This window comes from Megalobrama amblycephala, linkage group LG1 (assembly GCF_018812025.1).
Source record: "Megalobrama amblycephala isolate DHTTF-2021 linkage group LG1, ASM1881202v1, whole genome shotgun sequence".
Lineage (NCBI taxonomy): Eukaryota > Metazoa > Chordata > Actinopteri > Cypriniformes > Xenocyprididae > Megalobrama > Megalobrama amblycephala.
The window spans coordinates 70,895,673-71,018,699 of NC_063044.1; the positions used below are offsets into that span (position 1 = coordinate 70,895,673).

Here is a 123,027-nt window from a genome sequence, read left to right on the forward strand (position 1 = left end):
AAAAAACTTTTACAATAAAGTTTCATTTGGTTACCATTAGTTAACATGAACAAATGAACAATACTTCTACAGGATTTATTAGTGTTCTCAATTCTAAGATATTTAAGATCCAGAGTTGTGTATGTTAACACTAGTTAATGCACTGTACAGTAACATATCTTTATTAACATTCACAAAGGTTTTTGCTATTCATGTTAATGCATTTAACAAATTGGATCTTGTTGTAAAGTGATACCAAAAATATATTGCCCAACAACAAAAGCCTAAATAATGCAAACAAGTCATTGGACAACATTACTCGGGTAAATATAAGGAAACAAAATATGTTCCATGGATGATGAAATGGCCTCGACAATAAAGGCTGATTTATACATCTGCGAGTGTGCATTGCTGATTAAGCGCCACACGCTAAAGCTAAAGATGATCATGGTACAATGCTTTACTGCATCATTAACTAACTCAACCAAATGTTTCCTATTTTAATCATAATCGTTTCCTATTTTAATCCTATTTTCCTATTTTAATATTAATCACAAAATAAAGTATTACAACTTACAATGGCACATAGCTGCAAATGCACAAGCGAACTTGTTTTGGTCATGTGTAACTCCTTGGACACTATCTTTCCACAGCAACATGCTGAAACGGAAGGACAAAATTCGCAACATTCTTTTACAGTCGTGTTTTCGTTCTCATGTAGCCGATATGACAATTTTTGCTGCACTTAGCCATCAAGCAATTCAACACTATGGCGAATGGTGCACATCTGAAGTGTCTCAGCTGAAGGAAATGGGCCTTATATGCTATCTATCGGCTTGAAATATATTGGATCGATTTGACCTTAAATGGCCATTTATCTGTCAATGTCCAATATTTTGTGCATCCCTAATTTATATAATGGATCTGTAGAGAAGGTCATGTCTCTGCTCTGTTTCATTGGCAGGTTAAAGTAACTCCAGCTCCATCCATGGCCTTCAGTCTTGGAGCATCTAATGAGCCGTATTCATCCTGTCTCTGTGCTAATGGGAGAAAGACCTTCAAATGGGTTCTCACAGCTTCTGTTCTTGGTCAGGTTTGGATTGAAGTGTTAGGTTTTGCTCACTTCCTGTCTGTCACTGCAGGACCTGTCAATGTGACTGTCAATGCTTCAGCTGAACCGCCCCAGACTCTGTGGCACTGAAGCCGTGACCGTGCCAACAAGAGGACGCGTTGATGTAGTCACTCGAAGTCTACTTGTCCTGGTGAGTGTTAACCAGCCTCCTGGAGTTTGATCATGGAGCTCATGCTGTAACTGATGTGGTGTTTTACTGCTTTTTAGCCTGAAGGAGTTGAGAGGACAAACGCCCAGAGTTGGTTACTGTGTCCAAAGGGTTTGTTTGCAATCAGTGATTCCCAAACTCCCTGTACAGCCAAACATTAGCCTAGTGCTAGGGGTGGGACAAAATATCGATATGGCGATATATCGTAGTCCTTCTCTGTGCGATACGAGAATCGTATCGCTGTGCCAAATATCGATATTTTAATTTAAAAAAATAAAGCGCTATAAATAGATTTCTTTGCTCAAAGCGTCACTACTTCAAGGCGGCGCTCAACACATGAATGAGGGAAACATGAACATAAGTTAACTAGCCTAAGAAAAAGAGGTTATTAACAGGATGGCGGACAACAGTGTGAGTAAAATAGATGCCCCAACCACGTTTAAGTTCAAAGTCTTGACACACTTTTATACCATTGATGTGACAAATTAGACATCTTTGACATTCTTCATCGAGCGCTTAGATATAGGCTACATGGGAGCATTTGAAAGCATATATTAGGGATCCACTGATAGACGCCTGCTTTCGAACGCCTGTGTATATCTGTGTAAGCGCTCTGTGAAGAACGTCTAAGGGTCTGTTTGCACCTGGTCACTTCATGCATTTTCTCTGATCGGATAGCTATCCGATCGTGAAAAGACCAGGTCAAAATGCCCTCCGAAACGCATTTGAGACGGATTTAAATCCGATCGCTCAAACCACTTCAGGGGATTGTCTGAGACGCATTCCAGTCAAAACTGTCTATGCATCAGTCTAAATGCATCTGGTTGTTGAAACTACATATGTAAATTTTACTTCTCCCAAAAATACTAAAACTGAAACATGTGAGAGTCAGATATGACAGCGCTACTGCATCACGCATCGCCACAGATCTCTTCAGCAAGCTGACGCGCAAACTGCCGCAAATGAAAGTGAAAGTAAGACGCATAACACACAATTATCTTCATTAAAAGTAATGAGACCTTACCAGTGCGGTTGCTGCTCTCTCCTATTGCGTTCTTGAAATGAACTGATGGTCAATAAAATGCACCTCATATTTCTTGCTTTCGTGACGTGAACTCTATTAAATCTACATATATCGCAGGAGCTGAAGATTGGATTTATCCATTAACTTGCACTTAACCTTTTCACTTGCATTTTGTTTTCATATTAAGACCAATATCGTGATGTATCATTATAGGATTGTCTAGCGATATATATCGATTATTGCAGAATCGCTGACTCGCGATATTATCATTATCGTGAGCCGTTTATCGTGATCGCGTCGTATCGTGGATACCCTCCGATTCCCACCCCTACCTAGTGCTCAATGCTGATTCTGTTCAATCGGCAGGAAACGTTCTTTCTGAAGATGTGACTCTGACATTTCCAACAAATGTGGTTCAGGGATCAGCCAGATGCTCTGTTTCAGTCCTTGGTAAAACACTTCATTGAGAAGAAACTGACATGTGATGTTTGATGGAACTCTTTTTGATGTGAGTTTTATGCTTGACCTCTCATAGGGGACATAATGGGTTGTGCGCTGAAGAATCCGGATAAGTTATTACAGATGCCTTATGGCTGTGGAGAACAGAATTTGATTGTTCTTGCTCCCAATATTTACATCTTGCTGTACCTGGAAGCAACGGGGCAACTCACCGCAGCCATCCAAGAGACCGCCATAGGCTACCTTCAGAGTGGTATGGATAACCAAATCCACTTTAACACTCTGAGGTCTGAGGTATCGCCGGCGATACCACTGCGTTTTTTTTCTTACCAGTGTGAAAGAGACTCAAAATACTCTGTCAATGTTGCACATACAATTAAGAGTTATACACCATTTGAATCTGTTGAATATCTTCTTTTATTTGTGTACACTCAGAGTAAAAACAAAATGTTGTGCTTTTTGTAAAATAAAGAAAACTAACCTGAAGCATGATCTCTCGTCTCCCTCTGAATTAAGTCCAAACTGATAGTTCTCAGAAAATGAACTGTAACTTAGTGAATACTAATGACACAAAAATGAGACTTATGTCTAAAAAAACATTGAAATGTCAGGTTTTAAATCGTGTAAGTCAAATCGAAAACAAATATTCTCTGTTTATGTAATCTGCATGAAAAGAGAGCCATGTCAGAAGTCCGTGATTCAGCTCATTATCTGCTAATGCGGCCACGCCCACGGAGTGAGCGCTATTCAGACGCAAATTCAGTCAATACATGCAGACATCAAAGAAATACATTATATTTTAAAGAATATAATAGAATACCATTATTTTAAAGGTTCTCTGAGCAATCCTGGGTGGAGTAACTTCCTGTTGACGTTCTTAGTGTTGTCAAACAAAACAGAGGCTAGCTAGACCCTGCCTCCGCCTCCTCCTCCCCTCCCATCCGTGCTTCCTGAAACAGTCATGAACGTGCATTTAAAATCATTCTTGTCGGTTATTGGCTGGAGCATGTTTATTATGTTTCGTGGTCCAGGCTGCACCAGTTTGTTTTTGTTGCCGTTTTTGGAGCTTGTGGCGACTATAGAGACCACGTTTTTTACAGTGTGTTCAGGGGACAGGCAGTTAGCGGATAGTGAGTTGATGTTTGCTGTATGTGACAAAAAATGTTTTGGCCTAAAAACGCATGACATCGCTTAGAGGACCTTTAAATTGTAATAATATTTCACAGTATTGCTGTTTTTTCTGTATGTTTGATATACACCATATGATGAGCTTGGTCACAGTGGGTTTTTCACAGCCTACCTGACTGAAAGGCCTCATTATTATGCAAGTCATTTCAGGTCATTATTATGTGATTCTTTTGTCTTCTCAGGTGAGAATCACCCATTATTCATGATGATTCATGCCTCCACGCATACTGTTTCTTGACAAAAAGTGTCTTACAAAATTTAAATCTCTCTATTGTTTTACATGAACGAGTAGGCAGCATAATTTTTACATCATTCTGAAGCAAAAACTCTAGTCTACAATCTCCAATACCCAGAAGTCTTGTGAACACAATATTATTTTTTTGTCCTTATTTCAGTGACTTAAGTTTTTTGTTTTTTCAATAACCACGCATAAACGTTATTCCTTCAAAAATACAAACATGTACATACATGTTTCTCACATATTATTGTAGCCTAGTTTGTGCTGAATACAGTGTAATGACACTTTTTCCATTAATATGCTTATGAACAACTGAAAAAAGCACAAATGTCAGGGCATGTCAAAACTTCTCCAGGGCCCCAAAAACCCCCGAGGGTTAAATATGTAGAAGACTAAATTCCAAGGAGGTTTAGTTCTGCTTTTCCTATTGGAGTGCCTCAGACGATCCCTTCCTGACCAATTTACATGTGGCTTTTGACCTGAACAGGATACCAAGGACAATTGAACTACAGGCACGAAGATGGTTCATTCAGCACATTTGGTTATGATGAATCAAATACAGGTGCTGGTCATATAATTAGAATATTGTGTAAAAGTTCATTTTTTTTATTGTAAATTATTTTTAAAAATGAAACGTTCATATATTCTAGATTCCCTACATGTAAAGTAAAACATTTCAAAAGTTTTTTTTTTTTTTTTTAATTTTGATGATTAGATTACAAATGACATCATCAGTGAAGTGTGGCATGGAAGTGATCAGCCTGTGGCACTGCTGAGGCACTATTGAGCCTTCAGATCATCTGTATATTGTTGGATCGACTGTTTCTCATCTTTCTCTTGAAAATATCCCATAGATTCAGGGGTCAGGCATGTTGGCTGGCCAATAAAACACAGTAATATCATGGTCAGCAAACCACTTGGAAGTGGTTTTTGCACTGTGGGCAGGTGCTAAAGTCCTGCTGGAAAAGGAAATCAGCATCTCCATAAAGCTTGTCAGCAGATGAAAGCATAAAGTGCTCCAAAATCTCCTGGAAGATGGCTGCATTGACTTTGCACTTGATTAAACACAATGGACCAACACTAGCAGATGTCACGGCCCCCCAAATCATTACTAACTTCAGAAACTTCCCACTAGACTTCAAGCAGCTTGGATTCTGTGCCTCTCCAGTCTTCCTTCAGACTCTGGGACCATGATTTCAACATGAAATGCAAAATTTACTTTTATCTGAAAAAAGGACTTTCGACCACTGTTCACTGTCCAGTTCTTTTTCTGCTTAGCCCAGGTAAGATGCTTCTGACGTTGTTTCTGTTTCAGAAGTGGCTTGGTAGTCCTTTTCCTGAAGATGTCTGAGTGTGGTGACTCTTTATGCGCTGACTCCGGCTTCATTTGAGTCATTGTGAAGCTCTCCCAAGTGTCTGAATCGGCTTTACTTGACAGTATTCTCAAGCTTGTGGTCATCCCTGTTGCTTGTGCACCTTTGCCTACCTAATTTCTTCCTTCTAGTCAACTTTTTAATATTTAATATGCTTTGATACATCACTCTGTAAACAGCCACCACATTCAGTAATGACCATCTGTGACTTACTCTCTTTGTGGAGGGTGTCAATGATTGTCTCCTGGACCATTGCCAAGTCAGCAGTCTTCCCCATTAGTGTGGTTTCAAAGAACAAGAGATACCTGGAATTTATACTGTAGGGATGGTCACTTAATGAAACTCAAATGTAAATATTCTAATATTTTGAGATACTGGATTTTGGACTTTCATTAGCTGTACGCTCTAATCAACAAATTAAAAAAAAAAAAAAAAACTTTTGAAATGTTTTACTTTACATGTAGGGAATCTAGTATAAATGAAAGTTTCATTTTTTAAAATAATTTACAATAAAAAAATGAACTTTTTCATGATATTCTAATTCATTTGTGCTCCGAATCTTCCTGAAGCAGTGTTTTGAAGTCGGCCATCACTAAATAAGTTGCTATTTTTTTTTTTTTTGGCACACCAAAAATATTCTCGACGCTTTATAATATTAATATTGAACCACTGTACTCACATGAACCAATTTAAATATGTTTTTAGTACCTTTATGGATCTTGAGAGAGGAAGTCTCATTGCTCCCTGTGCAGGCCTCACGGAGCCATTGGATTTCAACTAAAATATCTTAATTTGTGTTCCAAAGACTAACGAAGGTTTTACGGGTGTGGAACGGCATGAGGGTGAGTAATAAATGACATAATTTTCATTTTTGGGTGAACTAACCCTTTAATAAGAACAGGAATAAGAATAGAAATGGAACGGAATAGAATAGAAACAGAACAGAAGTTTAAGTTACAGTTTTAACAGGGGAAATATTATGCGCTCTGCAGGTGACGATTCTTTAACCGCTTTTACAAATCTTTACTTTTTCTTTCCATGGTAAAAAGCACTTTATGTAGGTCAGTTATAGACCAATATCCAATGTAGCTAGTTTGCCTCTTTTGGTCTGTAATTAACAGACATTATAGTGGAGACATTCAATGAGGAAAATTAGATTAAGTATGAATATGTTATTTGCAGATCCTAAAGTGACAGCTTAATAACCCTGCTGTTCATCTAACAAAAGACTAAGAGAAAATCACCTGCTGAGTAAATTTAAGGATCAAGCCAGATTTAATTTATAAAGCAAAGGCTATGCATTTTTTACATTTTAATTACTTTATTCAAATTCTGTACTTAAATTGTGTTTCACTGATACATAAAAAAAAAAGAACCACTAGCCCAACCGTGCTAGTAGAAAAAAGGTTCTGTGTTGAGCCCTGCACCAGCAGCTCTAAATATTCACTGTGCTATTACATGAAAGGTAAAATATATTAGAGAAATAGAATGAACTGGGATAGTAAGAGCCCTACATCTCAGCTAGGTCTTTAAGATCGTCAAATCAACTGTTGTTAGTTACTCCTCAGTCCAAAAAGAAGTCAAAAGGTGATTGTGCTTTCTCAGTAGCAGGCCCTAAACTGTGGAACAATCTCCCTCTTTATATTCGACAAGCTCCATCAGTGGAGGTCTTTAGGTCCCAGCTGAAGACTTATCTGTTTAGCTTGGCTTTTTAAGTAGTTCTTGTTTAATTTCTGTACTTGTAAATTTGTATGTCTACTGTGTTTTTATTTTACACTGTGAAGCACTTTGGGCAACGAAGTTGTGTATAAATGTGCTATACAAATAAATTGAAGTTGAAGTTGAAGTTGAAGAGAAGCTACAATACATTTTAACAGGCATAATTATGTGAAAATAACTTGAGGAAATAACTATTTCTAATAACTAGACTAATTAAGACAACTTGATTCATGTTCTTTTGGTTTCCTTTCCCAATGTTTTTTTTGTTTTGTTTTTTAATTACAAATGCAGGTATCAGCAAGCACCTCAGAAATCTTTCACTGTTAAAACTAATTTGTCATGCTGGAATTCATACCCAGCTTTTGTGAACAGTTTAGTCTGCCTTTTTTATCTTTTTGACATTGGCAAGCTATGGTGACTATGGTGGACATCCAACTCCAAGTGTGATGTTAGAAGCCACGCCCATGTCCAAATATGTCACATTCTCATTAGTGTGATTTCGAGAAGACTTAACCCACACCTAATTCTTTTTCATTTACTTTTTACATTCTCTTATAATGACAGACTGCAATGAAACCCACCCACCCACCTACACACACACACACACACACACACACACACACACACACAAAAAAAACTACATAAAACAAATTGGGTTTTCAGGGTGGAATGGGGATGGGGAGTCACAAGGTGACATATTGTGCATGGGCGTGGCTTCTGATGTCACATTCCTCTGTCAGTACAATAAGTATCAGCTGTATGTAAAGTCAACAACATTTGGTTTATGACCACTGAAAATGTGCACAATTTAACAATTAAAAAATTTCATTTTATGAGGAAGAAGTTGAACAACAACAGAAGTATTTAGGCATCTACTTTGATTCTCCCATCTTCTCTTTAGGAGATTTTTGAGAGGTCTGTAAAGAAGCCTTAATGTTATTGGTGACCCAAGCCATATTCTCTATAAGGAGTGTGAGTTGATGCACTCGGGCAAGAGATAAAGGGTACCAACCTGTAAGTTAAATAGGTACACATTTTCTCTGATTCTATTATCAAGTAATTTATTGAACAATAAGTGATGAATTGTATGTGGGCGAGGGTAAGGTGATGGACAATGTCATATTTACTGCTGTGTGTCGTTGTGGATTTTTTTTTTTTTTTTTTGATAGTTGATTGTTGTATGTTTGATCTGCTCTCTTGATTGATTGCCTAAAATAAATTTCTCCTGAAATTTTGGACTTCAAGCCTTCTTTTGTGGATGGATTTATAAACTGAGAAATAGAGTTGAACAAACATAAACATGGACTCTTAATGATGATGAACAGAAAAGGAAATGTTGCATATAAAATTATATCAAAGTATACACTAACATGTGCAATACCGTAAATATGCTTACACTACCCTAAATCAATGGAAAGATGTGCTGACCCAATCACCCAAACGTTGTGTCCCAATCACCCAAATGTTACCCAAAAAGTTTTTTTTTTGCTCAGTTTACAGAAAAGTGTATGTCACACATCCTTACATTATAATATACCATCGTTTCCTCCTCAAATGTATAGTTAACATCTTCAGTATTACAGAAATGTGTCATGTGTTGAGCTGATGTTTTTCATTTATGACAAGAAACCTTGCACAAGGTGGAAATTCAAAAACTGTCACCCCTTAATTTACCCTATATTCTGATGTCAGACAGTCACATTTATTTCTATAGCACTTTACACACTAGAAATTGTCAGCTTCACAGAATTAAAGGATTAGTTCACTTTCTAATTAAATTTTCCTGATGATTTACTCACCCCCATGTCATCGAAGATGTTTATGTCTTTCTTTCTTCAGTCGAAACATTCCAGGATTTCTCCATATAGTGGACTTCAATGGAGCCCAAACGGTTGAAGGTCAAAATTAAAGTTTACAGCGATCCCAGACGAGAAATAAGGGTCTTATCTAGAGAAACAATTGCTCATTTAAAAAATAAAAAATAAAATAAAATTTTATACGTTTTAACCATAAATGCTCATCTTGAACTAGCTCTCTTCTATTTCTTCTCTATTTGAATTCCGGAAGTGTAGACACTGCTAAGTGTATTACTGCCCTCCACAGGTCAAAGTTTGAACTAAATTGTCATTCTAGTGCAAGTATATAACAATTAGTTAAAACTTTGACCTGTGGAGGGCAGTAAAACACTTAGCAGTGTCTACACTGCTGGAATTCAAATAGAGAAGAAGAAGAAGAAGAAGAAGAGAGCTAGTCCAAGATGAGCATTTATTGTTAAAACTTATATGATTTATTTATTTATTTTTAAAGTACAGATGAAATCGAAATCAACCCTATTTACTTTGTTAGTGCATATTACTAGTCTTGTGGTGAACAATTAATCCATGCAAGTTTAAACACAGAAAAAATATGTTTGTTGCGGTAATCTTTAAAGTCCCTGTAAAGTCATTTTAAAGTATGCGTTCTGAGTATGTCACATCGCAGAAAAATGTATTATTAACCACCCAGCCAAATTTGAATGATTAAAAAAATCTGCAAGTTAACGAAATAATCTCGAAAAAATAGGAAGCGCTCTCTGCTCTCAAACACTTGTGCTGGACAGTGTCCGCTGTCGGCGCTGAAACCACACCCACTCGCGAGAGCTGCAGTCTCAACTGACTTGAGTCTAATGAGTCAAACATACTGATGCATATAAAAAGAATCATTTAGAGGGTTGCAAATTTTAGTAGAGTTACTGTGGACTACCTACTTATTATAACATAAGCAAACTCGGCAACTTACACTCACTGCTGACTGTTGTCGAGTTGACAAATGACGGTGCCGCGAGACGGGAGGATGAAGGCCTGGACGGGAGAGACTCTGTCCGGCCCCATATATCATCGGTTATCGGTGGGACGGTAAGAAGGCCGAGGCAGGAGGGGGGCCGAGGTCTGTTCAGTCACATTCACCCAAAACAGCGGATTATCTGTCAATCACAGCTGTCTGATGAAAGTTTGTAAAACTATCCGGTGTAGAACGATCACTTTAGAATCCTTCATATCATTGTTTTAGGACATTTAAAAAAGGAGACCAAACTGTATTGTATATTATAACAACCATGTAATATGCATTTGCGTGATGAAGGCACACATGGGGGTGAGTAAATTATCAGGAAATTTTAATTTGTAAGTGAACTAATCCTTTAATGTAAACTTCATCAAATCCGAAACATTCAAATTCTGCTCTAAAGCAGTTGCAAGCTTTGAAATATTACTTGTGGTTAGCAAGAAAAGTTTTCTTTACGGAAATAGAACTTCTTAGGTTTGCAGAACAGCCCCTAAATATCAGATAACGTTTCCAGAAAGTTTCCCTAACCTTTTGATGTACGTCAGTGACCATTGCGAATATCCCAGCGCCCTCTGCTGGTCTGTCACTAAAAGTACTCTGGTAAAATGCTCGTATGACAGACGTCCGTGACACTCTCACATATTTAGTAAACATATTAAGAACTATAAAAACCTTATCCACAATTTATTATTACCACTGTACTTGTTTCGCGTTTGTGTGGGTGTGTGGATGTGTGTTTGTGAACCGATACCCGGATGTTGATCGGCGCGCCGTCCAGTGCGCAGCTGCAGGCCGAACTGACTGAGGTGAGCAAAACAAACCCAAACATGTACAAACATACACAACGTATGTCACATTATCTGCAACACACATACGGGTATATGTAAAATAACACGTTAGATTTGTGTTTGAAGGCTGTCGTTCTCATTTTGCGAACGTATTGTTAGCATTGCATTTTAGTTTGGATCTTTTCAGGTGTTTACCATCGAATTCCACTGAATAATTAAATGTATAGGTGCTGTATATCAACTTATGTCGCGTAAAATGATACAGGTGACACTATTATACACGCTTAGTGTGATAATAAAGCGTATTTGTTGTGCGTTTGAATGTTTGGGTGTAAATGCGCCATGATTAGCACGTTAGCTTAGTAAGTTTCTGCAGAAAGATGAGTATGGCAAAAACAATCTGTAGATGATTTATAGTGATGGTTCATTTCAGGTGGTCTTTGATGTACCTTGGAGAACTAATATCATAGTATTGTCACCATTCAGTACCATGATGGATGATAGTAATACCATGATAGTATTACCCAGCTAACAGGAATGTTTTGCTAACGTTAAGTCATTTCTGAATGTTCAATGGACTTTCGAAATGTCCATTTTGTTAAATGTTTTAAGAACGTTTCTTTCTTTATTTTGCGAACGTTAAGGGAACATTCAGTTTTATCATTTTGTAAACAATATTTGAATGTTTTCCTAACGTTCTAAAACATTTTATAATATATATATATATATATATATATATATATATATATATATATATATATACGTTAAATGAACGTCCAACTAAAATGTTACTGGGGAAAAAATGTTCCAAGAACAATGTATAGATATAATGTTTTTGTGCTAATGTTTTAAAGACAAGATTATTTAAATAGATTTATCTGTCAATTATTTTTTCTAAAAGTATTATTTTGAAACTAAAAATTAAATTGAATCCATTATTTTAAACTGTGTTATTTATTATCATGCCCAGTGCTGACTTCTAAACTGTAATATAAAGTCTATGAAAACAAATATAGTACCTATACTGTGCTATACAGTGTAAGCAAAATATATAAAGGGGTCATTGACAAATAAGGTTTTTGAAGGGTTAGTTCACCCAAAAATGAAAATGCCATCATTAATTACTCACCCTCATGCCATTTCACACCCGTAAGACCTTCATTAATCTTCAGAACACAAATTAAGATATTTTTGATGAAATCCAATGGCTCAGTGAGGCCTTCATAGGGAACAATGACATTTCCTCTCTCAAGATCCATAAATGTACTAAAAACATATTTAAATCAGTTCATGTGAGTACAGTGGTTCAATATTAATATTATAAAGCGACGAGAATATTTTTGGTGCGGCAAAAAAACTAAATAACGACTTATATAGTGATTTATATAGCTTCGGAGCATTTAAATGAATCAGCGTGTCGAATCATGATTCGGAACGCATGTCAAACCGCCAAACTGCTGAAATCACGTGACTTTGGCGCTCTGAACAGCTGATTCGATACGCTGATTCATTGTGCTCCGAAGCTTCCTGAAGCAGTGTTTTGAAATCAGCCATCACTAAATAAGTCGTTATTTTGTGTTTTTGGTGCACCAAAAATATTCTCGTCGCTTTATAATATTAATATTGAACCACTGTACTCACATGAACTGATTTAAATATGTTTTTAGTACCTTTATGGATCTTGCGAGAGGAAATGTCATTGCTGGCTATGCAGGCCTCACTGAGCCATCGGATTTCATCAAAAATATCTTAATTTGTGTTCAGAAGATTAACGAAGGTCTTACTGGTGTGGAATGGCATGAGGGTGAGTAATAAATGACAGAATTTTAATTTTTGGGTGAACTAACCCTTTAAGTGTAAAAAAAAAACCCTAATGGAGATATAATTAATTTTGAAGTTCTATTAAGTGTTAACAATGAGATTGTGGTTTTTATAATCAATTAACACTGCTTTTGTCATTTCTTTTTTTACAAGATGGACAAAATTTGTCACCCAAAAAAGTAATTTGGTTTAACCAAAATTTCGGTTCTACCGAATGACACTTTTGGATATACCGAATGATGATATTTTTAAACAGTGCAAACAGGCTCATATCTTTCCAGCTAGTTAGCAAAAGGACAATCAAACACTTAATATTTAGTACAAGTTTTTAAAATATTACAACATTTTCTATGTTTTATAGCAGTTGTACTGAATGACTTGATATTTTGGGACATGCGTATGAGCGAGTGACACACTGCAAAAAAATGCTGTTCTTACTTAGAATTTTTGTCTTATTTCCAGTCCAAATATCTAAAAATTCTTAGATCAAGAAGCATTTTCTTGACAAGTAAAAATTATTTTCTTGTAAATAAGTCGAAATTAAGTGAGTTTTTCCTTAAAACAAGCAAAATAATCTGCCAATGGGTTAAACAAAATAATCTTAATCCAAACTGAAAACAAGATTATATATTTTATTTTTGGTTTGAAATAAGATTATTTTGAACAACATTTTTTGCAGTGCAAGAATTTTTCAAATAGTTAACAGAGAGTTAGTTACTTTGCTTCATGACCATGTGGTCCTTTTGCAGGCATCTGAATGATGTCACATCCTGTCACATGATATTGAACGCATGACTTGATCCAAAATGGTCCCTTTATATTGGTTACTCGGAATGACATCAATGAAATTCATTTTTCCGGACATTATTTCTCATAAAAATGGCTGTATTGGCCTTTGGATAGTTAAACCGAATTACTTTTTGACACTTCAAAATCTTTAAAATACCTTTATATGTTGCAAATATAATTAAAACCTTTTAGATTCAATAAAAGTGATCTAGTTGTACTTACCTTACATACTTTGGATGTTATATCATTGTTTTTTATTAGTATTAAGTCCTTTGGACAAAAAAAAAATGACCCAAACATTACATTCTAAACCGGAAAATAAAGTAGCTAAATGAAAAATGATAATAAACAAAAACAAAAATATAAAATGTTAACTTGTATGAGGTATGAAGAGAACACACATTCACTCGTCTGAACATAGTAATTAATTATATTACATTAATAGACTATTCTAACCTTTACTGTTTCTACTCCCCTAAATATTTTAGTTTGAAGTGCTTTGGACAACTTGGGACATGTACCTTTACCGCAGCACCTCATTCCGTGTCCTCCGCTATTTTCCATATGTGTTTTGTCCACAGAAATGTGTTATTCACTACTGTAAAGCGACTTGACTGGCTGATGTTTTCTGAGCACAGCGCGTGAACGTGGCTGATCGATAATCAAATTCGTTGTCGATTATTTTTAATTATCGGTAATAATTGATGTTATCGATTAGTTGTTGCAGCCCTAGATTGTTCATATATACAATCAATGTTGATCAGAGTTTTTGTGTAAAGAATGAATGTAATTATAAACACAAAAACAGAATGGAATAAAATCACCACTGCTGCATTACTGGGCTGGTGGAAGGTGCAGTTTTACAACATGCATGGCACAAATACAGGACATATGTATTAAACAGCCCTATTGAAACCATTAAGTTATAAACATGCTGCTCAATTAACCCATGTGATGCGTGTCGTGTCACAGGAACAGGAAGGGAGCAGCAGTTCATGGAAGACGGTCACCATAAGACAGGAGACAGTAGTCACCAGGAGGCGGGTGATATTCTTGCTGTGTTCAACAATTAACAAAACATACATTATATATTTGTGCACAAACATCTGATGAATAGTTTGTTTTTATTGCAGGACACTGAAGACATCACGAAAGGTTGGTATATTTTAGATATCTATACAAGTTTTTTTCCATAATTCTGTACTCTTATTACATTTGTTTGAATATAAATATAAAACGAGCTTTTTATATTTTAATATTTTGTAATAAAACTTTACATTATTATATTTATAGTCACTATTTATAGGGATGCACCGATATGAAAATTCCGGCCGATACCGGTAACTGTATAATCCATTATGTATCGGCTTTAATATATCAGCTAAATTTTCTTATCAGGCTGATAACGATAACAGTAAAAATGAACGTATCGGCTGATACTGATATTGTCGCCGATATTGTGTGCAACTCTAACTATTCAAGTATTGTATCTTTGTATTATAAGTGTGTTTTTATTTGCAATGCACTGAAATTAAACCCAAACCGAAATTAAAGTTTTTATTTAGCCAACAACTGAAACCAAAATTGAAAGGATTAGTTCACTTTCAAATAAAATGTTCCTGATAATTTACTCACCCCCATGTCATCCAAGATGTTCTTGTCTTTTTTTTTTCTCCAGTCGAAAAGAAATGAAGGGTTTTTTGATGAAAACATTCCAGGATTATTCTCCTTATAATGGACTTCAGTGGCTTCCAAACGGTTGAAGGTCAAAATTACAGTTTCAGTGCAGCTTCAAAGGGCTTTAAACGATACCAGACGAGGAATAAGGGTCTTATCTAGCGATCGGTCATTTTAGAAAAAAATACAAGTGTATATGCTTTATAAACACAAATGATCACCTTGCACGTGCTTCTGCTTTCCGTATTCTTCAAAAAGCTTACGCTGTAGTATGCCTACGTCCGAAGCTGCACTGAAACTATTATTTTGACCTTCAACCATTTGGAGGCCATTGAAGTCCACTAAAAGGAGAATAATCCTGGAATGTTTTCATCAATAACCTTAATTTCATTTCGACTGAAGAAAGAAAGACATGAACATCTTGGGGGCATCTTGACATGGGGGTGAGTAAATTATCAGGAAAATTTTATTTGAAAGTGGACTAATCCATTAAGTTTGGGGAATAGGGATTTGTAGAAGACATTTTGAGAAAATCTGTCCTATACTTAATTTCATTTTTAACCACTCTCCTCATGTCAGAATCGAGTGCATTTCCATCTGCCACATCTCTCACCACCCTTACTTGTGCTTCATCACGACTCGGTCCTGCCGAAACACCCACCCCCTGTCCTGTTGTCGGGGGTTCGTTGGACCCCCCTGAGGGAGGGAACAATGCAAAGCGGACCGCTGTGGCCGACGGACAGCCCCCCTCCGCGGTGTCCCAGCGCTACATGCCCCGTGAGGTGCCCCCGCGCTTCCGCAACCAGCAGGAACCCAAAGTGCTACTGAAGAGGGGCCAGCCACCACTGTCCTGCATGCTGCTGGGGGGCGGAAACGGGGGGGACGCAACGCCCCAACTTCCCCTGCAGGAGGAAGCTGATGCCTCAGGTGGGTCGAGTCATTCAGAGCTGCAATGTTAACATTATTGGTACAGTAAACACAGAATGGACTTCAATATGGTCAAACCTATTCAACAGAGTGCAGAAAATCTTTTATGGGTGGAGGTAATGTCAGAAAACATACTTTGATACTTTGATGTTTTTCCTCTTTCAGATCATACGGTGGATTCAGTTTCTCTGCACTCATCGTCTGATGCCTCTGCCACTCCCACTTATGCAAATTACACATGGGGGCTGGGCTCAGGAGGTCAACCCTCCGCTCAGGGAATGGACAAGGACAATTCTGATGTAGAGAAATGGCCAAGACCGGAAGACCATTGGAATAGTGATCAGACCCTACAGTCTGCAAGATTAGGGATGGATGAGTCTGCTGGCCTGGGAATGAATAGTTCTTCTCAACTCTCTGGATATGCAGAAGCCAGTGTGGTAGGAGGTGCGTCCTCACAGTCCGACAATAAAGAATCCATTAAAGGAGTCAATCCACATTATAGTTCCAAGGTGCCGTTACCTTCTGGAGACCAGGAGGGCACTCAAGGTCTAAATCCAAACTACAACCCTGATGACCCTGATAGAGCAGCTTCAGGTCGAGATCTCTTAACTCACACTGCCTCTAAAGAATCTCCTCCTGCACCCTTGAGTCCAGCCAGTGCGCGGTACCAGACACTCTGCAAGAACGAAGAGCGCATTACGGGGGATTGGGCGGAGCTGCGAGCTGGACCAAATGGTGGTGGAGAGGTTGGAGTCTCCTGTGCAGATTTGTGGGATACAGGACAAGATCCTGTTGGGAAGAGCAGTGATGCTGTAGGTGGAAGTTCAGATGATGGCACTGGCATCTCTCAGGGAAAGTGGGATGGCGACACAGTAGGTTCAAACAAACAGGCAGCTACAGGATGGACCTCAAACTCAACAGTTGGAGCCACAAAAGAGGATGAAAGAGAGATCTCTGAGGTAAGCACAGATAGTTTACAGGACTCTTCAATGCTTGCAAAAAGTGTGGCATCAAGAGACGACAATCAGAAAGCAGGAGATGACTGGGGTAGGTCCGATGGAGAATCGACTGTTAGAGAAAGCACTGAGGATGGGATGCACACCCACAATCTGGTCCAGAGTCCCTCCAGATGTCAGGCCCTCCACCCAGAAGAAGCCTTACAGAGCTTGATCACTCACACTAACCTGGATCCTAAAGTGCTGTGCAACACGGGATGGGGCAAAACCCAGATCAAGCAGAACGTTGCCTGGGATTTTGAGGGCGATAGTGGGACCGTTGGTTGGGATGTAGAAGTGCACACCGATCGCAGTAAGGAAGGCTGGCAGGATGCAGGTGATCCTTCCAGCTCCAAAATGCAAAAGCAAGAGGCTGGACAGGTGGATAGAGCTCAGGGGTGGACCGGGCATGGAGAAATAATTGTTGGGAGTGGTCGCAAAGGGAGTGGTTGGGGAGAAGACCAGGAGGTTGAAAGTTCGTGTAGGAGGGAAGGAACTGGGTGGAACCAGGGTGGCGGAAGTGAGTGGACGAAATTGCCCGAGGGTGGAGGCTGGAAGGAAGAGAGAGGTAGTGACAGAAGAAATCAGGATGAGGGCAGCCCGGAAGACTCGGGACAGCGGAGTGGTGGCTGGGGAGGAAATGAAGGCAGCAGTGTCAAACTGCACCAGGGATGGGGCGAGAAGCTTCCATCACAGATACCAAACAAACAAACAGCACTTAAAACCCAAAATCAACAACCGCAGCAGCAATCGCAGACCCAGCAGCAAATGCCGGGATATCCAAAGGCCTTGCAGGACAGGGGTCGTCCAGGAGAGCCGGATGACCAGAGCAAAGGGTCTGGGTGGACATCTGGACCTATCCCTCAGATGACTTCAGTCGTAGAGCCGAGTGGGTGGGATGAACCCTCGCCTCAGTCCATCAGCCGGAAGATGGAGATCGACGATGGCACATCTGCATGGGGCGATCCGTCACGCTACAATAGCAAGAACGTCAATCTGTGGGATAAGAACAGCTCACCGGCCCAACAGTCATCGTCGTCTGGAAGACAGCCTGGAACAGCATCTAAGAACTCGGGTAAGAAGGCAGCAGTTCATATTGAATCAATTAAACCATTTTGAACTAGAATCGTCCCTTTTAGTAACACACGTACACTTTCTAGGTCCTGCAACATGGGCGCGCAGCAATGCTCCCTCTGACCCATCTGTGGACAGCGGTACGGCTTCTTGGGGGAAATCGTTTGATACACCATCTGGCTGGGGGGAATCGAGTGAACCAGGGAAAGGTGGAGGATGGGGAAACTCCCAATCCCATTCTGCCAAGTCTGGTATGAGCCTGTCCATGTACAAGTCCATTAAACAGTACAACCAGGGTTACCAAGTCTGCGGTTTTCCCACAGAATTGACATAAATTATGTTTGACTAAATTTTTATATTTGTTGCATTAATGGAACAAGGTGAAACACTTCCACTGTGTAATTTGAGCTGATTTTCATATATATATATATATATATTCTCTTCAGGTTCAAAGTCTATGCAAGAGAGTTGGGGTGACGAAAGCTCGAATGCATCCCGCCACTCCAGCTGGGAGGAAGATGATGGTAGTGTTGGTGTTTGGGGAAGTCGGGGATCCCAAAGCAACATGCCTACGTACAACTCTGGGGGCTGGGGGCAAGGCCAGGGGGCCAGGAGACTCAATGCAAAGGTATATTTGAACCCTTCATAGCTAGATATTTTGATCTCGCCAAGATTTTAAAGGAAAACAGTCGACTCCTACGAAGCAGACACCTTAACATTTCTATCCCTCTCGCCTTTGGTTTGTCCCCCAGAGCCCCCTTAAAGGTAACAGTGGGGACTCATGGGCATCTCCTGTGACTCGGCAGTTTTCAAACATGGGCGTTACGGTAAGCTAGTCATTTGCCCTGATTTGCTCTTGTGTGAAGCTGCAGAGCAGCTTAGAAATATGCTGATTGTTTATGTCAGGATGAAGATTCCGGTATGGGTCATGATAGACATGACAGGAGAGGAATGAATGATGGTGAGATGCGGAGAGGCGGCAGGACTGGGGGAGGTTTCCGCTCACAGACTTCCAAAGAGATGCCATGTGGGGAGACCGGACCTTATCTTGACAAGGTATTGAGACACTTCCAACACCATCTTCATTAAAGAACAAAGAAAGTTGTATCTAATAACGGAGATTGCATGGCATATAAATGCAGAAACCCTCTCGAGAAAGAAGAGCAACCTGAGGTTTTGAAATCAAATTTGACCCCATTTATTATCTTAATGCATGTCTTCTTGTGAATGATTCATCCATGCATACTTTATCTTTAATCAAAATGTCATAACTTGCTTCATAATCCAATCAACAACCACTGGATAAAATTGCCATTGCAGCTTATTTCTGTGAATACTGTGAATTCATACTAGTCTTCACATACTGTTTTTTGACCCAGTAGGGAAGTATGTGATTTCAGATGCAGACTAAGTACCTTGCTCAAGGGTACAATGGTGTCCATAGGTAGATTTTCACAGACTTGAAAAAAACCTTCTAAAGCCCTAAGCTTTAGATCTTCTTTGCTGTTGTTTTGAAGGTCGGGGGTCATAATATGTTTGGAAGCAGTGGACATCCTCCATTGAGAGGGATGCATCAGGCTGGTGTGCACCCCTTAAACCCTTCCCCCGGGATAAGAGCACAAGTGCCTCCCCAGTTCCTGCCACCTCAGGTCAGTTTGTGTCTTTGGTTTAAGCACTGTGATAAATGTACGTTTATTAGCTCACGGTTGCTCTGTTTCTCTGCAGGTTCCTGGGCCTTTGCTAAAACCAATGGCGCCCCCTAGTGGGAGTATGTTCCCTCCACAGCTCTCCCCCCAGCAAATCGCCATGCTCAGTGGCATTCATCCACACATGCAGCAGTTCCAACTAGTATGCATCACATTTGGTCCTGCAAAATATCATAAAATGTTTAAGAAGCATTTTTTTTATGTTTTATATACGTTCCTTTTCCCAGGCCTGTCAGATCATTCTACAACAACAACAGCAGCAACAGTTTCTGAATCAGAGGAAGTTTCCTCCTCCTGCAAGACAACAGCAAGACCCGCAGCAGGTACAGCATAACTGGTCACCCAAATATTAGTGCAGCGCCCTCTACTGACTTAACCCTGTGTATCATATTTGATACACAAATTTCTAAGGCATCTAAATTACCAACATGATCAAAACTTTGCTGAAAAACCTCTTCCACACAATCTGCTACATGCCTTCTGTTGTCTGATTGAATGTTTAGATGTTTTTAGCAAGTAAAAGGCCTTTTAGTATAATTGTAGAAACGTCCACCTGTAGCTTGTGGTTCACGTCTTTTTGCTGTGAACTCTTTACAGATTTTTTATGAAATAAATGTAAGAATAACTTTAATATTGTTAGAAATATTTCAAGATGAATACTTACTGTACTGAAGCAACTATGGCTTACTTGATTATCCATACATCTTTTTTTAGAAAAATCGCAAATATCAAGTAGGACTAAATCTTTTTTGTGTGTTTTCTTCATAGTTGGCACGGATCATGGCTATCCTACAGCAGCAACAGGGGGTTGGTGGGCCCAAACTCTCGCCTTCCCCCCTAGGAGGACACGTCCTCAAACACCCAGACGCACACCTCCATCACCTGGGCATGAATGCTCACAAGCAGCCTGATGTGTCAGTGCATTCGGCCATGGGAGGATCAGAGCTGCACAACAAAGCTCCAGCTGCGTTCACAGGTGAGGATGTCACCTCCAAAAAATGACTCCTCTTTAACTATAAAGCGTTTTTTACTTGAATGTCCTGCTTTAAATTAGATTACACATTTTTTTTTTATTTGGAAATTTCATAAGTACATTTCCATCTCTGTCTGTCTCAGGTTTTGCGAGCGGATCTGATCTGGATTCTCTGATGAGTTCTCCTGCTGGTTTGAAGGATGGAGCTGGGACTCAGTCTCGATTTAAGTGGATGATGGATGGAAACAGTTTGACGCCCTCCCCGCCGGAGCAAACACTACACAACGGTAAAATACTACGTACACATATGTACTTCTCAAAATCTGTAGATCCTTAAAAAGTCTTAAAATGTCTTAAATTCCTTAATGTAATTAATGTAATGTAATTAATTCCTAAAATAAGACCTCGCCTTAAATCCACTTTTCAAAGGACTTAAAAATGCAACTGATCTGACACAGCAGTAAAGAGTTAGATTTCATAACGTTTTCACTCATTGCTTTTTGAAATCATGAAATCAGTCTAAAGCATAAAAGTGAATTAAAACAGAAATATGTTATTTGTTTATATTACTATTTCAATTCTCAAATAAAAGTTTTGTTGTTATTATTATACTGTTGTTGTTATTAATATATATTTTCAGCTATATTTATATATATATATATATATATATATATATATATATATATATATATATATATATATATATATATATATATATATATATATATATATATATATATGAAGAGTTTGGTTCCAAAACGCGATAAACGCCATTTTCAAAAAAATTGAGTTTCCACCAAAATCAGTATTGTATCTGGTCGGTATTGAAAAGTCATTTATTAATTTTGCGCAAAATGCAATATCCGTCGTGTTATTCTGTCATGTTTTCTCCCTTTCTTTCCAAAACGCGACAAGCGCCAGTCTCCCTTCTCTGCAGAACGCAATATATCCCCTCAACCGATCACAGCGCTCCATTCCACCCACTGTAAACATTGAAGGCTTTTTTAAAAGCCGTTTTTAATACCAATGTACTTGGCAAATGTGTTTATTTAACCGTGCGGTGGCGCCAGATACTCTTTAATCGGTAATGACAAATAATTTATAACATTAACGAGATTCATTTTGGGAGTGACGGCTGAATGTATTTTTAGTAAAATGCCTGTATATAAGATAAATATTGGCAAAGTTTAGACTCTGTCATGTATATGAATCAACTTACTTTGTTGTGTATTTTCAATTTGAAAAATAACTTTTATATTGATGGATTAATTGCATTTTGAAAAAAAGTGTCATGGATTTATTGCATTTTGGGGAAAAAAATAATACGTTTTTATAATAAACTTTTTAAAATCAAAATGTAGATTTGAATTTTTTATGTTTTTATAACCAAAAGATGCTATGTGAAAGTTTGAAACAGAAAATAGTGGTTTTCATCTTGCCACTTTCTTGGTAAAGAAAACACCTTTTTACTCAAATTAATCAAAATGGAGTTATTGCGTTTTGGAACCAAACTCTTCATATATATATATATATATATATATATATATATATATATATATATATATATATATATATATTTTTTTTTTTTTTTTTTTTTTTTTTAAGTTCTGGAAAATTGTATTAAAAAGTATTAAATTTGAAGTGCTAATACCTACAGATACCCTGGTAATAATTAACAGTAATACAGTTTATTAGAACATTATTTTTAAGGAACATAATTTTAAATATTTTTCTGTTTGCCAAAAAAAAATGAAGGGAATTTTTAAAATTTAATTAGATTTTTAAAAAGATGAATGAAATTGTTATTATTAACAATAGTTTTTAAAGCATTAAAATGGAATGCAGAACAAATTAAAATGGAACACAGAATTAGGGAAAGATAAACTGATGTCGCAGGTCATTGTTGAATGTGTGTTAACTCAGTGTTTGTGTGTTCAGGGCCGGTGAAGCTGCCCGGTGGTGGCTCGTACTCTCAGTTTGACGTGTTGGGCGGCGGCTGGCACAGAAGCGCAGCTGGAAAAATGGACACACCTCCTGCAAACCCCACCTGGCCTCCAGGTAACATTCAGATCTGATAGCTCTTTTCATTAATGACTTCCGTCCTTTGAATCAGTGAAATTATTTCAACTGTCTTGACTTTGTTCACCCTGAAAGCCCAAATCTGATTTATAGGCATTTCTATACTACTGTTTAATGTTTTTGAAAGAAGTCTCTTCTGCTCACCAAGGCTGCATTTATTTGATCAAAAAATCAGTAAAAACAGTGAAATATAGTATTTCAATTTAAAATTGCTGTTTTTATGTGAATGTACTGTAAATTGTAATTTATTTCTGTGATCAAAGCTGAAATTTCAGCATCATTACTCCAGTCTTCAGTGTCACATGATCCTTTTAGAAATGATATGCTGATTTGATTTTTTTTTAAGAAACATTTATGATTATCTATGTTGAAAACAGCTTGAAGTTATGGAAATTGTGATAGCGTCTTTTGAACAGAACAGACGAACAGAACGTTTGAAGATCAAACTTTCTCAGTGTTATTACTTTCTTATCGCATTCAGTCCAACTCAGCATATGATGTCTGATATTATATGAAAATTACCCAACATCCACAAGTATTTACAGGGTTGCCACAGGTCTTTAAAAAAGGTTAGTTCACCCAATAATGAAAATTGTCATTACTCACCCTTATGTCGTTCCACACCTGTAAGAACTTCGTTCATCTTCAGAACAAAAATTAAGATATTTTTGATAAAACCCAAATGCTCAGTGAGGCCTCCATTGCCAGCAAGATCATGAAGCTTCGAAGCTTTACAAATCTTTTGTTTGGAATCAGTGGTTCAGAGCGTGTACAGCCAGGTTCGGAGCACCCAGAAAGCTACTAAAAACATATTTAAAACAGTTCACGTGACTACAGTGGTTCAACCTTAATGTTATGAAGCGACGAGAATAATGTTTGTGCACCAAAAAACAAAATAACAATTTTATTCAACAATACCTAATGATGGCCAATTTCAAAACACTGCTTTGTGAAGCATCTTTTGTTTTGAATCAGTGGTTCGGAGTGCCAAAGTCATGTGATTTCAGTAAACGAGGCTTTGTTACGTCATAAGTGTTTTCGAAATTTCAACGGTTCACATGGCTTTGGCAGTTTGAAAGGCGCTCCGAACAACTGATTCGAAACAAAAGATTCGTAAAGCCTTGAAGCTTCATGAAACTTCATGATCTTGCTGGCAATAGAGGCCTCACTGAACCATCAGATTTTATAAAAAATATCTTAATTTGTGTTCTGAAGATCAATGAAGGTCTTACGGGTGTGGAACAACATGAGAGTGAGTAATTAATGACTTTTAATGAATTAATGAATTTTCATTTTTGGGTGAACTAAACCTTTAAAAAGCCTTACATTTGATGTTAAAAACCCTGCAGATCCCTGGTTTACCTTTCACATGTATTTATTGCTGTAATATCTCGTCTCACTCAGAGTTTCAGCCAGGCGTCCCATGGAAGGGCGTCCAGAGCCCCGAACCTGAGCCTGACCCTTACATGACCCCTGCGGGAATGATGGGATCAGCCGTGCTCGGTGATACCGAACATCATCTGCTGCAAGACAACACAGGTATTGAGTCAGAGAGGGTTCACCTTAACCTGGTCTCATTTCTCACCAGTCATTTCTCGGACCCCATAATGTGTGTGTCGCACAGTTTTAGCAGTCAGGGATCAGTTTAAAACGGTGTGGAAGGAAGCAAAGTCATATTTACCATGTTTAAGAAAGAACTAGTCACCGGGTTTGACCAAGTTTGTGAGCAGATCTGGGAGCGATATTTAGTGTTTTGATTAAAATGTACTAAATGATCTAGAGATTGACCAGCACAGCTGTATAATTGATACTCATGATTTTTGTGTATATTGTATGGATAATCAAGTAAACCCAAGGTGCTTCAGTCCAGTAAGTGTTCATGTTGAAATATTACAAACAATATAAAAGTTATTCTTATGTTTCTTTATAAAAATCAGATTTAAAAAAAGACTCAAAGCACGAGCTGAAGGTGGATGTTTGTACAGTTATACTAAAAGACCTGACACTGTTTTTCAGGGTCACACTCTCTGAACACCTGTATGCCTTCACCTGGTGCCTGGCCGTACAGTGCCTCAGAACCCCCTCTCACTGCACACGGCACAGGTAACACGTCAAAACTATGTTCACTGTGTTTATGAAGGCATTTGAATAGCTGGTAATATTCCATAACGTTTCCAGCTAAATACTCCGAGCTGAAGTCCAGTTGGCCGCCGGAGCCCATTGGACACGGCAAATCGTGGCGGACCAATCGGAACACTTCTCACCTGCCCCGCCCCCCTCCGGGCCTCAGCAGTCAGAAGCAGCCGTGGCCGGTGGAGGGGCCTCGGATGCCCAGGTCGTGGGGAGGCGGAGCCAGCGTCCCCGAGTCGCCCTTTAAAACAGGTACTGCACACACACACGGTCGTCATCATACGTGAGCAACGGACGCGTGTGAAGCTCAACCTGTTCATGTATCGTGTTCTTCAGAGTGGAGCGACGGAGGAGCGTCGGCGGGAAAATCATGGCTGTTACTGCGGAACCTCACGCCACAGGTACAGCTGAGTTTATTCGGTCAAAAATACAGAGGAAACAGGGAAATATTATTACAATTTCAAATGGCTGTTTTCTGTGTGAATGTGTGTGTTAAAGGAACACTCATTTTCCAACTCCCCTAGAGTTAAACAGTTGAGTTTTACCGTTTTCGAATACGTTCAGTCGATTTCTGGGTCTGGCGGTACCACTTTTAGCATAGCTTAGCATAGTTCATTGAATCTGATTAGACCGTTAGCATCTCGCTCAAAAATGACCAAAGAGTTTCAATGATATTACGCAGCGCCTGTGACCCCCTGCTTGCACAGGGTTTGTGCCTTGCAACCATGGAGACATTTGTGAGAGATGCTGCGTAATATCATTGCGCCTGCTGCACTCATGGTACGGCAGCAAAGTTCCTTGATTATTACGCCGGAATGAGAGTATAGTTCCTAGCCATATCAGCCTAGAAAATCACAACTTTTCATTTTCCATCAGTCTTAGTACACGAAGTAACTACAGAAGAGTCAAGTTTAAAAATATTGAAACTCTTTGGTCATTTTTGAGCGAGATGCTAACGGTCTCATCAGATTCAGTGAACTATGCTAAGCTGTGCTAAAAGTGGTACCGCCAGACCCAGAGATTGGCTGAATGGATTTGAAAATGGTGAAACTCAACTGTTTAACTCTAGAGGAGTTGGAAAATGAGCCTATTTTCAAAAACAGTGGAGTGTTCCTTTAAAATGTAATGTATTCCTGTGGTTTTCAGCATCATTACTCCAGTCTTCAGTGTCTTTTTGAACACAGGAGTAAATTACATTTTTGCAATATATATTCACATAGAAAACTGCTGTTTTAAATTGTAATATTTCACTGGTTTGATTGTATTTTTGATCAATAAATAAATGCAGCCTTGGTGAGCAGAAGAGACTTCTTTCACAAACATTTAAAAAACAAAATCTTACCGACCTGAATCAGTTGGCGCTTCATGCAGATCAGATTGAAGAGGATTTACTGTATTTGTCAGTGTATTTACAGTAGCAAAGCATCAGGTTTAGGTGTTTTCACGTCTGTGCAGATCGACGGCTCGACCCTGAGGACGATCTGTCTGCAGCACGGCCCCCTTCTGACCTTTCACCTCGGCCTGACGCAGGGCAGCGCTCTGATTCGCTACTGTAGCCCTCATGAAGCCGCCAAAGCCCAGAGTGCCCTGCATATGTGAGTCCTGCAATACCTTTGGCAGACTTTCTAGTCATTTTCATTTAATTTAAGTCACTGTGATCTAAAGTGTGTTTTCATGTTCAGGTGCGTTCTGGGAAACACCACCATCGTGGCCGAGTTCATGAGCGAGGAGGACGTCGTCCGTTACTTCACACATTCCCAGACCGCCGGGGTCGCGGGGTCACCCGAGGGCTCGTCCGACTCCGCCTCTCGAGAGAGCGAGCGGCCCGCGGGCGTTGGCACGGACGGAGACTGGCAGGGGTTGGACGTGTCGGCCGGATCTGCGGTGGAAACGCCCGGACTAGCCCTCCTCAGCCAATGGAGCAACAGCGCAGGGGAGGGGGCGGGGAAAGGGGTCTGGGGGGGCGTTGCTCCCAGTTATCACGGCGGCGGCCTATGGGGCGCTCCTCAGTTAGAGGACGGCACAGCCGGGTTGTTGCCAGGCAACCTGCTTGGAGGCGGGACGGACAGTTTGTGATTGACAGTTGAGAGTTTTTGAGATACTGGTACATGGAGTTTAAAGTGTGTCGTAACGGCATCAAACTGCAAAAATAATGATTGTTTCCAAACATGTGGAAGCCCAGTGCATTATCATTTTTTCATCTAGTTTTCACAAGACAAGGGTTGAACCTCATTTTATCCCGAAACTCGAAAGGAAATAAAAAATCATAATTTTAGGACCATTAAGTATTTTGCCTTGTGACATTGTTTGTAATAAAAATCAATCATCTAATTCTCAATACTATTTATACATTACTTTAAATTGTAATTATTCACAAATTTGATTTCCAATTTGATTTTTTTCATTTTATTTTTTTGTTTTTTGTTTTTCTATTTCTATTTTATTTGTTTTTGTTTTGTTTTTCTATTTCTATTTTATTTTGCTGTATTATATTTTGTAAATACAGCAATACAGTTTATTTTAATGTAATTTTATATAAATATAAATCATTAATAAATATACTAATATTAAAACTCGCAGCGCAAACAAATACCATCATCATGAACAAAAATACTAGCTGAATAATGTCACAATGCAAAAAAAGTATATATGTGTCAATTACATATCTATATGAAATCTTAAACATATTCTCGGGGTATATTTTGATTTACTGAGTGAAGAATAAGTCACCATACAAGCATAACGCATGGCTTCTGTATGTTTTCATTGTTTTTGCAGTTCTTTCTGGTGAGGTTAATTTCACACACCGCAGCTTTAAGACAGACACACATTCGCATCCAGAGAGCTACATTTCCACACAAACACTGGACGTGTCGACAGGCTTTGGTATCAGTGAGATATTAAACACACACACACACACACACACACACACACACTCACACAGATGCAGTGCGATCGCTGTGGATTTGCTTACAGACATTCTCGTCATTGCCAGAGTTAAGCTATCATGTATTTGAATGCAGGGACTGTTCCTAAAGGCCTTCTTTCACACACACACTGCTCAACTTGAACAACCCAATGTAAATTTGATGTTACGCTGGCACATGCAGACACTGTTTTAATGCTTCGACAGTGGATTTCTTGAGTTCGTTCGAGCGTGAGAGCATTTGATGTCGGTAGATGCGTGAAACTCACATAAAACAGGCCACATTTCTCTCCAGAATGAAGTCGGAATCAAAATTTTGCCTAAAGAAAACCTGTTTTTAGGACCAGTTTACAAATGGATGTGATATTTTTTTCATGATGACTGAGCACATTTACTCCCACATTCTCATTATTGTAATGCAACAAGTTGTTTTTGCTGTTCTCATGAATCAGTAATATTTAACAGTGATCGTAATAGTTACAGTGAAAAATATTGTAATGCGATTCGTTTTTAATTTAATTCAACTAGTATCATGATGCATAAACACTTGAAATCATTTAAATAATGCCATTTTTTCTGCAAGATACTAATGAGAATTTGGGAAGAAGTGTTTTATAGTTGCAAAAATATTGTCACAATGCACTGTTTGATGCTTCGACAGCAGATTTCTTGTTTTCTTTTTGTTTTTGTTTTTTGAGCGCTAGAGCATTTGAAGCTGGTAGATGCGTAAAACTCACGAAAAACAGGCCACATTTCACTCCAGAATCAGAAGTCAAAATCTAAATGTTGCATAAAGAAAACAACCTATTTTGAGGAGCAATTTACAATTTTTTCATTATGATGTTTTCATACGGAAGCTTGTTCCCGCCATGGAATAAAAAAAAAAGGCAATTGCGACTTTTTATCTCACAATTCAGACTTTTTTCCCCTCAGAACTGCAATATATAAATTTGCAACTGCGAATTAAAAAGTCATAATTGTAATCTGACTTTTTTTCTCAGAATCAGACTTTATAGCTCGCAATTGAGTTTATATCACAATTATTAGAAATAAAGTCAGAATTGCGGGATGTAAACTTGCAGTTGCAAAAGGTCAACTGCAAGGGAAAAAAAATCATAATTACAAGTTTATATCTCTCAATTCTAACTTTAATTTTCTCGCTATTGCGAGTTTATTGCAATTGCAATTGCTAGTTTATTCCCTGCAATTCTGACATTTTTTTTCTCTCAATTGTGATTAATTATGAGTTTATATCGCACGATTCTTTCTTTTTCTTGCTATTGCGAGTTTATACCCTACAATTCTGCCTTTTTTTTCTCGGTATCGCGAGTTTATATCGCACAATTATGACTTTTTTTCCCGCAATTGTGAATTTACATCTGCGCAATTGTGGAAAGAAGTCAGAATTGTGAGAAGTCACAATTAACTAATTAACGCAATTAACAAGTTTAATTTTTGCAATTGCAAGTTTATACCCTGTGATTCCGACATTTTTCTCAGTATTGCGAATTTATATCCCGCAATTCTTACTTTTTCCTCGCAATTGTTAATTTACATCTCGCAATTGCGAGTTTATAATCAGCAATTCTGATCCCCCCCCCCCCCCTGCTATTGCGAATTTATTTTTTGCAATTGCAAGTTTATACCCTGTGATTCTGACATTTTCTCAGTATTGCGAGTTTATATCCTGCAATTCTGACTTTTTTTCTCGCAATTGTGAATTTACATCTGCGCAAATGCGGAAAGAAGTCAGAATTGTGAGAAGTCGCAATTAACTAATTAACACAATAAACAAGTTTCATTTTTGCAATTGTGAGTTTATACCCTGTGATTCTGACATTTTCTCGGTATTGCGAATTTATATCCCGCAATTCTTACTTTTTTTCTCGCAATTGTTAATTTACATCTCGCAATTGCGGAAAAAAATCAGAATTGTGAGATAAAAGTCGCAGCTAACTTAATTTTTTTATTCTGTGGCAGAAACAAGCTTCCATATTTTCTTGATGATTTAGCACATTTACTATGTTGAATCTGGTTATGTTCTCATTACTGTAATGTACTATTTAATATATTACAGTGAAAAGTACTGTAATGCAGTTAGATTTTTATTTAAATCAACTAATATCATGATGAATAAACACTTTAGTTTAATTAATGCCATTTTTCTGCAAAAAGTAAATTTTTCTGTCGTCACGATGCAAAACTTTTTATGGTCCTGAAAATAATATAAATTTTCATCACACAAAATGTAATTTACTTGTGATTCCGGTGTGAAATGTCACAATGTTTTGTGAGATTCACGCAGATTCTGTTTCTTTAATCCAGCACGGCGTTCCTGTGGATTTCGTGTAACTTAAACGCATCTGATCTCGTTCTGACCTTCCACTGTTCCCTTCTTTATCTGTTCGTCAGGATTGCTGTTACATTTATACGATTCGTACGCTGTTTTTTGCTAAGGCATATACAAGTTATCTTCAAAGACTTTCAAGTGTGTTGGACGGACTGCCGTCTACAATGTGTATGTGTGCACTTTACTGTTTTTGTCTGTGTTTGTGAGTTTGTGTGCGGCTGTACATTGTTAACTGTGCACTATACACTGCTGGTTGTGTTTTACAAACGTTGGCATTAGCGGGTTTCTGCGATTGATGTTTCTTTCGTTGTTTTTTAAGCGTACTCATGTAGCCTTTTGTATCGGCTGAACTGCAATAATGATGATTCTACAAGCATTTTTAAGACACAAACGTGTGACGGCGTTTCTGCCAAACTTATCCGCCTGTCCAGAGTTTACAAACAGCTGAAAGACATGTGTTTTTATGTGTCTGTATTGTTGTTTTTGTTTTAAATTAAGACTTTAACACTCCTTTCAGTGTTTCAATTTTTTTGAGATTTTACAGAAGAAAAAAAAAGGTGAAGAGTTTATTTAAATAAAAGTGACATATGCAGCTGTTATAAAGATTGTTTTTTTGTGGTTTCTGGACTCTTTCTGTCATTCGTGCTCAGCTGTAAACCTGTCAGTGTGTTAGAGGTACGTTAACAGGTTTTTAAATTGTATTGGTAACACAGTTTACAATAAGGTCTCGTTGAACATTAGTTAATACATTAACATAAACTAATAATGGGCGATATTTTTACAGCTTTTTTTTTAAACCTTTGTTGACTTTAGTTCATAAAATGTTTATTACTTCACACTGATAACTAATGTTAGCAGATAGCTTATTACTTTTAACCTTTGGCTAATGTAAAAGGCTAAATGTTGAGATTAATAAAGATTAATTGTTTTTTTGTGTTAACTAATGTTAAACTTTTATTATTTACTCTTTTGACTAACTTGTATCTTTAACAATCACTTAACACTTAAAGGGATAGTTCACCCAAAAATGAAAATTTGATGTTTATCTGCTTACCCCCAGGGCATCCAAGATGTAGGTAACTTTGTTTCTTCAGTAGAACACAAATGATGATTTTTAACTGCAACCGTTGTGGTCTGACAGTCATATAATGCATGTCAATGGGAACTCCATCTATAAGAGTCAAAAAACATGACAGACAAATCCAAATTAAACCCTGCGGCTCGTGACGGCACATTGATGTCCTAAGACACGAAACGGTCGGTTTGTGCGAGAAACCAAACATTACCGGTATATCATTTTTTACCTCTAAAACACCACTATGTCCAACTGCGTTCAGCACTTGGTTAGTAAGGTCTGATCAGCTGAAGTAAAGTGACGGCTCACAGCAGCAGCAATCTACCTGTCACTCAAGTGACCACGGCCTTAATTATGCAGAACTTTACGACTTAATATAATTTAAACGGATGAGTTATAAAAAAATTCACCCCCCTCAGAGTTGTCATGAAGGGCAAAATTGAACATTGTGAACCAGACTGTAAACATGTTTTTTTTTTCTGCTGTAAACTTGGCCATTTTAACATGGGACTCAATGAGATTCTGCTCTCTTCTGCAGCCTGTCCCTAGCGGCCAGTCGAAAAATCGCAGTTTAAGTCACTTCCGTATTGGCTTCACGAGAAACTGGGCGAGGTTGCCGCTTAGTTCTAGTATGGGTTTGTTTATATTGTGCTGCCTTTCTGCTAGTGAAGTTAGGGCAGTATTTTGATTTTCTGTCGTGATTGTGAAACCTATCGCCATTTTAGGTCATTTATGCTGAATCGAGAATTGCAACAGGAGCTCACATCATCGTTCAGGGAAAAATGGACGGTGTAATACAATTTTCGCCTTTTCTACGTGTAAAAACACACTAAGGGAAGCAGGCTGAGGAAGTGACAGCCGATGACGTATAGCAAATGTCACTGATTGAACCCACTCACTATTACTTAAAATAATCACAGAGTGTTTTTGAAAGTTTCGTATTTTGTTTTGGTACATTTGCGAGTATCACTCTCACTCGGCTTGTGAATGAGTACCCTGCACACACTTCAAAACTGTTCACGAGCTTGGTTTGATTTTGGTTGTCATTTGTTGAATTAAATACAAAACAAAAATGTGTCGGTGTCTGTCATAGACTGTAAAAAAGGGTGTTTGTCTGCTGAATGGCTCCGATTCTCCTCCATGGTCATATGGGAATGTGAATATTTAAAAAGACAACATTAAAACTACACTTACATTTAACGTTACACCCTTCCAACAAAGAAATTGATTGACTCTGTCAGCTTATTAAACATTTATTTATTTGGACATTTTCTACCATATGATGGCTGAAGCAGCAGCGTGACACTTTTTACGGTAACCAGATCAACATTGTAAACACAATCCTACAAAACTCAAGTGAAAACATCAAATTACCATTCAATGGGATAAAATAGCTTCTGTTCCCTGCAAACAATACCATGAAGAATGTTAATATTTAACCAAGTCAAAAACAAAAAAGGTAAGCAGGTATCCATATTCATTGCAAAACGCTATAAAAGGTGACAACTTTTAAAGTTAAAAGACAGCATAAGTTATGTAAATGATAAAAGCTCATTGTGGGTTCTCGGTTTGGTCGATTTGAGCAACCATAGATATGAATTTTGAGTTTTTGATAGGAATCCTATATAGAAAAATCAGTCCCTGACCTCCAGCCGCATTTCGTGTGCAGCAGTGACGTCATGTGCAAACAACCTATTGTGAAATTGGTGACACCTGTAACTAATAATGATCCATTAAAGGTTCCTGCAACAACTGATTGGTCTAAGGCAATAATCTATTAAACTGTGATTGGTGATCGTTAGAGGCAGGCACTATAAAAAGACCAGAAATAGTTCTGTGTGGGTGTTTAAAAGCATTTCTTTTCTTCTTTTTTTTTTTCTTTGTGGTAGTTGGTGTGTTGAGATTTTTTGACAGTAGATTTGGCTGGACATGGGTGAAATCACTATGCGAATTTTAAAGTATGTTGTTTTGACTTATATGTATTTGATATTTAATGTTTCTACCAATTGCTAAAACATATTTTTGTTTTACAGTCTTTCTTGGGCACTACTCTTAATCCTTGTTCATGACAGTATTGTGAATGGTAACTTTTTTTTTTATTCAGTTTACTGAATATATTCAGGTGATTTGTCAACACACTTTTTTTTTTATTGTCAATGCCATTTTGTCTCCTATTATAGCTTATGACTATAGCTCTGTCACCAATGGAGGCTATCATGGATCTTCTAATCATAAAGTGGATTATGTTGAGCTACAAAATGTCTACAGCCAGTATGATCCAATCAGGCCCCGGGCTTCCAAAAACATCTATAGTACTGCAGTTAAGGGAGGATATGGTACTGGAAGTCTCAGTTTGCAGACTGGCTCTTCAGCTGGTCCAGTGACAAGTGGTGAACCTGGTTCTGACACTAGAAGATGGCTTCAGGAATCTCAAGTGGCTTCAGCTGGAAGTGGCAGTCTTGTTGATGGTTCTGTGGGTAGTGCAGCAAGTATGGGCATGTCATGGTATGGTGTAAGTCAGTCAGCTAGTCTTCAAGACTCTGATGCCATGCATTCTTCCTTGGTATTGATGCCATTGCAGCAAAGCAATTACTCTGTTCCCAAGCCAGTGCAGCTAGCATCCCAAATTCCACTGCAAACCAGTAATGAGCCTGTAGCAATGCCCATCAGTCAACAGCTAGTGCAGTCCATCTCCAAGTCTGGTGGTCTGCAACTAGCACAAACAAACTCTGAAACCATGGCCCAGTCCAGTAGCCAACAATTAGCCCAAGCAAGCTCCCAGTCTGCAGTAGACCGTAGATGGCTGCTTAAGCCTCAGAGAGGTAGACTTTTGCAATTTGGTTCCAAGCCAGTTCAGAATCCAAGCTTTGGCTTTTTCATGCCTTTGCGGACAAATGAGTCCATATCACAATCCAGCTACCAAATTGTGCAACATGGAAATCAGTTAGTCAGCCAGCAACCAGTACAAGCAATCGATGAAGCTCAACCAAGCAGCCAGCTCCGTCAACCAGTGCAAGCCAGTGGCCAGTCTGCAGACCAGACCTCCAGCCAGCAACCAGCCCAAGCAAGCTACCAGTCTGTGGCCCAGCCCAGTGTGCTTCAACCAGCACAAGCCAGCTACCAGTCTGTGGCCCAGTCTAGTGTCCAACAACCAGCACAAGCCAGCTACCAGTCTGTGGCCCAGCCCAGTGTGCTTCAACCAGCCCAAGCAAGCTACCAGTCTGTGGCCCAGCCCAGTGTGCTTCAACCTGCACAAGCAAGCTACCAGTCTGTGGCCCAGCCCAGTGTCCAACAACCAGCACAAGCCAGCTACCAGTCTGTGGCCCAGCCCAGTGTGCTTCAACCTGCACAAGCAAGCTACCAGTCTGTGGCCCAGCCCAGTGTCCAACAACCAGCACAAGCAAGCTACCAGTCTGTGGCCCAGCCCAGTGTGCTTCAACCTGCACAAGCAAGCTACCAGTCTGTGGCCCAGCCCAGTGTGCTTCAACCTGCACAAGCCAGCTACCAGTCTGTGGCCCAGCCCAGTGTGCTTCAACCTGCACAAGCCAGCTACCAGTCTGTGGCCCAGCCCAGTGTGCTTCAACCAGCACAAGCAGGCTACCAGTCTGTGGCCCAGCCCAGTGTGCTTCAACCAGCACAAGCAGGCTACCAGTCTGTGGTCCAGCCCAATGTCCCAAGACCAGCTCAAGCCAGCTACCAGTCTGTGGCTCAGCCCAGTGTCCAACAACCAGCACAAGCCAGCTACCAGTCTGTGGCCCAGTCTAGTGTCCAACAACCAGCACAAGCCAGCTACCAGTCTGTGGCCCAGCCCAGTGTGCTTCAACCAGCCCAAGCAAGCTACCAGTCTGTGGCCCAGCCCAGTGTGCTTCAACCTGCACAAGCAAGCTACCAGTCTGTGGCCCAGCCCAGTGTCCAACAACCAGCACAAGCCAGCTACCAGTCTGTGGCCCAGCCCAGTGTGCTTCAACCTGCACAAGCAAGCTACCAGTCTGTGGCCCAGCCCAGTGTCCAACAACCAGCACAAGCCAGCTACCAGTCTGTGGCCCAGCCCAGTGTCCCAAGACCAGCTCAAGCCAGCTACCAGTCTGTGGCCCAGCCCAATGTCCCAAGACCAGCTCAAGCCAGCTACCAGTCTGTGGCCCAGCCCAGTGTGCTTCAACCAGCACAAGCAGGCTACCAGTCTGTGGCCCAGCCCAGTGTGCTTCAACCAGCACAAGCCAGCTACCAGTCTGTGGCCCAGTCCAGTGTCCAACAACCAGCACAAGCCAGCTACCAGTCTGTGGCCCAGCCCAGTGTGCTTCAACCTGCACAAGCCAGCTACCAGTCTGTGGCCCAGCCCAATGTCCCAAGACCAGCTCAAGCAAGCTACCAGTCTGTGGCCCAGCCCAGTGTGCTTCAACCTGCACAAGCCAGCTACCAGTCTGTGGCCCAGCCCAGTGTGCTTCAACCAGCACAAGCAGGCTACCAGTCTGTGGCCCAGCCCAGTGTGCTTCAACCAGCACAAGCCAGCTACCAGTCTGTGGCCCAGCCCAGTGTGCTTCAACCAGCACAAGCAGGCTACCAGTCTGTGGTCCAGCCCAATGTCCCAAGACCAGCTCAAGCCAGCTACCAGTCTGTGGCTCAGCCCAGTGTCCAACAACCAGCACAAGCCAGCTACCAGTCTGTGGTCCAGCCCAATGTCCCAAGACCAGCACAAATCAGCTATCAGTCTGTGGCCCAGCCCAGTGTCCAACAACCAGCACAAGCCAGCTATCAGTCTGTGGCCCAGCCCAGTGTGCTTCAGCCTGCACAAGGCAGCTACCAGTCTGTGGCCCAGCCCAGTGTGCTTCAACCAGCACAAGCCAGCTACCAGTCTGTGGCCCAGCCCAGTGTCCAACAACCAGCACAAGCAAGCTACCAGACTGTGGCCCAGCCCAGTGTGCTTCAGCCTGCACAAGCCAGCTACCAGTCTGTGGCCCAGCCCAGTGTGCTTCAACCAGCACAAGCCAGCAACCAGTCTGTGGCCCAGTCCAGTGAGCCTGTGGCAATGCCCATCAGTCAACAGCTAGTGCAGTCCATCTCCCAGTCTGGTGGTCCGCAACCAGCACAAACAAACTCTGAAACCATGGCCCAGTCCAGTAGCCAACAATTAGTCCAAGCCAGCTCCCAGTCTGCAGTAGACCGTAGACAGCTGCTTAAGCCTCAGAGAGGTAGACCTTTGCAAATTGGTTCCAAGCTTTTTTCAGGTTTCAAGCCAGTTCAGAATCCAAGCTTTGGCTTTTTCATGCCTTTGCAGATTACAAATAAGTCCATATTACAACCCAGCAACCAAATGGTGCAACATGGCAGTCAGTTAGTCAGCCAGCAACTAGCTGAGTCCAGTGACCAATCAATGGTTCAGGTCAGTGGCCAGCAACCAGTACAAGCCATCAATGAAGCTCAACCAGTGCAAGCCAGTGGCCAGTCTGCAGCCCAGACCTCCAGGCAACAAGAAATAACAGCCAGCCAATCTGTCTCTCAGTCCAGTGGCCAGCCACCAGTACAAGCCATCAGTGAAGCTATAGCTCAACCAAGCAGCCAGCAACTAGCACAGGCTTTTGGTCTGTCTGTGGTCCAGCCCAGCAGCCAACCACTAGCTCAAGCCAATTCTCAGTCTGTTGCTCCGCTCATTGGACTGCAAGAAGCACAGTCCAGCTTCCAATCTGTGGCTCAGTCCAGCAGCCAGCAACTCCCACAGGTCACTGACCCATCTCTGTCTCAGCCCAGCAGTCAACCAGTGCAAGCCAGTGGCCAGTCTGCAGCCCAGACCTCCAGCCAGCAACCAGCACAAGCTAGCTACCAGTCTGTGGCCCAGCCCAGTGTCCTAAAACCAGCTCAAGCCAGCTACCTGTCTGCACTCCAGGAGAGTGGACAAACCGTTTCCAAGCCAGTGAAGTCCCAAGGTGAACAGCTTTATCAGATTGGATCTAAGCTTTATTCATGCCAGGAGTTTGTATCACAGCCCAGTTACCAGCTTGCAGCCCAACCAGGACAGACTAGGTATCGGCCTTCATCCAGACCTAGTACTCCATCCTTGACTCAACGTATAGAATCTGTTGTTCAGGCCAGTTACCAGGCCCCAGTGAAGACTGGGCAGCCTACCTATGAGTCTATGGTGCAACCCAGCAACCAAGTCCCTCCCAGACCACTGCAATCCATGCTCCAGTCTGTTTTCAGACCAGCTCAGCTGCCTGAACAGCCTAGCTACCAGCCTCCGTTGCTTCTAAGCCGACAGCCTCTTGCTCCGAAGGTACAACCAAGCTTTTTGCCTCTTGCCAAGCCTGGACCATCCAGTTATGGTTCTGTATTGAGGCACAGTGGTCAACCTTCTAGGGAAATGCAGCAGCCTGGCTACCAGCCTTTGGCCTGGCCAGGGCAAGAGGTGTATCAGCCCCTAGTGAAACCTATACAATCCAGCTATGGACCCTCAAGAAAGCTGGAAACTCCTGGAAACATTCAGCCTCAAAAACTGCCTAGCCGCCAGTCTCTAGGTCAGCCCAGCTACAGTTCCCAAGCCATGCCAATGCAGTCCAGGTACCAGGCACAGTCACTTTCTGAGAAAGTTTCTCAGCCTGGATACCAGATGTCTTCCAAGGCAGGGCAGTCTGGTTCCCAGCCTGAAATTCTGCCTAGCCACCAGTTTCTATCTCCATCTGGCTACTCATCCCTAGCCATGCCAATGCAGTCCAGGTACCAGGTACAGTCAAGTTATGAGAGCATCTCACAGCCTGGATTCCAGACCTTTTCAATGCCTGGTCAATCAAGTTCCCAATCTGTATCCAGATCAGGTTCCCAAGCCCTGGAGCAGCCCAGCAATCTCTTTGTCTCAAGCTTTGAGTCAGTGCAACCTGTACTTCAGTTACCAACACAGTTGAATTACCAGTCTGTCACAGGTCAAAATGCTCCTGGACCTGCCCAAAGAAGGCCACATTCATCCAAGAGCAAGTTCAGGCTGTTTCAACAATAGCTAACTACCTGTTTTTGCTGTTTGACCTGTTTCAAAACAATAAAACGTCAATAAAATATCAAGTGTCTTTCTGGTGTTTGAAGTGAACTGTTTAGTTTTTATTGGTGGCTGACAAATCTGCAATGCAATACTGAAGACAATGCAAACTGAGTCAAGATGTTGAAATAGATCTGCATAACCAGTGAGACACCCCACAAATGGAAAAGGCTATTGATGGCTCCATCCTGCAGCAGTATTGACAACTTCATGGTGGAAACATCCATTCAGAATTTTATGGTAGCATAAGCTGAAGAGGATCCCCTTTTTTTTTTTTTTTTTTTTTTTTTTTTTTTTTTTTTTGAAAGCAAATTTTCACCACAGGAAAGCTCACAGGAATACTACAAAATCGTTCCATTGGCGTGCATTTCCACATATTAGAACTAAACTGGGCTGTACTTTCAAACTGGATATTACATCAAATTAATTCACATTCACATTTCTCCAGTTTTTAAACTAGAATATTTAAATATTTTTATTCCATTTAATAACCTGCTGATTTGCAGAGGTGGGGGACTTGAGTCACATGACTTGAGTCAGACTTAAGTTGCACATTTAAGGACTTGAGACCTGCTTGACAAATTTTAATAGACTTGACATGACATTCATGACTTGAGTTAAATGGCTTGCAATAACTTGTCTTTTGTTTAATGTTTTTGAATGCGCCGCAACCTAACCACGTGACGCAGCAGGCAAACAGAGCTATCTTGAGCTCTCACGGACAGAGCATGCAGTCGTGACGGAACATGGACGGCGCTACGCCAAGAATAATTAAGTAAAATAACATTTTGAACATTTGAAGAGTTTACTTTGAATTGGTTTTGTGTTCATTAAACAGAAAATTGGGTAAATCAGTGCTGTCAACGTTTTCCAGTTTAACACGTCAAAAATATTTAACGCAAACGCAGCATCCGTTTTTCTGTCATCCTTTGTCTAGCATTACAATATCACGCTCTTATTCATGCAAATGCTTTTAAATCATTTAAGCGCGCCAAAAGAGAAAAGGAGGATGTACTGTCTTTGAATGTCCTGTCACACACATGACGCACAGAAATACACGCGCCAGAATGTCACGCTTAAACGAACAATAACACACCCAATAATGCCAAAAATGTCCGTTTTGTCGAGTATCCTCATTAGAGCAGCCTTGAATGATTTAAAGTCTTAAACGAAAGTAAATAGTTGTGAGGAAAGTGGGATGTGGTGAGATCCGCATCATATGCGGAAGATCTTAAAGTGACAGCAACCAATGCTGTCTGTCATTGATGAACAAATGTAACAGAAAATTATCACATTTAATTTATTGTAAGTGCAATGCATTGTAAATGGTTGTTCACTGTTTATAAGGAAAGTCAGCTTTTTTTTGCAATAGCACTTATGTGTACAGTGTCTAATAATTGGTCTTCAATGTTAGACTTTGAGTGAAAAATTATAGATAGTTTATGGGGATGCACATAAATATATTGTATACACATGATACACACACACACACACACACACACACACACACACGCAGCTGTATGTGACACCTTTTGAGTAGAAATGCATATTGCAATTTTTTGTTGCAAATAAAACTCCCATACTGTAGTTTTAACGTATTTTAATATAAATTCAGTCAAATCGTCAAACATTTGTATGACTTGCCGACGGTGGTCAGACCGTGTCTATCCGCTGACTTTGTGCCGCCCAAAAAACGCTGGGGTCCGCCAGGTCATTGTTAGCTGGGTTTGTTTCTTAGAGAAAAAAACAATATTATTATTGTTGTCACACTCTACCCTACGAGTTAAAACTGGTTTAATACTGAAGGTTTAATCTGGTTTTAGTTTCAGTTTAGCCTATTTTTCATGGGATGCTTTTAAAAAAGGCTAGGCTATATAATGACAGTGGTTAAAATGGGATGTTATTGTTTTTACTTCACTCTCTGGAGCTTGCGTTTTAAAATACATACTAAAGTTCAGTTTTAGTGTATTTGAATGTTGTGAATTTTGTCTACAAACGTGATTTCAGTCAGGTCTAGCCTATAAACTGGTCCATCCATATTAGCAGGAGCTGTTTATCTGCTCTGCAATATGTAATGTGTGTTAATGATTTATTAATGAAAGTCATTATGAAGCGTCGCCTGGCGGGCTCGCTCCCGCGTTCCTTCCAGCGCGAGCGCCGCTGCGGCCTCGGTGACGTCACAGGGAGCGAGCGCCAGCGGACGGAGGAGCGCATCGCGGGACAAAACATCATGCGGGATTTCACGACCTGAGAGAGAGCTGCAGATGAGAGGAATCCACTGAATAACGTGAGTGTTGTTGTGTTTTGTTTCAGGAGATCTGTATGAAATCAAAATCAGCTGTAGAAACATCATCATCCTCACGCGACGCGACGCACTGCAGCGCGCGTCTGATCATCCATCAAACGGATCGCGGACGTTATAAGCGCTCTCATTTGTGTCAGTATCGATAAAGAATTAAAAAGTGTGTGAAATGTGAAGTCGCTGATTTAGTCGAATAATGAGTATCAGTGATCAGATCTTCTGGAAACCACATAAACACCAATGACGTGAAATAATGTGTTTGACGGTTATTATTGGCGAACAGAAACAGTTAATCGCTCAAAGGCCTGATCGCTTTATGTTTATAAATGTTATAAGATCTGTTCATCTCGTCCTCATATTAAAAAGAAATAGCGACTGTTTGAATTGAGAGCATTTATATGCGTAAAGATGGATATTACTAAAATATTCTGTATTTTTACCATGTTTTTGGACATGATACCATAGTATTCTTTAGTAACATTACTTACATTGTGTACCTTGTAAATATTATGGTATATGAATAAGATTATGCAACAAAATGTCTATACCTTTTGATTATGTAGATGTTTTGATTTTTATGTAATTTTGGATGTTCTGATTTAATTTAATTTTAAGTAACTCTTTCAAATAAATCATATAATTAACAATCACTAAATCAAACAACAGTTCAAGTACACTAGATGGTACTTTATGTACATTTGAAATATCTAAATGTCAAGTTTCAGTCATATCTTTTCATATACAGTATGAGTTAAAAGTTTGAATTATTAGTTTGGACTTATAATAGATTATTCTCTTAAATAATAATGAGAGAATAATCTGAAATATTGTATTTGTTATCTGTGATGTTTATATTCAGATATGATCAGTGTTTTGGTCAGTCATTGTGATGTGATGCTGCTGTGGTCTCCAGATGATCGGGTTGACATGGCAACACTGAGACTATCCACTTCCTGGAAGACACACACACACACACACACACACACACACACAGGGTTGAGATGATGTAATTGATGCTTTATCATCACCGCAGGAGGATCATCTCAGCTTATTCTTACATACTTCAAAGAATACCATGGTTTTACTATGGTACCAATCCACATCGCTTTAGGAGAGTGTTTTAGTGTCATTGTATAATTCACCCACTCATTTTATTATTGTTGTCACATGACACTTTACTTTGATGATTGAATTGCTATGGTTGTTATTAGTATTGGCTCCTCCCCCTGGTGTTTGCCGTGCTCTGATTGGCTCTTGTCTGCAGATGGCTCTGCTGTGGAGGAGGAGCATGTCTCTATTGAACGGCTCTGTGGTTGGCATGGCGCCGGGGCCCGGGGTCGTTACGGTGACCCCCGGGGGTCACAACCGGTCGTGGGAGACTCCAGTGGTCGCCCCGGAGACGCCCATCTTCCTCATGACCCCTGCCGCTCAAACCATCTCGGGGATCTTCACCTGGACGGCGCTGCTGCTCACCTGCCAACAGGTCAAACACACACATTTATGTTCATAAACTCATAATTATTGCATAAACTCAACCATGAGACTCTTCTCCATTAAACAGACGTTACCTAGGGGATTTATTACATTTTAATTATTATATATTTATATCTAGTTTTATTTGAATTATTTATTTATGTGTCAGAGTATGTTATCTTTTGATTAAATATAACAATTATTTTTAAGATACTTTGTGATTTTTGTGATATTTATTTTAGTAATAATAATAAATTACAATTATTAAATGTTTATATTTAATATATAAATATAAAATTATTTATAGATATATAATATTATACATTTGTTATATACATTTTTATATTATGTATTAAATAATATTATGAATATGAAAGCATATATAGTATTCTTAGAATTATATATTTATATATATATATTTATACATTTCTTCTATTATATATTGAATAACAATATGAATATGAAAGCAAATACATTATATATATATATATATATATATATATATATATATATATTATATTATTTTGCATTATTTTTTTCTATTTTAATTAATATGCATCATATATATATATATATATATATATATATATATACATATTTTTTTCTATTATATATTGAACATAATATGATTTAAATATACTATATATGGCATTTTTAAAATGATATATACTATATATTATATATTTTTTCTATATATTGAATGTATATAAATTATATAACAATATAATATAACATTTTTTTCTGTTTATTGAATAATAACAATATATATATATTTATAAAATATTAATATAATATAAATGTACTATATATAGTATTCCTAATATATATATATATATATATATATATATATATATATATGAATATGAAATCAAATAAATAAATACATTTTATATACATTTTGAATTGTTTTTTCTATTTTAATTAATATAACACACTTATTTTAGAATATATGATAGATGATTAATTAAGTGGCTTTAATGATTTGCAGTAACAACATGATATTGTGTAATTTATGATTTGTAACGTTGGGTGATGGTGATGATGGTGATGGTGATGATGATGAGGAGCAGTTGCTCTGGCAACAGGTGGCATGACATCAGAGAGCAGAGGTGGTTGCATAGCAACTGCATTCAGAACACAGTCTGCAGTGTGTGTGAGTGTGTGCGTGTGTGTTTGTGTTCAGCTTATATGAACCTGTGAAACACACACATGGAGAGTTTTGGTGATGAAAGAGCCACCTGCTCCACTGACACACAAACACACCCACACAAGCTGTTATATTCATTCACACGTGTCTTCTAACTTAAACAGGACACTGTATTTCTTCTCAGTTTACATGTGTAATGTTTTGCCATGATTGTTGTATATATAATAAAGCATCAATGTGTGCTGCATACATTTACTGAAGAATAATAAACAGCAGAATATCAATAGGCATGATAATGAATATGTAATAACTGACAATAATTGTGTGTGTGTGTGTGTGTGTGTGTGTGTGTCTCAGATCTACATGCACTTGCGTTATTATAACACTCCTAATGAGCAGCGGCACATTGTGCGCATCCTCTTCATCGTGCCCATCTACGCCTTCGACTCGTGGCTCAGTCTGCTATTCTTCACCAACGAGGAGTACTACGTTTACTTCGACACCGTCCGTGACTGCTACGAAGGTCAGACCCATCACTGTGTGTTTTGATATACCGTCACACAACACGTATGAGTGTCTGTGAAGCCTTTTGAACTTCAATTCTGACTAATACTGCACTGATACTATCAGAAGAGAACCACCATGTTGCCCAACTGTTGAGAGCTGCCATTTCTGTTTCACATAATCATATAAGAAACATCTAACGGCAAACGAAACGAAAGTGGAACGAAACCACGCCGTCATGATGAAATAATGAGCCTTGAATGAATGAGTTATATCTCCAGTCCACAAAAACAATTCACCAATGTTCACCATGGATTTAACTGTAACCATGATGGTCGTATAAATTGTTGAATATTTTAACATTATTCATTTCAGGGCTCATGCAAACTTTTGAGAGTGAAATTCAAGAACTTTTCAAGGACTTTTTAAAGTGCTTCACACTTTTTCAGACACTTCAAATCTTTAATTTTAATGTGATTTGTAAAACTAGAAGTTAAAAAAGATAAAGGAAATCTAATGCTTTGTGGCAAACAAAGTATAACCAGTAGATGGCAGCAGATGAGCACTTATTGGCTTAGCCATTTCAACTCCAGGATATATGGAAATCTCATGAAAAACAAAAACTTTTTCAAATTGTAACTGAAAAGGCACTCCTTTTACAATCAATGAAGCTGTCGGCAGGGGCATGGGAAGACGAAAATGTAATATGTTGCATAATTAATGATTTTTTGCTGCATTAACATTATTTTCTTGTTTATTTTTGTGAAGCTGCTTTGAAACAATCTGTATTGTGTAAAGCACTAATAAATGCTTTAATATATATATATATATATATATATATATATATATATGATCATTGTTTGTTCATGTTAGTTAATGCTTGAACTAATGTTAACAAATGAGAGCTTACTTTAAGTTTTTTTTTTTTTTTTGGAATCTTTTGGAATTCCACTTCCTTAAATTCACATTCAAACTGCAATTCTGCGTTCTTATTGGCTATTCAAGTTTTTCACACAATCCTATATAAATCAACCAATGTCATGTTTTGCTTGAAATCTAATACTGATGCTTTCACAGTCCTTCTTTCATTGACTTTCATTTTTCTGTAGAGTCGGTGATGAGTAACACACTGATCTCTGTATTATATATTATAAATCAGTGAGCTAATACCATGTGAACACAGCTTTATTGTATAAACAGTAACTGGAGTAAGTATTGACATTTCATGATTACTCCAGAACGCCTAAATGTTAGTACGGTATGTTCACCAAGCTTATGATTAAATGTCATATTTGAAATCACCAATGAAATCTGACAACAGCTCGCCTATAAAGTGTTTATAAATGCTCGACTCATGACAAAAAACAGTATTTGTCAGGCTGGACCAAGCTAATATGCATTTCACAGTCATAACCACGCATCTCAGAACACTGACTGTTTCTATAGGAACTGGTGCTTCTAACAGCAGCTGCAGTGATGCAATGACTTTACCGATTGCTGATTGGAAGGCGGGACTTATTCCGCCACTTTCTCCCATTCATTGTAATACGAGTGCACAATCTTTATGTATATAAAGTCTTTGGCTCAGTATAACAGAGCTGTAGAAACATTATCAGGATGTTGTGTGTTCAGGGCTTGACATGAACTTTTTTCTGCTCACCAGCCACTGTGTCTAGTGGTTTTCCAAAGTTACTAAACGCTCAGAATTTTGACATCGATACTATTGGGGAAAGAGACATTTCTAATATTATCTCATAATTTAGCAGCAGGTATATTAGGCTGCTGTCACTTTAAGACCTGACACATGTGTTTTCTTTCTCAATTGTTTACGTTTACTTAAAACTTAACTGACTGTGTTTACGTGAATACTCGCCAAAATACTTGACATTATTTTGTTTGTATTTGACTGTTTTAGCGCAATAAACAGTGAAAAATAACTGAATTTAGTACTGAGAGGCAGCTTTATGTGCATGTGAGCACAACATCTGCGGGAATGAGTAAAATTATACGTAATACGAGCAATCCCATGCCGAAATTCAAACCCTGTACACAGCAAAATACCCAGAGTTAAATCAACTCTGCTCAGATTACATATGAACCCTCTCTACATAGTGTTAAGGTAACACTGAAGCAGAGTTAAAGTTAATGAGATAATTAAGTGATTAATTAAGTTATGATTGAGCATTAGTGATGAACACCTGCTGTTAACAAGCAGAATCACTGAAGAGAAACACAGCCTTAGATGAAATCAACTGAAGATAAAATACATACAATCTCTCAAGATCTGATTAAACAACTCCACAAACAGCATATTATTTCATGAACTTTAAAACTGCTTTAGTGTTATTTTAACTCTTTGTAGAGAGTGACCATATGTTCTCTGAGCAGAGTTGATTTAACTCTGGAGATTTTGCTGTGTAACACCAACAATATTCATCCAGAGCAAATGAAACAAGGCGGGTTTATGTGTCAACTTGACAATTGAAAGCATTTCAGATATTTCAGTATTGATATGTATGGAAAAATCGATATTTTTGACAACACTACATTTCACTTAGTTTGTTATTTCAGATGCCTTTTTAAAAGACTACACTTTAAATATATTATATATAAAATACAAGCCAACAAAGGGACTATTATGAGTGACTGTGTTACATGCCACTGCTTAAAACACCTGCATTTGGCTGAATTTTGGAAATCCACCCGCAATGTTAATGTTAAGCCCTGTGTGTGTGATATTGAGGTGATAAATCACTGTGAGGAATGTGATGTTGAGATGTTGGTCACGTCTAGACCTGCTCAATATAAACACCTGCAGGACTAGTACAGTTACACCGAGGGAACTATGATTCCTCAGAGCTTTCTCTTTCACTGCTCTGTTATGTTCTGGTTAATTACCCTTTGTTTCAGATGATTCTCCTAATATTCCTGAGGAGAAATAAAACTGTAGTCACTTGTCGTCAATACAGAGAACATTTGATGAGAAATGTTTATAATGAGATCTCTGACTTTTGGGATCTTTATCAAATCTGAGCGTTGGAGAATTAATTGTGATATGGTGATTTGTATTTTCTGTGCTGATTCTCTATCTCTCTGTGTGTTTCTGCAGCGTTTGTGATCTATAACTTCTTGAGTTTGTGTTATGAGTATCTGGGTGGCGAGAGCGCCATCATGGCCGAGATCAGAGGGAAACCCATCCAGTGAGTTCAGCGATTCTCTCGGTTTCTCTGTCAGGTGTTATATGAGCTGGTCTGAGGGAAATGTGTGTGTTTGTTCAGGTCCAGTTGTGTTTACGGCACTTGTTGTCTGTGGGGCAGAACTTACTCCATCGGCTTCCTGCGCTTCTGCAAACAGGTATCAGAAACACACTCATTTCTCTATGACATAATAGAGCTGCACAATTCTGGATAAATTGATTGAAAACAGGTTTTTGTTTAAAATAGAGAGATCACAAATCTCCCGCAATTCTGAATGGATTAAACAATGAAGCATGTAATTAACTAGAGATTCTTACAGATGTTCTTTTTTTTTTTTACACTTTTTATTTATTAATTTTTTTTACTTAGTTGGTATGGTACAAAACTTGGTAAATGTTTTGGCACTTTCTATGTGAACACACATGATTCAAAAAGGTTAAATGGTCCTGAAAATGAGTCAAAAATGAGCGCCTTGGTAACGAATGGAAGATTAATTTCATCTAGTGGAAGCGTTTGGTACTGCGGCCAAACTAAATCTGACTGAAAGATCATTTTTTTGAGATATTAAGCTCAAATTTGGAACAGCACTTGTTTAGATTTATGGCTTTGATTTTCTTTCAGTTTTAGAGTACAATGTGTTTTTGAAAATGTATATTTCATATAAAAATTGAAAATAGTATTTTTGTGCTACAATAAATACATTTATTGCCATTTTTCAACAATAAATGGAAAATTCTGTATCGTTTTTTACATTACCATAAAATCCCCTAAAAATCCAAAAATTTAAAAATAAAAACATTATTGAACTAAAATATAGTACATTGATTTCACTGAAAAAAAGGGTCATTTTTGACCGAAACACAAAGAGTACCAGTAAAATATTTAATTAATTTAAATTTTGTATTTGAATGAGTATTTTAGTAAATCACTCATAAAGACTTTTGTTTCATTGCTGGATGAATCAGCATTTTTGAGCGAATCTCTTGAATGATTCAATTACAAGTATACTATAATTGATGCATTCTTTATTTGTGTAAAGTTACTTTCAAAATGTCTTAAATATATTTTAAACACTCGTGTTTCAAAAATTATATTGAATTTAATGACTAAATCTGCATATAATAATACATGTACAAATGCACAAAAAAATTGCAATTTATTTTTTATTTGCAAAAAAAATCAAACACTTATAATAGCAAGTATTTTTACAGATTTCAATTTTCGATACATTAATATTGTGAGATTGCTTGGAATTTCACACAGCATTTTTATGGTTTTCCTCTTTTCAAACTTGATTTGGCAGCAAATTATTAAAAATAATAAAACAATTATGGTTCATTATTAACATGTTTTAATGTTTTAAAACAAAACTAGTTTTTTTAAATATAAAACCCTGTTTTTTAATCAGGTATTTTCTCTTTATGACCTTTAGAAAATGAATATATTCATATCACAAATTGAGAAGATGTTGATTGTAGAAGCGATTATCTGTATGAATTGTGTTTTTATTGAGTTCTTGAATAAACATGTGTGTGTCTCAGGCGACGCTGCAGTTCTGTGTGGTGAAGCCACTGATGGCCATGATGACTGTGATCCTTCAGGCCTTCGGGAAATACAGAGACGGAGACTTCAAGTGTGTGCATTCATCTCAGTCATCACACACACACTCATATATGAGACACACAGATATCAGTGACAGTTTTATTAAAGCATCTCTCTGTCTGTCTCTCCAGCGCGGCCAGCGGTTATTTATACGTGACAATCATCTATAACGTCTCGGTCAGTCTCTCTCTCTACGCTCTCTTCCTCTTCTACTTTGCCACTCGAGATCTGTTGGAGCCGTACGGCCCCATGCTCAAGTTCCTCATGGTCAAATCCGTCATCTTCCTCTCCTTCTGGCAGGGTGAGTCTTCATCGCCACATCATCTGCACTGACCTGTGGGTCGACATTTGATTTGGGTCCTAAATAACAGGAGTTTGAGTGTTTTTATCAAGTGTCAAAACAGAAATAAAATTATTTTAAAATAATAATTTAGAAACTTGATAAAATAAGATGTTAATCTAAATATTGTTGTAAAAAAATATGAATATACTTTTTAAATGTAATAAAAGTAATAAATAGTAAACAGTATATTCAATTTAAATGTTAGAAAAATTATAAATCTAAATCTGTGTGTGAAATCACAATTGTTTTGTAATATAATTTTAATTTGTAATTTTTATCATTTTTACATAAAAAAGACTGGAAATGCTGAAAATGTTGAAAATATTTCTTTGTTGTTATAAGATATTAAACTAAATATTACTCTTAAATAACATTTCTTAAAATAAAATAACAAATAAAATAAAACATTAAAATAACATTTAAATAATTTCTTAAATACAAATCTAAATATTTCGGCTAAAAACAAAATTTAAATTTAAATGTGTGAAAACTGCAATTGTGTTGTAACGTTATTTTTGAATATTAAATTATTGTTAAAACAAATATAATTCTTAAATATATCTTAAAATGTTCATAAATATTAAAACGATATTATTATAAGATGTTAATCTAAATATTATAATAATATATCATTCCTCAATATAATTAAAATAAATAATAAACAATATCTTAAATTTAAAAGTTTAAACAAAATGTCAATCTAAATGTGAGAAAATTTTTTACATTTAGTATTTATAACAATACAATTTTTAAATAAGACTGGAAATGATGTACATTTTAAAGAACATGTTAATAAAACAATTGTATTTTGTTTTACTGACGATCAAAAAAAACTTTTTTGTGTGATGTAGGGATGCAGTTGTTGCTATAAGATATTAAACTATTGTATTGTAAGTATTGTTAAATAATGAGTATAATTCTTAAATATAAATATAAATATCTCAAATTAAAACAAAATATACCAATATAATATAAAATATAATATCTAAATGTTATGTGAAAAACTACAATTGTAACTATTTATTTGTATAAGCACTCCAAACACATACATTTAAAAAAAAATGTTAAACAATAAAATAAAATATTAAAAAATGTTATACTGTAAAAAAATTGTATTGCCTTGTGTGATGTAGACATGCTGTTGTTATATGAAACTATATAATACTGTTAAATAAAGAACATGATTCTTAAATATGAATCAAAATATCTAAAATTAAAATAAAAAATATGAAATCTAAACAAATATTTTGAAACATGCATTATTTTTTACATTCAGATCTCCAAAAGAAACACAAAATGAAAGATAAATGTCTTCCTAAGTGAATATATTGTCTTGTGTGACGTAGGGATGCTGTTGGCGATTCTGGAGAAGTGCGGCGCCATTCCTCGCATCAACTCTCCTGATGTCACTGTGGGGGAGGGGACTGTCGCCGCCGGTTACCAGAACTTCATCATCTGCATCGAGATGTTTTTCGCCGCTCTGGCGCTCAGACACGCGTTCACGTACAAGGTCTACATGGACAAGAGACTCGATATACAGGGTAACGAACACATCATCACTGAATAGCCAATCACTGAGCAGGAAATACAGATCAAACATACAGCAGTCTCTGGATATATGATCACAGCTTTAAATAGAGGAGTATGTTGTGCAATCTGATCACTCAAACCACATTTTTATCTTCAGAAATATGTGCAAACACATTAGTAGTGACATTTGATATGGTTTTCATTAGTTTAGACTAGATTCTGATTCAGTTTGATTTGATTCTGATTAATTTTGATTCCGAGTATTTTTCAGTTTCACAGTTGTGAGATACTTTCTCTCTGATGAAACATGATTTATTTTGCCGTGGCGCTGAAGATTGAACACATTTATAGAACTGAAATACGTCTATGTCTCAGACTCTGAATGTTTCTGAAGTGATCTTCCTCTTTTTCTTCCTCTCTATCATTTCTATCATTTCTTCTGTTTCTACTTCTTCCTGCTCTTGTGTCCATCTCTGTCTCTCTCTCAGGTTGTGTTCCTGTCTATGGCCAGTACGGTAGGTTTACTGTGTACTTTATCTTCTGTGTGTTCATTTGATACATAACAGACTTTGCTACATGCGCTGTTTGTCTATAGAGGAAAACTTTCATTTCACTTTATTAATTTAGTTTTGTGATCTCATGTTGTTCATTTCTGCACTGACTACCTTGAACATTAAATACTGATGAGCTAACTCGTCCATTTACAGAAATTTGTCCAATTAAATGCTCAATAGTGTGAGATCTAACCTTAAAGGCACAGTATGTAGTTTTCACCACTAGAGGTCGCTTATTCAAAACGAAGGCGTAGCTTGATGATGCCTTGATTTTGCGGATTTATGGGAGGTGTTGTCTTCACGTCTACAGCCGGTGGAAAAGAATCGGGATGGGGCTCGGGCAGAAATCATGTTCATGGATGAGCTAATGAATTAAAGATATATTAACAAAACTGTAGTATGAGGCAGGGTGTTGCTGAAAACCGTTGGAGTGATTGCTAATGAGAGACGAGCGCGACATGCCTTGAGAACAGCGGGACTTTTATTATGCCGCAGTCGGTGCTTCCTCTTCTCCTCTTTGTGTGTTGAAAGTTGTTATAATGCTACTCTGTATTCTCTCGGCGGCTGCTACGAGACACTTAATGCTCACTCCAGTAAACTAGATTGATATTAGGCATCAAGAAAACTAGATTTAAACAATAAGGGCGCAATGCGACGCAAGGCACAGCGCAAGTGTGTTTGCTAGTTTGCGTCCGCCGCCGTTCGCGTTTTCCCGTTCAGCGCCACGTCCTTAAATTAGTAAATGCATTTGCGCTGGTTAGTGCGCCCATGGGCGTGCTGGTCTAAAAAAGAGGTGTGTTCAGGCGCATTGCCGGCGCATTGCTATTTTAAGGAGCTGAAAATAGACTGCGCCATAGACCAACTCAAACCTGGTCTAAAGTCTAAAGTCAATGGCGCAATATTTTTTGTTAGAGCGCGTTGGTAGAAACTGCGCCTCTGGGCGTGTCCACAGTGCGCGTTGACTTTGCTTATTACACACAGGGATGCGCATCACACAAACATGCCAAATATTAAAAACAAAAGGATTACAGTGTAAAAGAATATTATTATGTAGGCTACATAAATATAGAAATGTAATGATGAATAGTCTATAGGCTACCTATTTTCAATTCAGCCTATTACTACTTATAATGATGAACGAAATTAGCTAATTAATTGAACAATCGTGCCAATACACACACATATATATTAACTGACTTTAACTTTGCGCACGAGCAGATCGGTTTCTTCGCTTGAAAAGCGTTCAGCTTTTCCGCCAACAAATTCCGCCATGTAAATAGCAATCCGCCATGGCGCGAGCGCATCTGGCTCTTAAAGGGAATGGGAGATGACACTCTGATTGGTTTATTGAACGTTACGCCCGTTACTCATTAAGAGAATAGGGACAACCCATTTCAAAAATGCGCCCCGGCGCACGGACCATTTTTCCGTCGTTAAAATAGCAAAAGTGGATTTGGACACGCCCTGAGTGCACCTGCGCCGTGCGCTTTACACTTTGCGTTTAGATCGTTAAAATAGGGCCCCCTGACTGTGTTGAGTTATATAACAATGATTCGTTTTCTGTTGATGAATGTATCCAAACAGTTGATCACCTGTCTAATAAAACACATAATATATGTGTTTAATATGTATAATATATAAGTGTCTTTGGTGTTTCCATGGTTTCTACCAAATAAACCGGAAATCGAAGGTAACGCGGGTATGATGTCACTGATAGGTGACGTGTCCTGGTTAAAATTGCATTCTTGGAAACATCTGGGATAAAGTCAACAAAATATACACCACTGTTACAGTGGTTTTTGGATATTTTAATCAAAAAATCTTACATATTGTGCCTTTAACCCTACAAAAAAAAGCATGTTTAACATGTTAAATTCTACAATAAACTTAATAAAAAGTAGTTACATTTTATAGCTGATATAATTTACAGTTCATTCATCACACTGGGAATTAAACTCAAGGGATTTGCATTGTGGGATACAGTTTACATTTACATTTATTAATTTAGCAGACAATTTTATCTAAAGTGATTTAAAACAAGGAATACAAGCAATTCATCTTAAGAAGCAATAAACACGAGAAGTGCTACTAACAAAAGTTTATGACATTAAGAATAGTGCAATTTATTCAATCAAATCAACAATTTATTAACAATTTATCATTCTTCAAACATTATGTGAATGTCACTTTTGAATGTTCCAAAACAAATAGTATCCTTTGAAAAATGTTAAACAAATGTCCAACTAAAACGTGTCAGGAAATAAGTTCCATAAATGATATAAATTGTCATTTAAGGTCAGTTCTTAAGGCCAGTTCACACTAAGAATGATAACTATACTCATAACTATTTGTATCCACAACAATAAACGATAACGGTTTGTTTATTCTAAGCTCACACGCTGCGCTTTCAAACTGTAACACATCATTGAACCTGAGTTTTGCTGGTCTTGTTGCATTTACACAGCTTTAACCAGCAGATGTCCTCAGCATGCTATGTTTCGAGTGAATAGCTAGTGTAATCGATCTAATCTAACAGTGAATTTAGCTGACGAAGTCAGTATAGTGGAATAAAAACAACACCTAGTCTTTTTCACTGCAGCTCTAAAGGAAGCAAGACAAAGTTGTTGAAACTAGCGTTGGATTACCTGAGGTAATTTTATGTTACACTGTTTGCTAGCCTGGCATAATGATTTCAGGGTTAATACTTCTCACCATTTATTCAGAGGACATGACCGACTGTTTTCCATATGTCCATTTTCTTTAAATTATACTTTAAAAGGGGGGTTTGACTTGTCGAACAGTAGTTGCTTTTCTGGACCTCGGCAATTATCCTTAAATCAGAATGGATTCTGATTGGCTGTCAGTGTTTTCTCCTTAAACAAATGTTACAGACTTGCTTTTGTCGAGCTGTTGATTATTTGATTTTCCCACACCAGCTTTTTGTTTCAATATTAAATCCGTCTGTCTTCCTCTCTCTGTGTGTCAGGTCGCTGTGCTCCCATGAGCATCTCCAGCAGTCTGAAGGAGACGATGAATCCGGGCGACATGCTGCAGGACGCCATCCATAACTTCTCTCCGGCGTATCAGCAGTATACGCAGCAGAGCCGAGCCGAGCCGCTGAGCCGCTCCAACAGCAGCAGCAATGAGAAAACACTGCTGCTCAGCTCCGACGACGAGTTCTGACGCACATTCACACGCTAAACAAACCCTAGTGAGGAGGTGATCATGATGATGCCTACATAGACAGCACCTTTAGACTGCTTTTGAACTGACTTCATCAGCTCTGCTGCACGAGCATGAACCATTCAGATCCCGCGCTTACATTATAAGCATAAGACTATACAGATACATTCACATTTTTTAAATGAAATGTACAAGAATTTGAATAAAATAAATTTTATGTTGTGTATCACAGATTGAGAATCAGTAGTTTAATGTAAGTGCGGCACATAAAGATGCTGCTCATGTAGAGCGTCTCAAATCACTCACTGATGAGGGTTTATTATCTGCAGGAGTCAGTGAGACACATCCAGACTGACAGATGATTATGAATCATAATGACGTGCCATATATACACACAAACGCTCTTCTCGGCACTTTCTACATGTGTGTTTCAGGGTAACGTGAAGATTTATTTACATGAAGTATCTATAGATTATAAACTGCTGCATAATAAACCACTGGAACGACTAGTTCATGACTGAAATGCCTTAAACGTTACTCTCTTTGAAAACTTTACCATAGTAAATACCTGCAATTTTTGAATGAAGCAATTTAGTTTTCTTTCTTTCTTTCTTTCTTTCTCAAAATGGATGTAAAGATGAGTGAGATACAGATAAAACAGAATAAACCTCAGATGTTGAAAGTAGCGTGTGAAGTGATTTACTGAGATGTGATCTTAATTTACAGTTTGGTTTTCCTCTAATAATTGTCCTCTTCAATTCTATTATCAGTCATGACTAAGAAATACACTTGATAAATCTTTGAAAAAATATTAATTTCATTGAAATATGCAGCGTGCATGTTTAAAAAAAATCATGTAACTCTTGATCTGTGCAGGATGGCAAACAGTGATTATTCAATTCCTCTAGTTTAGTGTTTCAGAAGGAAGAATGTCCTACAGTTAAAGTTGATCAGTTTTTACCATCTTAATTAGATTAACTGCTATATCCAAGACAAGATTCACCTCTTCCAGGACACACTCGCCTTTATAAAGTCATTTGATTAAGAAAGAAATAGAAATTTGGTGTCCTAAATCTTTATTTTATTGGCACTTGGTAATTGTCATAAAATCTGAACAAACCTTATAGGTTATTCCCCCTGTCAAGACAACCAAAACGATGTAAATTTGATAATTTTGTTGTGGTGTTTTATATCCATAATTCGCTCCTCTTAATGAAGCTTCTGTTTTCACTGCTTATGTCATATTATTTATGCTTGTTGTGTCAGCCACAAAATGAGATGGATGAAAACAGGGCATCATTTAATATGAACAGAAGAAATAGATTTGATCTGTGAATAATAATAATAATAATAATAAAATGTTTACTAGTTTATTGAATTTGTTATGCTTTAAAGTGTCCACAGGAGGGCGCAGGCGAGTTTTTATAGTGCAGCTGTCCTCGTCAATCCTAGCGGAGCAGCTGATATAATGGCACACAGTGAGTGTTTGACTTTAGCATTGCAGCAACTGAGGTTGTCATTTAGTGTCTTAAATCTTCACTTTATTGGCACTTTGAGCTTCACAGTTAATTGTCATAAAATCTAAACTTTATTTGAAGCTTCTGTTTTCACTGTTTATGTCATGCGTGTGTTATATCAGTTTATTGTATCAGCTGACAGCATAAAGAAAAGAGTATTTATCGAAAAGTATTATGTAGCCTACATGTATTTATCGAATTTGTTATTGAGCTCTTAAGGAACGGCAGAATCTGTCCCTGTGCTTTAAAGTGTCCACAGGAGGGCGCAGGCGAGTTTTTATAGAGCAGTTGAGCTCGTTTCATCGTCATGTTGAGTTTCGCATTACAATCCTAACGGAGCTGCTGATATAATGGCACACAGTGAGTGTTTGACTTTAGCAAATCAGATGTGTGTACTAATGCTTCGTCACTTATCCATCGAAATTAACTATTATTAACGACGAATCAGTAAAGGCTTAATCTGACAAGTTGTTTACTGTTGTGCTGGCATGTGTTTGTTATTTCGGTCGAACGTTTCATACAGCGAGAGAAATTTGTGTCAAGAATCACAAAAAAGTTAACTGACTTAGTTAAAATTACTTTTTTTTTTTTTTCGTTTCTAATTTTAAGGCATGTTGTTTTGTTGTCCCTATGCCATAAACTCAAAACTGGCCTTTTCTAATCTGAATTCACAGCATTTCACATTTTAACTTTGACCATTATTGCTGCTTGTAAGAATAGTTTAATAATGATGTTTTCAGAGTTAATTGTAATGTAAGTCTTTTGTTTCAGTGATTGGTGCACACAGTCCTGGTCACAACAGACCACAGAGCATAGACGCACCTCCTACGTGTAAGTCTTAATAATCAGTTCTTGCTTTTTCCTGGGGACCAAATGTTTTGCTCCCATTTTTATTGCTCACTGAAACACATTTTGTCTCTTCAGAAGAGATGAAGTCATCCTCAAATACAGCTTCTACTGGTTGATTGTGTTCATTTTTGTTTATTAACTCTGATATTGGATTAGGGTCAAGCATGTGTGTTGTGTGTTTCAGTGAGTGATCTGAGGATTGTTCTGCTGGGGAAGAGTGTGTCAGAAAACAGTGGAGTGGGAAACGTCCTGTTGGGACGATCAGTGCTTGACAGTGAAGCTCATCCAGATGTTGTAGAGAAAGTCAGAGGAACACTGAAGGACAGACATGTGATGGTCATCAACAGTCCTCAGCTGCTCCAGTCAGATCTGTCACTCCGTCACATCACACAGACAGCGAGAGAGTGTGTGTCTCTGTCTGATCCAGGACCTCATGTCTTCATACTCGTACTGCAGCACAATGACTTCACTGAAGAAGACAGATACAGAGTGAAAATTATCCTGAAAGAATTCAGTGAAGAGGCGATTAAACGCACTATAGTGATCACGACTGATGAAGAGACACATGACGCTAAAGGTGCTCCTGTGAAAGTTAATGAATTAATTCAACAGTTCAACACTGAATGTGGAGGAGGACATCTGCATCTTGAGCATGAAACAGAGGAATGGTGCTCTAAAATACTGCAACGAATAGAGAAGATCCTCAGAGAAAACAGTGAAGAATTTCTCACTTGTGAACTATATGATTATGCAGAAGGATCATCAGTGGATGAAGATCCCAACAGATCTTTTGCTTCTCTCAGAACAGAGGAGGAAGAGGAAGATTCTGATGCAGATGATGATGGAAAACACCAAGAAACTCATACAGAGAAAAAGGAAGCAAAAGGTTTTCTTCGCAATATACCACTAATGTCCTATTGTAAGTATTCCTACAATTGAAATAACATATTCAGCTATATTCTAACAATGGGTTATTCAATATTAGGGACTTGTATAACTTGAGTAGGTACCTAAAAACAGTGCTTTTGTCTTAATAATGATAGTAGTATTGACAGTTTTATGCCCCTTTACACACCTGACATCTGAATGATGAAGAATAGACTACAGTAACTTTATTACAGTGTGATGCAAGCCAAATCCAACTCGTCAATCTTTTTTATATATATATATATATATATATATATATATATATATATATATATATATATATAGCCATTTGATTGATTTAGTTATTCCTGATAGATCAGAGCTATATTCAAAACTTGCCAGTGGTTTCAGAAGCACCAAGTGATCATCACAGTTTAATTGATAAAGAAGCATTTCATGTAAATAAAGCAGTTAAACAATGCATAAATGTGTATTGAATCATGATATATTTATTGCAATGTGTATCATATCATACACTAGATATATGCAAAGCAAATTTGAGTTTAAAGGATTAGTCCACTTTCAAATAAAATTTTCCTGATAATTTTCTCACCCCCATGTCATCTAAGATGTTCATGTCTTTCTTTCTTCAGTCAAATAAAATTAAGTTTCACTGCAGCTTCAAAGGGCTTTAAAGGTGCCCTCGAATCAAAAATTTAATTTTCCTTAGCATAGTTAAATAACAAGAGTTCAGTACATGGAAAAGACATGCACTGAGTTTCAAACTCCATTGTTTCCTCCTTCTTATATAAATCTCATTTGTTTAAAATACATCCGGAGAACAGGCGAATCTCAACATAACGCCGACTGTTACGTAACAGTCGGGGACTCCGCCCCCAATATTTGCATATGCTCATGATCCAGGCCAGGCGGAACCGCCCAGCGGAATCATCGGAAGTTCTGCAGGCAGAGTGAAGAAACAAGCCAAGCGAGGATAACAGCGAAAATGGCAGATCATGGAAATAAATGTTATGTTCCAGGCTGTGCAGGGGATGTGAAAACTTTTCATAGTCTTCCTCCAGAAAAAAACTGTCAAAAGGCATGGGTGATGTTTATCTTTAACCGGATACCGGAACAATTTAACTCAAAGTTGTTAGTTTGCTCTGCCCATTTCACCGCGGACAGCTTTTCTAACCTGGGACAATATCAAGCAGGCTTTGCTCAGCGTTTGACACATAGGTTTGACACTGAAGAAAGGGGCAATTCCAACTATATTCCCGCAAGCAGTAAGTAGTGCTTTTATCCACATCTTGGCTGTAGAAACTATTTCTGATTAAATGTAAAGTTTCTTAGTGAGCTAACAACATTAACGACCATGTACCCAGTGTTGTCTAGATCCAATGCAAGATGCTAGTACAGTAACAAATAGCAAAGTTTACGTAACTACTATTAACGGTGAGGTTAAAATTTATTACTGTCTTTGTTATATAAATCTATAACATAACCGTAGATACATATGCCAATTCTCTTTTGTCGGATATAATTATAATTTGACCTATATTTAACCAACAACACATTACACCGAAGCTAACTATGTTAGTTTATTTGCTTACAGATAGCTACAGATACTCGATCCTTCTAGCTAACTTTCTACACCGTTCAAGCTGAAACGATAGTCATTTGACAAGACATTTAGTCACTTTTTTCAAATATTTTTATTTTTGAGAACTTGTATGACTTGTATGCGTACACCTGTGGAAAAAGATATTTATAGACGATGTAAGTTTTTGTTACTAATAGCTAAAGCGTAAACACACTACAGCAGCTGAGTAGTAAACATGACACGGCTTTTTTGGAATGTCTTCTATGCTTTACTTTGGTTGGCTAAATAAATCAAATTTAAAATCATATCGGTAATGTCAATATATTAGAAACAAATTTTTGCGCTACACAGTTCGTTGTTTAGAGTTGTTATTGCAAAGTGAAGAAGCTATCATTGTAAAACCATACAGCGACACATTATTACAATTAATTTTTTTTACAATGCTAAAAACAAAGTTGCAAATATACTGACGTTACGAGTTATAGTGTAAAGTTAACGCTATATGCTAGTTCCATTGACGTAACAGTTACGTTTTGCAGGTTCATACTGAAAATAAAGACTAACTTACCACTCAGAAACGTCCATGGCCAATCGCAACAAAATTGGTTGTTCCTCTACATCTGCATCTTCGTCAGAAACAGGCTCAAACATATAAGGTTGAATACCAAAACTCTCCATCGTTCACGCCGTACAGTACAGATTTGTTCGCTATCAGTGTGAGCTACTGGAAGGAGCCGAACAGTGAAACAGCCAATCAGAGCGGAGCACCATATTACTATTCATGAGCCTTCCAAATAAGGCAAAAACAGACCTTTTCATTCTAGGGGCTATTTGTGGGGTTATAAATGGAGCTGTAAAACCATATCTGGACAATTTGAGACCATAAAAAAGCCACATACCCTCTATGTAGATATCAGGGAACAATTTAAAATGTTTTTTCAAAGCACTCAAGGGCACCTTTAAACGATACCAAACAAGGAATAAGGGTCTTATCTAGCGAAACGATTGGCCATTTTTGAAAAAAAATACAACTGTATATGCTTTATAAACACAAATTATCGCCTTGCACATGCTTCCGCTTTCCGCATTCTTCAGAAAGTTTACGCTGTATGTCCTATGCCTTCCCTGTTCAACTTCGTGGCACCATTTGCGTTTTTTTCCGAAAGTAGAATAAGGAAGGCGTAGGGCATACAGGCAGCGTAAGCTTTTTGAAGAATGCGGAAAGCGGAAGCACATGCAAGGTGATCATTTGTTTATATAAAGCATATTCATTTAATTTTTTTTCGAAAATGACCGATCATTTCGCTAGATAAGACCCTTTAAAGCCATTTGAAGCTGCACTGAAACTGTCATTTTGACCTTCAACTGTCTGGAGGCCATTGAAGTCCACTATAAGGAGAAAAATCCTGGAATGTTTTCATCAAAAACCTTAATTTCTTTTCGACTGAAGAAAGAAGGACATGAACATCTTGGATGACATGGGGGTGAGTAAATTATCAGGAAAATTTTATTTAAAAGTGAACTAATCCTTTAAATGTTTAACTAAGTTACCCCATAAGTGAGACAGTGAAAAATGTTATACACATATATTGATGTGTTCACACATTTTATTTTACAGTTAGTAATCCAGACACCAGATCAGAGCATTATCAAGCAAAGAGTAAGTTTATAAATATGGCCAAGTTTTTTATACTAAAGTAATATAATTGAAAAATATATATCTGAAAATGTTGCAGTAACCTATTTTGTTGTTGTTGTTGTTTAAGGAGGTGTACGTGTGAGCAGAAAACAGAAGCTGTGTGTTGTGTTGTGTGGAAGTGATGGAAGACTGAAGGCCTCTGTATCAAAACTTATAAGAGGAAAAAAGAAGTTTCTTCCCCCTTTACACCTGAAAGAGAAAGAGTGTGTGAGGAGAGATGTGGAGCTTCATGGACATCTGATCAGTCTGGTGAAGCTTCCAGCTCTCAATCATCTCTCAGAGGAGGAAGTGATGTGTCAGACTCTCCGCTGTGTGTCTCTCTGTGATTCTGGAGTTCATGTTTTCCTCTTCATTATTCCTGATGCTCCACTGACTGATGAAGATAAAGCAGAAATGGAGGAGATCCAGAGGATATTCAGCTCAAAAAACAACAAACACATCATGATCCTTATAATCCAAGAGAAGAGCATGCTTAGTAAACTGATTAGCAGTAAAGGTAGACCACATAATACTTCAGAGTCTCTTCAAACATTTGGAGGTCATTGTTTTGTTCTGGAGAACAGCTCACAGGTTCCAGATCTACTGCAGGATGTAGAGAATATGGTACAGGAGAACAAAGGAAGTTCCTACACAACATTCATGTACCTTCAGGATCAAGTAGAACTGGAGAGAAACAAACACAGAGCTGAAATAGAGGAACTGAGAAAATCAATGGTAACTCAATCAGGTATGAGTTCATGAAAGTGTGTTGATGTTTGTCATTAGCCGCTATTCCACTGACATGGCTGATAGCTGGGCTTATAGCCTCGGACCTGTAGCACCGAGCTCAAAACCATACTGTGTTTTCACCGTTGAGCCAGAAGCTCCATAGCACCTAACTAAAGCCTGCCTGTTTTCAAACACTCATTGCTGTCTGAAAGTGAGTTTTGAGCTAAAATGATTTTAAAAGTCTTTAATGCTGATGTTAGCTGGTTAGGTATGAAATCATCCGTGGTTCAACCTGCCATTTCCTGACACAGATAAACTCCGCCTTCGTTAGTAACCACTCCCTCAAGCCCGAGCCGTTGGCCCCAAGAAGGTCCAGGCGAGGCCAGTTTAAGAGCCAGAATTTACTGTAGAAATGCAACTGGCACGCACTAGCATGCCCGCTTTTGGCCCAACAGTGAAACACGTCTATATGTATTCAAATCCTCCTCAGAAGTCTGTATTTATGAGTTGGAAAGTCATAATTACGATGTCAGGTGAATTCAAGTCATCTAAGCAAAATGTTGATGTACCTTTTCTACAAAAACTTCAGCAAGATTTTTTTTATTTTTTATTATGAATAAATAATGTTCAGTTAGTGTGATTTTACTAATGTAACCTTAGTTCCCTGAGATAAGCATTAAGTCAGTCTTTATCTGATGCTATGGGGAAACTCCTTTCCTCCAAGACTGGAGGAACTGTACAGACCTATGGCGCTTCAGACCGCCGAAATGGGTGGGGCTGAGAATGCCATTTTCTCAGTCGTTTGAATGAGAAAACACAAGCGCCGACTCAAGTGCAGTACGGTAGTCTTTCCTTCCAACTCACTGGCCAGCCACGAGAGCGTGATTCGCTGCGGTGGCCACCAATTAGACTTTGAGCGAGGAAGGGGTCCGCCCCTTATCTAGCAGCTCTTGCAGGAAGGATAAAATTAGTGAAATGTCACAAGACGATGGGTCTTCATTCCGGACTGCCCACGAGTCAGAGAAGACAGACCACTTAAAGGCATAGAGACGTCTAGTAGACAGGGCTCTAGCCTCTGAGATAGTGTTACCCTTGCGGGAAGGCACTCAGGCTCCCATTGAGGGGCCATATGTTAAGGCTCCACAATTCAGGTTGAGGGTGCCTAATGATTTCCTTTGCCTGGAAAAGGAGTTCCTTCCGCAGAAGAATCAGCTAGGGGGCTGCTGTCGGCAGCTGTATCATCTCGGGAAACCACGACTGGGGGAGCCACCATAAGAACTGAGCATCTGTCTTCCCTGACTTGTCTGATGACGTGAAGGAGCAGAGAGATTGGGGGAAAGGCATACTGCGCCAGCTGCGCCACTCGTGAGTTAGTGCCTTTGAGACTGTCCTTTGAGAAAAATATTGGGCAGTGAGAGTTATCTTCTGAGGTGAAGAGGTCAACCTCTGCTCTCTCCAAATCTCCTGGGTATAGAGTCTCCACTCTCCTGGAAACGTACCGGTGAACAATCAACTCATGCTCTGACCAAAATTAGCCAGTCATCGAGGTAATTCAGGATGTGCACTCGAATTTGTCTCCGAGGGGAGAGAGCTGCATCCACACAAACTTGTGTGGCACCAGGGACAGTCCGAATGGATGGACTGTTTACCAACCCTTCAAACACAAATCTCAAGAATGGTCTGTGATGAGGGGCTATCTGGATATGAAAGTAACTGTCTTTCAGATTCATCTACAAAAACCAATCCCCTGGACAAACCTGTGAGAGGATTTGTTTCAATGTTAACATCTTGAATGGCCGCTTCATCAAGGCACGATTCAGATGTCTCTGATCAAGAATGGGCCTGAAGCCACCATCCTTTTTTGGAACGAGGAAGTAGCAGCTGTAAAAGCCTGACTCGTTGTGAACTGGCAAGACTGTTTCTAGGGCCCCCTTTGCCAGTAAGCTCTCTACTTTAGACCGGAGGACCTGGGCATCATTGCCCCATACCAAAGTCTGGACCATGCCTTTGAAGTAGGAATTCTGCGGGCGAATTTAAGTGCGTAACCTTGTTTGATTGTGTTCACAACTCAGCTTAAAACACCGGGGATGGCTTCCCAAGCCTGAGCCCAGGTAGCAAGGGGCTTTAGCATCTAATTCGCTGCTACATCTTGTGCTGAAGGAGAAAGATTCTGAGAAAATGACATTCTCATCCCACTTATATAGATGGGTAACCCCGCCCGTTTTGGCAGGCTGAAGTGCCATAAGTTTGTGGATTAAAGAAAGTTCAGAATTTCCCACTTGCAATTACGACTTTGTGGTGATGTAAATGTGCATTCAACTCTTTCCAACATGACTTGAATGCACCATAACATTGCAATTTTAGATTAGTGTTTTGACACTAAAACAGTATTGTGTAAATCATCTGCTGTGTTTTCAATGTACGTCTCACTGGATTTTTTTTTTTTTTTTTTTTTTTTTTTTTTTTTTGAAAAACAAAACAAAAACTATACATAAAATTTGTGTTGCTGTAAAACGTTATGGTTACAGGGACAGATTATCAACTAAAAAGGACTTACTTTTTGTGTTGTCCCTTGCCTTTATTTTCTAATGACCTCACACTTTTACCATAGTGCATGACTTGCATTACACACACAGTGCAACATACACAGAACTGGTGATGTCGAGCTCAAAGTGTTGTAGAAACTATGGCGTGTTTGCTTCCGTTGTTTTGTGTGTTTCACTGTAATAACTGTTCTTCTCTTGCTGTTTGCAGGTTTAACACACATTGATGTTAGTGTGAGGATTGTTTTGCTGGGAAAGACGGGTGTTGGGAAGAGTGCAACAGGAAACACCATACTGAGAAAGACAGCTTTTAAATCAAAACTGACTTCACGCTCAGTGACCCGAGAGTGTCAGAAAGAAATATCTGAATTCAACAAAAGATGGATCACTGTGATCGACACTCCAGGACTGTTTGATACTGGAGTTGATAATGTTGAGACCAGGAAGGAGATTGTGAAGTGTGTCTCAATGGCGGCACCTGGTCCACATGTGTTTCTGCTGGTGATTCAACTGGGACGATTCACTCAAGAGGAGAAAGATGCCGTGAAGATGATCCAGGAGACTTTTGGAGACAAATCCAGAATGTACACCATGGTGCTTTTCACTAGAGCAGATGAACTTAGAGGAGCAAGTGTTGAAAATTTTATTGAAGATGATGATAGTTTAAAGAACATTGTCCAGCAGTGTGGAAAGAGATACCATATGTTCAACAACATGGAGACTAAAGATCGAAAACAGGTTTCTGAGCTGCTGGATAAGATTGACTGTATGGTGAAAGCAAATGGAGGGAGTTTCTATACCAATGGGATGTTCCAGCAGGTGGAGAAAAACATCAAAGAACAACAAGAGAGAATCATGAAAGAGAAAGAAGAAGATAACATGAGAAAAGAAGAGCAGCTGAAAACCAAATATGAAGCTGAAATAGAACAAATGAAGAAAGAAAATGAGATAGAAAGACAAGAGATGCAGAATGAACTGAGAAAAAGTGAAGTGGAATTCAAAAAGAAAGAAGAGGAGATCAAGAAAGAAAAGGATGAAAACCTACAAAAAGAGCTGCAGAGAAAACTAGAGGAGCAGCAGAAACTGTTTGAAGAGGAGAATAAAAGAAAAGAAAAGGCTTTAGGAGAACAGCAAGAGAACTTCATAAAATACCTGGAAGAAAAACATGAGAAAGAAAAACAAAAACTCAAGGAGAAAATTCAACGTGAAACTAGAGAACAAGCAGAGCATGAATATCTTGTAAAACTTGAGAGAGAAGTAGCTAATGCTTTAAAAGAAGCTGAAGAAAATCTACCATGTAATGCAAAACGAGCTCGTGACTGGAGTCGGTATGGAAGTTTTCTAGGAGCGGCGGCTGGAAGTGTTGTTGGTTCTTATGAAGACATTGTGTGCTGGATTATCAGCTTACGTTCTAAACGTCAATCTCAAATTGAATCTGAAGGGTGAGTTCAGATAAATTTGGAGAAATCATCTTGAGCACATACTAAAATATCTGTGCACATAATGCTTAATTTCCCAAAACCAATCTGTTTGTATTGATGGATTTGAGTGATATTTGTGTAACTTCACTTCATCTCACATACTGTACAGTATTAACTGTGTTTGCTTGCTTGGTTTCTCTCTTTGGTTTTAATGCATGTTATTGGATTTTGGACACTGCCATTTGGATTGTGGATTACTCACTTTTTTCTTTCAAATGTACTTGTGCATGGATCACAACTCTTTGAGTTCAGCAATTGTCTTAAAGAAGACTTCGAGAAATCCAGTAGAACTTCAAACGCTTTGAACCACAGTAGCATTTCAAGCATTTCAGTATCACAGCAATAAATCACTTTATATTTCTTTGTGTTTCATGATTTGGAACAATATCACCCGTTAGAACATGCAGAAAGTAAGAAATTTATTTTTTGATTAAGAAACTTTATTTTGTTAAGGGGGAAAAAAAACTGAAAAAGTGTAAAGAATTCAAAAATGTTTTGAATGTTTTATCTCAGATTTGTGTAATGTTCACCTGTTTGGCAAATGTTTGTGATGTACCGACAATAAAGAATTGTTTAAAACCATAATTAATGGTCTGGTTTCTAGAACATTCACTCAGGAGCAAAAATCTTTAAACTTGAAAGATATAAAGATTTGCCATTTATCGTGAAATTGTCGGTATCAATTGATATGAAACATTTGGTGATAATGTTTTTTTGGCCATATTGCCGAGCCCTACTATGAATATTGTCAGCTCCGTTTATGCTCGTCAATTGTAAGTTGCTTTGGTTAAACGCACCTGCAAGTAGCATAAATGTAAATGTAGTTAATGCCATGCTTTACTGTTTACAATAAAGAAATGCATTCCAAATTCAAATATAAATTTGATTTACAGCATTTTATACAGAATTGTAGTATAAATATATTTTTTTCAACAAACTGGTTTGTCCTTTTTTTGTTACCACAGTAAATAATCTAATATAATGTCATCTTTATTGTAAATCATTTTACCATATCTTACCTATTGTTTTCACAAGATCAGATTGCTAATTAGGTTTTGTAAAAAGCTTTTGCTTATTTTAATTTTATTTTTTTATTTTTTTGCATTTGCATTTGTATTTGCACTTGATGTATACTAATATATTTCCATTTCTTTGGTGAACTGAAAAATATGTAGATATGAGTCTAAAGTCTTTACAGGGGAATGCAAATGAGTCACATGGACGTTTTATTGGCATGTCAATCAAATTTGACCTTTGGTTTTGAGAAATTCAAGGTGTTGGTGATATAATGGCGCACAGTGCAGGTAAGATTTAAGTTTAACCCATGAAATGTGTTTACCAGATTCATGTACTAGCATGTTTTTTCATGATCCATCATAATTTAATACTTGATTAGATAATGAGGTTTTATAATACTGAGGCAATGTTTTTCATTAGTTATATGGGCTTGTTTGAATGGGCATTTCAAAAGCAAAACTTTTTCAATACAAATTAAACTTGGAGATAAATATTGTAAAAACCATAGGTTTGTCTTTGTCTGTCAACAGACTGTCTTTGAATATGTTGAAAAATCAGTCAGCATTTCCTGTCACCGTATCTGTGTATGCTGTACAGTTGTTTACATTCATTAGTGGTTATATAGTGTTCCCTCCTTTTTCAGAATTTTTTTCTTGGACTAATTATACTGGCCAAATAGGCTTCTGTTAGTAGCTTGCCCAAAAAAAAAATATGATAAACTGCAGTTAACATATTTGTTCTGCAAAGCAAAGTCTGTGAGTGAAGTCAAAGTCCCTTTCAGGGCAAGTCAGTTCACTCAGGGACACCCAATACAGGAAATACCAAATGTCAAAATCTACTGCCAAACTCACATTTCAGTAACATTTAAAATCAGCATAACATTCTGACATGAATCGTATCATAAATGTTGTTTCTTACTTTCAAATAATGTTAAAACAATTAAATGTCATCTTTGTCCAGCCAAATGCACAGTGTACAGCAAAAGCTGACAAAAACAAAGGCGCAGTTTTATGTAAAAAGATTAGGTGGTGTTACATACATGGTCTACTTTGTGCAGCTCAGGCTTTTCCAGTAACAGTATTCAGCGCACCTATTACAGCTCATGAAAATACAGATTAATAATACTTTTAGGGTTAAAACAGTCATCAAATCTAATTTTATTTATAAAGCTCTTAAAAAACACAGAGTGTACCAAAAGATTTGACAAAGGAGGATTAATTGGTGCTATATTTTTAGATTTGTGTAAAATTAATCACAAAGTTCTTCTTTCTAAACTGTCTAAGTTTCAGTTTACATCTGGAGCTTTAGCATGGATAACCTTTATTTTTTATCAAATAGAAATCAATGTGTAAAAAATTAAAGGGGTTCAGTCTTACATTATACATTGGCTGTACCCCAAGGATCAGTGTTAGGTCCCATATTATTTAGTCTGTATATTAATGATCTTGTGAATCTTTTTCTTTCGATTTCAGGTATGGTGTTCAGATGATTTGTGCTACCAGCAGTGGGTGGTGAAGAAATAACGCCCAGGATGGGTAAGAATCAGTTTATAATGTATAGACCGATATATAGACGAAATGTTGCTATTTCGCTAGTCTAATAAATCGCTGCTTTTCAAAGTGTGAAAAAGTCGGTAACACTTTACTTGAAGGGGTGTGCATAAGACTGACATGACACCTTCATAATCATGACATGACACATGTCATGAATATGAAGGAGGTTTTATGAATGTATATGACAACTGTCATTAAATGTCATTCGCTCAATTATGTCATTTTTAATGCAAAGATGACATTGTTTGAGATGTCCGAGTTATGACAACTTGACATAAACCAATACATCATAACCTGTCAGTATCTTTGTCATGACAACTTGACATTATTTAGCTTTATGGGTTAACATTACATTAAACTGTCATGTGGTTGGTTTTGACATTGGCTGTCATGAGGCCATTATAATAGTGTCATGAATATGTATCTTGAGCTCAAGTACAGTGGTACAAATTGAACATGTCATTAAAATGTCATTAAGTGACAATACTCTGACAAATAATTTTATAACAGCGTCATGACTATTTTTCATTTCATGTTTTTTTTGTTTTTGTTTTTTGTTTTTTTAAGTTTCCACCAACAGAAGGTCAGATAATAGACAATTTCAAATTTCTTAAAAAAAGATAAAATAATGGTAACACTTTATTTTAGGGTCTTTTAACTAGTTGCTAAGTAGTTTTTTAAGTTTGATAATTAATCTGCTATGTCATGTTTATGACAGGTTATGATGTTTTGCTAATGTCAAGTTGTCATGACAAAGACACTGACAGGTTATGATGTGTTGGTTTATGTCAAGTTGTCGTAACAAAGACATCTCAAACAATGTCATCTTTGCATTAAAAATGACATAATTGAGCGAATGACATTTAATGACAGTTGTCATAAACATGCATAAAACCACCTTCATATTCATGACACGTGTCATGTCAAGATTATGAAGGTGTCATGTCAGTCTTATGCACACCCCTTCAAGTAAAGTGTTACCAAAAAGTCTTAGTCACATTACTATTTTCACTTTAAAAAGCCAGTTATAAGTTATTTCTATCTTTTACTGTAGTGTGTCAGTAGGAAATATCAGTTTACATTACCAAACCTTCCTTTTATCATTAATTGTAACCAGTGAGATATTTTTATGCACAAGGAGTCTGACAACAGACGGTATGATCTGATCTCACCATCATTGAGTTTGTCTGTGATTACATGAAGAAACATAAAAAACTGAGACTGTGGCAGCGTAGACACTTGAAGGAACCTTCCTGCAAATCTACTTGAAAAATGACATGCAAGTGTACAAAAGCTGTTTTAAACGCATTGGGTGGTCACACCAAATATTCATTTTATTTAGTTAATAGAAGTTAATTTATAAATAAAATCTATTTATGATATTATTTTTGAAATCATCCTCACTTTACAATACTTTTACACAAGTGCCTAAAACTTTTCACAATATTGTAGCTTTGCAGGTCGGTTTCTTCAGATGTCTTGTGTTGCCACCATGGCAAGCCGTTTTGACTTCATTCTCAGGATATGAATTATTGATATCAACAATTCAATTCTTGATACAGTAATTACAATTTCACATATCATAAATATAATTATTACTAGTAAAAATAATAATTTTTGATATCAATAATGACATTGTTACTAGTAAAAATGTGAATTTTTGATATCAAGAGTTAATTTGGCACTAGTTGAAATGTCAGTTCTTGATATCAACAATTGAATTGCTACTAGTAAAAATGTTCATTTTTGATATCTGAAAATGTATTTCTGATATCAATATAATTTCAGATATGTAAAATGGCTTTCTTACTAGTAACAATCACATTCATGATATCAGAAACTAACACTGTCACTAGTGACAATCAAATTATTGATATCAAAAATGAACATTGTTACTAGTAGCAATTCAATTGTTGATATCAAGAATAGATATTTGCATTAGTAACAAAGTAATTAATGATATAAAAAATTATGATTTTTACTAGTAAGAATTGTATTTCTGATATGTGAATTTGGAATTTCAACTAGTAAGAAATGAATTCTTGATATCAATAAATGAATTTGAATGTCAGCCTATGGTGACATTTCACTAGTGAAAATACAATTACAGATATCAAGAATTAAATTGTTGATACCAAGAATTAACATTGTTACTAGTGGAAATGTAATTCCTGACATCAAGAGTTGAATTGTTGATATTGAGAATTCATATCCTGTGAATGAATAAAAGTCAAAACGGCTTGCCATATTGCCTCAGTTCTTCTGGATTTAGTCTGTCTCCGTTTTTTCTGTTTCTTTATGTAATCACAGAGAGACTTGATGATAATGTGATCATACTGGCTGCTGTCAGATTCCTTGTGCATACAGAAATGAGTGGCAAAATGAATGTTTGGACATGTAAACTCATGATTCTTACTGACACACTGCAGCAAAAGATATAAATAACTGGCTTAAAATATTTTTTTGTGTGAAAATACTAATGTGCCTAAGACTTTTGCCCAGTATATGTTTAAACTTTATCGCAACAAAATGTATCAGGAAATAAAAAATGCATGGGCCTTGAATGTATCCTAAATATCTTGCTGCATTTTCTCAAAGTGCTTGTAATGTAACAAAATTTAGAGAAGATTTGTCACCTCATGCTGTGTGTTCGGTATTTTGTATGTTTATTTTATGTTGTGTTTGGTTTTGTCTAGACTCGATCATTCAGCAGAATGCAGAAAGGAGAGGAAGAGAGTTACGTAAGTGTCAAATTATGAAAATAATCATGAATTTGAAATTGTAGGTGAGGTTTTCAAGAATTATAAGGAATTATAGTACAGCGTTACAATTGAGTTAACTTATTTACAACAATTTTATCTGTTTATCAGCTAATTGAATATGTTATAACATATTGTGGCACTGATGCTGTTTGCTGTCCATTATAAATGTGTTTACTGTTTATTTACCTGCTGTTGGGGGGAGGTGTCCTCTTTAGTTAGGGTGAGGAGTACGGTGCCCGACTAAAAAGGGAGAGTTGGAGAGAAAAGGGAACAAAGAGTTGCAGTGAGCTGTTCTGGAAAATTTAGACTCCTTTAGGTTTTATTGTTTTGAAGGAGTTTCCTGTATTTCTTCTGGAAAATAACACAACCCAACAATAAAGAAGTGTTGTTTGATGATAAAAAGAAAAGTAATCTCTCATTATATTAAATCCAACCAGTCATGATCATATTGATGTTAACTGGGACATTTGATGCAATGAGCATTTATTTCCCCCAGAGAGACAGCGAAGTACAAGTGATGAACGTCCTAACAGTAAGTTAATTCTACATTTTTTTTTCTACCTGTACAAAACAAAAACAGCAGACGGACTGAATGAAAATGCAAATTCACTCTCTGGCAGTAGGTGGTGCTCATGGAAGAGCAGAGGTTTCTAGGGCAGCATGATATATCATTTTAGCATCAATATCGCGGTGTGTATCCGTGATAGTCAGATTGCAGGATGAGCAAAGTAAAGTATAGTGATCATAGTTGATCCGTGATCCGTACGGGCCAGCTGCCTCCTGGTTTGGAATGCATGTGATTTGCGGATTAATTGCAAAGTTTAACCATTATAAACTGAAAGTTTATCAGTTGCACATGTTTTTAAATCCTGTTGGTTTAAACAACAAGTACAAGAAGACTGTAGTTTGCGCACTGTTTTCTGTACGCGCAACAGAGCCACGCAGACAGCATGTGAACACCGAATTCAGTTCCTTTCTCTTTGTTTTGAGCTTGAACTGACACGTGCACACTAAGTTAAGTTAAAATGCCCATCTTGGTGAATATTCTCATAAATGCAGTCGGTTGTGTTTTGTAAAAAATTAAGAAAAAGGATGCGTATCATTATACTGAATCCGCGCATTCATCTTAAAGTGACAGCAGCCTAATATACCAGCAGCTGTTTGTGTCACCAATGTTAATCAAACAACAAAAGAGAAAATCACTTTTGCAGCTTTAACAATGATAAATTGTATTAATTATTTTATTATAATAATTAGATTTAACATGTACAGTAAAGACAGTGTTATTTAAAATTTAATTATTCAATTTATGTACCTGAATACAGTTAGATTTACCTGAAAATCATAGAGCGCTGCTTAGTTTATTTGTATCGTCGTTCCATTTTATCTATGCTTGAAATTTGTTTATTATGTTCTATGCAGATGCACTATATCATACAAAATCCTAAAATGTTAATTAGGACATTTGATACAAGCATTTTTTTTTTTTTTCCAGAGAGACAGCGACAGCGAAGTACAAGTGTTGAACGTCCTAATTGTAAGTTAATTCTACTAATTTTGCAGATGTAATATAATTGTTTTTATACAGTATCTTGGTGATGTTTTTACACTACTCTGCTAGTATATATAATAATTTAATATGAAATCAAATTATGAATTAATTCAATTACATATGAATCACAAGCCAACTCTTTTCCCAGTTAATATTAGGGATGCAGTCACAAAGATAAATTGTATTAATTATTTTATTATAATAATTACATTTAATGTATGCAGTAAAGACAGTGTTATTTTACATTTAATTATTCAATTTATGTACCTGAATACAGTTTAATTTACCTGAAAAACATTTTTATTTGTATCTTTATTCTGTCTTTTATCTATGCTGTAATTTGTTTATTAGTTTCTATGCAGATGCACTATACACTACAAAATCATCCTAGAATGATTAATTCTTTAGAGCTATTCAAATCATCTTGTGAAATTGTTTTCGTATCACAATGTATATCGCAGTATAAATATTGCAATGTCAATTTTTTCCCCCAATATCATGTAGCCCTAGTGGGTTTTTTTGTGTATCACCAGTGTTGGGGAAGCTACTCTGAAACTGTAGTTTGACAAGCTACAAGCTACTCATAAAATAAAGCAGTTAAACAACTGTCAAGCTACCCTTCTGAAAAAGTAGTTAGCTATATTTAAAAAAAAATTGTTTTGTTTTTTTTACAGTTACATTGTTACAATTACATTCCAATGTTTTGGTTTAAAACAACACAATGCAGTATCCAAAGATGTAATAAACTATCCAAAGATACAATACTCAAATGTAATGTTGCAAAGAATGACGACCCTGGAGTGGCCCATATCTGGATTAAAGACAAGGGCCACACATGGACCATAGCTGGCCCGTGTCTCAGCCAATTACTAACCCATAACTGGCCGTGCACTGGGCCTGAATAGGTTTTAGTGTTGGTACTAATTCTCAGCCAAGCACCTGCTGACCACCCAGACCTCACAACTCTGAATTCTGAACATTTAAACAGCTACATTCTTGACAGTAAAACACTTAAAACTACATTCTGTGACAGAATAGTATTTTGGGAATTAGTGTTTTTTCTCTGTTACAAGTGTCGCTCACTAAGAGAAATGCTGCCTGTCTAGACCGTGCAGACACAATCAGAGTGATACAAGGGTGAACAGTCTGTTTTTTTGTTTAAATAAGTGCAGGGTCTTCAATAATATGGAAAAAAAATCATTATTGTTTATTTCTCTTGATTGACTTGATTGGCATTTTCAGTGGTGACTAATTTAAACACCTCTGATTGGCCACTGCAATCAAAAGCTCAACAGAATTGTTTTTGATTTGTTGCAAGTCTCAATGCTGCAGAAAGCCATTAAAAGAAATTGATGAAACTTGAGCAGATCTAAATGTAATGCCACAGTTGACATTTTTCATTCATTTTCACATTTCACTTAACCAGTTCCAATTGCGCAGGGGCAATTTTTGCCCCTTTAACTTGAATTTTTATAAATAGGTGGCATGTGTGCCCCAAGCCCCAATTAATTTCTGACCCTGGTGTAGAGTAACAAAGCTTGAGTTTCTTAATATGTTTTTCAGTGTCACTGAATGTCTCTGGAAAACAAAAGCTGAACCTGGTGCTGTGTGGAAGTGATGGATCACTTACAATCTCTGTGTCAAAACTATTACGAGGGAAACCGATAAATCCTTCACATCAGAGAGTGAACAGTGGAGAGTGTGTGAAGAGAGAGGGGATGATAGATGGACGTCTGATCAGTCTGGTGGAGCTTCCAGCTCTCAGCCAGCTCTCAGAGGAGGAAGTGATGCGTCAGACTCTCTGCTGTGTGTCTCTCTGTCATCCTGGAGTTCATGTTTTCATCATCATTGTTCCTGCTGGGTCTCTGATGGATAAAGACAAAGCAGAAATGGAGAACATCCAGAATATATTTTACTCCAGAGAACATTTCATAGTGCTTTTTACAACAGAGATCACTGTTGACAGAGCAGTGACTGAGTTTGTCCAATCCAGCCCAGAATCTCAGAGGTTAATCAGTCTCTGTGGAGGGCAGTTCAGAGTGATGGGGTTAAAGGAGCCTGAAAACTCAAAACAGATTCCAGAACTGCTGGAATATATAGAGAACATGAAGACTGAACCATATTCACTTCAGATGTATGTGAAAGCTCAAGAGAACAGAGTCAGACGTGAAACAGAGGAGAAATATAAAGAAGAACTGAAGAGAATGGAGGATGAAATCAAAGAGTTAAAGCAGAACATTCATTTAGAAGGTTAGTGCAGTTTTTGTTTGTTTTAATATTTGCTTATGCATATTTAAAAGAATGTACAGTCTTTTCCTTTACAATATTCCAGCAATCATGTTGTGTGCTTTGGGCTTGTTCACAATCAAGTCAGCTGCATCTGAACCACATTCTGTGTTAATATCCCAAAGCAATCAAAAGTTTGGCATTTGGAACCATTGTGACCTTTTTATCAAAAGCCCAAAAACTAAAAAACAAAACCTCTCAAAGTGATCTGAGCAATTTACTGAACTACTTGCATAAATGTCACAATAAAGCATAAACATATTTATAATTAGAAGAATAAGTAACAAATAATCCTGGTTGATGAGTGATGATCTTCCAGTGTTGTTTCAGCTGTGGCTTCTATTTTTTGATGCTTGGTAAATTGAGACCTATCAATCAGGCCGATCAAATCAATCCGAGTTAAACAGAGTCCGACTAGTCTAGACACATCACCCCTGCGTACCATACTCGAGATCCAGTTTCCATTGTTTGGCCTTTCAAATAACATTGAAAAACACTGTGTCGTGATTGCGATTGGATCACAGAAGTCCTTTAGCTTTAGCCAAAAAGCAAGTCTTGTCTCTCCATGAGGATTTTCTCAAGATCTACACATCAAAAGACTATCAGTTATTTATGTTTTCACAGATCACATTTCAAGCAAAGCAGTCATTTTTTCACGCTACAAAAGCAGTGCACTTCAAATATTTTAGCAAATTTAAAAGCACTTTTTAAGTTGATCATATTCCCTATATTCACTCTAATGCCAAGTTTCTAACTTTAAAATGACACCTATTTTGTGTTGGTTAAGCAGGTGGTTCAGAAATAGTTATGAATTGATGAAATATGGAATGAAATATGGAATAAACAACACCAAAAATAGACCTGAATGTTATTAATACATACATACATTATTTCAGGTGCTGAATGTTCAGATTATCTGAAGTTTTTGAGGATTGTGCTGATCGGAAGAACAGGAAATGGAAAGAGCGCAACAGGAAACACTATTCTGGGAAGAAATGAGTTTGTGAGTCAACCAAGCATGGATTCAGTGACGGCTGTTTGTGAGAAGGGAGTTGGTGAAGTTGATGGTCGATTAGTAGCTGTTGTTGATACTCCAGGTCTCTTTGATACGACAATGACAAATGATGAAATGGTGGATGAAATAGTGAAATGTGTTTCACTGTCATCACCTGGACCTCATGTGTTTGTCATTGTGTTGACTGTGGGAAGATTCATCCAGGTGGAAGCAGACACTTTGGATCTGATAAAGGAGATATTTGGACATAAAGCTGCTCAGTTCAGCATCATTCTGTTCACTAGAGGAGACGAGCTTGGGAATGAGTCTATAGAAGATTATGTGAAGAGAGGAAACAATGCAGACCTGAAGAAACTGATGAGAGATTGTGGAAACAGATTCCTGGCTTTCAATAACAGAGAAAAACAAGACAAAACTCAAGTGATTCAACTGTTAAACATGATAGAAGAGCTGAAAAATACTAATAAGGGTCGATACTTTACTAACAGAATGTTTGAGGAGGCAGAGATGTCCATTAAAAAGAGAATGGATGAAATACTGAAAGAGAAAGAGAGAGAGATTCAGACTCAGAAAGAAGAATTACAAGCCAAATATGAGAGAGAAATGAAAGACATGATGAAGACACTCGAGGAAGAGAAACAAAGAGCAGAGGAGGAGAGAAAGAAAATGCTGAATCAACTGAGAGAAAAAGAGGAAAAACTCAGAAAAGAGTTTGAAGAAAAAGAGAAAACAGAACAGAAGATTCGAGAGATTGAAACCCAGAAACAATCAGAAGAGGAAAAACAGCAAAGAGCTGAATATCATCAAAAAATAGAAGAAATGAAGAGAGAGATTGAAAATCAGAGATCACAGTATGAAAAACAACAAAAAGAAAAAGAAGAAGAAGATAGAAAGAGAGAAGAGAAATACAGACAAGATCAAGAAAAGATGAAAAATAAACAAGAGCGTATTATTGCAGAATTACAGAAAAAACAGGAAAAAGACATAAAAAAGAGAGATGCAGAGGAAAGAAAGAGGATCAAACAAGACGAGAGAGAAAGACGAAGATGGGAAAGAAAAATAAAAGATGCTGAAAATGACAAAAAAGAGATTCAAGAGGAAATTAAACGACAGCAGAGAGAATGGGAGGATGAAAAGAAACAACAGATGAGAGATCGAGAGGAAGAAGAAAGAAAGAGAAAAGAGAAACACGAGAAACAACTGAGAGAAAAACAAGAAGAACTGGAGAAAATGAAAAAGAGATTTGAAAAAGAGAGAGAAGAAAAAAGACAGAAGATAGAGGAGGAGAGACAGAAACAGAGAAGAGAAAGAGAAGAAAAAGAGAGAGAATATGAAGAAAAGAAAACTGAAATGGAAAGATATTATGAACAACTGGAACAAGAGAGAAAAGAGGAGTGGGAGAGAAGAAAACGAGATGATGAGGAGAGACGAGAAGAAGAGAGAAAGAGATCGGTGAGAATGATTGAAGATCTAAAACGAGAACAAGAAGAGATGAAGAAAAGAGAAGAAGAGGATAAGAAGAGAAAAGAACAAGAAGAGAAAGAGAGAGTAATGAAACCGAAACATGAAGGGAAGATAAAACTCATGAAGAAGAAACATGAAGATGAAGCCAGAAAACAAGCAGAAGAATTTAATGATTTCAGAGAGAAAAAAGAGCAACACATTCAGGAGCTTCAACAGATGCTGGATGAACGTAAGAGACAACATGAACTAATGGAAAAACAATATCAAGATCTGCAGGTTCAGAAAGGAGAAGAAATAAAAGAACTACTACAAGAAGTTGAAAAACTGAAAAATAAATCAGGCAAATGTGTCATTTTGTGATATTTCTGCAAAACGATATTAATGATTCTTTTTTATTATTATAGTTACCTACAATTTTTAGAGGTCAGTAGTGTTACAAACCTGGTCTAAGTTCAGGGAGGAACAATAAAGAAAAAAGCCTGTAACATTTCTTTGCCATTTCCTTGATTTTATTTTCACCCATCACACCACTCAAATTAGAAGCATTCAGTCCAAGGAAGAACAAAAAAAATAAAGGTTTCGGTTTATACCCTATCTGCAATGTACTGTATTAAGGTCCTAGGCCATTGAATGATTTATAAACAAGTAACAGTACCGTAAAATCAATTATATATGCAACTGGAAGCCAGTGCAAGGACCTGAGGACTGGTGTGATATGTTCATATTTTCTGCTGTTCTGAATGAGCTGCAGGCCAGTGAGGAGTCTATTACAATAAGAAAGAAGCCTGTAACCGTTTTTACCATTTCCTTGTCATTATTTTCACTTGTTACACCACTCAAATTAGAAACAGTCTGTTTAGGATTTGGCAAGGATAAACAAAATAAAAGATGCCACTGACTAAACGCACAATTACCAAATAACCTAAGTGAAAAGTAAAATATAATAAAATAAATAATAATTATTATTATTATTTATAGTGGACTTCCCTCTGGCTTAATGTCTGGAACAGAACAGAATGCAGTTATATTTGCACAATTTACAGTAAAATCAAATCAGTACAAGGGAAAGAAAGAAATAAGCATACAAGAACTGTATAAAATAAATTGCTCTACACCAGAAAATAAGAACACTTTCTTTCTTTCAAGCACTGAAAGAAAGAGAAATAAGAACACAAACTACAACTTTCTTCAGCCACAGCCTTAGATGAACTGAAGATAAAAGACATTAAATCTCTGAAGATCTGATTAAACAACTCCACAAACAGCATTACCAGCTTCACTATTACTAACCACATTGACTTTATTTCTGTCAGACATCTAGAGGCCTTTTTGAGAATTAACAGAGATTTAGAAGTTTTTTAAGTCACCATCATGGTGATCAGTATTTTGTTTTAGTTGGGCTCTTGACCCTTGACTTTTGTTAATGTTGTGTTCTTTTGTGCATATTGGCCAGTAGATGGTGGTAGTAGTTTGTGCTATGTGTAAGTTGAGAAGAAAGAAGCAAGAGAGTTATAACCATTCCACTCAGTGCTGCATGAACTGTACTGTTATGCTACTTCATTTTGTTAATTAAAGATTTCTTTCTTTTCAAACGCCTCTTTTCTTCTTACCAAGTACATAACAATTCGTTTATTTCTCATTCAGCAGGTGTTTTCTGCATTGATAAAGAAAGAAATTGACAGAAGTGCAGCTCAACATGAGATGCATTAATAAAAAATAATAAATTCATCTTTTATTATATATATGACATAACACTGAAGAAATCTCTTTGACATCTTTAAAACCTGCTATACCTTGTGTAAAAATTGAGACTCACTTAGACATCAACATTCATCATTCAAACCTCAACAATGCTGACAATCAAAAAACATTCAAACATAAATAGTAAAATAATTCAGCCACATAATTTATTCATGCCGCAATGCATGCTGGGAGACGTGGATGACTTTTGTATGCTGGCATGAAGCATGTCACCATTGTTGAGTTTCATATGCTGATTGTTAAGTAGCTCTGTAGTTATTAACTTCCTTCTCAAAACACATTTTCATTTTTCTGAAAACCTGACTTTAACTTTAAAGTTACATACATATATGATATGAATCAAACGTGTCATCTAATTATAATGGAAAGGATTGTCGCTTCCATAGACATAACAATTGTGTATTTTACAAATTCTAAATGATTTGTTTTGTTTTTAAATGTGTATTTAAATGTCTGAAACCTAAAATAAATATTATGTGGTTGAAAACACCGTATATTTGTGATATGAAAAGCACTGAACGCGTCTGATTCAAGCCCTGGTTATACTTCACTTTCCGTGCCCGGACGTGTCTCGCAAATCTATCAAAGTATACGAAACCACAGATGCGCGCAGATGACCGAGTTCGATACATGCGGAGTACAATTATTTCTATACTTTTACCAGACATTGACTACGTTTACATGGACAGCAGTAATCCGATATTAATACGATTAAGACAATACTCTGATTAAGAAAGGACCATGTAAACAGCAATGTTTTATTACCTTAATCCGACTAAAGTCATACTCGAAGTAAACACAAATCGAATTAAGACAGGTGGAGTATTCCTATTTTAGTCGCGTTATTGGAGTGCATTGTAGACATGTACACACCTTAATCACACTATTAACGTCATGTGGGAGTTTTCGCCACATTTTGCCACAGGACACATAATACACACACGGCAGTGGTCAACCGTTTTGACGGCAAACAAGAGAGCAAGCGTCAAGCAAGAAGCCACAAATCAAATTCCTCTCACCTCTCTCATCCAGTACCTCTGAGTTTGTCGCGGTGGCATGAATAAAAGTTGCCGAATTAAAGTACAGGAGGCCTGTTGCTGGAGAATTTGTATCCACCGCTGTCTATTTACTGAGCCCCACACATGAGAGAGAAAATAAATAGTAGCCTGGGCTAAATCGTGCGAACGATTTACTAATTTGTTCCCTCTATGTATAAATCGAGGGAACGAATTAGTAAATCATGCACACAATTTATTTATTTATTCTTGCATGTCATGTGCGGGCTCCGTATATATATTTGCACGTATTGCATGTCAAATAATTAACTGCACTTGAAGCTTTCGTAAGATTAAAAATGAAAACACCCAAAACTGTATATGGCACGAACTGTGTGGTGATGATACGTGAAATTCTGTAGAGAACGTCGGACAGCGTGCTGTGGGGACGTAATGACGTTTGCCATTAATCGATCTATGTTCTATAACATGTAAAATGGGAACATGAATGGAATATTCTAAAAGCAACTCATGTAAACACCTTAATCATAATATTGTCTTATTCAGAATAAGGTCCGTAATTAGATTACTGCTGTCCATGTAAACGTAGCCATTGTGTCATCAACTGGAAATTCGCTGGGCAGGACTGGAGAAGAAAAATAGTGCATCCACAATTGCAACATAGTTCAGAAGAGAACAGGAATCAAAAATGATGGAGAAAGCATACTTTTGAGTTTACTCGTCTTGTTTTTGAATCGCTCTTTACACACTTCGACGACTGCACATTGTGCTCAGTACTGTGCGTTTTGCCACCTAGTGGACTCTTCTGTCCTGCTTGCACACGCACCGTCCGCGCGGTCTCTAAATTTGGCCTGCACGCGGACGGGGTGTGCGGCCAGCAGTGAGCCCTCTGCATTACGAAAATTACGTCATACAGATGGTGCACGAACGTGGACGTCCGAAGTATAGAGGGTATGCACGTGACGTCACCATCGACCATTATGACTGCGGTTACGCCCACTGAGTGGCACAGAGACTGAGCGGCAGCATTGGTTTTCAGCATGAATGCCGCGAAAAACACACAAAACTCTTCCAAACCGGGAAAGAGCTTTGTGATTGACTGTAAAAATAGCTTTGACACAAAACCTGAGGTGTATATTTAAAGACCGCCGAAAGCTACAGAAAAAGGAAGCAAATGGATCACTGCAATAGGTTGTTTGCAGTGCACATGATGTCACTGCTGCACGCGAAATGCGGCTGGAGGGCAGGGACTGACTTTTCTATATAGGAATCCTATCAAAATCTCAAAATTCGTATGTTTTGCATCGTTTATGGTTGCTCAAATCGATCAAACCGAGAACACAGAAGGTGTTTATATCGTTTACATAACTTATTCCATTTTTAACTTTAAAAGTTGTCACCTTTTATAGCGTTTTGCATCTGCTGATACTGAAATAAATATGGATACCTGCTTACCTTATTTGTTTTTGACTTGGTTAAATATTCACATTCTTCATATCGTTTGCAGGGAACAGAAGCTATTTTATCCCACTGAATGGTAATTTGATGTTTTCACTTCAGTTTTGTAGAATTCTGTTTACAGTGTTGATCTGGTTACCATGAGAACAGTGTCACGCGCTGCTGCTTCAGCCATCATATGGTAGAAAATGTCCAAATAAATGTTTAACAAGCTGAAAGAAGTCGATCCATTTTTTCCATCTATATTGTAGTTATATAAAATATTCACAGGCAGATTTGCTTTATGTATTTCTCCGGCGTATAAATCAGGCACATATAAATGTCAGGAAACACGACTCCTGGCTGCATGTCAATATCCATGGATTAGGTTTCTTTGACAAGCTGTAAGGAACACTTTTGAGCCCAACATTTAGTGTAATTGTTTGTTTTACTCGCGTTCAATTCGCAGTTCCCCCTATTAAATCCAGTCATGCAACAGGTTCTTTTACCACTCAGTCCAGCTGAGGGAGCGCGTTCTGGCGGGAAAGTGACGTCGATGCATACCCTCTATAGAGGGTATGTACGTGATGTCACCGTCGACCGTTACGACTGCGGTCACGCCCACTGAGTGGCAAAAGACTGAAGGGGCTCGCACACCGGACGCGAAGCTCAGCGCCTCGCCACGTCTTTAAAATTTGAACGCATTAAACTGTTATTAAACAGTGCATTGCACAGTTTAATAAGTTGTTTGTTGTTTCCCCACTGCAAACTTTATGTGGAATCTCTTTTGTACCATTTAAAGGGTTAGTTCACCCAAAAATCAAATTTCTCTCATTAATTACTCACCCTCATATCATCCCAAACCTTGTAAGACCTTCATTCATCTTCAGAACACAAATTAAGATATTTGTGATGTGTGGCTTAGATGCCCTCAGATTTCATCAAAAATGTTTCAATTTGTGTTCTGAAGATGAAAGAAGGTCTTGCGGGTTTGGAACGACATGAATGGTGAGTAATTGATGACAGAAATTTCATTTTTGGGTGAACTAAACCTTTAACAATAACAATAGCAACATTCCCAGATAACAGACCAACACTGAATCCTGCTGTAGATTTAGCAAGGTTTATTTGATATTGTTTCAGTGTTGATTAGATACAAGTGATTTAATTTAAGTTGAACAATTATTGATTTTAAGTCCATCTTGATCTTTTTTTTTTTTTTATCATTGAAATAACATTATTTTATGGTGCAAACCTGATGAAAATTCAATGTTAAGTTTCAAACTTGATTCATTTTTTAATTCAATGTTGGTCTGCTATCTGTAAAATTGTGTGTGTGTGTGTGTGTGGTGGGGTGGACAAACAGTCACCAACACCATAACTTCAAATAAGACCCTCAGAGCACATTCCTCACATTCCTCTACAAAAAGAATACTTCAACATGGCCTATCAAAAGATTTCAATCTGCTACCAAACAAGATAAAATCAACATACCTCGTCAAGCTCAAACCTGCCAGGTATGTGAATTTTTCTTCACCAATCTCTCTCTATACTTGACCCAGGTAGCAGACTAACACTGAACATTGTCAGTAGCTTTGAATATGTGACTTCACAGACAGTAACTGTAACCTCACAGATCTGTTTCTCCTTGTAATTAGCATGGATTCAGTGGGAGTGAATGCGATTGAAACAGCAGCTCTTGGGAGACCCTTCCAGCTCGGCATGCTGTATGACTGCAGAAAGGACGCGTTAATACCAGGTACCTAAATATTTTAAATACTGTTGTGATTTACTGAAAAAAAAAATTCTGATGTGAAATGTGATTCTAATAAATTCACTGTTGAGAGTTAAAACACATTTTTCCTATTACAGGTATTAGACTTTGGAACAAAGAACAGCTGCAGCAGAATATTTGCTCTTGTGCCCAAATTAATACAGGATTCAAAGTCACAGCTTCAGACTCCATTCAGGACAAATCTAAATTACTGAATATTGATGGTGGACTCAAACTGAGTCTTTTAGGTGATCTCGTCCATGTTAGTGGAGCAGCAAAATATCTCAATGACATTAAGAAGTCTTTCAAACAGCAGAGACTGACGCTACATTATCATTCAACCAGCAGGTTTGAAGAACTGACTGTAAATCATTTGCCTTCTGAAAATCTTCCTGACGATGGCAATGATACAGCCACACATGTAGTTACAGCAATACTGTATGGAGCAGACGCCTGCTTTGTGTTTGACAGAGAAGTTTCTTCAAATGAGGACCAAAAATCTGTAAACGGAGAAGTAAAAGTGGCCCTTGAGAAACTGCAGGGCATCATTTCAGTGGGTGCATATGCTTATCTAAATGTGAATCACAGTCAGCAAACTGCAGTCAGAAAATTCACTTGTACATTTTATGGTGACTTCCAGCTACCATCTAACCCAACCTCTTTTGAAGATGCATTGAAGGTTTTTGCTGATCTTCCAAAACTGCTGGGAGAAAAACAAGAACTAGCAGTTCCACTGAGAGTTTGGCTTTATCCTTTGGACAAACTTTATTCAAGAGCTTCAAAAATTCATAAAGAAATCAGCATGGATCTAATCATAAAGACTGAATCAGTGATTGAGAGTTTAAATACAGCCGAGATGAAATGGAGTGATTTTCTGAAAGATTTGCCGGCTCTGACGTTTGCTGCGTTTCATGATAAAATACAGAAAATGAAGCAAAACTGCTACATGTACAAGTTGAGACTCATGAAGAAACTCGGCTCTTTGCTGCCAAACATCCGTGGGAATGTGATCAAGGAAACTGCACTGAATGATCTTCTACAAGAACATGATGAATCTCCATTCAGAGGAAGTGACCTCACAGAATGGTTTAAAGAGAGAGAAAGAGAGTCTGAGATCATTAAAACAATCCTGAGACAGCTGAAAGACGTTGAGGTAAAAGACAACATTGATCTCATCAAGATGGATTTGGAGGTTGGGAATCTGGTCAGCTACACGTTCACATCATTGAACTGCTCAGATGTTCTTCTGCAACTAACAAACTGCCTATCTGAGTCCTTCAACACAAGGAGAAACTGATGTGACGAGCCCTGATTTCAAGCGAAAGTCTTGGCTAACTCCTGAGATCCAAAAGGCCATGAGGAGCAACTTGAAGATATTTAAGAACTTGATCAATTCAAACAGCTGTAAACACGACAGGTTCATTGTGTCATCAAGAGAAATGGAGAATCATCCTGGTTCCTGCATTATTCTGTACGGAAGTGAATGTGATGAAGCTGTTTGCTTTACTCCTCCATCCAAACCAGCCTGTCCGATCACTGAAGAGGTCAAAGGTCAGAATGTGGTTCTGAAGGTTCCTCCATCATGTCCTGCTACAGTGGAGCTCAGATTACTGTATAAAGTGAAGCAGGACACAGTCTGGACATCTGAACCTGTGCTGAAGGATCAACACACAGTTACTCTGACTGATCTGAGAGCAGGAACTGAGTATGAGATCAAATGTGCAGCTGTGGGGAAACTCAACTACACTGTAGACAGTGACGTGATCAGAGTCATCACAGAGGTATGATGATCATTCTTCAAATATCAGCTGACAATAAATACATTATGTAATTGAACAGAAATATTTGAACTTACTCTCTTATTGCCACTTCAATGATCAGTTGTTAATTATAATCAAGTGTGTTTTTCAGCAAAGTACAAATAACCTAGAAATTAAAGGTATAGTTCACACAAAAATGAAAATTCTTTCATTAATTACTCACCATCATATTTTTCCAAACCTAGAAGACTTTTGTTTGCCTTCAGAACACAAATGAAGATCTTTTTGATTAAATATGTCCCTTCATAGACAGCTATACTGACACTTTGATGTTTCGAAAAGTTCATAAAGAGATACAACTAATCAATATGAATTGAGTGGTTTAGTACACATTTTTTGAAGAGACATGATCACTTTATATAATGAACAATTTAAATTTAAGTTGAATTTAGGCTTTTATTCACATAGAAACATTAATCAACTCACATATTGGTTTGCCAATAAGCTGGTGTATGGTGGGCTTTCTGGTGCACTATGGTTGCCATCACATCATTCAGGTGGATGCTGCACAATAATGGTGGTTGAGAATATTCCCCTTTCCATGTAAAGCACTTTGAGTGCCAACAACAACAACGACAAAAAACGCTACATAAATGTAACGAAGTAACAAATTGTTACTATAACACAGTTTGTTGATAAGGGAGGAAGGAGGCGGGAATCAGCGAATGTTTAAACACTTTAATATCAAAATAAACACTGTTGGTTAAGGTAGGTTTTGAAGTTGGTATACTGGTTTGAGCTGGTTTATGCTGGTCAAGTAGCTCAGGACCAGCATGGTCCAGCATATGACCAGCATGGACCAGCATAGACCAACATAGGACCAGCTCAGGACCAGCATGGACCAGCATAGGACCAGCATAAACCAGCTCAAACCAGCATACCAGCTTCAAAACCTACCTTAACCAGCATATGCTGTTTTTTTCAGCAGGGAGTATACACATAAACAAAACATCATGTAAAGTCCAGGCCTGGTCCTCTCTCATCCTTCACCCATCACCACTCCTCCTTTTATGCTTCCGAAGCTCCTCCATGAGAGATACGAAACCGGTGTGGCACAAAGGTGATGCTCATTTTCAATCAAGCCACTGGCCTTGCTCCGTTCTCATGGCCCTCGGCCACAATTATAATTATTATTATTATTTGTGGTAAATGGAAGCTCAAGCATGTTCGCTTGACATGTGTGGTTCATTCTCATGTGTTACACAGCACGTTTGAGCTTCAGCAAGAACCAGAGGTTCATTCTCATGTGTTATGCAGCACGCTTCCACAAGAACCAATGAGGTTCATTCTTGTGTTATGCTGCATGTTTGCTCTTCCACAATAACCAATTCATTCTTGTGTTAGCACATTTGAGCTTTAGCAAGAACCAATGAGGTTCTTTCTGGTGTGTCATGCAGCACGCTTGAGATTCCCCAAGAACCAATGAGTTTCATTCTAGGGTTACACAGCAGGTTTGATCTTCCACAAGAACCAATGAGGTTCATTCTTGTGTTATGCTGCATGTTTGCTCTTCCACAATAACCAATTCATTCTTGTGTTAGCACATTTGAGCTTTAGCAAGAACCAATGAGGTTCTTTCTGGTGTGTCATGCAGCACGCTTGAGATTCCCCAAGAACCAATGAGTTTCATTCTAGGGTTACACAGCAGGTTTGATCTTCCACAAGAACCAATGATGCTTCATTCTTGTGTTACAAAGCAGTTTTGAGCTTCCGCAAGGACCAGTGAGGTTTATTTTTGCTTACTAAGCAGCACATTTGAGCTTCCACAAGAACCAGTAAGGTTCATTCTCATGTTACACAGCATGTTTTAGCTTCCTCAAAAATCAATGAGGTGCATTCTTGTGTGTTACGCTTGCAAGTTTGAACTTCAGCAAGAGGTTTGTTCTCATGTCAAGCAGGTTCGGTTGAGCTTCTGTTTATGTTCGCTGATCAGTGTTTATACAAACCCGATTCCAAAAAAGTTGGGACACTGTACAAATTGTGAACAAAAAAGGAATGCAATAATTTACAAATCTCATAAACGTATATTTTTTTCACAATAGAACATAAATAACATATCAAATGTTGAAAGTGAGACATTTTGAAATGTCATGCCAAATATTGGCTCATTCTGGATTTCATGAGAGCTACACATTCCAAAAAAGTTGGGACAGATAGCAATAAGAGGCCGGAAAAGTTAAATGTACATTTAAGGAACAGCTGGAGGACCAATTTGCAACTTATTAGGTCAATTGGCAACATGATTGGGTATAAAAAGAGACTCTCAGAGTGGCAGTGTCTCTCAGAAGTCAAGATGGCCAGAGGATCACCAATTTCCCCAATGCTGCAGGCGAAAAATAGTGGAGCAATATCAGAAAGGAGTTTCTCAGAGAAAAATTGCAAAGAGTTTGAAGTTATTATCATCTACAGTGCATGATATCATCCAAAAATTCAGAGAATCTGTAACAATCTCTGTGCATAAGGGTCAAGGCCGAAAAACCATACTGGATGCCCGTGATCTTCGGGCCCTTAGACGGCACTGCATCACATACAGGAATGCTACTGTAATGGAAATCACAACATGGGCTCAGGAATACTTCCAGAAAACATTGTTGGTGAACACAATCCACCGTGCCATTCGCCATTGCTGACTAAAACTCTATAGGTCAAAAAAGAAGCCATATCTAAACATTATCCAGAAGTGCAGACGTTTTCTCTGGGCCAAGGCTCATTTAAAATGGACTGTGGAAAATTGGAAAACTGTTCTGTGGTCAGACGAATCAAAATTTGAAGTTCTTTTTGGAAAACTGGGACACCATGTCATCCGGACTAAAGAGGGCAAGGACAACCCAAGTTGTTATCAGCGCTCAGTTCAGAAGCCTGCATCTCTGATGGTATGGGGTTGCATGAGTGCGTGTGGCATGGGCAGCTTACACATCTGGAAAGGCACCATCAATGCTGAAAGGTATATCCAAGTTCTAGAACAACATATGCTCCCATCCAGACGTCGGAAGACCTTGCATTTTCCAACATGACAATGCCAGACCACATACTGCATCAATTACAATATCATGGCTGCGTAGAAGAAGGATCCGGGTACTGAAATGGCCAGCCTGCAGTCCAGATCTTTCACCCATAGAAAACATTTGGCGCATCATAAAGAGGAAGATGCGACAAATAAGATGTTGTATTCTGAATAAAATATTGAAACTTCCACATCATTGCATTCTGTTTTTATTCACAATTTGTACAGTGTCCCAACTTTTTTTGGGATCGGGATTGTATTTGATTAAAAGCCTAAATTCAATCTGTTCATAATATAAAGCATGGAGTCTCTTCATAAAATGTGGACTAAACCACTCAATTCATGTGGAATTGTTTTATGATCTCTTATGAACTTTTTGAAGTGTCAAAGTGTCAGTCTATCGAAGGACAGAAAGCTCTCAGATTTCATCAAAAAGATCTTAATTTGTGTTCCGAAGATGAACGAAATTCTTACAGGTTTGGAACAACATGAGAGTAATGGCAGAATTTTCATTTTTGGGTGAACTATCACTTTATAGTTGAGTACTGGAATTTAATATTGGATTTAATAAATGTATCATTGTTTTGTCTATTAAACAGAGAAAAAACAAGGACATTGGAAAAGAGCAGAGCAGAGCAGAACAAAATATATCACCTATTTCACAGACTTCATCTTAAAGACAGGTACCACAATAAACTGAGAGCTGCAGATGTTCTTCAGATAACTGGACATTCATTACAGTCCCATGAGTATTGTACTGAACAGGAGCTGATTCAGACTTTCCTACAAAAACTACTGATGATGAACTACAGAGCAAGATTTATTATATCTAAAGAGAAAAATGAGGAAGATCACACACAACGAAAAGACAATCACTCATCTGAAGATGAAAGTGATATTTTTCATGAAATGTTTTTATCTAACTATGGAGCAAGCCAGTCTAAGGCCATTCACCCGATGGATGTTCAGATGGCCGTGTTTCATTGTGCCGATAGTTTCCTGAAGCAGCTGATGGTCACTAAACTGTCCCAGTGTCAGTACGCTCTGCCTCTGCTTCTTCCTGATCCATTCACACAACAGATTGAGTTTCCTCTCTGGACATTTAGAGAAATCACCAAGAGCTGGAAGATCAGAAACACCAACAATGAAATCATCAGTCAAACCCAGCCGATCTACAAAGCAGAAACTTCAATGGTGTCTTTCTTCAGGTTTGGCTCTGTGCCTTCATCCAAGTCTCAGCTGATGAACAGTCTGATCAATGAGAAACACAACACGTTCTTCCACAGGAACTGCCCAGGCAGCAGCAGAACCAGAGAACTGATGGATGGAGTGGTGGAGATCGCCTGGTTCTGCCCCTCTGGATCATATGATGATAAATTCACTGACTGTGTTGCATTCTGTAATCTACACGGTGATGCAGGAGACCATGAAAAACAGCTTCAGATCCTCACTGAAATGGCCTCAGTCAATGTTGTTCTTCTACCACAACTGGACAGGAATGACAAAAGTGCAGCAATAATACAAAACATGTACAGGAACTCAAAGCCACTCATTTGTCTTTTTACTGAGAATGAATCTGCTGTAACTGAAATAAAGAAAAGAAAATATAAGATTGGTCTGAAAAATAGAAATCAGTCAGTTGTATCTGAAGAACTCAGAAGAGCTATAAATGACTGTCTCTCAGAATCATCTTCCACTCTCAGACTTGAAGATGTGTCCAAACACTCAGATGTCAGAGTAGATGAGGAAGATGATGAAGACTGCAGGAGAGGAAGAGAAGCAGCACAGAAGATGATGAGTTTACTGGAGAAGAAAGATCTGACAGAAATCAAAGAATCAGTTCTGCCTCATCAGGGGAAACTGTGGCATCAGTGGCGTCAGAAGAACAAGGAACTACATCGACCTAAAGCAGATGAGATAGAAATGGACATCAGTAGAAAGAAAACAGAGTTGAAAAGAATTCGTCAGCATCAGTATGAATCTGACATAAGAGAGTTTATTAAGTTCTTCATTAAAGAAATTAACTCAGGTGCTGCCAATAAAAATATATATTTTCTCAAATGGCTCAGAATCCTCCTGGATGAATATACCTCAGGTGACCTTTCTTATCTAAATCACAAATATGATGAAAAGTGGTCAACAGTCTTAAAACTGAAAGAGAATTGTAATAAAATTGAACAACTTAAAGCTGAACAAACTGAACTTGAGAGAATATCTGAGAAGCTTCAAGCTGCAGCCTTTGGTTTGGAGCACATCATGAGGGAGATCGGTCAGATCTATGAATCATGTTCATCTGTGAAGAAGAACAAGAAAGACCTGCAGTTTGACTTCTCTTCTCTCCCGAGTCTTGCAGCAGAGATGATGATCTCTGGATTTCCACTGGAGCTGATGGATGGAGATGCTGCTCATGTTCCTGTGATCTGGATCTCTGCTGTTCTAGATGAACTCATCCAGAAACTGGGAGACCAGAGAGTCTTTGTGCTGTCAGTTTTAGGGCTTCAGAGCTCTGGGAAATCCACCATGCTGAATGCCATGTTTGGACTCCAGTTTGCCGTCAGTGCTGGCAGGTGCACCAGAGGAGCTTTCATGCAGCTGGTCAAAGTGTCAGACGAGATGAAAACACAGATGAACTTTGACTATATTCTGGTTGTTGACACTGAGGGTCTTCGTGCTCTAGACCTGGCTGGAAGATCAAGAAGACATCATGACATTGAATTGGCCACATTTGTTGTTGGTCTTGGAAATCTGACATTGATCAACATCTTTGGAGAAAACCCATCTGAGATGCAGGACATTCTTCACATTGTTGTTCAGGCCTTCATGAGGATGAAGAAGGTCAGACTGAATCCCAGCTGTGTGTTTGTGCATCAGAATGTTTCAGACATCACAGCTGTAGAGAAAAACATGGAGGAAAAGAGACGACTGCAGCAGACACTGGATAAGATGACTAAACTCGCTGCTGAAGATGAAGTTTGTGATGCAGAATGTTTCAGTGATGTCATTGCATTTGATGTACAGAATGATGTGAAGTATTTTGCTCATCTTTGGGAGGGAAACCCACCCATGGCACCACCAAACCCAGACTACTGTGAAAATATTCAAGACCTAAAGGAAACTATTATATCTTGTGCAGAAAAACCCCATGGAATGATGCTGATAGACTTAAAAGATCATATTAGAGATCTATGTGAGGCTTTACTGAAGGAACGATGTGTCTTCAGCTCCAGAACTGCTCTGGAGATTTCAGCCTACAGGAAACTGGAGACTGAATACAGCAAGTGGTCCTGGAGGCTTCGCAGTGCCATGATGGAAACTGAGAATAAACTACACAACAAAATAGAAAATGAAGCAATTTATAAGTTTGAAGAAACTGATCTTCAAAGAGAACTGAAGAAGACAAGTGAGGATGTGAAAAACTCAATGTCAGAATTCTTTGAGAAAGATGCTGATATATTGGTTCAGTGGAAAAAATCATTTGACGTAAAAATGAAAGAGATTCAGGAAAACATTGTGAGAGAAACAAAGAGGAAATTAAATGAGATTCTTCAGCAGCGAGACCTAAAGAAAAAGACTGATGATCAGAAGACACATCATGAAAACACTCTCTATGAAAAGAGCAAAGAACTTGCCTTAAAACTCAAAGACAAAACAACTGATGAACAAACACAGAAGAAAGAATTTGATTCATTTTGGAAAAAGAGTGTTGACAGGATTCTCTCAGACAGTCCTCAAATTAAAGACACTGACATAATGACAGATGTGAGAGAGATCCTCAAAAACATCTATAGAAGTTCTCTTGTATACAATTGCAGTGAGAGCTATGATATTTTTACTGTGACGACTTACTCTCAATATGTCATTTTCAGAAATTCCACAAAAACAGTTAAAGAAACATGTGGATTTGATCAAAGTCTTTCTCTAGAAGATGAAGCCCAAATAAGATCATTAGTCACAGATGTTGCTCAGCAGACAGACAGAATGATTCAGTCATTTAACATTTCAAAGATGGGCTACAACATCAGCTACATTCAACAACTCACAGGTTACATCAAGACAAGAGTAACAGAACATCAGAAAAGACAATTGAAATATGTGTTCAAGATTGATTTCTTCATGGATTTGGTTCTTTCTATCAGTAAAAGGGCAAACAAGATGATCACTGACCAACACAGACTCTTCAAAGAAGCCAATGATCCTAAGATATATGTAGAGAAGAAGAGAGAAGAGTACTATAGTGTTTTCCAGAAATACTGTCATGGAGCAACATCAGCTGCCATTTTTGGTGAGATCATCTGTCAGAAACTGAAAGAGCCCATTGAGCAGAGTGTCTACAAGAAGACTGCCAGAGATCTGACTGATGGAATGAGAACAAACTGTGAATCACTGAATGGAAACGGATCAAATCTGGAGAAACACATCCTGAAGACACTGGCAGATGAAGAGGACTTCAAAAAATACATGAACTACATTCATAATCCCAGAGATCATTTCAAGAGTTTCATCAGAGATGAAGTCAGTCAGTACATCACTGATAAGTTCAGTGTCAGTGTTTTACCCAAGATGAAGGAGAACATTGAACTCCTGCAGCAGAAGATCATGAAAGCAGTACATGAATCTACTGAACATGTTCAAGTGAACAGAGGAGATGTTGGTTTGTGGTTGAAGAGTTTCACACAGCAGATCTCAGATATGCTGATCTTCTCTGAAAAAGACCTCAATGGAGTGAAACATGATGATGTTGATGATTTAAACCTCCTAGAAGATGTGATAAGACAAGAGCTTCCTACTATAATATCAGACATCAGCAGAAGATTCAACACAGAGACATTTCCAGTAAATCTGGACTATAAATTTAGACCAGATGAGCTTCTGATTGATCACTTCTGTCAGTGTTGTTGGGTTCAGTGTCCGTTTCGTAAAGCCATCTGCACCAACACCATAAAAAAACATCATGGAGATAACAGTGCTCCTTTCCACATAGAGAGAGGAAATGGAAGGCATTTCCCACAAGCACAGTATCTCTGTGCTGTTATTTGCACAAAATTAGTGGCAAGTGATCAGGATTTCTATGTACCAGATGGAAGGTTCCCTTCTAGAGAATACAGAAGAGCAGGAGGAGTTTATGAAGACTTGAGCATCACCTCTGATCTCTCTGAACTGCCCTACTGGAAGTGGTTTGTCTGCAGATTTCAGAAAGATCTGGAAAAACACTACAGTAAAACATTTGAGGGGAGTTTTAAAATATCAGATGAATGGAGAAAATACTCAAAACAGAATGCTATTGAGTGTTTGGGTCAATGTATCTAATGGAGCAGATAGTGAATGAAAATCTCACTTTTCCTATTAGATTCTCCTCAGATCACAGTTAAAAAACGAGCTTCTATCACATATCAGCAAAAATCTGTACTCATCTACGCCTCACTCCATGGAGAACTAACAGAGTACACTGATACAAGAGCTTTGAAGACAATATTCAATCTTAAAGTGGAGCTACACAATTTTTTTTAGACATTTTTATTGAAAAAAATGTATGCAACATTTAACAAAAATTGTTATTGTGGAGCATTTTATAGCTTTCCTTTTTTTTCCCTTTAAGTTTGGATGTTAAATTATTTGTAGATATTCAAATTAATAAATGAGCTTAAAGTTATTGGGATTATAAAAGTAGAGTGTTTGTAGAAATACAAACAAAAGCTTAATTTAAAGCAACTTTATGTAATTTTGTGTATTTTATCAATATTACTGCCCCCTACAGTTAATGGGCAAGTTGTCATTCACTGGAATTCACTCTTGATTTACACCATATTTAATTCTTATGCATAATCGAAAAAAGTGTGCCATCAGAATGATTTTTACACTATGTCAAGGTAAACAACTTGTATAAAGTTGCTTTAATCAGATTTAAGCATAATCATATTTTAAACATATCATAAATGTTATTACATAATATTGTGATCATCAGTACATCTAATGATTCATGTGCTTGTATATAAATAAACCATGTATACAAAAACAACACCTCTGTCCTCTTGTAATATTGAAATCCTGGACAAATACTGCATGCAGGTCAACAGCCGAAAGACAAAATGCTCTGATCTCAGTTTTAAGAGATGAAACATTTAGTCTGTGAATTAACTGAAGAAAAAAAACAAAACAAAAACAGATTCACTTCAGACAGATTGAAAATATACTGCATCCATCTGTTTCTCAGGATTCTATCAGCATGGTTACTTCATGACATAAATGATATACAGTTGCTAGAAAAAGTATGTGAACCACTTGCAGAATCTGTGAAAAATGTTAAAATAAGAGAGATCTTACAAAATGCATGTTATTTTTTATTTAGTACTGTCCTGATTAAGATATTTTACATAAAATATGTTTACATATAATCCACAAGACAAAAAAGTAGCTGAATTTATTAAAATAACCCTGTTCAAAAGTATGTGAACCATTGATTCTTAATACTGTGTGGTTACCTGATGATCCACGACTGTTTTATTTTTTTTATTTTTTTTTTTTTTTGATGGTTGTTCATGAGTGTCTTGTTTGTCCTGAGCAGTTAAACTGAGCTCTGTTCTTCAGAAAAATCCTCCAGTTCCTGCAAATTATTTGGTTTTCCAGCATCTTCTGCATATTTGAACCCTTTCCAGCAGTGACTGTATGATTTTGAGATCCATCTTTTCACACTGAGGACAGCTGAGGGACTCAAACTCAACTATTAAAAAAGGTTCAAACATTCACTGATGCTCCAGAAGGAAACATGATGCATTAAGAGTCGGGGGTGAAAACTTTTGAACAGGATGAAGATGTCCAATTTTTTCTTATTTTATTGAAATATCATTGCTTTTCATTTAGTACTGCCCTTCAGAAGCAACAGAAGATGCTTGCATGTTTCCCGGAAGAAAAAAATAAGTACAATTTACCTTGATATTCAAATTCAAAAGTTTTCTTCCCCTGCAAGTGGTTCACATACTTTTTCTTACAATTGTATACTATTAATATTATGCAATAATTATAAACTTTATTCCCTTTACCTTTCTGGGCCTTTAAAGTGGTAATTATATTTCTGTATATGGAGGAGTCAGAGAGATCTCGGATTTCATCAAAAATATCTTAATTTCTGTTCAGAAGATGAACAAAGTTCTTGCTGGTTCGGAACGACATGAGGGTGAGTAAATGATGACAGAATTTTCATTTTTCATTGAACTAACCCTTTAATTAAGATCTGATTGGTGATATTAGTGAAGGTTTGTTTAGTGATATTAGCAAAGGACTGCTTCTGATACCAGATGGCCACTTTGCATAACCAAGATGAAGTATATTTGCTTGAAAGCAAGAAGGAGTCTTTATCATTTTGTAAGCTTCCGTCCATTGGTGATGTTCTCTCAGTATATCTTCAACGAATGGGGAAAAAGGGTATGGTGAAGCATGAAGCAGCAGTGCAGACCATGAAGGAGATCAACATTTTTTGGGAAAAGGCCCGCATTTCTTTTCATCCTGTAAACAAGCTCGAAGACCTTGTAGGAAAATGGACAGTCTTGAAGAAGGAGGTGAAGGAGCGAAACAACAGAAGAATGAAGAATAATTCAAGGAGACCTTGAATGCTTAAGATGATTAAGAGGGTGCAAGATTATTGTAGTTGAAGGACTTGTCTAATTGTCTAATTGTCATAAATATCTAGATCAGACTGCAATCAGTTCTCATCAGCAGCATTGTAATTTAACATTTTAAGACTAAAAACACTGTTCTTTTAATCTAATTCACCGTTTATTAATGGTCTTGTATAGTTATTAATTATGTGTGGTTATGGTCATTAAGACAGAATTTCAATTTTGTTGAGCACACCCTAAATGTAGTCCAATCAATAAATCGATTGAAATTCGGGAACCTCTCTGATTGGTGAATCACTCGGATTGTAATATCCATATGCTTTTTATGGACATAGATAGAGTGCCAGCCTTTTCAGTGCGGTGGTGGGAGTGGTTATTAAACCACTGCTGTAAAGTCAATTCATTTTTGCATTTTGCTTATAAATGGACAGGTTTGTAATTAAAATGAAAAATTCAATTAACACTAGCTTTTCTTCAATTAGTAGTGCTGCTGCTACTTTAAATGACCAGTCATTGTCAACATCATCATGTAATGACAACAGCAGCAGTGAGGCAAAAGAACTCGAACATAATATGTTATATATATATATATATTGAGAAACTAGGAAAAAAACAAATGTGTATCAGAAACACACTGTTAAAGGATTAGTTCAACTTTCAAATGAAAATTAACCCAAGCTTTACTCACCCTCAAGCCATCCTATGGTGTATTATGACTTAAAGCAATTTTTCCCAGATGCATTCATAATCATTACCTCTGCCAGTGCCCTGTGGCAAGCTTTTTGTGTGCACTGGAACGCTGATTAGGCAAATGTATGTATTAAACACATTCAGGCAAAGATCACTTGCTATGTGGGTTACACCATCTACAACATAATGCTCCAGGCAGACAGCAAATGTCAGTGGCACAAGATGCAATCCACTGTCACATTTTTAGTAGCACATGCAAATGAAAACTGGATGTGCCGGATGTGTCACTAATTATAGCGACACATGCCGATGGCTTCTGTACATAAGATGCCATGTCACTTAATGTTAATACCACCTCTCCATGAACAAGCAAAGAAACATTGATAAATGTATTTTCATCATTTAGTGTGGTTATGTGATGAGATTGTGGTTCCCAGCCTTTCTTTTCCAGAAGACCGGTAACTATTTACAGTATATTATATTTATATATTTCACATCACCTCATTACTCTGAACAAGCAAGCTGCATGCTGAGCTTTCGCTTGCGTTTCAAGTTGCCACAGTACATTGCTACTACAGTTTATCATTTACACGTCTTGCCAGTTTAAACATTTAAGCCATTTTTAACCATATCACATGAGCACCACTAAATCTTTTACCGAAGTTTTTTTTTTTTTCGTGTGGGTGTGTGATTTTTTTTTTAGAGTACATTGACAGAACACATTACTCTGGTACTATGATAGCGCAGGGAGCTCTGTGGAATGTATACCACATATCAAGTCCAACCAGTTTCTGAGTTTTTACTGTAATGAAGACGGAAGAAAATGCAGTTATATTAATGCAAAGAAGGCTGCAACACACTGACTTTTGTTTGAAAACTAATGACTGGAGCAGATCATCCAGGAAACCTTGTGAGTCTGTTCATACTGTTATTTCTTTGGAATATAGAAGCTTATATAATACGATTTTTGTTTAAAAAAATAAAGGGCTTGTATCAAGGGAGGAAATAACTTAATATCATACCAGTGACTGACTTGGCTCATATTACAATACATTTCTGAAGATTTAAGCAATATTCAGCAGTTTACTGTGTAGAAAACTGAAGTTGTTTGTCTGAGATGTTTTTTCTTATACGTATCTAACAGGAAAATCAGTGAAGTTCAGCAGGATTCTACACAAGTAAAGACAACCATCAACTTCTAAACAGTGAGTTTTTAGTACAATAATCAGGGGTTGAAATTACCCTTTTCACTCACAGCGAATTTGGCTACTAATACCGACCATTCTGAACTTGCTGTGGTGTGGACAGTGCTATTTAGAACCATTTTTATAACTTTATAGTTATCGTTCTTGGTGTGAACAGGCATTTAGGTCTGAGCAATCTAATATTTAGGAGCCCAAGATAAAAATTGTTTTTGTTCACTCATTTTAATAATTTTTGGTGTAATCGCAATCAGACAATTTTTTATTTATTTATTTTTATCCTATCGTGGATTTATTGTAGAGGGCTGCATTGGGTTTGGGCTCCCGCGGGACCCAACGCAAATCTCGCGGGAGCGGGCGGTTTTACCTTTGCTGCGGGCGCGGGCGGAGTGGGCGGTCAGAAAACTTTGCGGGAGACCCGCGGGAAACGGTGGGATTTGGCGTGTAATAGAAACGGAGACAAATGAAGTTGAGAAGAAAATTAAAGCGGCTCTTTACTTGACAAAAGCAAAGCAAGACAAAGACACTTGGAAACAATTCTTAAAATTCGCGCGTTTTATTTTGAGCATTCTCGCATGATCTTCTAGTGCACCGTCAGAGTGAGAGGGCATTCAGTGTGTGTGGGCGGATCATGGAAGAAAGACGCACAAGTCTGCGACCGCAGTCAGTCAGCAATATACTTTCCCTTCATAGTAATATGGAGTAAGCAATGCAAATCCCAGTGATCATTCATTTGTTTAAGTAGGCTACGTTATTTTTATTTATTTATTAGTATTATTTATTTTCTTTGCAATAGCCTGTTAAGCAAGGCATTCTATTTATTTTATTTATTTCGTTTTGTATTTAATTTGTTTAAAGTATATTATGTGTTTATTTAATAAGTAAAAGTTATTTCGTATTGTGCTTTGGCTTATTTACTTAAACTGTTATTTAAACTGCTTGTTTAGTTAATCGTTCGGTGAGTGTGTATGCAGTAGCCGTTTATATGGCGTTTAAATAGAGTCAAAAGTCGCGCGCGCGAAAACCACGAGCACGCGAATTAAGCCAAGCGCGCAAAACAGACCCACGAGAGGAAAATAACAACGCGAGAGCGCATCTGTGCACCCGCGAGCGCGCATTTGTACACCGCGAGCGCGCAGAACAGTATTTAGGAGCGGAAATGAATACTGGCGCAAGCCCCTGCTGCCTAGCGCGCACAACTGCACATGAGCGCTCGCGCGACTACTCAACACTCGCTCGCTCCTCGAGTTGACTTTTGACACTTTGAGGGCGGGGCAATGACTTTTGTCTTCCCACCTGTGATTGGTCATTTGTTTAATCAGTTTCACTCTTGTTTAAACATGTAGCAGGACTAGGACAAGGCACGTTTTACGGAATCATTATGTCGGACCCAGAGCAGGTAAATTAATTTTTAAAAGTCTTTGTGTTTCCAGTGCAATATATTCAATATATGATATTGTATTGTACAATTTCGAAGGTACTTATTTTGTTTACTGCCTAATGCATGTAGATAAAATCATCTTGAATAGTTTGTATAGGACCTTAACGACTAAAAAAGATAAGCTAATTTAAGATAAAGCTGGCTAACCCATAAATGTAGGATGTTAAAGGTTAGTTTTTACTTACATTCACAATATACAGTAAATAAATCATGGCTGAGTAGCGTTTCTAGCTACTAAACAAAGCTAGTATGCTAATTTACTAAACAAAGCAGCGTAAATGCAATCTTTGTGATTTATTCAAACCACAGCACCGACCCCTATTGCTCTATTGCCCTATTACTATTATCGTAATGCCGTTTATAAAATGATTAGAACACATTACAAACGGTATTAGTGAAACTTAACGTAGTTACATCACTAAAAGCATTTTTCTGCTGATGGTCTATGTCAGGGCCATCAACTATATTTGTCCAAGGGCCAGAATTTTTCTCTGCAGACACTGTAAGGGCCAGATACTCGTAATATAAAATAAAATTCGAATTGTATCCTAATATGTTATTATTTGATATACTAATTCTAATTCCAAATTTATTTTATTTTTTACATATTACCTGTACTGCAGCAAGCCACCAGGCGATAGCGATATTTTAGGCTTCATATTTGTGAGGCTGTCAAGCTGTCCATCACTGTCACGCAATTGTGCGCTAATCCCAGGCAAGGAAAATTTTGACATTTGTGAAAAAATGAGCACGTGAAACAATAAAAGATGTTCAATGAGAGAACGCGTTTATCGTCATTCTTGACTGAAGGCAGGCTATGGCACAAGCTACTTTTCAGAAGGGTTTTTTTTTCGTTAGATTTAAAAAAATAAATAAATATGGAACGGACCCGAATATTCAAATATTCGTTCGGTGGGTTGGTATTCGATTTGAAAATTTGACATTCGAATATTTTTTTATTTTTATTTTTGCACACCTGGGATCCCCGCGAAACGATTCTCATTCCCCCTTGAATAAGGCCGGCGACACACTGGCTGCGTGAGCGTCTCAGCTGCGTGGCGTGTCCGTTTTTATTTCGGCTCCCATATTCAACAGGTTGGAGTTTGCACACTGAGACACGCGTCTCAGGCGCGCTCGAGCCACGCGGAAAACGCGTGCATGCTAGAAATAGAACCGACGCGTGTTCCAGCAACGGGAGTGTTCAGAACAGCGGAGTTTGTATGGACCGAAGTGCATGTCTGAGCTTGTGTTTTGTTGCTTTGACACTGTGGAAAATACAATAATAGAAACAAAATGTATTAGCATTTTTACCCGTTATTATCAATCTAAATTAATCTCGTTTTTAATTTAACTTAATTTCGTTTTTCTTTATTTAAATTTCATTTTCTTTATTTAAATTTCGTTTTTTCTTTATTTAAATTTCGTTTTGTTTATATAAATTTCGTTTTTTCTTTATTTAAATTTCGTTTTTTCTTTATTTAAATTTCGTTTTTCTTTATTTAAATCTACCCTTACTGTGCCAATTTGTTAGTCAGAAAAATATTAGACTACCTTAAAAGTATTGCTTAATTTAACAGACCTGTGTGTGTGCGTTTTATATCACTAGTGCAGTGTCCGTTCTCGGAGCATAAGCCCTGCCCGCATGAGGTGCGCCGCTTACCGCTCGCGCTGCTCTGACTGTAGTTTACTAAAAGTTTATTAATTCTGAATGTGTCGCATCTCGCGTGTCCATCTATATTGCACCAAATGCGACACTGCACTGCCTTGTGAAGTCGATTGGATGAACGGTTCTCGAAATAATAAAAATGCAAACGGACATACAGACACAGATTCCTGCCTTTATTAGAGAGAAAAATATGTTCAGCCCCTCTCTCCGAAGAGTCGATGTTCATTACTACCGAAGCTTCGAAGCTCAAAAAATGGTATTCGGACCAGCCCTAAACTTTTTTCCTCTTACAAGGCTATTCCTGAATTCAGTATTATTCTGGGGGCCGGATGGAAATCTCTGGCGGGCCGGATTTGGCCCGCGGGCCGCCAGTTGACGTTGCATGGTCTATGTGACCCTGTAAAAAGTGTAAAAAAAGTGACGTTTTTTGTGTTTTGATGTTTTCTATCATCCTATATGCAAACAATTAAGAAAATAATTTTGATATATTTACTACTAAGACCATGTTTGAAATAGGGAAATTAGTAAGTAAAATCAAACTTTGATGTTCATTATCTGATTTTTGATACTTTCCTGGAATCAAAGGATGAGTAGAGATAATGTAACCCTTTCAACTTTTGAAGTGTGTTTATCACAACAGTGACATGGTATCTTAACATCTCATTAATTATTCTTTGTTCTGTCGATAGCTAAGACACCACTTTTTGGAAAATCTTTTACACAAGTTGCAACAGGCCTTCAGCACTACACCACTGGATTTAGATTATCTGGAGTTTCTGTGTCGTCAGGAGCTGTATATTCTGGAGGCCCTGTCCAGTCACATACAAGTACCCCCTGCTATCACCCAGGCTTTGCTAGAGCTCTTTGACCTTATACGGGCACAAGTGGAACATCCTGCACCATGTGTCAGAGTGGAAGTTGCTATCACCACAGGACGACCCAAAATTTTGGTTGAGGAACAACGCTTAAAATACATGCTACAGGCTCAACTTCCTGTGAGTTGCATAGCCACATTGATGGGCGTTTCAAAAAGTACGATTTTCAGACGCATGAGAGACTATGAGCTTTCTGTTCGTGACATGTATAGTTCCATCAGTGATGAAGAACTTGACAGTTTGGTTGCTTCTGTGAAGAACGCTTTACCAAATTCAGGCTACAGGATGGTCAGAGGAAGACTGGAGTCTATGGGCTACCGAGTTCAGTGGAGAAGAATTGCAGCCTCTATGCATAGGGTTGATTCAATGGGCATTATCTCAAGGTTATCAAGTCTTGGCTGTGTTGTGCGCCGAGTGTACTCTGTTCCAGGGCCCTTGTCCCTGGTACATGTGGACACAAATCACAAGCTAATTAGGTTTGCATTAAAGTCATGTTTAACATATGAATAGATTTGCATGTTTAATAATTATATCAATAATGTAAATTACTTAATTTCTTCACAGGTACAATATTGTGATATTTGGAGGAGTGGATGGGTTCTCCAGAAAGGTAACTACTGGCTAAACATTTGGTCAACATTATGTAGTCAGTAAACACATTTAAAACCTTTGTTACTAGTCATCAGTTAAAATCCACAATGACTTAACTAATATTTGATGGGTAATTGGCACACACACACACACACAATGTTTTTTAATGGTTTACCATTTTAATCTGATGTACTGTATGTTTTACTTTGTAGATATTGTACTTGAATGCAGCCACAAATAACCGTGCTTCCACAGCATTTTCATTCTTTTTGGAGGCAACTCATCGGCATGGTTTACCCTCAAGGTAATGTACTTTAAATTGTTACAAAGCTGCACTTTTCTCTGTGTAAATAATATGAGAGAAATTTTAATGATTAAAAGCTGTTTGATTATAAAGCTCTTGTACACTCTAATTTATCTGTTTAACTAGTTTCCTAAAAGCAAAATGTCTTTAAAAAACATTTACAAACATTGGCATTTTTTGTTGCAGCTCCTTCTTTTACTGGACAACAGCATTCTATTGTTTCCTTGAGTAGTTTATTTAGTTTAGTAGTTTACTCGTGGTACATTCTTTGCCCATCCCACTTTCTTGGTATACATTATCTTTAAAAAGTTATTTTATTACTTGAGGATAATGTTTATTTGTCAGAGCCATAATCCAATGTATGAACTGTTTCTTTTAATTTCACTATTATTGTTGTAATTTAAGGGTAAGAGCTGACCAGGGAGTGGAGAATGTGGATATTGCTCGGTTTATGTTCACTGTCCGTGGCAATAATCGGGGGAGCTTCATCTCAGGAAAAAGTATCCACAACCAAAGGTAATGCTTCTTATTTTATTCTCAGTTTTCCTGGTATTAAGGCATATCCTCATCACATTTTATTGTTTCATTCTGATGTATCAGTATTTATTTATACATATGACAAATGCGCCATAAATGTGCCATATGGTGTTACATTGAATCTCTCATGTTGTTTGTCACTTAAACAATTAAGATAAATCTGTCTTATGCTAATTGTATATTATTGAGTTTTTATCAAATGTCACTGTGACACCATAGGACAGTGTTCCTCCACAACATAAAAACTACTATCTAGTCATAGAAACAGTAACAGTTTGAGTTACTTTTACTAACATTAAATTTTCATGATATAACAAGTGTTAGCAGTGTAAACTTTGGATGTAACATTACAGAACACATTCTACCACATACTTGCAATATAAGGTTTTGTTCCGTTTTAAAATTATTGCATGTTTGATAAAACGTCATGTTTTCCTACATAGTAACAGTGATTACTCATTGGATCCCCCAACAGAATAGAGCGGTTATGGCGAGATGTGTGGATCTCGGTGTCATCAAAATACTACAATCTTCTACACTCTCTTGAAGAAGATGGCCTCCTGGACATTTCATGTACGGATGACATATTCTGTGTACACTTTGCATTTCTTCCAAGACTCAAACGAGACTTGGAGGTATTTATTGAAGGCTGGAACCACCATCCTCTACGCACTGAGAGAAACCGGTCTCCAACACAGATTTGGGAGATTGCACGGATGCTTAACACTGCTGTAGATTCTGATAACCCTGAGGTAAGAGTACAAATTCATTTTTAAGAAGCAAAAGTTGATGACTATAATTTGATAAGACAATGTCATTATGATATATAACAGTGTTTCTCAACTCCAGTCCTCGGGACCCACTGCTCTGCACATTTTGTTTGTCTCTCTTATCTGACACACTCAATTCAGTTCATGCAGACTCTCCTAATGAGCTGATGATCTAAATCAGGTGTGTTAAATAAGGGATACATACAAAATGTGCAGAGCAGTGGGTCCCGAGGACTGGAGTTGAGAAACACTGATATATAATATAGATAATCTATAATAAATATTACAATGGCATTGAATTGTAAATACAGTCAGGTCCATAAATATTGGGACATCGACACAATTCTAACATTTTTGGCTCTATACACCACCACAATAGATTTGAAATGAAATTAACAAGATGTGCTTTAACTGTAGACTGTCAGCTTTAATTTGAGCATTTATATCCAAATCAGGTGAACAGCGTAGGAATTACAACAGTTTGCGTGACTTCCACTTGTTAAGGGACCAAAAGTAATGGGACAATTGGCTTCTCAGCTGTTCCATGGCCAGGTGTGTGTTATTCCCTCATTATTCCAATTACAATTATTATTCTGTCCCATTACTTTTGGTCCCTTAACAAGTGGGAGTCACATATGTAAACTGTTGTAATTCCTACACTGTTCACTAGTGATGGGCATTCCGGCTCTTTTTTTGTGAGCTGGCTCGTTTGACTCAGCTCACTGAAAAGAGCCGGCTCTTTAAATAATAAATGTTTTAACTATGTCTTGGACTATGATAGGTGTGAAAACAATTTGTGAAATTGTGAGACATTGCGAGTATGATTTCATTTAATAATTTAATTAGAACTGTTTTCACACCTATCATAGTCAAAATCATAGTTTATTATTTAAAGAGCCGGCTCACGAAACGAGCCGGCTCTTCAAACGAGCCGGCTCACGAAAGAGCCGGAATGCCCATCACTAGTGTGTGCGCCTAGGCTTATATAATTATATTTTTTTGTGTTATTCTTTGAATTATTAGTCTATTGTTTTAAATAAAATTTAAATCATTCATTACATAATGATTGAATTTCTATAGGCTTTGTTTTTAAAAATAGAGTCGGCTCTTCAGATATGTGAGCCGGCTCCCGACGTTCACGTAAAAGAGCTGGCTCTTAGAGCCGGCTCGTTCGCGAACGACCCATCACTACTGTTCACCTGATTTGGATGTAAATGCCCTCAAATTAAAGCTGACAGTCTGCAGTTAAAGCACATCTTGTTTGTTTCATTTCAAATCCAATTTGGTGGTGTATAGAGCCAAAACAGTTAGAATTGTGTCGATGTCCCAATATTTATGGACCTGACTGTACATTGAATTGTTGTTTTATTGAAAATTTCTAGGCCATACAAGAGCCTGACATTGACTGGGAGACTGCTGCTGACTTTGATCATCTTGAATCAGAAAGCGGTGTTGTCGTACCCGAATATGAGAGCCCTCTGACTGCAGAAATGATGAATGAACTACATGGTTTGGTTGATCCACTGGATCTGAACATTAATGATGAACAGCTCTACATAATCTGCTATGAACACATAAAACGACTACGGACATAAAGATACATTTCAGTGAATACATGGACGCTTTAAGTTTGCAACTTTTTTTATTTTCTAGTACATGTAATAAGCATGTAAACATTTGAAGCTGAAGTACATGAACATTCTTTAAGAAGAAAACACTTATGCTTTGGTACTACATACACTGTAAACATATACAGTAACAATAAAACATTTTGAATGCATACAACTTGTACTTATGTGTTGGAATTCACAAACATCACTTCATAAACTTGCACAATAACTCATCATGTGAGCTTAGATTAGATTTATGAAATCCCTATATGTGCTACTCAGGTGTGCAATTAGGAACGTGACTGAGCAAGAACATGCATTAAAGCGACAGTTCACTCATTAAATGATAATTCTGTGATTACTTACTAAACTTCACGTAGTTTTAAATCTGCACGAGTTACTTTATTTTGTTAAACACAAAGCTAGATTTTTTTCAGTTAACAATGGTAACCACACAGCTGGTGGCAGCCATTGACTTCCATAGCATTCGTTTTTCCTACTATGGCTGCTGCCAACTGTGTGGTTACCATCATTAACAAAAACGGGTTTAAGGTTTAAAATTACATGAGGGTGAGTACATAATCACATAATTTTCATTTGAAGGGTGAACTACCACTTTAACTACAGGATAACAGATACTGTGTGTACAATAATGCACATTGCAGTCATGGTCAAATTCCATGACAATTTGAACATTTTTACAGTCTGCATTTTCCTAAATGCGTCCAAATTCATAGCCATGGGTAATGGCCTGTGAGATTACATTTTTGAATTCCATGTATGTGCAACTCAGGTGTGCAATTGGGAATGTGACTGAGCGGGAACATGCATTAACTACAGGATAACAGATTGTGTGTGTACCATAGCGCACACTGCAGTCGTGGTCAAATTCAATGACAATTTTGAAGTTCTCACGGTCTGCATGACTTAAGGGAATATGAGATTGTCCTGTCAGCCATTGGCAAAACTTGCTAACATTAATGTGTGTGTTGGTATGTTTTTCTGCCTTGTCCTCTTCACCCATACTCTCCTCCTCAGGTCTGTTGTCTCTGTCGTCTTTGATCTCTCCTGAGAAAGTGATTAAAAATCAGTTGAGAGCTTTTACCTTACAGTAATTTGCAGTTAAAAATATTACAATGGAATAAGTTTTAGCACTACAACTTTTGACAAATTGGCTTTAGTTAAAAAACAAATCTTTTTAAATCCAGTTTCAAGAAAAAAATCATAACCATAACAATGTAATGAGAACAGTTTTAACTGTAATGTGAAAACATTGATAATTTGCATTAATTAGTCACCTTCATCCTCCATGTCCTGTAAATAGTCCTGCAGAAAGTTGACTACTTTGGACTCCCTTGCACGCCTCATTGTACCCGTCTCACTAAATGAAGGTGATAGTGATTTCATCAGAAAATCAGCATCCACCTTAAATTTACAAAATTAAGAAAGTTAGACAATTATATTTAAAAACATTTACTGATTCAGCAAGTTATCTATTGGGTGGTATTTATATTTACCTTGCAAAAAGATCCTGGAACAAACAGCTGCCTGCAAATGTCAGTTTCTTGTTGTACCAAGCTAAGGAGGTCATAGAGTTTCAATCCAGAGGCAATTTGTTGTAGCATGGGAAGTAACCTCACTGTAGAGTGTAGAACCACAGAGCTATAATACAAAGATAATTGAAGAAAAAAATGAGTATCTGAATTAAAAATCAAGACCAATAACCTACAATAAAATGTCATATACCGCACAATCTCTTCTTTTTTTTCAAAAGACACTGCTCCCTGTATAACCACATGACAAAATTCTGTCTGTGAACTCCATGACAGTTGTGTTGTCAGCTGCCTTAATCTTTGAAACAAAACACACAAAAAGTATTTTAATTTTTAATCCTTGTAGGCAAAAAAAATTCCACTACCTTAACAATTTACCAAATAATTTAACTTTTAAAAGCCATTTTCCATACTTAAATGAGCTACCTCTTTAATTAGTTCCATGACTTCAGGGTCAGTAATGTCTCTTTCAGTTATTGCTTCCTGATCCACTTCTCCAGTAGATATATACTTGTAACACCACTGCGAAAAGAAGTTTGGTGGTGGTCCTCCCTGTGCGATGCTGACAGCAAATATCTCTCCAATAGCCCTGCATAAAATGGTTTGTCATGTCAACAATAATCATAAAAAACTAACATTGGCAAATGAGTGTGAAATTTAAATAACCTACTTGAAGTTATGTTTGTCCAAGTCTGTAATTGAGTACTTGGGGTTTTTGCCACCATCCCCACCCTCAAAAAAACGCTTCTCTATTCCTGACATCATTTCTTTTCAGAAAAGTAAAAAAGAGAACAATAAATTCATAGATATCAACCATAAATTATATTACTGTAAAACTGACCAGTTAAAAATTCTGTCTTCAGCGCCCCATTGTCAATGCCAGCCTCTCCAATAAAAGTAACTCTAAGGGCATTTTTAGGGGAAGACTTTTTCTGCCGCTGCCACTGTTTAATGCCTCTTTCAACCATCTGTTCCCTGGTAACACAAATGCTGAAGGTGCTGCTTTCGTCCACCCTTTCAGTAAGGCTTTTGATGACATCAGCAATGCTAATAATATTGGGAGCAGAGAAAAAAAGCATGAAATTGGAATGTTTCACATTATTAATGTAAAACAGTTAACTTCTGATGAACTATTTGGGGTTTGAGGTACCTTTTAATCTCTTGGTGTGTCCTTAATCGTTTTGGACATATCTCAGTTCTATCTGTGTCAAAGGCCTCTGTTTCATCAAAAACTCTGTGGGAATAAATATACAGTAATACTCTGTAAGCAGAGGTGCAGTTACTATCATAACATGTTAAAACCTTTATTGGAAATCTAGCTTAAAAAATAATTAATGAAAAAATGAAATACCTTTCACCACAGTAGCTTGCGTGGAATTCTACAGTGTCACTTGGGGTACAACTGCTCGCAAATGGGACAGGCAGTCTAAAGTAGTATGTAGTAATAAAACACATTATTATTATTATTATTTTTATTACTATTATTCAAGTGGAATGAATTAGTTATTCTTACTGTCTCAGAACCCTTGGCACATGAAGTAAGGTTTAAATTGTTGGTGTCCTTAAAATGTAAAATAAAAACATATTAAAGTATGAACTGGATGAATAACAGTACCTGTGACATGACTTCTTTTTAGGACATACAGACTTTATATTTGCTGCATCAAACAAACAAACAAACACATTTACCGTTACAGATGTTTCAATAGAGGAAGTGTTATCTGGGGAATTTTGCATAGCTATGTCCATGGCAGGACTGTCATCTGTAGAAAACATAGAAGTTGTCTGCAAAAGACCCAAAAAAACTAAATAAATAAATAACTTTATTAGCCATGGGGCAACAAATATGTAATTAATTAATAGTTTTAATAAGAAATAAATATTTTTCACCTCTTCATCAGAGAGTGTCACTGTCTTACAAGATGCCACACTGTCATCTGTAGGAAAACATAGAAGTCGTCTGCAAAAGACCCCCAAAAAATAAATAAATAAGTAACTTTATTAGCCATGGGGCAACAAATATGTAATTAATTAATTGTTTTAATATGAAAGAAATATTTCTCACCTCTTCATCAGAGAGTGTCACTGTCTTACAAGATGCCACATGTGCGGCTAAAAACTGGACTGGCATGTTTTCGTAACAGTTACGACATGTTGTTTTCGGCATTTTTTCAAACTCCTTTGAAGAATAAGGAAGAGGTGACATATCAAGTGTTCCTTGCACTGGCACAATGTATAGTGCTGACTTGCCACGAGCAACCGAATTGAGGTAAGCGCCTGTATAACCTTCTGCCTCAGGGGGTACAATACACAGTTTTCTTTGTCCAGATCCACCTATAAGGAGGGACATAATATTTAAAGTCACTTTGCCATGAGATCACATAAGATAGTATGTATAGAAAGTTTCAAAGTCTTACCAACAGCCTTATACAACATCCATGCCCCATTCAAATCAGTCATTTTAGGGTATGTCTCCTCGAGTTTTCTGGAGAGCTGTACATAATTTATATAATGTAAGTACTTTGACAAAAATACGTTTTTTTAATTCTTTAATAACATATGGTAAGTTATATTAGTCTAGCGATCAATAATTATATCTGCAATGCCCCCGGCATCAAAATGAACAGAGCACAGCTGCAAAGGAATTTAGGTGGTGCACTTACATAAAAAACATATTGCAAGTCATAAGTCTGACATGAACATCGAAGTGCAAGTGAAGTTTTCAACTACAACTTACCCATGAATGGTCAGAATCATCTTTGACAGTAATAGTTCTCCGACCCATCCCTGCTTGTAGAAGTGTCAGCTCATCTGAAGCTTTTGGTGTCTTCTCCATGTGTTTGTTTACCAGGTAGAACTGTACTTCAAAACACTTTACAGTATGTAGTTTTCTTTTCATGTCAGTAAAGCTAGAGTGTGTTCCTCTTTTCCTGGTCACTTTTTCCCCAAATGTTTTTCCAAACAGTCCTGGGAAGGATCTGCAAAACAAACAAAAAAACATAAACAGTAAATGTATTTTACAAAACAATGTTAAACACTGCATTCAACAATTTATTGTTAAAATGACCATAAAAACAATATGACAAACCTTTTCATGTTCTGCTCCAAGGTATTTTGCTGTGGAACTTCTTGTCTAGTGTGGTTTGTAGAATCTTGCAGAACCTTTTTCAAACACACCAAAGCAACACATTTCTAAAAATGTAAGCCATTACCACTTTAGGAAAGAAATGTTACAAATCAGATATATTTGACTCATAAAATGACTTTTTAAATTTTTACCCCTCAGTTAATAATAATATAATACAGTATATAGATTATTTAGGCAACTCAATTTTTATATTTTTAAATCAGTTATAAAATGAGCAAAATAGTCTACCCATGAGACTTTTAACATTATTATCTTAATTTTAGATTATAAAATGCATGTCATCAAGCCATTACTACAGTATATATTAATTGAGAGGAAAACATGTTAACCTATTGTTTACCTTATGCCAATATCTCCGAAAAGCACATGTAATTTTACACTTACACATTTACACTTAAATGTAGGTTTACACTTACCCTACTACTTTTATATTAAATGGTGATAACATTGCTGCTTTAATATCATGCATTGTATGATCAATGTGCAAAATTATGTAATTGTCAATCTTTTAGAAAAGCAGATCAGTGTAAGTATAGGTAAGGATGAGAACAATCCTCACTGTCTCTTGTTGCAGGCCGGGAAAGGGCGCTTTGCAGCAGTGAGACGACCTTTCTTGCTGCCTCCTGCAATTCTTCCTAATAACAGTTTACAGATATGTGTATAATCAGTCTTTCGTAATTATGAGCTGACTATACAGAAATCAAAAAGAAGCCAAGAACATGATGGAATTGATCACTTAGAACCAAAATAGACGTATGCAGAATATTTTCATAACAATTAAATATATTTATTTTATATTACTGCTGTTGTCAAATAGGCTCTGCAAAGTAAGGCCATTCCCAATTTATGGTATTAAGGACAATAATGCTTGCCATTGTGTTTTACCTCATTTTTCTCCGACATTCTTGGGGATTCTTTGACGAAAATGCTGTAAGGGGGGAGGGGAGGCGGCAGATTGTAGTTGATTGGGTTTTACAAATGACCAATCACAGGTGGGAAGACAGAAAGTCATTGCCCCGCCCTCAAAGTGTCAAAAGTCAACTCGAGGAGCGAGCGAGTGTTGAGTAGTCGCGCGAGCGCTCATGTGCAGTTGTGCGCGCTAGGCAGCAGGGGCTTGCGCCAGTATTCATTTCCGCTCCTAAATACTGTTCTGCGCGCTCGCGGTGTACAAATGCGCGCTCGCGGGTGCACAGATGCGCTCTCGCGTTGTTATTTTCCTCTCGTGGGTCTGTTTTGCGCGCTTGGCTTTATTCGCGTGCTCGTGGTTTTCGCGCGCGCGACTTTTGACTCTATTTAAACGCCATACGTTTAAAAACTGAGGTGCCGCTAGTTGTGGTTTTGTTAACGGTTAATGTTTTATAACGCTAATAAAAAAATACCCAATGTTTTTTATCACGTGTGGTGCTTTGGTTTTGTACTTCATCTTATTTAAACGCAATCATGTTTAAAGTCTGTTATTCTGGATGTTAACTTGAACGAATTTAGTCTGAGAGTATTTGTTTAGGCCTTTTTTTACAAGCTCTGAGAGAAAGTCCGCGGGAGCGGGCGGGTTTGGACACAAACTTTGCGGGCGCGGGCGGGAGTGGAACATGCGGGTTGCAGGAGCGGGCGGTCCTGGTCAGATATTCAGCGGGAGCGGGCGGGTGCGGGTTAAGGAAATCAGTCCCGCGCAGGGCTCTAATTTATTGTTTGACCTCACTATTTGGGGAATAGACACAGTCTCTATAAAATGGACTACACACACTTATGTCAATTAAGTGGGTAGAACAAAAACTGAATATTTTACTTGTCATATGGTGCGTAGCATCTTCATTACATCACTGGGATAAAGAAAACAATTTTGGACAAGAGAAAAAAAATACTCCATATGTAATTTACTTATTGTTTTCTTGTTATTGTGAATTTGTACAATAGGAAAAAGAGTGGCATATAGGAGATAACATGTTATAAAATCTGAAAAGCCACAGATGAAGGACAATAAAAATGTATACTTGTTTTTAAATGTTGAAAGGCAAGTGATTGTTGTGTTTCAGTGAGTGATTTAAGGATTGTTCTGCTGGGGAAGAGTGTGTCAAAAAACAGTCGAGTGGGAAACTTCCTGTTGGGACGAGCAGCGTTTGACAGTAAAGCTCCTCCAGATGTTGTAGAGAGAGTCGGAGGAAGATTGAAGGACAGATATGTGAGCATCATCAACAGTCCTCAGCTGCTCCAGACAAACATCTCAGATCATCAGATAGAACAAACACTGAAAGAATGTGTGAATCTGTCTGCTCCAGGACCTAATGCGTTCATACTCGTACTGCAGGACAATGACTTCACTGAGAAGGACATGAGAAGAGTGAAACAAGTGCTGAAAGAATTCAGCGAAGTGGCAATTAAATACACCATTTTGCTCACAACTGATGATGAAGCACATGGTGTTAATGGGCCACCTCTGAAAGTTAATAAATTAATTGAACAATTAACTGCAGAGTGTGGAGGAGGACATATGCATATCGAAGAAGGGCAACCTGTATGGCATTCTGAGATATTCAGATGTATAGAGAATATACTCAAGGAAGAACATGAACCATTTCTAATATGTGACATCTATGAGAATATAGGAGGAGGAAGATTTGTGAATGAGCTGAGAAGATCTGAAGGTTCATTTACATCAAAAAAGGAAGATTCTGATGGTAAGGACACTCAAACAATAAATAGGTACTTATTATTAAACTGTGTTCTTCAGTACAATACTGAACAATATTCTGACACCAGGTTGAACATCAGGGGCAGATATAACATTGAAATTGACTTTTGCTATTTTATTGATAGTAGTATTGTACTGATAGAAATTAGATGCACTGTAGAAGCAGAATTCAACTGCCATTTCAGAAACACTCCTTACCTAATGTGTCTAACAGACAAAGGTTATACATAATTACATGCATGATTTATATCATGTGACCTACTGCCCTCTTTACCCCAGACAAAATAATATGTTGAAAAAAGGTACAGCTGCAAACAGTAACATGTAGTAAGTTCACACATTCACAGAGTAGATTTCAATAGCACTTTTGAAACGTGCTTTAAGCTTTTGTGAATCATTTGTTTCATATCAGTGTGTATCATGTATTAATTGTTGATAGACCAAGTTCATGAGTGAATTTGTGTTTATATATTAATGAAATTAAAGCTGTACCATGATTTTGACATAACATATATAATCTTTCTTTTTAATATAGTGAATATTAGAGAGAAAAGTCCTGTTCATGACAGCCTAAAGAGTAAGTTTCTAAACTGATTACAGACAGATTTTCATTTGATTGAACATTAATAAAAAATGGTAGCACTTTAGTATGGGGAACACATTCACCATTAGCTATGAATTTTCTGTTATCTATGATTTAAAAAGTAGCCTAAGCTTTACTCACCCTCAAGCAATCCTGGGTATATCCTATATGATTTTTTTCTTTCTGATGAACACAATCGGAGATATATTGATAAATATCCTGACGCATCCAAGCTTTATAATGGCAGTGAATGGATCAACGTCTATGATCAACGTGTATGAAGCTGAAGAAAGTGCAATCTTGAAAAGGGTTGCCTTTTTTTCAAGAAATGAAGGTTTTTTGATTGAAACATTCCAGGATTTTTCTCCATATAGTGGACTTCAATGGAGCACAAACGGCTGAAGGTCAAAATTAGTTTCAGTGCAACTTCAAAAGGTTTTAAACGATCCCAGACAAGGAATAAGGGTCTTAGGAGAGAGCTAGTTCAAGATGAGCATTTATGGTTAAAATATAATTATAAAATATATCATTTTTAATTTTTTTTTAGAAAATGATTGAGGGTTTATCTAGATAAGACCCTTATTCCTCGTCTGGGATTGTGTAGAACGCTTTGAAGCTGCACTGAAACTGTAATTTTGACCTTCAACCATTTGAAGGCCTTTGAAGTCCACTGAAGTCCAAGTCCATTGAGAAACTAAAATCCTGGAATGTTTTCATCAAAAACCTTAATTTCTTTTCGACTGAAGAAAGAAATACATGGACATCTTGGATGACATGGGGGTGAGTAAATTATCAGGAAAATTTGAATTTGAAAGTGAACTAATGCTTTAAGTTCAGGTATTGGGTAGGATTATGGAATGTAGAATATGGTCATGAAGAATAAGGCATTAATATGTCCTATATAAGTACCAATGTACAGCCAATTTGCAGGCTAATAAGAAACTAGTTAAAAGTGATAATTGTTCCCCATTCTAAAGTGTTACCTAAGAAATAATATCTAAATATACTCTAGTAATTTACTATAGCGGTTTTGTTGTTGTTTAAGGAAGCATAAATTTCACCAGAAAGCTGAACTTGGTGCTGTGCGGAAGTAATGAAACACTGAGGAACTCTGTATCAAATCTTATAAGAGAGAAGAAGAGAGACATGGCTGTACATAGACGTCTGATCAGTCTGGTGGAGCTTCCAGCTCTCAGTCGGCTCTCGGAGAAGGAAGTGATGCGTCAGACTTATTGCTGTGTGTCTCTCTGTGATCCTGGAGTTCATGTTTTCCTCCTCATTATTCCTGATGCTCCACTGACTGACGAAGACAAAGCAGAAATAGAGGAAATCCAGAGGATATTCGGCTCAAGAATCAACAAATACCTCATGTTTATCAGAATCCTAGATGAGAACCTTAGTCAAATTAATTTAGTTGCTCCTGCATCTAGTGACATGCCTATTCAGACGTTTGGAGGTCACTGTTTTGTTCTGGGGAACAGCTCACAGGTTCCAGCTCTACTGCAGGATGTGGAGAAAATGGTAGAGGAGAACAAAGAAAGTTACTACTCAACCTTCATGTACCTTCAGGCTCAATTAGAACTGGAGAGAAACAAACACAGAGCTGAAATAGAGCAGCTGAGAAAAGCTCAATTAACAACAGGTATGAGATCAAAAAAGTGTGTGCTCATGTTTAAATTATAACAATTTATGTTAAATTATATACAATTCACTACTTGTTTGACAATTAAAAGGACCCACTTTATGTTAAGTGGCCTTAACTACTGTGTACTTACATTTAAATTAATCATTCGATACAATGCACTTATTGTGTACATACATGTTTTTACATTGTAGTTATATTTTAAAAACACCTGCATGTAATTACATCTGTAATTAATTTCTGTAATTACATTTATAATTACACTCTTGACCCATCCCTTAACCCTTACCCCTACCCTTAAACCTACCCATACCACCAAAGCTTTCTCTAACCTTACCCGTATCCCACCTCAATAGCTGCAAATTTGTTTTGCAATTCAATATGAACCCAATAAGTACATTGTACTTATTTTTTGATGTAAGTACATAGTAGTTAAGGCCACTTAATATAAAGTGGGACAAATTAAACTCTCAAGTGTCATATTTGCTCTAACCAATAGCATATGTGACATAGAAACACATCTGCTGTGATTCTCTTGTCATAATGATCAGGAGACAATACTGATTCCCTTCAAATTGGACACAAACTGCAAAATAATAAATGGATTAAAAAAAAGAGAGAGAGAAAAAAGATAAATATTTCATTGTAATAATTGTTCTTCTCTTGCTGTTTGCAGGTGTAACACACAGTGATGTTGGTGTGAGGATTGTGTTGCTGGGAAAGACGGGTGTTGGGAAAAGTGCATCAGGAAACACCATACTGGGGAAAAAAGCTTTTAAATCATTACTGACTTCGCGCTCAGTGACCAAAGAGTGTCGGAAAGAAACGACAGAGTTCGACAGAAGACAAATAACTGTGATTGACACTCCAGGACTGTTTGATACTGGAGTCGATAATGTTGAGACCAGGAAGGAGATTGTGAAGTGTGTCTCAATGGCGGCACCTGGACCACATGTGTTTCTGCTGGTGATTCAACTGGGACGATTCACTCAAGAGGAGAAAGATGCCGTGAAGATGATCCAGGAGACTTTTGGAGACAAATCCAGAATGTACACCATGGTGCTGTTCACCAGAGGAGATGGACTTGGAGAAACAACAATTGAAGATTTTATTGACGGTGAAGATAGCTTACAATACCTCATCCAGCAGTGTGGAAAGAGATACCATGTGTTCAATAATGAGACAAAGTTCGAAAACAGGTTTCTGAGCTGCTGGATAAGATTGACTGTTTGGTGACAGCAAATGGAGGGAGTTTCTACACCAGTGAGATGTTCCAGCAGGTGGAGAAAAACATCAAAGAACAACAAGAGAGAATCATAAAAGAGAAAAAAAAAGAGAACAAGAGAAAAGAAGAAGAGCTGAGAGCCAAATATAATGAAGAATTAGAGCAAATAAAGAAAACAAATGAGAGAGAAAGACAAGAGATGCAGAATAAACTGAGAAAAAGAGAAGAGGAGTTTAAAAAGAAAGAAGAGGAGATTAAGAAAGAAACAGATGAGATTGTACGAAAAGAGCTGCAGCGAAAACTGGAGGAGCAGCAGAAACTGTTTGAAGAGGAGAATGAAAGAAAAGAAAAGGCTTTAGGAGAACAACAACAGAACTTCATAAATTATTTGAAAGAAAAACATGAGAAAGAAAAACAAAAACTCCAGGAGAAAATTCAACATGAAACAAGAGAACAAGCAGAGTGTGAATATCGTGAAAAACTTGAGAAAGAAGTGGCTAAAGCTTTAAAAGAAGCTGAAGAAAAAGTTCCATTTAGATCAAAACGAGCTCGAGACTGGAGTCAGTATGTTCCTGTTCTTGGGGGAGTTGCTGGAGGAGCTGTTGGTTCTGTTGAAGACATTGTGCATTGGATTATCAGAAAAACATCAACCACAAAATCAAAGAATGAAGAGTGAATTCAATGCCCAATTTCCAAAACCATTCTTTTTCCATTGTGCTGTTTTTAAAATCCATTTAGAATTATTATTAGAAATATTTCATTTCCTTATTTTTTGTCTTCTCAGATTTAGGATCTGATTCCCAGTGAAAGCAGAACTTTATATTTACAGCAATACAAAATACCAATGTTTCTCATTGTATATGATTAATTAAACATAAGATAATTTCCAATTTCAGATCCTGTTTCTTAAGTACAGTCAATCATGGTGACAAATTAATCAGAAAAGAAGACCTAAAACTGTTGGATTTTTTTTTTTTTTTTTTTTTTTTTTAAATCTGTTTATGTAAGGATGCTAATTAAAGTTAATTTTGAGACTTAGTCATTATTTCCTTATGGTACTAACAACTTCCTGTGTGTCACAAGTCCACTGAAGGCAAGTTTGAAAGTGAATCCAAGTGCAGCTTTATTTAACAAATGTGAACTAAATACAAAAACAAAGATATGGCTTGACTTGAAACTTTAACAAATTTGTATTTATTTATATTAACTCACAAACAGCAGGGTACAGGAAACAAAGTGGAGGGGCTCGATGAAGCAGCTTCAACTCAAGCTCTGATGATCGCACTGTGTTTGCATACTTTACCACAGCTGAAGTTAAATAAATTCAATATTTGACTAATACACTGATGTTTCAAAGACATTTTCATTCAATACTGTATGTACTGCTTACATGGTTTTGGGTACAGGGGGTGGGATGGTGGGCCAGGCCTGTGAAAGGGAACAGGACCTGGATCAGGTGACAGTGATTGGCCTTGGTTGTGGTGTAGTGGCAAACCATGGATCAATGGTGGACCTGGGCCATGGAGCAGTGGGCAAGACCATGGGCCATGGAACAGGACAGGCTCTGGCATGGCAGCCATGACATGAAGAGCCTCTGGCGTAGCGGGCATGACGTGAAGATGCTCTGGTGTCATCCCTGAGGTACTCTGTCTATAAAGCCTGGTTCACACTATCATTCATGGCAAGGTTTTGTTTTTTCTCTGTTATACTGCATCTCTCAGCATCTTCATATATCTTGTTTTCTGGACTCTTTGCCTCTCTCTTGGATTACCCTATTTGCCTGTTTTTCCTATCTGATTGCTTCTTTGGATTGTTGAGTTTTGACCCTTTGCCTGTATTGATTATGATTACCAGCAGCCATATCACCCTGTAAGCCCAAGACTGGTTGCCCACTGAAGCAAAGCAGGGCTGAGCCTGGTTAGTACCTGGATGGGAGACCTCCTGGGAAAACCAGGTAGCTGCTGGAAGAGGTGTTAGTGAGGCCAGCAGGGGGTGATCATCCTGTGGTCTGTGTGGGTCCTAACGCCCCAGTATAGTGACGGGGACACTGTACTGTAACAAGCACCGTCCTTCGGATGAGATGTTAAACTGAGGTCTTGATTCTCTGTGGTCATTAAAAATCCTATGGCACTTCTCGTAAAGAATAGGGGTGTAACCCCCGGTGTCCTAGCCAAATTCCCTCCATAGGCCCTTACCAATCACGGCCGCCTAATAATCCCCATTCATTGAATTGGCTCTTTCACTCTCTCTCCTCTCCACCTTCAGCTGGTGTGTGGTGAGCGCACTGGCGCCGTTGTACTGTGGCTGCCGTCGCATCATCCAAGTGGATGCTGCACAGTGGTGGTGGATGAGGAGAGACCCCTGCTATGATTGTAAAGCGCTTTGGGTGTACAGTAGTACATAGGAAAGCGCTATATAAATGCCTCATTCATTCATGATTTTGGAATGGGTTATTCAATAAATGCTGTATTTAGATCCTCATTTAACTCTTGTAGTGTTTATCTTCTCATTTGTGTGACAATACCTGTTCTGCTTGTGCCTCAAACATTTCTCCTCCAGGTCTTGTTGTCCTCCTATCACATTCCTTTGATGGAATTCTGTAAATAGCCTTTTTGCCTGTTTTAGGTTGATGTTAGTAAGTTTTATAGAAGATAGAGAGTAAAAGCTATACCTTTTCAAGGAAATATTAATGATAGTGACGGCAGTGCATCAGAAAATAATGTAGTAGTATGAAAGGAAGAATTTGAAGATTAAGGAGAATAGAAGCACTGATGGTGATGGCAGAGATGAAGAATATAGATTGTTGTGGAAGTCAGGCATTTCAGTACATTCTACTATGTTAGTTTGGAAGATCTGATCCATACTGAAACCAGAGGTCAGGAAAGATGCCAGTGCCTGTTGTCATCACTACACTGACAAGCCTGATGACTAAACAGGTCAAGATCAAGTTATGTGTGGAAAGTGTGGGCTATACTGAAAAAAAAAAAAAAAAGAAAAAGTGTTGTTGATTTTCACTTGTAATACAATCATTGATTTGGAATTCCAAGAAAGAAATAATGTTAAAGATTTTTTTTAAGTTTTTGAAAAACTAAGACATGGTTTCACTATTTTCCAGGCAGTGAAGTTGTCTGAATTTGTGTTTCACATAAACACAGTCAGTTATGTCTGTAAACGTAAACAGCAGGGACAAAAATTGCATATAAAAGAAAGATACTCTTCTCCATTAAGGAGATGTGATGTGTGCAAATTAGGAAACAGGCAGAGACGAAAACTGAATTTGTACTTGCTTTTAGTAAGGTGACCTGATTTCTGAAATGGAAACCGGGGACAATTCCTATTTGAGTGGTCAAAATACCACCAAAATCTCATTTGTTATTATCTATTAATTAAAAAAAACGGGGACAGTACATTTTTAATTTATTTATTGTTGTGGGTTCCACATTTTACATTAATAAATATTATGATTTAATTTAATTATTAGGATTTTTGGTCTGGTTTTAACTAGCCGGTAGGCCTAACTACAAAAAACTATTAAACTATTACACTATTTTGAAAAATCACATTACAAAATATGAGATAAATAACACAAATAATATTTGCAACATTTATTAATGAATTTAATATTTTCATTTTCACGAGCTGTTACTGTACAAAATTACAACTTTTGTCCGATGACATTTTAATTTTCTTTTAACAGCTTTACATTTTTGACATGAAAGTAACTTTGTTGTGGCATTCTTGAGTAAAATGTAGGCTACATTATTATTTCCCACTGGAATTTGTAAAAATTTGTTGGGTGCACCTCCTCTAGGGGGGTCCAAGGGCATGTCCCCCTCGGAACAAAATTTTGTACATTTTAAGGTTAAATGCATCAATCTGGTGCACTTTGGAAGCTCAAAATTAAGAGCTTCAACTCATGTACAGTGTGCAAATTGAACAAAGAAACAACATTGACTTGTACCTGGACATTAAAGAGGGTTCAAACATCTTTTTATTTGTGATATAAAGTCTACATTGTTTTAGGTGTTTTAGGATGCCAAACAATTATTACAATAAAATAATAATAGAATAATGTTTTAGGCCTATATATTTATTCATATGACAATAATATCCATATAGGCTATTGTAACAAATACGCTCTAAAATAAATTATTATTTTTAGTTAGGCTACTTTACACAACGTATAGGGAAATTAAAATAGTAGTTTGTAGCCAATTTCTAATATAAATCCTTGAGCTTTAATTATGATCACCAGATCACCAGCTGATCGTGTGAGCAAAGTGCGCACTTCTCTTTAAAACACGCAGCACAGACAGACTGTATATATATTTAATAGTGCTGTCAAAATATATATATTTTTAAACATATCTCTTTATTAAAATATGTTAAACAGTTCAATACCGCTTTTCTACAGTATCCACCGGCAGCGAGTTCACACACGCAGCAGTTGTACAGAGCCACGCCTCCTGTCACTCACTCAGAGCAGAGCCACACCTGCTGTCACTCACTCAGTACAAAGCCACGCCTCCTGTCACTCACTCAGAGCAGCGGCAGGTCTCGAGACTCTCTTTCGGTCTGGTTGAAGGGTTTTTGTTATGATATAATAACTGATATGACAACTTTAGCACATTTGTCAGCTAAACATTCATTCAGTGTTTCCCATTAATGACCCTGTGCACCGGGTCATAATGAACTGAAAATTTAGAACATAGGCTATGGTCTATACGTTGTATTTTTCCAAGGAACTAAAATCGAAACCGTGATATGGCTTTGTGCCTTTATAAAACAGCAGAAGACAGCGATTAAGAAACCTCTATGCTGTATGCTGGCCATACTTTTTTCCAATGTATTTGCGGATTATTTTGAATGAGATATAAAACGGGGACATTTCCGGGGACAGCTCCAGTCGGGGACGGAGCACCAAAAACCAGGACTGTCCCCGGAAAACGGGGACGTCTGGTCACCCTATTTTAGTAGGAAAAATAACAAAACACCCAATAATACAATAAACAGTGAATCAAACATACATCCAAAACAAAATACATACCTACTTACAAATTATACAAACGTAAAGGATTAACGATAACAAAGCAAGGGACAAGAGCGGTGCTAAAGGAAAGAAATCAGTAAAACATAAACAGGTTAACTAAACCCCAACACAAATGCTAAGCTAAACAAAAGAAAGCAAGAAAAATAACATCTTCAGTGTAGAACACTGCTATCTACACTAACAAACATAAATACATAAATTGGCACCCGCTCATTGTGTATAAATAACTTTACGTGCTGTGAGGTGTAAGGCACGTGACATACTAACCTGGTCCCATCACTATCGAAGAAGGACTTGAACAAACTCTGGTAAACCGAGAGTCGAGTCACACTGTGATAACTTGTGCCTCGAGCAAGGAATAGACTGGAGACGTTATGCTGATTCAAAACAATGCAGCAGGATTTATTTCTCTTCACATCACTGTAGTGCAAATGCGTATATTAAGTCATGCAGGACTTATTTTTTTCAGTTCACCTAACTGCATACGGACATTAACTATGAAATAAACATTTTGTTGCTTAACTCTTAAATGAAAACCAAAAATAATAATTCTTTTGGAATATCACATTTCCAAATTACTACACACACCATAAACTGAATACAGCTTCATGAGGAGTTCCAACAGAAGAAAACTAACACACAATAACTAAATCAAAATGAAACTAAGCAAGGGCAAACACAAGAAAAGCAAACGCTTCTCCCGCGCTCGAGTCACATCTGGGTCTTCCCTTGAGTGACATAAATGACGCGACGCTCTGGTTTTTACAGAGACCGTCACTTTATCTACTAAATTCATGCCCTTATGTCCTGCAAAACATTTTTAAACCCTGCAGTACCCTTTTATATGGTATTTTTGTACAAGGTTATATATTCATCTCGAAAAAAATGTTTAACCTGCAATATGTACTTTAAATAACAAGAGTTCAGTACATGGAAATGACATACAGTGAGTCTCAAACTCCATTGTTTCCTCCTTCTTGTATAAATCTCATTTGTTTAAAAGACCTCCGAAGAACAGGCGAATCTCAACATAACACAGACTGTTACGTAACAGTCGGGGTGTACGCCCCCAATCAACAGACTAGGTAAGCAAGCAATGACAATAGCAAAAAATGGCAGATGGAGCAATAATAACTGACATGATCCATGATATTTTTAGTGATATTTGTGAATTGTCTTTCTAAATGTTTTGTTAGCATGTTGCTAATGTACTGTTAAATGTGGTTAAAGTTACCATTGTTTATTACTGTATTCACGGAGACAAGAGCCGTCGCTATTTTCATTTTTAAACACTTGCAGTCTGTATAATTCATAAACACAACTTCATTCTTTATAAATCTCTCCAACAGTGTAGCATTAGCCGTTAGCCATGGAGCACAGCCTCAAACTCATTCAGAATGTAAACATCCAAATAAACGCTGTACTTACGCGATTAGACATGCTGCATGATGAACACTTTGTAAAGATCCATTTTGAGGGTTATATTAGCTGTTTGAACTTTTTTTATGTTGTTTAAGGCAAGCGCGAGCTCTTGGGGCGTGGAGCACCAGATTTAAAGGGCCACACACCATGAATTGGCTCATTTATAATTATGCCCCAAAATAGGCAGTTAAAAAAATGAATTAAAAAAAATCTATGGGGTATTTTGAGCTGAAACTTCACAGACACATTCAGGGGACACCTTAGACTTATATTACATCTTTTAAAAAAAAGTTCTAGGGCACCTTTACTGTCAAGTCTGTAGTTACACCAGTCCACCAGAAGGTGTCTGCCAGCTTCAGTTTCTCTACCAATTGTGACCTTACATCAGATGCCATATCAATCCGCTAAGCAATGTTTGTATCTGACAACGGAATGGTTT

At 37.6% G+C, this 123,027-nt stretch overlaps 8 protein-coding genes and 3 pseudogenes across 12 annotated transcripts; 9 read left to right on the forward strand and 2 right to left on the reverse strand.

Annotated features, from left to right (window-relative positions):
- The window catches only part of LOC125277270, a 13,252-nt pseudogene extending 5,080 nt beyond the window's left edge, over window positions 1–8,172 (forward strand).
- Window positions 8,173–10,677: 2,505 nt separating this feature from the next.
- Window positions 10,678–30,917, forward strand: tnrc6bb.1 (trinucleotide repeat containing adaptor 6Bb.1). Of its 3 annotated transcripts, XM_048157072.1 has the most exons (22): window positions 10,678–10,889; window positions 14,454–14,521; window positions 14,615–14,636; window positions 15,738–16,085; window positions 16,251–18,155; window positions 18,241–18,405; window positions 18,601–18,782; window positions 18,907–18,981; window positions 19,061–19,210; window positions 19,672–19,803; window positions 19,880–20,002; window positions 20,088–20,183; window positions 20,629–20,836; window positions 20,977–21,120; window positions 22,772–22,891; window positions 24,317–24,451; window positions 24,929–25,015; window positions 25,091–25,294; window positions 25,379–25,443; window positions 26,498–26,637; window positions 26,725–27,146; window positions 27,821–30,917. In XM_048157072.1, the coding sequence occupies exons 2-21, from the start codon at window positions 14,477–14,479 to the stop codon at window positions 27,116–27,118; spliced, it is 4,740 nt and encodes a 1,579-aa protein (XP_048013029.1). In that variant the 5' UTR covers window positions 10,678–10,889; window positions 14,454–14,476; the 3' UTR covers window positions 27,119–27,146; window positions 27,821–30,917. The 3 variants fall into 3 exon arrangements, with proteins under 3 accessions (XP_048013029.1, XP_048013022.1, XP_048013039.1); XM_048157065.1 differs by having other exon boundaries at window positions 26,725–30,917; XM_048157082.1 differs by lacking the exons at window positions 25,379–25,443; window positions 27,821–30,917 and having other exon boundaries at window positions 26,725–26,866.
- A 1,342-nt stretch (window positions 30,918–32,259) lies between these two features.
- On the forward strand, window positions 32,260–38,436 carry LOC125277339 (proline-rich protein 36-like). Its single transcript, XM_048205761.1, has 3 exons — window positions 32,260–33,351; window positions 33,427–33,476; window positions 33,574–38,436. Exons 1-3 carry the CDS (start codon window positions 33,323–33,325, stop codon window positions 38,376–38,378), a joined length of 4,884 nt encoding a protein of 1,627 aa, XP_048061718.1. The 5' UTR covers window positions 32,260–33,322; the 3' UTR covers window positions 38,379–38,436.
- A 2,110-nt stretch (window positions 38,437–40,546) lies between these two features.
- On the forward strand, window positions 40,547–54,934 carry LOC125247110 (transmembrane protein 184B-like). Of its 2 annotated transcripts, XM_048158313.1 has the most exons (10): window positions 40,547–40,701; window positions 41,981–42,199; window positions 43,694–43,859; window positions 46,950–47,040; window positions 47,119–47,194; window positions 48,579–48,670; window positions 48,771–48,940; window positions 50,329–50,523; window positions 51,001–51,027; window positions 54,053–54,934. In XM_048158313.1, the coding sequence occupies exons 2-10, from the start codon at window positions 41,981–41,983 to the stop codon at window positions 54,247–54,249; spliced, it is 1,233 nt and encodes a 410-aa protein (XP_048014270.1). In that variant the 5' UTR covers window positions 40,547–40,701; the 3' UTR covers window positions 54,250–54,934. The 2 variants fall into 2 exon arrangements, with proteins under 2 accessions (XP_048014270.1, XP_048014277.1); XM_048158320.1 differs by lacking the exon at window positions 51,001–51,027.
- A 145-nt stretch (window positions 54,935–55,079) lies between these two features.
- On the forward strand, window positions 55,080–78,400 carry LOC125277433 (centromere-associated protein E-like). The gene is made up of 14 exons (XM_048205836.1): window positions 55,080–55,727; window positions 56,017–56,126; window positions 56,538–56,597; window positions 56,800–57,534; window positions 60,704–60,745; window positions 60,852–61,511; window positions 64,247–65,477; window positions 66,816–66,820; window positions 68,036–68,068; window positions 70,783–70,827; window positions 71,345–71,380; window positions 72,344–72,385; window positions 73,964–74,650; window positions 75,583–78,400. The coding sequence occupies exons 2-14, from the start codon at window positions 56,117–56,119 to the stop codon at window positions 77,523–77,525; spliced, it is 5,529 nt and encodes a 1,842-aa protein (XP_048061793.1). The 5' UTR covers window positions 55,080–55,727; window positions 56,017–56,116; the 3' UTR covers window positions 77,526–78,400.
- A 6,108-nt stretch (window positions 78,401–84,508) lies between these two features.
- On the forward strand, window positions 84,509–93,970 carry LOC125277501 (interferon-induced very large GTPase 1-like). The gene is made up of 3 exons (XM_048205950.1): window positions 84,509–84,934; window positions 85,996–86,033; window positions 88,577–93,970. Exons 1-3 carry the CDS (start codon window positions 84,509–84,511, stop codon window positions 93,282–93,284), a joined length of 5,172 nt encoding a protein of 1,723 aa, XP_048061907.1. The 3' UTR covers window positions 93,285–93,970.
- A 4,573-nt stretch (window positions 93,971–98,543) lies between these two features.
- On the forward strand, window positions 98,544–105,271 carry LOC125246850. Its single transcript, XM_048157925.1, has 7 exons — window positions 98,544–98,881; window positions 101,279–101,940; window positions 102,029–102,074; window positions 102,268–102,359; window positions 102,765–102,875; window positions 103,372–103,648; window positions 105,049–105,271. The coding sequence occupies exons 1-7, from the start codon at window positions 98,864–98,866 to the stop codon at window positions 105,259–105,261; spliced, it is 1,419 nt and encodes a 472-aa protein (XP_048013882.1). The 5' UTR covers window positions 98,544–98,863; the 3' UTR covers window positions 105,262–105,271.
- Window positions 105,272–105,901: 630 nt separating this feature from the next.
- On the reverse strand, window positions 105,902–107,051 carry LOC125247907. Of its 2 annotated transcripts, none has more exons than XM_048159465.1 (3): window positions 106,794–107,051; window positions 106,575–106,657; window positions 105,902–106,344 (listed from the first exon to the last, which is right to left on the reverse strand). In XM_048159465.1, exons 1-3 carry the CDS (start codon window positions 106,865–106,867, stop codon window positions 105,992–105,994), a joined length of 510 nt encoding a protein of 169 aa, XP_048015422.1. In that variant the 5' UTR covers window positions 106,868–107,051; the 3' UTR covers window positions 105,902–105,991. The 2 variants fall into 2 exon arrangements, with proteins under 2 accessions (XP_048015422.1, XP_048015415.1); XM_048159458.1 differs by having other exon boundaries at window positions 106,575–106,701.
- A 1,204-nt stretch (window positions 107,052–108,255) lies between these two features.
- On the reverse strand, window positions 108,256–110,880 carry LOC125277561. Its single transcript, XM_048206064.1, has 7 exons — window positions 110,863–110,880; window positions 109,918–109,991; window positions 109,567–109,807; window positions 109,247–109,322; window positions 108,895–109,163; window positions 108,519–108,614; window positions 108,256–108,390 (listed from the first exon to the last, which is right to left on the reverse strand). Exons 1-7 carry the CDS (start codon window positions 110,878–110,880, stop codon window positions 108,256–108,258), a joined length of 909 nt encoding a protein of 302 aa, XP_048062021.1.
- A 1,396-nt stretch (window positions 110,881–112,276) lies between these two features.
- On the forward strand, window positions 112,277–117,462 carry LOC125246428 (annotated as a pseudogene).
- Window positions 117,463–117,965: 503 nt separating this feature from the next.
- LOC125250765 lies at window positions 117,966–118,083 on the forward strand (annotated as a pseudogene).
- Window positions 118,084–123,027: the final 4,944 nt, after the last annotated feature.

What these genes read in the sequence shown, in the direction of transcription:
- LOC125247110 (XM_048158313.1), top strand. Translation starts at nt 41,981, where the DNA reads ATGGCTCTGCTGTGGAGGAGGAGCATGTCTCTATTGAACGGCTCTGTG. An exon ending in CTTCCTCTCCTTCTGGCAGG is followed by an intron (nt 48,941 to 50,328) that starts GTGAGTCTTCAT and finishes TGTGTGACGTAG; the next exon opens with GGATGCTGTTGGCGATTCTG. An exon ending in TCCTGTCTATGGCCAGTACG is followed by an intron (nt 51,028 to 54,052) that starts GTAGGTTTACTG and finishes TCTGTGTGTCAG; the next exon opens with GTCGCTGTGCTCCCATGAGC.
- LOC125277339 (XM_048205761.1), top strand. Translation starts at nt 33,323, where the DNA reads ATGGGTGAAATCACTATGCGAATTTTAAA. An exon ending in ATCACTATGCGAATTTTAAA is followed by an intron (nt 33,352 to 33,426) that starts GTATGTTGTTTT and finishes TTTGTTTTACAG; the next exon opens with TCTTTCTTGGGCACTACTCT. An exon ending in TCATGACAGTATTGTGAATG is followed by an intron (nt 33,477 to 33,573) that starts GTAACTTTTTTT and finishes CTCCTATTATAG; the next exon opens with CTTATGACTATAGCTCTGTC.
- LOC125246850 (XM_048157925.1), top strand. An exon ending in TGGATGGGTTCTCCAGAAAG is followed by an intron (nt 102,075 to 102,267) that starts GTAACTACTGGC and finishes TTTACTTTGTAG; the next exon opens with ATATTGTACTTGAATGCAGC. An exon ending in AAAAGTATCCACAACCAAAG is followed by an intron (nt 102,876 to 103,371) that starts GTAATGCTTCTT and finishes ATCCCCCAACAG; the next exon opens with AATAGAGCGGTTATGGCGAG.
- LOC125247907 (XM_048159458.1), bottom strand. Translation starts at nt 107,018, where the DNA reads ATGACATTTTATTGTAGGTTATTGGTCTTGATTTTTAATTCAGATACT. An exon ending in TTCCAGGATCTTTTTGCAAG is followed by an intron (nt 106,702 to 106,793) that starts GTAAATATAAAT and finishes TGTAAATTTAAG; the next exon opens with GTGGATGCTGATTTTCTGAT. An exon ending in ACAGGACATGGAGGATGAAG is followed by an intron (nt 106,345 to 106,574) that starts GTGACTAATTAA and finishes TCACTTTCTCAG; the next exon opens with GAGAGATCAAAGACGACAGA.
- LOC125277501 (XM_048205950.1), top strand. Translation starts at nt 84,509, where the DNA reads ATGAGGAGCAACTTGAAGATATTTAAGAACTTGATCAATTCAAACAGC. An exon ending in TGATCAGAGTCATCACAGAG is followed by an intron (nt 84,935 to 85,995) that starts GTATGATGATCA and finishes ATGCTTCCGAAG; the next exon opens with CTCCTCCATGAGAGATACGA. An exon ending in GAAACCGGTGTGGCACAAAG is followed by an intron (nt 86,034 to 88,576) that starts GTGATGCTCATT and finishes TCTATTAAACAG; the next exon opens with AGAAAAAACAAGGACATTGG.
- LOC125277561 (XM_048206064.1), bottom strand. An exon ending in ATGATTCTGACCATTCATGG is followed by an intron (nt 109,323 to 109,566) that starts GTAAGTTGTAGT and finishes AATTATGTACAG; the next exon opens with CTCTCCAGAAAACTCGAGGA. An exon ending in GATGTTGTATAAGGCTGTTG is followed by an intron (nt 109,164 to 109,246) that starts GTAAGACTTTGA and finishes CCCTCCTTATAG; the next exon opens with GTGGATCTGGACAAAGAAAA.
- LOC125277433 (XM_048205836.1), top strand. An exon ending in AGAGCATTATCAAGCAAAGA is followed by an intron (nt 60,746 to 60,851) that starts GTAAGTTTATAA and finishes TTGTTGTTTAAG; the next exon opens with GAGGTGTACGTGTGAGCAGA. An exon ending in AAGGAGAGGAAGAGAGTTAC is followed by an intron (nt 70,828 to 71,344) that starts GTAAGTGTCAAA and finishes TATTTCCCCCAG; the next exon opens with AGAGACAGCGAAGTACAAGT.
- tnrc6bb.1 (XM_048157065.1), top strand. Translation starts at nt 14,477, where the DNA reads ATGGAAGACGGTCACCATAAGACAGGAGACAGTAGTCACCAGGAG. An exon ending in TCTGCTGCAAGACAACACAG is followed by an intron (nt 24,452 to 24,928) that starts GTATTGAGTCAG and finishes ACTGTTTTTCAG; the next exon opens with GGTCACACTCTCTGAACACC. An exon ending in TGCGGAACCTCACGCCACAG is followed by an intron (nt 25,444 to 26,497) that starts GTACAGCTGAGT and finishes ACGTCTGTGCAG; the next exon opens with ATCGACGGCTCGACCCTGAG.